Source organism: Procambarus clarkii, chromosome 50 (genome assembly GCF_040958095.1).
Source record: "Procambarus clarkii isolate CNS0578487 chromosome 50, FALCON_Pclarkii_2.0, whole genome shotgun sequence".
NCBI lineage: Eukaryota > Metazoa > Arthropoda > Malacostraca > Decapoda > Cambaridae > Procambarus > Procambarus clarkii.
In genome coordinates this window covers 8,302,753-8,446,931 of record NC_091199.1, presented here as the reverse complement: position 1 = coordinate 8,446,931, position 144,179 = coordinate 8,302,753, and the positions used below count along the sequence as shown (strand labels likewise).

Genomic DNA, 144,179 nt, shown 5'->3' with positions numbered 1-144,179 from the left:
GCTGTCTAATGTAATGACTCCTATTTGTGCCTGAAGGAACAAGGTTTCAGCTCTTGGATCCCGGCTATCCAGTGAGTGGCTGTCTAATGTAATGACTCCTGATTCACTTTGTCTATCATATCTATTAGGCCAAATACTGGCCTGACTCAGGATGCGGCCCACGACAGCTCTCAAGCTCACAGGTACATATTTTTTGATAGGTGAACAGAGATAGTAGGTGAAAGGAATCGTTGTCCAAACGCTTCTGTCCTGTGAAGGGGATCGAATCTGTGAATCTTGGTAGCGAGTCGACGATCTAGCCTACTGGGCTCTTTGTGTGTGTGTGTGTGTGTGTGTGTGTGTGTGTGTGTGTGTGTGTGTGTGTGGAGTCAGGTTAAGTTAGACTAAAGGTCGGGTCTAGACAAGGCCGAAGTTCGATCCCCGATAGTCCAAATACTTGGGCACCGTTCTTTACAAAAAACAGATACTGCCAGCTGGTGGCTTGTTGTATCTATTTCCAACGACTAACACTAACAATCAGGCAGTTCAGGGTGCCAATTATCAAACGAATTGCTGGGGCAAAGATCCCAAACTACCCCTCAACTCTCGCCTTAAATCACCTGATTACCTGGGATGGTTATGTTGGCTTCAAGCTACAGAGAACTTCTCTAATGCTGCATCTAATAAGTTTATTATACATGTCCCATGATGTATCCTCGCTCTTGGCGGATGGTAAACATCAAATCTGTTTTTATATTGCTTTTAAGAATGATTTTTTTGACGTAAATTGTCAGAGGGATGTTTATATAGAGAATTTTTAAAAAAGGTAGTGAGAACCTGTTTTTATTTCTCTAGTTTTCTTTAAATTCTGTGATTCAGGTTTGGGGAGAGAGAGAGAGAGAGAGAGAGAGAGAGAGAGAGAGAGAGAGAGAGAGAGAGAGAGAGAGAGAGAGAGAGAGAGAAGAGACAGAGAGAGAGAGAGAGAGAGAGAGAGAGAGAGAGAGAGAGAGAGAGGGAGAGAGAGAGAGAGAGAGAGAGAGAGAGAGAGAGAGAGAGAGAGAGAGAGAGAGAGAGACAGAGAGAGAGAGAGAGAGAGAGAGAGGGAGAGAGAGAGAGAGAGAGAGAGAGAGAGAGAGACAGAGAGAGAGAGAGAGAGAGAGAGAGAGAGAGAGAGGGAGAGAGAGAGAGAGAGAGAGAGAGAGAGAGAGAGAGAGAGAGAGAGAGAGAGAGAGAGAGAGAGAGAGAGAGAGAGAGAGAGAGAGAGAGAGAGGGAGTAATGGTAGAAACAAACCTTCTCTTTTAACCTCAAAAGACCTCTTAAAAAAGTAATTAGCTGAATAATTGCCCGCCACTACTTTTTTCCCCCCGGGGCAAAAACTTCCATTAAGGACGACTGGCGTATTGGGCAGAATGTTAGGGGCATTATGTGTGTGTGTGTGTGTGTGTGTGTGTGTGTGTGTGTGTGTGTGTGTGTGTGTGTGTGTGTGTGTGTGTGTGTGTGTGTCTGTGTCTGTGTCTGTGTCTGTGTGTGTCTGTGTCTGTGTGTGTATTATATCTACTACATATATTTCTCTCTAACACACACACACACACACACACACACACACACACACACACACACACACACACACACACACACACACACACACACACACACAGAAAGCAGCCCTAAACAGCTACCAAACTCCCAGATACCTATTTACTCCTAGGTGAACAGACGCATCAGTGATGCTGTTCAGACCTTAGCACTCCTATTACAATCCTCATAACACTGCATTTACCTGAGTTAAACTCTACAGCTCTCTCTGTAACTCTCTCCTTCCCTCCAAAGAGGTACTTCAGCTCCTGGGCCCCAGCTTAACGTCTTGGCCTCAGAGGCTCTTGTCTTTCAATGTGCTTGATTTAGGACTAGGAGAGGTGAGGGAAGAAGTGAGGGAGAATGTGAGGAACTGAGGTAAAAGGGAAAACTAGTGAGGAAATGAATAGATGCAAATGAGTAACCTGAGGAGAGAGGGAGGGATGGAGAGTGAGGGAGAGGAGAGGGTGAGGGAGAGAGTGAGGGAGAGAGAGTGAGAGAGAGAACAATTCTCTACTAAACACGGTCGAAGAAAATATTTTACAGGCATTAAACCCCACTGTTAATCGTCCCCCCCCTCTCCCCCCTTCTCTCTCCCCCCTCCCCCCTCTCCCTCACACTCTCCTCATTGTGAGGGGGGGGGGGAGGGGGCGGGCGCCCCCCGGTGAGGCGCACTATTGTCCTATGTTGTACACAATCCTTTTAGCGGTGTGTGTGCAGTCTGTGTAGTCGCCTTCGTGGCTATCGTGTACATTGATATCCACACACACATGGCTATCGTGCACGCGTCAATGAATGCCTGTATGTGTGTATGTGTGTGTATGTGTGTGTGTATGTGTGTATGTGTGTGTGTGTGTATGTGTGTGTGTGTGTGTGTGTGTGTGTGTGTGTGTGTGTGTGTGTGTGTGTGTGTGTGTGTGTGTGTGTGTGTATGTATGTATGTATGTATGTATGTCTCTCTTTGTCTCTCTTTGTCTCTCTCTCTCTCTCTCTCTCTCTGTCTCTCTCTCTCTCTGTGTGTCTCTCTCTCTCTCTCTCTCTCTCTCTCTCTCTCTCTCTCTCTCTCTCTCTCTCTCTCTCTCTCTCTCTGTGTCTCTCTCTCTCCATTAAGTCATCAACAAAACTACCTTTCCTAATTTGTTTTCCCTGAGCCTGCTTAATATTTTCTTCCATTGCAGGAAATTTTTAGCGTCTCTTCTTCCTTTCTCCTCTACGATTTTTATGGCTTTTCTCTGTTTTAATTAACGTTTGTCTCAATATTCCTTTGTTTAGTTGTTTTTTCCACGCTTGCTGGAGACGGAGGGACTTTTGACTGTGTCTGTCTGTCTGTCTCTCTCTCTCTCTCTCTCTCTCTCTCTCTCTCTCTCTCTCTCTCTCTCTCTCTCTCTCTCTCTCTCTCTCTCTCTCTCTCTCTCTCTCTCTCTCTCTCTCTCTCTCTCTCTCTCATCCATACATTTGTTCCTCATTTTATGTTTGTTTATACTCTGTTTTTAACCTTAATTATTTATCTTTCACGTCACGGTCATGTCCCCTCAGGCTTTCTCGTCAGCTGTTAAATAGATTTCAACAAAGCCAAAGATTAAATTTTCATTTAGGAAAGATGAACAGGTTTCGTAAATATTTGAGGATTCCTGGCCGTGTTTATCATATTCCGGCACATTGATGGGGTATATGTGCTACCTACATATCTCCATCAATATGTGCACTCTTGTTATTTGCTCACAGGTGTGTACAGTACGCAGGTGTGTAGAATACAGATAATTAGGAAACAGGTGTGTAATATACACGCAAAATACCGCTATGAGAAGGTGCACATGTGGTGGGAAGAAAGTATATATGTGGCGGGGAGAAAGCATATATGTGGCGGGGAAAAAAGCATATATGTGGTGGGGAAAAAAGCATATATGTGGTGGGGAAAAAAGCATATATGTGGTGGGGAAAAAAGCATATATGTGGTGGGGAAAAAAGCATATATGTGGTAGGGAGAAAGCATATATGTGGTGGGGAAAAAAGCATATATGTGGCGGGGAAAAAAGCATATATGTGGTGGGGAAAAAAGTATATATGTGGTGGGGAAAAAAGCATATATGTGGTGGGGAGAAAAGCATATATGTGGTGGGGAAAAAAGCATATATGTGGTGGGGAGAAAAGCATATATGTAACGGGGAAAAAAGCATATATGTGGTGGGAAGAAAGCATATATGTGGTGGGGAAAAAAGCATATATGTGGTGGGGAGAAAGCATATATGTGGTAGGGATAAAACCCGGTCCCAGGGAAAAGTTGTTTATTGTTGTGTAAATGTGTAGCCCTGAGGGGAATATTCCCCACCACTCGACCGGGAAAATCTCATTATAGTTCTCGAATGTTCCAAGGCCTCAAAATGCTTCCCACTCCAAAATGGTTGTCAGTTGGTATATGTCTTTTGTTCGTGAATGGTGACGAAATTTCCCCACAAAATCCTATGACGGCTTAAAATGTTTTTCATTTTTCTGGACAAAATTCCTTTCGGATCAAAGGACTTAAAAAAAAAGTCTGAATTCTATGCATCATATCGTTCAAAAGACTTAATAGGCCAGTAGGAGGCCTGGTCGACGACCGGGCCGCGGGGACACTAAGCCCCGGAAGTACCTCAAGGTAAGATGAATGATGTTTAGTCAGCTGTACACGGGCTGCTTCCTGGGGGTGGAGGCCTGGTCGAGGACCGGGCCGCGGGGACACTAAAGCCCCGAAATCATCTTAAGATAACCTCAAGATAAGATGTTAAATGCAAATTATTAAGTTGTTTTATAAATTAAAATTATGATAGAAATTGGCCATCTAAAAATTATTCGTAACTTCCCGGGTATTTTGTTTCTAATGTGGTGGTTGTTTCTGGGTTGTTAGTGTAAGGTTGTTAGTGTAAGGTTGTTAGTGTAAGGTTGTTAGTATAAGGGTTGTTAGTTTGTAGACTAATTACAGACGAATAACCTCTAAGGGTTGTTTGTGTGAATTGCTTGCTAGATAAATGTTCACACAGTTCAATGCCAGGATGTTGAAGAAGTCTATCTTGAGATGATTTCGGGGCTTTAGTGTCCCCGCGGCCAGGTCCTCGACCTGGCCTCCACCCCGAGGAAGCAGCCCGTGACAGCCGACTAACACCCAGGTACCAATTTTACTGCTAGGTAACAGGGGGCATAGGGTGAAAGAAACTCTGCCCATTGTTTCTCGCCGGCGCCCGGGATCGAACCCGGGACCACAGGATCACAAGTCCAGCGTGCTGTCCGCTCGACCGACCAGCTCCTCAAGTCGATGAAATAGCTGTAACCATTTGCAAACACTAGAGAGAGAGAGAGAGAGAGAGAGAGAGAGAGAGAGAGAGAGAGAGAGAGAGAGAGAGAGAGAGAGAGAGAGAGAGAGAGACAGAGAGAGAGAGAGAGAGAGAGAGAGAGAGACAGAGAGAGAGAGAGAGAGAGAGAGAGAGAGAGAGAGAGAGAGAGAGAGAGAGAGAGAGAGAGAGAGAGAGAGAGAGAGAGAGAGAGAGAGAGAGAGAGAGAGAGAGAGAGAGAGAGAGAGAGAGAGAGACAGAGAGAGAGAGAGAGAGAGAGAGAGAGAGAGAGAGAGAGAGAGAGAGAGAGAGAGAGAGAGAGAGAGAGAGACAGACAGACAGACAGACAGACAGAGAGAGAGAGAGAGAGAGAGAGAGAGAGAGAGAGAGAGAGAGAGAGAGAGAGAGAGAGAGAGACACAGAGACAAGCCTTGTGCAGTTGTATATTCTCTACCCCCCTCCCCCCCCCCAACTTTTTGAGGGGAAACTTGGTTATCTAAAAAGGATAACGGAACACAGTAAGAAACTTTCAAGACCGTAGATTGCTTTGAGAGCATCGGACGTCAGACAGGAACCATGTGATCCAGCGGATACTTCCTCTCTGGCTACCTTTCTTGACTATATACACTATAGACCCTCACTTAGCTTCTATATTCTGGCTTTCTCGGGGGTGGAGAGAGAGAGAGAGAGAGAGAGAGAGAGAGAGAGAGAGAGAGAGAGAGAGAGAGAGAGAGAGAGAGAGAGAGAGAGAGAGAGAGAGAGAGAGAGAATCTCTCTTCTCTCTCTCTCTCTCTTCGTTTCTCAACATCTCATCTCTATGCTGGTACTTCCTGTTCCGTCTTTCTTAAGCCTCCCTCATCCCGTCTTTCTCATTTTCTTTCTCTAACTTCCCTATTTCCTATTCCTTCAGGTCCCTCGCTGCCTATTCTTTCCTCATCCACACCATATTCCCCATTCCTGGCCTGCCCATCTATTCCCTCAGGCCTATACCTACCTATCCCCCCCCCACCCTAGCCTCCCCATCTGATCTTTCTCATTTAGCATTATCTCGCATATTTTATTCTCATTATTTTCGTATTTGCTTATTTTATTTATGTTTTGTTAGATAAGTATTCTTGTTCCTCTTCAAGCTCCCCCCCCATCTTATCTCTCACCTCTCCTCACTTATCTCTCACCTCTCCTCCCCTATCTCACCCCCCTCACCTATCTCTCACCCACCCCCTCACCTATCTCTCACCCTCCTCACCTATCTCTCACCCCCTCCCCTCACCTATCTCTCACCCCCTCCCCTCACCTATCTCTCATCTCCCCCTCACCTATCTCTCATCCCTTCCCCTCACCTATCTCTCATCCCCCCTCTCACCCTTCCCTCCTACTGTTCCACAAACTTTTCAACCCTCTTGTCTCGTTCTCACGCCATTTTCCCCTCTCTCTCCCTCCCTCTCCCCCTGCACCCCCCCCCCCCTCCAAGGAAGCCTTCAATACCCAGGTCGGTGTTGAAAGACTCAGCTCTCAGCTTCATTTGCTTAAAAGCCCGTGGTGTGGTGTGTTTTATGTGATGTAGTGTGTTGGGGGTGTGGGGTGGGGGTGAGGGGGTGTGGGGGGGGTGAGGGGGTGTGGGGGGGGGTGAGGGGGTGTGGGGTGGGGGTGCGGGGTGTGGTGGGGTGGGGGCGCGGGGTGTGGGGTGGGGGGGTGTGTGTGGGGGGATGTGAGGGTGTGGATGGGGTGTAGGGGTGAGGGGATGGGGGGTGTGGGGTGGGGGTTTTGGGGGGTGGGGTGTGGGGTGTGGTGGGGGGGTGTAGACTTCAATATTGGGGTGTAGACTGTCCTTGGAGTGAATTTAACTCACAATATTTCCCTCACTCCCGAGTACCTATTTACTGCTAGGTGAACAGACGCATCAGGTGAAAAGAAACATACCCAACTGTTTCCATCCTGCCCTGGGATTAAATCTGGAACCAGTTGCAAGCCCATGACTTAGCCCACTGCGCTACATAGCCCCCTGACTAGATCAGTACCATTAACTTCCTCAATTTGGAATTAAAATCCAAAATGTTGAGCTTTAGCTCACGGTCTGACTAGCTCCCATTACCCCCCATATCTCTAGTGACCTTTGACCCTATTCTGACCCCTAATCTTCAGCCAATCACAGGGCTGCATTCAAGCAAATTACCCTTATTGTGTCCCCAATCGCTTCTGCTAGCTAATATTTCTAGTTTTAGGACAAAAATTGCTGTGATGTGAAGATTGATGGGTGTATATTTTCGTAATATTATTATTTTGATGATTATATATTTTTAAATCATCAATGTGCATCATTCACGAGTGCGGTAGTTAATCATCGTTAGTATGTAAGTATTTTACATATGCAAATGAGGATTCAATAAATGGGTACGGGAATAATTAAAGCCAATCCATTTAAAGCAGGGTAACTGGGACAAAAATAATCATATTCTTTTTGGTGTGTGTGTGTGTGTGTGTGTGTGTGTGTGTGTGTGTGTGTGTGTGTGTGTGTGTGTGTGTGTGTGTGTGTGTACGTGTGATTTAAATATATACATTTCAAAATACAGAAAGCATACATCTCCATTAGCACACAGAACCGCATACATAAATTCCCCATATGCTTTAGGACGGTTGAGAGGCGGGACCAAAGAGCCAGAGCTCAACCCCGGCAAGCACAATTAGGTGAGTACATATATGCACCCACTACCCTTAAAACGCACTCAAAAAAACACAAACACACTCTCCCACAGCATGCAAAACACACACACACACACACACACACACACACACACACACACACACACACACACACACACACACACACACACACACACTCCCCCCAGCACACACACCCACACACACACACACACACACACACACACACACACACTCCCCCCAGCACACACACCCACACACACACACACACACACTCCCCCCAGCACACACACACACACACACACACACACACACACACACACACACACACACACACACACACACACACACACACACACACACACACACACACCAGCTTACAGCCATCTGGCCTAATATATTCAAGTTAAGGCGATTTATTGCACAAGAATATAACTCAACTTAAGAATAGTGGCTTGAGACGCGGCCACCAAGAACACCAACTGTGTTTTCTAACTTAATCAAGAATCGCTATTCCTAAGAACCTCATTATTCTTGTTTTATTCTTAAGTTGCCTTTATGTAATGCCTGTTTTTGCTGCTTTTGCTCGTGTGAATTGCTTGCTTTGTTGCTTTTGTTTGGTGTGTGTGTGTGTGTGTGTGTGTGTGTGTGTGTGTGTGTGTGTGTGTGTGTGTGTGTGTGTGTGTGTGTGTGTATGTGTGTGTGTGTGTGTGTGTGTGTGTTAAAAAATGTTAATTGTCTAATGCAGGTTGTAGGAGGACAGGTTGTAGGGGGACAGATTGTAGGAGGACAGGTTGTAGGGGGACAGGTTGTAGGGGGACAGGTTGTAGGATGACAGATTGTAGGAGGACAGGTTGTAGGAGGACAGGTTGTAGGAGGACAGGTTGTAGGAGGACAGGTTGTAGGAGGACAGGTTGTAGGAGGACAGGTTGTAGGAGGACAGGTTGTAGGAGGACAGGTTGTAGGAGGACAGGTTGTAGGAGGACAGGTTGTAGGAGGACAGGTTGTAGGAGGACAGGTTGTAGGAGGACAGGTTGTAGGAGGACAGGTTGTAGGAGGACAGGTTGTAGGAGGACAGGTTGTAGGAGGACAGGTTGTAGGAGGACAGGTTTTAGGAGGACAGGTTGCAGGAGGGCATGTTGTAGGAGGACAGGTTGTAGGAGGACAGGTTATAGGAGGACAGGTTGTAGGAGGACAGGTTGTGGGAGGACAGGTTGTAGGAGGACAGGTTGTAGGAGGACAGGTTGTAGGAGGACAGGTTGTAGGAGGACAGGTTTTAGGAGGACAGGTTGTGGGAGGACAGGTTGTAGGAGGACAGGTTGTAGGAGGACAGGTTGTAGGAGGACAGGTTGTAGGAGGACAGGTTGTGGGAGGACAGGTTGTAGGAGGACAGGTTGTAGGAGGACAGGTTTTAGGAGGACAGGTTGCAGGAGGGCATGTTGTAGGAGGACAGGTTGTGGGAGGACAGGTTGTAGGAGGACAGGTTGTAGGAGGACAGGTTGTAGGAGGACAGGTTGTAGGGGGACAGGTTGTAGGAGGACAGGTTGTAGGAGGACAGGTTGTAGGAGGACAGGTTATAGGAGGACAGGTTGTAGGAGGACAGGTTGTAGGACAGGTTATAGGAGGACAGGTTATAGGAGGACAGGTTGTAGGAGGACAGGTTGTAGGAGGACAGGTTGTAGGAGGACAGGTTGTAGGAGGACAGGTTGTAGGAGGACAGGTTGTAGGAGGACAGGTTGTAGGAGGACAGGTTGTACGAGGCAGCAGTAATCACCTCTGACCCCACACATTAATCCCCTGCCTATACGAGGCAGCAGTAATCACCGCTGACCCCACACATTAATCCCCTGCCTATACGAGGCAGCAGTAATCACCGCTGACCCCACACATTAATCTCCTGCCTATACGAGGCACCAGTAATCACCGCTGACCCCACACATTAATCCCCTGCCTATTCGAGGCACCAGTAATCACCGGTCACCCCTCGTGTAGCGGACATCTTAACCCGCCGAAGGCGCAAAACGTGTTAACACGCCGTCAACTTACCAATATCCTGACGTCGGGGGAAGAAAATGACATCCCAATAGTGTCACAAGGTCGGCCCTCTAACCACCAACCCTCGGGATTCTCAACCATCTCTTACGCTGTGTATTGAGACCACGTGGCCCTCAGGAGAAGGTAGTAGGGGTCCCTCCTCGACGCCTGTATGTGATTGACAAGGGAAGAAATAGGGAAGGTGGAGAGGGGAAGAAATGGGGGCAGAAATGAGGCAAGGGGGAAGGGGTGGAAGGGAGGGTTGAGGGGAGAGGTTGAAGGGAAGGAGAAGGTAAGGTAGAGAGGTTCAGGACTGGTTATTGCCTGTCAGGCTTGATTATTTGGCCGTCAACAAGGTCATTCAGGTGAGATGAGGTCCCCAGGAAGCTGACCTCAGGCTCAGAGAGACGGACCTACTCTCACTGTATTGATTCCAGCGCTCAGTAATAGTGATTCTATGATTGTTGATATAGTGATTACTGCTCACTGTATTGATCCCTGCGTTCCCAATGTCGGGCAGTAATTCTGCTCTGGATGTCTCAGTGTTACAGCGTTTATCCCTGTGTGGATTACTCAGCATTAACTTATTAATCTCTAGCAGGATTACTCAGCATTAACTCATTAATCTCTAGCAGGATTACTCAGCATTAACTCATTAATCTCTAGCAGGATTACTCAGCATCATATCATTTTAATCTCTAGCAGGATTACTCAGCATTAACTCATTAATCTCTAGTAGGATTACTCATCATCAGCTCATTAATCTCTAGCAGCATTACTCAGCATTAACTAACTAATCCCTACATGGATTTCGTAGCATGAGTTCCCTAATCCCTCTCTGGATATCAGAGACGTGAGTGAACATTGGAAATATGAACAAAATTCGCCCTTCGGAAATTGGCAATGTTGTTGCTTTAGACTTACCTACTCAGCACGAAATATCCATGTAGCACGGTCTATGGTGAGCCCGTAATTGAGTTCGGGTATTGGCGATAACCTTGTTACTGTGATATTTGGGTCAAAGTTTTAAATGGAGGTGGGGTTTCCTCCTTTTTCCCGGTTTCTTTTTCGCTTCTGTTTTAGTGCACTGGTGGCCGAAATTGGCGAAGTAAGGAGTGCATTTATATGCTGGCCGCTATGCGCAATTTCTCCCACTGAGGCAACTCTAAAGAGTCAAGGGATATCTTAATCCTGAGTGCTGGATGGCAGGATATCCGATGTGTTGCACATCCGGTTGAGCCCTGAGAAGCCCTTGATAAGCCTTGATAATTCTTCATAGTTTTAAGTGCAATGGCTGACAAGTTTGATAGCAATTCCTCCGTAACAAGTACATACAACACCATGCTATCTCTCTCTCTCTCTGGCACGCACGCAAGTGCACACACACACACACACACACACACACACACACACACACACACACACACACACACACACACACACACACACACACACACACACACACACACACAGAGGCGGGACCAAAGAGCCAGAGCTCAACCCCCGCAAACACAACTAGGTGAGTACACACACACACACACACACACACACAGAGGCGGGACCAAAGAGCCAGAGCTCAACCCCCGCAAACACAACTAGGTGAGTACACACACACACACACACACACACACACACACACACACACACACACACACACACACACACACACAGTAAAGAGGTCACAGGCCAGCAGCCTACGTCGTGTTTAAATCACAATTCTAACCTGACCTCGACAATATTGTCCCAGAGATAGTGAACATGTGAGCGTCCCCCAATGTGTTTGTTTGTGTGTGTGTGTGTGTGTGTGTGTGTGTGTGTGTGTGTGTGTGTGTGTGTGTGTGTGTGTGTGTGTGTGTGTGTGTGTGTAGCATCTTGTACGTTGCCATCATGTCTCCACTGTCTCTCTCCTACCACCCAGAGTGGTGAGAGCCATCTGGTGGTGGTTGCTGTAGTTGAGTCCTCCCTCACAAAATCCTTATCGCTCTAACATGATTTTATCTGGTTTCAGTTCAAGGTTTGTTTATTTTTAGGTCTGGCATTTTTGACCGCACCTGCATGGTATGCATTCTTAAGGTCCAGTATTGTGTTGTGGCTTGTATTGTGCTCTCAAAGTCCCACTTTTTTGCTCAGCTTGTAAATTCTATCTGAAAATTTGTAAGACTTGTCTCTGGTCTGGGGTTATATATAGGACTTTTGATGATAAGGTTATATATATATATATATATATATATATATATATATATATATATATATATATATATATATATATATATATATATATATATATATATATATATATATATATATATATATATATGACTTTTTGATCTAAGGTTATATATATAGGACTTTTTGATCTAAAGTTATGTATAGGACTTGATCTAAGGTTATATATAAGACTTTTGATATAAGGTTATATTTATATATATATATATATATATATATATATATATATATATATATATATATATATATATATATATATATATATGTCGTACCTAGTAGCCAGAACTCACTTTTTGGCCTACTATTCAAGGCCCGATTTGCCTAATAAGCCAAGTTTTCATGAATTAATTGTTTTTCGACTACCTAACCTACCTAACCTAACCTAACCTAACTTTTTCGGCTACCTAACCAAACCTAACCTATAAAAATAGGTTAGGTTAGGTTAGGTAGGGTTGGTTAGGTTCGGTCATATATCTACGTTAATTTAAACTCCAATAAAAAAAAATTTACCTCATACATAATGAAATGGGTAGCTTTATCATTTCATAAGAAAAAAATTAGAAAAAATATATTAATTCAGGAAAACTTGGCTTATTAGGCAAATCGGGCCTTGAATAGTAGGCCAAAAAGTGAGTTCTGGCTACTAGGTACGACATATATATATATATATATATATATATATATATAATATATATATATATATATATATATATATATATATATATATATATATGACTTTTTGATCTAAGGTTATGTATACAATTTGATCTAAGGTTATATATAAGACTTTTTGTGTAAGGTCTAATATAGGCCTTTTCATCTAAGGTTACATATAGGACTTTTGATGTCAGGTTATATATATAGGACTTGATCTAAGGTTATGTATAGGACTTGATCTAAGGTTATGTATAGGACTTGATCTAATAGGCCTTTTGGTGTAAGATTTAATATAGGCCTTTTCATCTAAGGTTACATATAGGACTTTTGATGTCAGGTTATATATATAGGACTTGATCTAAGGTTATGTATAGGACTTGATCTAATAGGCCTTTTGGTGTAAGATTTAATATAGGCCTTTTCATCTAAGGTTATATATATAGGACGTTTGATCTATTATTATATATAAACCTTCTAGTCTGGAGGTTCTAGATAGATATTTTCCAAGATCTTTTTTTTTTTGTATCTGATCCTGAAAGCTGTCTCCTTTTCCGCCAGTAATACCCACGAGGTTTTCTTTCTCCATATCCTGTCCTCATTATTCTGCCTTTGTCAGGGTTAATTAAAGTGTGGCACCCATATTAACCAGCAGCTCTGAAGGATGTCTCTCCCTGTGACATCCTCCTGGTATCTGTAGCTCCAATACTTCTCATCATTTGGCAACAATAATGTGATTAATCCTATTTCCTTTGGCAAGTTGTTTACATACAACAACAAATCCTAGTATAGGATTCCCTGCGGCAGCACAGTATTGATATTTTATAAACCAGAATAAGCCTTATGTATATATATATAAATATATACTCAAAATATATACTTTGAAGGTATATATACTGCATTATCTAAATGTAAAAAAAATTATATTAAAAATTGCCACCTTTTTTCCATATATATACTCAAAATATTAACTTTTGAAGGTATATTATTTGAAGGTATATTTTGAAGGTAATAAGGTATATTTTGAAGGTAAAAAAAATTATACTAAAAATTGACACCTTTTTTGCATATATATACTCAAAATATTTACTTTGAAAATATATATACTGCATTATCTAAACGCAAAAAAAAAATCACTAAAAATTGCCACCTTTTTTCCAACTCTGATGTTTATCATGAAAATTATTTCTGTAGTTCCCTGTAATCATGGGGCTGAAAATGCTAGGTTTCATATTCTCTTCTCATCTGTTTAACCTATTATATTGCTTCTTAGGCCTACACCAGTATGTAGATCATTTACATATATACTACAGAGAGGACAGGAACCTATATGGGGTGTTTGCCTTGTGATTGTTCCCCTTTAAAACACGTATGTTACTAAATACATCATGGATGATAAATTCAAAGTCATGTGAAACTTTAAAATTTTGTATTTACCCAAAACATATCGATTAGCAGCGGCTTTGTAAAAAGTAAAATTACCTATGGTGTAAAATATGTTATCAGATCTCTGTATTATTTTAAATTAATAAAATATACTTAATTATTATTAGTATTAATGTGATTAATTTATACATTATTATTATTATTATTCACAATAATACATATACATTTTGTATTTTATTATTAAAACGAAATATATTAATTAATTAACAAATAAAACTAGAAACCCTAAATACAAACATACAAATATCAACACAGAACAGAAACCTGAAAACTCAGTCCAATTCTTTTACAACAGAAAAGCACAGGAAAGGACCAATAGAATAGCAGGTGTGGGTGGAGGTGTGGGGGCAGGTCTGGGGGCAGGTGTGGGGAGGGGGGTTAGAGACGGATATAGGCTTCAGTGAATGGTTCCTACTGGCAGGCCAATACCAGCCTCACCCATCCAGAAAATAACTAAGAGTTCGAGCTAAACATCTATAAATTGTGAGAGTCGAGTGCTTGGAAGACCTTGAGTGCTTGTGAGACCTTGAGTGCTTGGGACACCTTGAGTGCTTGCAAGACCTTGAGTGATTATGAGACCTTGAGTGCTTGCAAGACCTTGAGTGCTTGCATGGGGGGGGGGGAAAGAGGTGGACCTACGGGATCTAAACATACATTTATTAAAACCTTTTGATAAATGGTTTTAATCTTTTAACTTAAACTTAAATGGTTTTTTAAACTTTTAAACTTAAAACTTTTTTGATAAAATATATAAAACCTACCTGCATCAATAATTCAATAGGATACCATATGATATAACTATTTTACTGAGTCATTACCAAAGCCTACACACAACAAGAGTTATATACAATGGAAGTTATGGAAATAATTGTATAGAATAGTGAGAAATTTTGTACTAATTATTTTAAAGTTATGTACTAATGATAGAGATAAATGGCTGAGATAGAGATAGAGAAATTTTGTACTAATTATTTTAAAGTTATGTACTAATGATAGAGATAAATGGCTGAGATAGAGATAGAGAAATTTTGTACTAATTATTTTAAAGTTATGTACTAATGATAGAGATAAATGGCTGAGATAGAGATAGAGAAATTTTGTACTAATTATTTTAAAGTTATGTACTAATGATAGAGATAAATGGCTGAGATAGAGATAGAGAAATTTTGTACTAATTATTTTAAAGTTATGTACTAATGATAGAGATAAATGGCTGAGATAGAGATAGAGAAATTTTGTACTAATTATTTTAAAGTTATGTACTAATGATAGAGATAAATGGCTGAGATAGAGATTGAGTATCAACCCTGGCAGTGTATGGAATAAATGTCCTTGACTTAGTAAATTTTGCTGTTATTAATATAAAAAAAACTCTATGGGAGACTCATTGAGATTCACTCTTATAGATAATAATTAAATTATTATATAAATAGTAGTTTACTAACTAAAAATTAATTAATTGATTGATAATTAATAATCGATTGATTATTTAATTTCTTATATAATAATTTAGATGATATATAATTATATAATATAACAATAATAGATAATAATTAATTAATAATTTAATTAGTTAAATACAAACTCAAGGGGGGATCACAGACATTCTTTCTTATATAGATATTTTAACCAAAATTCGAAAATCAAATAGCATCAATATAATGTCCCCTAACAATTCTGCAATCATTAATGTGGACCTTAACAAACATATACACTAATTTGGAGAAGAAACTCAAATAGATCTCGTACATAACTATGTCACTATAATTATTATAGGCTAACTATATTGGGCTCAGAAACACCAGCCACTTACACATATAATAGTTTTATTATGATAAAATAATAATAATTATATTATTATAATATAATAAAATAAATGTATTATTATAATAATAATAAAAACTATATGGTTTTACTTAGATTATATTTGTATTAATTATTTACACGAAATGCATTATTATTGCTTAATTGATACAAAAAAGGTTAATTAACTACGCTAGTTGTCTGTTAACAAGTTTACATATAAGGCACCAGGGGTCAGATTCACGAAAGCAGTTACGCAAGCACTTACGAACGTGTACATCTTTCCTCAATCTTTGATGGCTTTGGTTACATTTATTAAACAGTTTACAAGCATGAAAACTTGCCAATCAACTGTTGTTATTGTTATAAACAGCCTCCTGGTGCTTCGGAGCTCATTAACTGTTTAATAATTGTAAACAAAGCCGCCAAAGATTGAGAAAAGATGTACAGGTTCGTAAGTGTTTTCGTGAATCTGGCCCCTGCTCTTTAATACACAAGTTTACATATAATGCACCAGCTGTCGGAAATATAAGTTTACAATTCACTTCTCATTCATAGGCCTTTTGTTCTAAACTTTCAGAAGACTAAATTCGGTCCTGTTTTAACGAGAGCCGCACGGCCGAAAATGCGTTAAGTATTCCTTCGTTTTTCAATGAGGTTTTCCCGCATACTTGGATAGGTGTTTTCACGATCGTTGTTGCATAGATAGATAGATATGCAAGAATGATTACAAAAACACGTGATTTGGTTATGCGTAAATGTTCATAAAGGAAAAATGAAACCAAAATTCTGAACGTTTTCGTGTTGAAATGACAGAAACGTTTGGAATTTCCGTTCCCGTCTTCCTTTGTGGATGCTGACGCATATACTGTATGGGGCAGCCAACGGTGTTCAGGTCTGTCTGTCTGTCTCTCTCTGTCTCTCTCTGTCTGTCTCTCTCTCTCTCTCTCTCTCTCTCTCTCTCTCTCTCTCTCTCTCTCTCTCTCTCTCTCTCTCTCTCTCTCTCTCTCTCTCTCTCTCTCTCTCTCTCTCTCTCTCAAAGAACATGTAATATTATAAAAAGCTAAAAAAAAAAATCTGGAAAAATAATTAACAATTTCAGACTTCATGAAAATGGTGGGGGGTCGCTATAGGAGCCGATATTTCTTGGTTGGGGGCACTGAGGCTGACTTTGTCTAGCTCATGTTAGGTATCTCGCCCTCAACGCACACCCTGATCAATTAGACTGGCCAGGCCAACCCGTCTACCCTCCAAGGACAAACAGACAGACAGACATTTCCGTTTAAAAACATAAGATATATTGAGGGACATCCGTCCGGCTGAAGCAATCTACGAGTTCACCTTCAAGATAATTAGTAAGACTCTGGTAAGTTATTGATATGCTTCTTGAGAACCACTTGGAAGAAAATTGTCATTTTAGTGGTGGCGGTTCGAGGCTACTTGTCATGTATGTTTCACATAGATGAAATCAATCATAAAAATTATACATCAAGGAATATATTAAAATATTTTTGGAAGTTTTAACTCTATGACTATTGCTGAAGACATTTATAGTATTTTGTGGGGAATAAAGTTTGGTACAAGTTCATTTTAACAATTATTTAACTTGGTTAGTAACGTAAAATGGATCTTATGTTATCATAAATGTTATCATCAATGGATCTTATGTTATCATAAATGTTATCATCAATAGTGAGATCTTTTTATGTTGTAAATGGCAGTTTGACTGTTGAAACAGATTCTTATGACACTAACCAATTAAGAAAAATTGGGTATTTAAACAATTACGAAAATAAGACAAAGGTACTGGAAGCCTCCAACTGTGTCTAGCTGTGTCCAGCTGTGTCTAGCTGTGTCCAGCTGTGTCTAGCTGTGTCCAGCTGTGTCCAACTGTGTCCAGCTGTGTCCAACTGTGTCCAGCTGTGTCCAGCTGTGTCACCTTCCATGTGTGACACGATTCTCAACACCTGATCTATTTTTAATAAATTTATTAGAAAAAAACAAATTTAATTTTTGCGATTTAGAGATTATACATTCACTACATCCAAGGAAGTCATGTTGCAAAGAAAATACTGATTTAGTTTATCATCGCTTCATGTATCAAAGTAACCTTATGACTTAGAGGATCCTTAGGTGAGTGTGTTAAGCTTTAGTCTGTGATGGAGGCATCACCACCACCACACACCAGAACGAGGCCCCTGGCGGCTCTGACAGACTAATGTGAGTCTGGACCAAAGTTCAATTAATTGAGCAAAGACCATATAACACTTGTCTGAGACGTATAGTGGTTTCCTTGGTGATGTCATATTGACCCAGTGTCTTGTCATCAGTCATTACCTGACCGTCTTTAGACAGCTCCTGTAGAAATGACGGTATGCCTGTGTTACTCTGGATCACCTCTTTGACTTCCCCAACTGTGACACCCACCCCAAACTCGTGTGTAAAACAACCTCCAGAAGGAAGTATCACGTGCAGGAAAAACATAGGCTGTGCCCCTCCTCTCAATCTGAGTGCAAAATACAGAGTAACTTCATCGTGGATCCCATAATGATCCAGACTGTTTTCAAGAGTCAGCTGACGGCCCTCGAATATTAATCTCGCATGATCGACTGAATTGACCCACTTTTTCAAATAAACTCGCCACACTGTCGGAGGGTTCTGCGTCCACCCCTACGTGTCCTGTCCTGTTAATGTCTTCAAGAAGATCTTCATGGTGTAGCTTGATAGCGTTCAAGGCACCTGTAAAACGTAAAGGGGATAACATAAGCCATATCATAGATAGCAGGCAAGGAAGGTAGGGCTACAGGCAAGAAGGGCAGGAAGGAAGGAAGGGTAGGATAGCAGGAAAATGGGTTAAGACGGAAATAAATAAGCATAGCACGACAGGCATGGAACACTAAACACCCAGAATAGTGCAGAACACTAAAAAGTGTAATATAAAAACAAAATTAAATACAATAGTATGTCACAAAACATTACAATGTATATTTATGGAGGACTAATAGACCATCAGATGTGAAGATCAAACTATTGTCTAGTTTTTCATATAATCCAACTTGCACCGGATGTGCCGTCAGTCGTGGTGAGCCGCTGGCATCTGCTCTGACGGAGTAGATGACTTTTGTGTTTAAGCTGGGAGCCGAGTATTTAGTTTAGCTACCCTGGTGTTCTCTGTGTGGAGCGGGGCCGGTGCTTGTCACCCAGAGGGACTCCTGGGTCTCCCCAATCATCTGCCTGTCTTCGGTTTTGCGATTAGTCCTATACGGGTACGGCGGGGCGCGTCCGATCCCACAGTCGTCGTCGGGGGGGGGGGGGGGAGGGGTAGAAATAGCCTAAGCTACTCTATCCATTTGAGATGTATTTTTTCTTGTTTCAATAAACATACTTGAACTTGAACGTCGTCGTCGTCGCCCCTACATCAACAACAACAACAATAACTCGTACCCAAAAAGAAAGGAAATCACTATTTACTTTTCACATATATTGTCCCCTTCTCTGCTCACGTTGCTTTGTGTTCGTCGCTTATCATAACTTACTTGTCCCACTTCACCTACAGGTTGCCTGCTGGTGCTTCGGTTGCTCGTACTTGCCTGTAAACAGTGCCACTTTGTCTCTGAGCAGTGCCGGGGATGCTCACTCTCTCATGACCTTGGCACAGACACCCGTGTTTACCTATTCAATTATTACATGTAATACTAGTGGTTTTGATGCGGTCAGGAAGCCGGCAGCTTGTCAAATGTCCCCCCTATTTATCCTGATGATATTTTCCAGTTGTATTATAAAACCCAGCCGAGTTTTGGCGTTTATGGCCCTGGCGGGTAGGCGGTTCCACGGGTTTACAACCCTATGGGTGAAAAAGCATCTCTTGTTTTCTGTTAAATATTATAAGCTGGTTTGTCGCTGTTAGGCCTTATATAATACAGTTTAGTTTTGGGCACCGCACTTTAAAACTGACATAAATTTCAAGTATCTGTTCAATTATTATATCACTTTTTTAGGTCCTATTGCACCAGTCTGACGCCCGTACAAGGCCTAGGGAAGCATATATGAATGTGTTGGATCACCACTACACCACATTATTCACGTATATTATGACACTTATAATACAAGTTATCACCACTACACCACATTATTCACGTATATTATGACACTTATAATACAAGTTATCACCACTACACCACATTATTCACGTATATTATGACACTTACAATACAAGTTAGACTTGCCTGTCGTAGCTGAGAACCTTCCCCACCGAGAGCTGCTACAGCTATGATAGGCAGCACAGTTTTCCGCCTCTGGTGTCTCCCAGATTGCACCATGTAATGGTGCAATCTGGCGGAAGCCTACTACGAAAACGTTTAGTTTTTGTCCTTTCCAAATAGTTAGTATATTTCACAGAGCATTTATGATCTTACCAGCAAGTTGACTGTTCATTATGTGGCAACGGACAAAGGTCTTAGAATATCCAACATAATTGTATAAAATGATGTATTATAATTTCCACACTTGGCACTCTGAGGCGCCTCAGCGTGACTATGTATCGTATTTCCAACTATAATTAATATCATAATATTTATCAAAATTTTATCTGGGTTAATATGAACGGCAACATTTACTTACAATATGGAATAATATCATAGACACACCTAACAATGTAGTTCACTTTACAGTTTAAACAATTACAAATGTAAAAATGACTTGAAAGTGTTTGTACATACTCTCCAACACTATTTGTGACTGCCATCTTATCAGTGACTTCCGTCCTAATGATATGGGGTACGTTGAGCTCTGGAATTACTTCATATACTCAGAAATATTGAGACTTATGCTGTACCCAAATTTTGCTAGTGGAGGCTAATAGATCAGCCTTACATTTCATGTTTTCTCCTGAGTCTATGTATGACTGGCCGTTCTGTGAGGTGGGAATGTTGGATGAGCTTGTAGCTGGTGTTTAATTTACACTGTTTGGACCTTCATACATAATAAATAAAATAAATAAATAAATAAATGTTTATTCGGGTAAAGTACATACATACAAGAGGTTTTACAAAAATTGATAGATTTATAGATAGAGGTAGTACATACAATGCCTAAAGCCACTATTACGCAAAGCGTTTTCGGGCAGGAAAATGAAGGATGTATGGATGCGCCACCACCTGGATTATTGCATCCAGGCATGGAGACCTTATCTTCAGAAAGACATAGCTGCTCTAGATCACGTAGTCATCTCACGTATCAGGAACGGTGTAGGGCCACAGGGCAAACAACACTGCAAACCAGACATGACAAGGCGGATCTCATCGAAACCTTTAAAATACTGAACCATTTGGAGGATGTTGATCCGGTCATTTTCTTCAAAAGGTCAGATGTAACACGAACGAGGACCAACGGGTTCAAGCTTGTAACGGTTCTATTGTTACGTAAAGTATGGTGACAATAAACACAGACACTAAGATACTATATATATATTTGGTCGAATATACAGAAGTACACAGGTGATACTTTGGTGTGAGTTGAGCGCACTGAGCGTCGGTACAGTATCTCGCAAGTGTCTGCTCTAGACCACACTTGAAAGTAGACTCTGGTTAATGTTTGCTATTCTGCTGCTTATATGCTCGGGCAACACCTCACCGTGTTGCCCGGGCAACGCCTCACCTCATTCATCTCCAAAGGTTGACAGGAATATTAACAATGCATTTGGAGCGAGTATATTATTGGGATAATCTACTCGCTACAAGCTCAATAAGCCACAATGTAGGACTGATAACAGATTCTTTTTCAGCAACAGGGTTATAAACCCATGGAACAGCCTACCTGCCGAAGCCGTAAATCCCAAAAACTCTGGTAACCCTTAAAGTACAGCTGGAAAAGATCATGAAGGCAACTGGGGGACCTTCGACAAGCCGCCGGCTTCCTGTCCTTGTCGAAGCCACTACTGTTAGTGGCTCTCAAGTAAACAGGTAAATACTGCCGTTTCTATCATAAAAAAAAATATATATATATATATATATATATATATATATATATATATATATATATATATATATATATATATATATATATATATATATATATATATATATATATATATATATATATATATATATATATATATATATATATATATATATATATATATATATATGTCGTACCTAGTAGCCAGAACTCACTTCTCAGCCTACTATTCAAGGCCCGATTTGCCTAATAAGCCAAGTTTTCCTGAATTAATATATTTACTATAATTTTTTTCTTATGAAATGATAAAGCAACCCTTTTCTCTATGTATGAGGTCAATTTTTTTTTATTGGAGTTAAAATTAACGCAGATATATGACCGAACCTAACCAACCCTACCTAACCTAACCTAACCTATATTTAAAGGTAAGGTTAGGTTAGGTAGCCAAAAAAGCTAGGTTAGGTTAGGTTAGGTAGGTTAGGTAGACGAAAAAACATTAATTCATGAAAACTTGGCTTATTAGGCAAATCGGGCCTTGAATAGTAGGCTGAGAAGTGCATTCTGGCTATTAGGTACGACATATATATATATATATATATATATATATATATATATATATATATATATATATATATATATATATATATATATATATATATGTATGTATGTATGTCAACATCTCATATACAATTTAAAATTAGTAATAAATGAGGTGGCAAGTGTGTAGGGATATGTTCACGCAGTAGTCACATGAAAAGCTCTTTAATAACTCCTTCTATGGTTGCTAGGAAGGGAATTGTAACCCCGCAGAAAATGTATTAGAAATCGACTGTTTGTAAACATTCTTCTTCTTATATGGGCTTAAAATAGTCGTCAGACTATTATTTAATAGTGTATTTAGTTTAATTAAGTATTTGGATAAATATGTCGAAGAAACTTGAAGAGAAACTAAAGTAATATATTAATAAAAAAATATTATTGCTTTATGTTGTAATAGGTTTGATTTTATGTAAAGAAAGATAAATTAAATTATCTAAAAGCACGACAATAAGCGGGATAGCGAGACACGAACGGCATCCTGGGAGTCGCTGGCCCTGACAGCTCTCTGGGAGTCAGCTGCGTTATAACTATCATCATTCCTTCTCTCTCTTTCTCTCTCTCCCTCTTCCTAGTCGCCTCCCGTCCCTCTGGGGCACCTTCCTCGCTCGCTGTGTCGTGGCTGTGGCTTCCTCGGGGCCACTACTGCACGAGAGGTCAGTCCTTGCACTTAGCAGCAGTCTGAGGTCTTGCCCGAAATGTTATGCGTAATAGTGGCTTTAGGTATTGTATGTATTAGCTCTATCTATAAATTCAACAGTATGTTTGTAACTCTGCGTCTATGTATGTACTTTTCCTGAATAAAATATTATTATTATTATTATTATTATTATTATTATTATTATTATTATTATTATTATTATAGGTCGTTCCTAGAGCTTGGGACAAAGGGAGAGATTAGTCGTGCACTTTTTAATAATGATCGGCGTGCTTATTATATTATTATAGGTACAGTACCAGTGTTTATTATATTGTGAATGGCATTATAACAACTTGCTGTGTCCATTATGACTTGATACTATAACAGCTTGATTTGCCCATTATATTATGATTAGCACCATGACAGCTTGATTTGCCCATTATTACTGGTATCATGACAACTTACTGTATCCATTATATATACTGTATATGGATGCCTAAAGGCTCAAACTGATCCCACAAAACCTACGAGGAACTAGCTGGTGTTGTTGTCGAACACAGTAACAATTGTGCTGGATGTCTAGTTCAGTGTGTGTGTGTGTGTGTGTGTGAGCTGTATGAATGAGTCGCTTGTTCGTGATTTTTTCGGAGTGGAATTTCCCTCCTGTAATTACCAAGTGTAGTTACAGGATGAGAGCTACGCTCGTGGTGTCCCGTCTTCCATGCACTCTTTGTCTTATAACGCTTTGAAACTACTGATGGTCTTGGCCTCCACCACCTTCTCACCTAACTTGTTCCAACTGTCTACCACTCTGTTTGCGAAAGTGAATTTTCTTTCGCAAACAGAGTGGTAGACGGTTGGAACAAGTAAGCATTGTATTGTACTTGTAAATTTTTAAATCGGTAATTTTGTTAAGTGCATTGTGATACATCTTTCAAATCCTGTATTAATTATATTGGCATAGAACTTTATTCTGATAATTACCTTACCTTCTGTGCAAGTGTACCCCAATAAGCAGCTTTTAGTATTCTCAGTATTTCATTCATCCTCAGTATTCAGAGGAAATACTGTATGACAAATGTTACATTTCTGGGAACTCTACACAACACCATTACTAAAGTTACAGTTCATCAAATTGTTTTTGAGTGCCCATATTAAATAGCAAATATTTATGTACAAATGCGTATGAACTATGGCATATAAAAATAAGCATGTTAGAATGAAAAAATAAACAAAATAAACAAACTAATTTAAATCATCCAGCTAATTATCCAGATACATTAACAAGAGCCATTCAATTGTATCATTCCATCCAACTAGCCTAATCTAGTAACAAGAAGCAAGAAATTACTGTACGTCTACTGTATGTCATATAATAACTAGTACAGTACACTGTACATGTATAATTTATTGAGTCGGACACACAAAGAAATCACATTAACGTGATGTATCAATTAGAAAATCAGTTTGAATCAATTGAATTTCTCAATGATACATCACGTTAATGTGATTTCTTTGTACATTTGAAGGGAGCATTCGTGGAAGAAATCCTGTACCACACCAGAGTTTATGCAGCTTATGTGTAAAATAATTTATTTGGTATTGGGTCAATACCTCAAGACCCCTAGTGGATTCAGTTGAATACCAGGTTGCATTACTTACAGCCGTATCATGGTTCAATGGTTTAATGCATGCACTTGGAAGTACAGTACCCACATTGCTGGTTCAAATTCCCTGCATGACTCCAATTTATTTTTATTTTAAGTTGGCTTTTCTATACAGTACAGCATTTTATTTAACTTGAACTCAGAAATTCCCGTTTTAAAATCATGCCCATGTTTGCCAGGTGGTATCTGACAGTGGTGAAGGTAACTTCTCCACAAATAAATTTTCAATCTAGATGTATACAAACATATGAGAAAATGTTGAAAGTTCATAAATAATTTATACATATAGGCTAAGTTTTTCCAAACTACTGTATTGATAATACAGTATTGTACTGTACTTATATTAATGCTTTTGCCGTAAGGCTCGACTATATTCTCCAGATACAACTACAGTACTGTATTGGTACAGTATCCTGTTTTGATTGCTTGAGATAATATCCGGGACGGTCTTAACCATTGCAAGTTAATCGAGTGTGGGCATTTTATGATTGGTTAAAAAAATTAGTTTCATTATAATGTTCAAATATCAGCTGTATCATGGTGATTTTAGTATGTACTAACCATATTGTGCCTTAAATGAATGTACGAGATACCAAAATGTAACTGCCAACCTATTGACTATTTTTTAGTCATACAGTTGTATAAAAGCACAACTTGTTGGCCTAATATTCTTATTAAACAAAATATAATTCTAATAGTATTTTGTTTAACTTAACAGGATATATATTACTGTACTATAATATTTATTAAATATGCAAGTAATAAACCCCCTTTGAATTTTCAGTGAGAGAAAATGGCGACAAACAGAAAGCCAGTTGGGATCAATTTTGAGAAGATCTTGCAGAGTTTACAGGGTAAGTATCTAAGATATTATGAATTAGACTCATGTCTTGATGTACAGTACCTAGATAAGATACTTTAATTATGGTTTATGTTAATTATAGTTTAAGATCTTTTGTGCAGTTTCAATTGTCCTGAAGTGTTGAATAATATACAGTGCTGATGTTATTAACAACGATTAGAAGTTAGCTGTATAATATATACAAAACAACTGTGTATTTCTGCTTGCTGTGCTGTGATTTTAACACTTTTGTTACAAGCGAGAGTGCCAGGGGTTTAAATCTTGGGTAGAATATTTGTAACGGTTGGGCACTGTTTCTTTGCTACGTTAACTCCTGTACACCTAACAGTAACTAGGGACCTGTATGTAAAATTATTTTCAAAAAGTTTATTTTTTAGGAAAACATGGTGTTGAATGACTAATATAAACAGGGTCCTAAAATTGTTGTAGACAACGCACAGAAATTGATACAAGCTGGAAAAATTTTGCTTGAAGAGGAATATAAGGAAAAACTATTTGGGAATAGGGCTGTGGATAAGTGTGATAAGCTACCAGATAGCATTATTGGACAAACTATTTAATAGGTTTCAAGAATAGATTGAATACTTATGTAGGGTGATAGGGTGTTGGTTTAGACAGAACCCACCTGGTAAGGACCAATAGACTTGCTGCAGTGTTTCCTAATTTTTATGTTCTCAAGCTGTAACAGGTTTGAGGTACCTGGTCCAAGGTTGAAACTGCATCATTAAAAAAAGTTGTAAGTTTCAAGGGTAAAATACAGTACAATACTATACCAAGTACAGGTATACTGTTATCATATTTTAAACTTTCTTTTCTGATGAAGGATTCAAATTTGACTTCACCAGTATAACATTATGCTGTTCTTTTGGTGCTGATTTTCTTCATTTATGAACAAAGGTTCAAGTTAATTAGCAACTTTTATGTGTTTATTACTAGTGACTTTGTGTTTGCATGGACATGCTGATATGCAGTCTCCGTGGTGTAGTGGTAAGACACTCGCCTGGCGTTCCGCGAGCGCTATGTCATGGGTTCGTATCCTGGCCGGGGAGGATTTACTGGGCGCAATTCCTTAACTGTAGCCTCTGTTTAACGCAACAGTAAAATGTGTACTTGGATGAAAAAACGATTCTTCGCGGCAGGGGATCGTATTCCAGGGACCTGCCCGAAACGCTACGCGTACTAGTGGCTGTACAAGAATGTAACAACTCTTGTATATATCTCAAAAAAAAAAAAAATATGCATTGGAGTGGAATTAAACTGTATTCCATCCTTCCAGGGAATGTGCAACAGATGAGAATAGAGTTTGAGGAGAGCAACCTGCCCATCACTGATGACAATGAACTTCTGTATCAATTCTGTGACCGACTAGAATTCGTCCTTATGTTTGGTCTTCGAGGTAAGACTACATGCTTGTATTTTGACATCACATAAATATTTGTCCTAGCACACAGAAATCACAATAGCATGATGCATCAAATGAACAAACTTAACCATTTCGTGGCACAGTCAATTAAGGCGCATCTGGGGGTCCTCTCGGACGTAGGTTCGAACCCTCATCACTGGCCCTTGTGGATTTGTTCAATATATGTCCTAATTCAATTATTTTGCATGGAGACAGGTACAGTAGATAGTATCAATGAATACACTGCAGTGGAAAGGTTATATGAGCTGAGATTAACACTCATTTCTAAACCTCCTGTTGAACAACACTTGGGGAAATATTTCCACCAAACTACACATAGGTAAACTGCCAAATTGTGACTATCATAAGTAAAACTTAACATTCCATTTCACTCCCATGATTCAGCATGTGTGGCAATCTAGAATAATAATAATGTTTATTTATGTAACATGCATACAGTGGAGTCTTCGTAGGTACACAACACGTGTTATATGAAGCCACTGATTAGAAGAACATATAAGTTATCTCTTGGCATCTGAGAACACATCAGTAAATTGGAAGTGTGCGTGATGAAATGTCACTGGCACGATGCTCGTAGGATGCCAGTACATTAAGAATTGCTCAACTTTACTTCTAGTACTTTCTAAAACCTTGAACAAGTCCCAAAGTCTTATTCTTGTATCCTTTCCAGATGCTGTATAGTTGTAGTAACTTAGCACTCTCTCCTGATAATTCCCTTACATTGCCCTCCAAAAAGGTATATAGCCTTTTGATAGTTATTACTTGCATGGTACTAGTATAATGTTTAAAAATGCTAGGAACACAATGTCAGTGAATTGTAACAAAACTTATTTATACATCATACAGTATACAATACTGTACAAGATTGATACGTTCATTGGCTTGTCACCCCCTTTACCTTGTGATAAGTACTGTATATGTATATGTAAGAATATTGAGAGCTTTTGGATGGCCCCTATAACATCCAGGTTAAATTTGTGTGTAACTTTGATGATGTAAAAGTCTGCTATTTGTTGGATCTGGCTCCCACCATATTTACTAGTGATAATTTTTTTCTTTCCTATATGAATCAAGGTACAGTATATAAATTATAATTCATTTCATAATAATACTAGTTTTCTTTGGGCCAGGCAGCCAGTGAATATATATATGGTAGGCTGATACTGAGCCCCCCCCCCTCCCTCCCTGCTCCAAGATCGGAATACTGACCCTCCCAGGATGCAACTTGTTGACTATCTCTCGGGTACCTATTTACTGCTAGGGGAACAGAGGCATTAGGTGAAAAGAAGCATGCCCAACCATTTTTGTCCTGCCCGGAATTCCCAATTGTGAGTCGAAGGTAAATATTAATTAGGAAATATAGTACAGGTTGGTTCATTTATGGAACAAATTACCCGGTATTATAGTAGACATGAGATCACTGGATTATTTCTAGCTCGTCCATGATTTGACAGACTAGAATACTACAAGCAGCTCTACAAGATGTGGCATCAGTAACAGAACTGAGGTGGAGTGCTGGCTGGGGCCGGGCCACCTGGTGGTGGTAATTGGTACTACGTAAAGAGTTTCGAGCTAGTTGGAGTGAATTCTGTGTTCTGTGCAATTCATTTGTAGAGTTGTTTGACAGTTTCAAGGGCTCTTTTCTGGGAATCCTCTTGTTATGTGTAAAGCTGCACTGACTGTCTGGAGGCTTTTTCCATTGGAATGGCAGATAACCTTTTAGTTTGGAGCAATCTCACCAAGATAGCTTCAGGGAACCACGGGGTTTCTCCAGAAAGAGGCATTTCGTTACATTTAATGTTAGGTTTTATTGTAATCTATTTGAAAATTATGATTATTATAAATATGCAAGAGAATGTGAATGTATCTTGTTATATTGGAAGAATTGTTAATGTAATTTTTATATTACCGTAATTACAGAACGAGGTACTGTTTTAGTTGGCCGAAAGGACCTTTGGAAGTATTTTTGCAAGTGCCTTGCTGAACGACGCAACATTCGTGATGGGCTGAAAATTGTAAAGGCAAACACTGAGGCAAGTCAGCTTTGAAAATAGCTTCCTTAATTAATTTTTTTTTAATATAGTTAACCTGTTTAACTTTTCATCATCACAAACTTTAAGTGTGTATTGTGGGCACAAGTGGAGCCAAGGAGCTGTATGAAAAAGTGCTAGTACCTATCACTATGTATGATGTCCTATAAAAAGTGTAAAACCTGAAATTAGCAGTAATGACAGACCATATGAGAAGCCTTTGTGGTGTTTGAAGAATATGTAAAGGCATGAAAATGTTACTGGAAAAATGCAAGTGTAAAATTTGCTAAATCACAGTCAAAGGGAGTGGACTGAGGAGGCTTGGTCATGTAGGACAGAAGGATCTTGATAGACTGTTGAATGTATTCAAATGAATTTGAGAAATGGAGACGATTAAGTGCATGGAGATTGACAGGTGAGTGATGTGAGGCAGCAAGGATCAAGTGTGAACGTAACACAAGGTATGATCGGTAACAAGGCTAGGTGTTGCCACTCTGTAAAGAGAGGTAGAATGTATTATTTGTGCTGTACTGTATATAGCAATTCTTAAGGAGCACAGCAGGTCTTGCCAAGCAGTTTGGAATGCTCCAATGGATGATTTAGTGGAGTGCAGTGATGTGGGTTATGTGTGTAATAGTGTGTTCTGCAGGCAGGATAGAGGCCCCAAACCCAATAGAAGCAGAAGGAAGCAGGATAGAGGCTTCCACCTAAACATGACATGCTGTAACATACATTCAAGGGTGACAGCAAACTTGAACCCAAAATTACAGCCTCAACTCTTCCAAAGAATGACTAGGGATAAGCACCACCTTACACAGATGAAGAAGTGATTAGATGTATTAATGTACACTTGGAGACAAAACAGTGAAGTACAGTAGTAATAACGGTGGAAAACTTGACAGGCAAAAACTACTATGCAGTACTGTATCTCACTACTGATCAAGTACAGGGATCTGGATGGTCAAATAATGTGGTAAGGTACAATGCCTATATCCAGATACATGTACCTAGGAACCAGGAATGTAGTGGGGAACTAAAAAAAGAATCATCTCCACTGTTGACAAACAGTGGAGATTCTCCAGGCACAGAGAAGATAACTCATGAGAAATGCTCACTAATGTAACATTTGCCCACTCCACAAATGAAGCAAAGATCCTAGCAATAATAGAAGGCACCTAACTGAAAGTACTAGTCTCTGCCTGTCTCAACACCTTGCAGCTGAGATCAGTCAAGATAAAATGTGAGAAGGTTGAGCTGGAGTGCTTTGTTTTGATATTGATGGTGCAACTTTGGGACAATTGCAGATTGTGTCATAGTGGGCTGTTCACTAGGTACCTAGAGTACAGCTTGATCATTTCTCTGATGCCAAGTTGCACTTAAATATGCTTTTGAGTTTTTGTAAGGCACGTTTGTCAAAATCCTGAGCTGTATACAGCAATGGCCTCTCTTATTGTGCAAGAGATATTATTTCTCAGTAAATCAGTCTGGTCTGGCTTAGGTACTCACCAGTCTCTCCCTCGCATCACTATAACCTGGTGAGGACAGTTTGAAAAGTTCCTTGTCGTGTCATGCAGAATGTCAACCTACTTGGACTTCACCAGACCCTGCCTTTGGATCTTACAATAGAGAACAATCGAGTGTGATTGGTCAGAATTTAACTATGCTACTTGTTGAAGTATGGGTCAGAAATCACCATTTTAATTCTTAAAGGGAATGGTGGAGTTGGTGCATTTAGATACTGAAGCAATAATTGAAGACAAAGATATTACAGTAATTACATTTAGGACTAAAATTTATATCATAATAAATCTGTCTTTCTTTTTTTCCAGCTGAAAACTGCTGTAGGACGTGGTCGATGTTTCCTACGTTATTGTTTGGTCCACAAGTGCATTGGCGATGTCATCCAGCAGTGTATTGACAATCAGAGTGTCACTCGACAGTTCTATGAAGATGGCGCACTATTGCTCAATGTTAAGCTATCCCCGATACTGCTGAATTGTTTATATAATCTTTGTGATGTGCCCTTCGATTTGCCTCCTTCGGGGAACGATCTAGATGTTTCTTGGCCAACATTTGCACGGTAAGTCTTACTTCTGACCATTGCTTTTTCACTACACTCTTGATTATTAGAAAGAATATTTGCTACCAGACTTTTCCAGCCACCTCTCCAGGTAGTGACCATACAGCTCCAGCTGGGTAGAAGATATGCTGTGTGTAATATGGACAGCCTTTAAGTGCTTGAATTTTACTAAGTGGCCCTTAAAGGAATTGTTTACCAACTCCTGAATCTCTTTATTTTAATTAGTGACCTTAATGGATGCAACTCCTTGGTAGGGATACCTAATCCAGCCTAAGTGAAAACTTGTAATTACCTAAGTGTAGTTAGGTAAAGGATGAGAGCTACACTCGTGGTGTCCCGTCTTCCCAGTACTCTCTGTCGTATAACTACTGAAACTACTGACGGTTTTGGCCTCCACCACCTTCTCTCTTAGCTTGTTCCAACCGTCTACCACTCTGTTTGCAAAAGAAAACGTTCTAATATTTCTTTGTAACCTTTGTTTCCTCAACTTCAATCTGTGTCCTCTTGTTTGTGAAGTTGCTGGTTTCAGGAATTCCTTTGTCAATTTGGTCAGTTAATATTAGTATTTTGTAAGTGGTGATCATATCTCCTCTTGTGCTTCTATTTTCTAGTTTTGGCATGTTTAATGCCAAAGTCTCTAGTCTCTCCTCGTAACTGTTGTTTTTCAGTTCCGGAAACCATTTTGTAGCATGCCGTTACATCTTTTCCAGTCTATTTATGTGCTTCTTGAGATTTGGGCACCATACAATTTCTGCATACAGTATTCCAATTTTGGTCTCACAAAAGTCATGAACAGTTTCTTTAGTATTTCACTATCCATATAATTAAAAGCAAGTCTAAAGTTTAAAGTTGGAAAACGATGCATACGCTCCTCTCACAATGTTCTTTATTGTTCTTTATGTGTTCCTTTAGCAACAGCTTACTATCCAAAACCACCAAAAGGTCTCGTTCTTTATTTAGAGTTCTGTAATTCCTTTCAACATTATTTGCAAATTGTGTGTGGTCTATTTTCTCCAATTCCACATTCCATAACATGGCATTTATTCACATTGAATTCCATTGATCACTTGATGCTCCAAGCACTTATTTGATCTAAATCAATTTGAAGGGCATTACAATCGTCTGCTTCGCATTTTGTGAATGATATCTTGTGCGTATGAGATGCAATAATTTAGGCTGAGCTTTGCCAGCCAGATGATGAGTTCATCATCTCCAGCCACTCAAGGCTTCATACATGTTTTCATTGGGGCTGGGAACTAGCATAATTTACTCTTCTTTAGTTGTGCAAGGATTTGGTGGTGTTCTCTAGTTTCTATATGTCAAAACTAGATTATAGGTTTTAGGAATTTTCCTCAACAACTTCAACTAGGTTGAGATCCATAAAGTGTGTCCATCATAATGTTATTTGTCTGGTCACTGGTGCTTTCAGACTTTATCAATACCTAGTGTATTGGTGGATGCAACCGAGCTGCTTCTGGTGTATGTGGAGCAGTCGTTGGTGGCACTGAATACTTGCGATTGTTCTTTGAGTGATACCTTACAATCTTTTAGAAGCTTCACTTAGGTTTGTCACATCCCTTTAGTTGTAGGCTTCATATAAATATGAAGGACCTATTCCTCCCATGCATCCCAGTTACTCCAGTAAATTATCTGAAGGTTGCTCTTTAGTTGTGTATATCGCTGGTACCAGGGCAACACCCCCAACATTTAATGTCTTATTCTTAATCATCTTCTTTCCTTAAATCTAATACCTGTACCAGCATTGAATTGGGTGCCACATTTCCTGGTTTTAGCAGCAGTGAGACTTGAAGGCCAAGCTCTCTGCTATAATATTGACTTTTAAAGAGATTATTATGCCTGATGATTTTTTTCTGCCAATCTTTCATGTCATGAAAGATGTTAATTTGATACATACCTTTATTTTATGAATTTTACATAGGTTGGCTAATAGGTGTGACCAAATAGATTTCTGATGTTGCCAAGACATGTCAGTGTGTCTGACAATGAACAAGCTCATGTAGTCACACATGCTTGAGCTAACTTGGTCCCCTCAAGGCATTCCTTCCCATTTGGTTAATTTACATCTGGAGGATCTGGGGAATAGTACAGCTACTTTTGTACCAACAGCGTTGTGAGGAGGCCGCTGTCAACCCTAGAAATGTAAGAGAGATGAAAGTGTTTGTCAGTGGTCTTGTTCCAGTGTGCCATGCTGGCGGAAGTCTGTGCTTGCTTGTTTGTGTATTGATCATGCATCCAAAAGGTTAGGTTCCTTTTTTATTTATTCTGTATATTTGTTTTTATTATGGTGAATGTTTACTTTTTAAAATATCTTTTTATTAATTTCATCTGTATTACTCTAACATTAAATTGTCACTCAATCCACCTATGCACTCATTCACTCACTCCCTTACTTTGCACATTTCTTAAACCCTTTTTCTTAGTGTTGTATTGGCAACATGTATTGGGTAATTTATCTGTACTGTGCTGTCAGGGTAGACAAGAATAGCATCAGCAATGTGGCTTCGTCCAGTGGCAGGCAATAAATTAACGTGGAGCTACGCAGTTGGATGATGCTTCGTGGCAGTTATGCGCTGCTGAATGTGAAACAAGTTGTTGTGTAGTGCTAATGCGACATATTTCAGGGTGATTTAAAGACAACATAAATCCTTGGTGTGTTCTCAGCTACCGCCTAACCCTAGCTACCAAGTCTTGTCTTAACCATTTATTGGCTCTCCAGATGTGCTCACAACAAACACATGCACACTATGAGCATAGTTCGACTTCTGTGACTACAAATATGTTATAACAAATGGGCATTTACACAATTTTGTTTATAGTACATAAAGCATAGACTCTGTGAATCCTTCCCTTCATCGTTTTTAGTTGATACAAAACTAATAAAAAACAAGTAAAGGCTACACAGAATTGACCTGCTGGCCACTACAATTAGACGACAATGCCCTAAAGCTTCTCCAGCACCTTGCAACTCTGCCCTGCACATTCCGAGAACCGAGCACTGCCTGCTTGTACATAACTAACATGCTCATAGCTTGTAAATAACTAATATGCCTGAAGTACTTATAACTAGGCTGTACTCTCAAAATTCACTCGCCCTCACAGTAACATTGGAAGACCATCTCGTCTCTCTTGGGAGGTCTGCTTCCCATGCAGCCATCTCTACTTTGGCCACACACGCAACACTGCAACTTGTGCCACTACATTCCCTGACCTCAGCCACAGCATTCCACATCTGGCTATTGTCACATTTTCACCTCAACCATCTCTGAAACCTGTTTGGAGAATATATTTATTTTTATGTTACAGTGTACTTTATACGTTATCTTGTAAATTACTACACGGAGAACAGCAAAAGCTTCCAGTAGGACAGAGACACCCTATAGGGTGTTGACAGCTTGCAGAAAGACATAAAAAACATGAAGAATAACCCCTGTACAAGGTACAGGCCAGGCCTTGGCTTGTACCTAAATTCCACAATCTAATTGACCTCTTATAGAATGACATGGACCTCTTATAGGAATGATCTGTTAAGTGGCTACTAGAGCTCAATCTTAACTACATTTATTTGTCCCATATATATTTGCCTTCAAGTTTCAAATAGGAAAGGGGAACATGAACATATTCATTTTAATATTTTCTGACTGTCTAGAGTATAAGGCAACTCTTCTCCACTTATGCTCGCTACTTTCTCTTAAATACAATACTGTATTTTATAAACGTTTTCAGAGTGGCTACAAACGTTTTGTAAAGCCTTTACAATGACTTCGAGGGGGCCCGAAAACACACACACACATGCAAGTTGCGTGATGGCTGGCACACAGTCATGTGCGCAGCAGCCCTCGGTAATGCAGTGCCACTGCCAGTATACAGGGCCTGGTCAGATAATGACATATTTTATTGAAAGTTTTGCAGCTCGATATTTTTTCTCAATGACGAGAGCAAGTGGGGACGTAAGTGATAAAACGCTCCTTCAAAGGGGAACTGAATAAAAGGAAGGGCTCTCCACTTAATAATTAATCAAAATAGTTTAAATTTACAAGCCAGACGTACTTATGTGTTATGGAGGTGAGTGTTTATTACGCTAGAGGTGCCTTATATTTTCTTGCACTCCATGTGTGCTTTGCATTTTTATCATTACAAATCTTATTTTGCGCTTTATTTGTCATCTATCTTCTTCCTCTTTTTACGCCCTCTTTTCCTCTCAATTTTTCCCCCTCTTTTCCTTCTTTCCATTCTTCCCCATTCCTTTTTTCCCTCTTCCTCTTTAGTTCCCCTCTCCACACCCCCACTTTGCATATTGTTGTAAGTGGTGCTATAGGACCCCCCTCCACAGTGTGCAGGATAAGAGTGTGTGTTGCCCGATGCCTCCACACACACACGCGCACGCACACACACACACACACACACACACACACACGTGACAGTGACAGTAACGGCCTCCTGGGCTGCCAGACACCTGGTCAGTACATACTGGCTCTCCCCCAAGTTGGCTTTTTCTCCCCAACTTTCCCGTGTCGGGGTTTTTCCCCCATTACGCCGGACACTAGTTTTATTTATACACTACGCGCTTTCCGGTATGTTTTAGCGTTTGTTGCCTTCGATGTGTAGTTGTTTGTTTATTCGTGTTTGTTTAAATATTTTTGTTATCGGTGGTCTGGACCCCTCCCTCCCTCCCTCCCCCTCACTTCCCCTTATTGTTTTTTTTGCGCTTTTTGTTTATTTGTTTGTTATTTATTTTCCGTATTTTGGTAATTGGTGTGTCGATCCCATCCCTTACTTCTGGCATTTTTTATTCTTGTCTTTCTTTCTTCCTCCTGCATTCATCTGTCTTCTTGAATTCCTTCTCCTGCTTTCCTTTTCCTGTCTTTATGCATCCAGCCTTCTTAATTCCTGCATCCTTTGCGGTTTATTCCTTTTTCCTCCTCCTCCTTCCTTCCTGACTTCTTCCTGTTTGACTTCCTTCCTTCCTTCCCTCCCTTCCTTCCTTCCTTCCTTCCTTCCTTCCTTCCTTCCTTCCTTCCTTCCTTCCTTCCTTCCTTCCTTCCTTCCTTCCTTCCTTCCTTCCTTCCTTCCTTCCTTCCTTCCTTCCTTCCTTCCTTCCTTCCTTCCTTCCTTCCTTCCTTCCTTCCTTCCTTCCTTCCTTCCTTCCTTCCTTCCTTCCTTCCTTCCTTCCCTCCCTCCCTCCCTCTTCCTGCTTGCATTCCTCCCCTCCTCCCCTAGCCTTCCTCCTCCCCCCCCCTGCCTTCCTTCTCCACCCCCCTTTCACCCCCCCCCCCACTTGCCTTCCTCCTCCACAATATTTACCCACAAGTTGCTAGACACTGTTGGTGCAGGTTGCCATTGGTATTTTCCATGAAATGTCATAATTCTTTCACAAATGTTGCCATAGCAATGTGTGAAAAAAGGAGAATAGAAAGTGTATACAATGAAGGCGTAGGAGATGAGGAGGGAATGAAGGAAGAGGAGGAATGGAGAACTTTTCCTCCCTTCCCTCCTAGGTGAGCCAGATATACCTCCCACCCCTCCCGGCCCTTCCCACATGCCTGGTATTTCCTGGCACCGCTTGTGTTGTCCACACTCGGCTGGTGTTTTGGTTTATGTGAGGGACGGTGAGTAGGAAGGAAGCACCTTGAAGATGGAAGTGGGGGTTTTTCCAGGGATTAAAATGAGTACAGTTCTACGACAAACAGGGTTGGAACGATGACTACTGCCTAACCACTTGGACTGGACGGTAGAGTGACGGTCTCGCTTCATGCTGAGCGACGTTCAATCCCTGACCGTCCAAGTGGTTGGGACACCATTCCTTTCCCCCCAACCCATCCCAAATCCTTATCCTGACCCCTTCCAAGTGCTATATAGTCATAATAACTTGCCACTTTCTCCTGATAGTTCCCTCTTTCCCTAAACCATCCGGGACAGATTTTTAGTTTAAAAAATCTGGGCAAATTTAAAGAAAAAATTAATATGAGCTGATTTGTTCTATTTAAATTGAAGTTTGCATTTTTTTTATTTCTTTATTTCTTGATTATATAGTTAAAACCCCAACCTGACCCAAGCCAGCTTTTTTTTTGCCAACCCTGACTACAAGCTTTGTCCCTATGGACGTGATGAGGATGAGAGAGCGTAAGTCTTCCTCTACTCTCCACTTTCTCTGGCTAAGACTGCCTATAAGAAAACTAGTTGCTTTGTACTTTCCTATCAGTGATGACAGGGAAGCGGGATCTAGCTCTTTGTCATGCCTACGAGCCTTGTCGTACTGCATGGAAGACAAGGTAGGAGGAGAGATGCTTGGAAGAATGAGTAGAGTGAGGGACTGCAAATAATGGAGGAAGGAGGGGGATGGCGAAAAGAGAGAGAGAGAGAGAGAGACTAGGAAGAAAGTATAAGAGTGAGTGAATGAGTGAGCAAACATGAGCTAAACATAGAATATATTGTCAGGTGATCCACCCACATTCAGCACTTTGGGCTTATGAGTTCCTCAGAGCTCATCCACCTCTCACTCATCTCTCACCCACTTCTTACTTGTCTCTCACATCTTGTGCACATTACCCACCTATCACTTGACTCACCACACCTCTCATTTAGCTATTTCTCTCTCTGTCTCATATTCTCTTTCTCTCTCTCATATTTTCTCTCTCTCTCATATTCTCTTTCTCTCTCATATTCTCTTTCTCTCTCATATTATCTCTCTCTCTCTCTCTCTCATATTCTCTCTCATATTATCTCTCTCTCTCTCTCTCACTCTCTCTCACTCACTCACTCTCTCTCTCTCTCTCTCTCTCTCTCTCTCTCTCTCTCTCTCTCTCTCTCTCTCTCTCTCTCTCTCATATTCTCTCTCATATTATCTCTCTCTCTCTCTCTCACTCTCACTCACTCACTCTCTCTCTCTCTCTCTCTCTCTCTCTCTCTCTCTCTCTCTCTCTCTCTCTCTCTCTCTCTCTCTCTCTCTCTCTCTCACTCTCTCTCTCTCTCTCTCTCTTAACTTTGTTGTCATGAAATGACAACACACTCTAAATACTTATTATGTGCTAAGGTTATAACACAGTTGTGTCCTCTGGTCATAGCACGCCAAGACTGGTGTGCACTAATAACTGTTTGTCCGCTCAGTGACTGGCCGGCGAGAGTGGTCATTCCGGTGTATAAACGAGTGTCTGACGTGTTTTGTTTTATGGACAGACATGGAGCGGGTGTTGGTGCTTGGCGGCCCCCCAGCAGGACTCTCTCTCTCGTCTCCATCTCCTCTTGCAACTCCCAGGTGAGCCCTGTAGCTCCTTGGGTGAGTCCTACAATCCCTCAGGTGAGTCCTGCAACCTCTCAGGTGAGTTCTGTAACCTCTCAGGTGAGTTCTGTAACCTCTCAGGGGAGTCCTGCAATGCCTCGGGTCGTGTAACTCATCATGTGAATCGTGTGCCCCGTAACTGAGTTCTGTTCTTCCCAGGCAAGTCTCCTACCGCACATTCCTCTCTCTCATTCTCTCTCTCTCTCCCTCCCCCCCCCCTTCCCCCACATAGAATTTCCGAGACACGTGTTCTTGTAGACACGTGTAAAGATATATCTGCCACCGCCTCACAACCCCCCCCCCCTCTCCCTGTTGCTTGGGGAAAACACTGATATCATTTCTACCGACAAAACCACCACCTCTCATGATTAATCAAATTCCAAGTAATGTTGCACAGGTCTTGCTTTAGCGTTTGAATAATTCAATTTATCGGGAACATGCCCGCACATATATATATATATATATATATATATATATATATATATATATATATATATATATATATATATATATATATATATATATATATATATGTGTGTGTGTGTGTGTGTGTGTGTGTATATATCACGAAAATAAACACGTGATTAAGAATGTGACAATGTCAGACCACGGAGGAAAAATGAAACAGGAATTTCCTTAAGTACTTTCGTATATTAAATACATCTTCAGAAGGAAGGATTCCTTCTGAAGATGTATTTAATATACGAAAGTACTTAAGGAAATTCCTGTTTCATTTTTCCTCCGTGGTCTGACATTGTCTTATATATATATATATATATATATATATATATATATATATATATATATATATATATATATATATATATATATATATATATATATATATATATACACACACACACACGTCACGCTTATATCGAAGTTCCCTCCTTTCTCCCGTCTTTCCAAGGTCGAACAAGTGACCCTGAATGTAACTCCACACTGTAGCTGACTAACTCCCGGGAACCTATTTACTGCTTGGTGAACAGAGGCATGAGGTGATTGAAAAAAAAACGTACCCAGTCATTTCTGTCGTTCCTGGGACGCGAAGTCGGAATTTGAGAATGTGAGTTGAGAGTGAAATCAAACAGGAATGACGAAAGATGTGGTGCGTAAGGATGCGCCCTCCATTGTTGTGCATATTACGCACATACCAGTTAAAGTAAGATACAAACAAATGCACCTCGTGATGCGTTTCCCTACTATAAGGCAGTTTATTTAGCTCATTTTTGACCTCTGGTTTCCACTGAGGAACCCAGGGTCGTAACAGGGGCTGCTGGATTAGACAGGCACTGAAGTATTGAGTGTGTGTAATGCAGAAGACAGGACACTAAAGAGAGAGAGAGAGAGAGAGAGAGAGAGAGAGAGAGAGAGAGAGAGAGAGACTGAGAGACTGAGACGTTAATGTGACACTCATGAGTTACATGTCACTGTTCATACATAGGATGACACGCCTCGCAGCAAACCTTATGATCTATACACACTATAACCTTATGATCTATACACACAGGTTATCTCCCCCGGGTTTTGGCACGCGTCTTCCTCTGGTTTAAATTAAGAGGTTGATCACCCCTGGTTCTCAGATCTTCGTGGGGGGGGGGGGGAGGAAGGGAAAGGGAACTATCAGGGGGGAAAGCGCCAAGTCATTACGACTATATAGCACTTGGAAGGGGTCAGAATAAGGATTTGGGATGGGAAGGGGGGAAGGAATGGTGCCCAACCACTTGAACAGTCGGGGATTGAACGCCGACCTGCATGAAGCGAGACCGTTGCTCTACCGTCCAGCCCAAGTGTCGTGGGGGGGGGGAGGAAGAATGAATGAGTGTGTGTATTTACTATTTGTGTCTGCAGAATCGAGCTATTAGCTCTTGGACCCCGCCTTTCTAACCAATCTATTTTCTCTATTATATCTACTACACGTATTTCTAACACACACCCGTTAGAACAGCAGCCCGTAGCAGCTGTCTAACTCCCAGGTACCTATTTGCTGCTAGGTGAACAGGGGGCATCAGGGTGAAAGAAACTCTACCCATTTGTTTCTGCCTCCACCGGGGATCTAACCCGGACCCTTAGAACTACGACCCCAGAGCGCTGTCCACTCAGCCGTGAGGCGAGATATATATGTGTGTGTGTGTGTGTGTGTGTGTGTGTGTGTGTGCGTGCGCGCGCGTGAGTGGCGTTGATTGATTGCGTGAGTGAGTGAGCCAACATTGACAGCTCCGGGGACACGACGGGCGTCAGGTTGTGGCGGTGTTAAACACATCCGCACGCCACTTGACCAACACCATTGGCACCACTGGCACCACTGGTTACCACTGGCACCACTGGTTACCACTGGCACCATTGGCACCACTGGCACCATTGGCACCACTGGCACCACTGGTTACCACTTATACCACCTACTGCCAGGTCACGACACAACATTCACCGCCACTTGGACAAAGTGAAGGTACAAAGGAACCTTTTCACCGTTGTGGAGGTACAAAAGAACCTTTTCACCGTTGTGGAGGTACAAAGGAACCTTTTCACCGTTGTGGAGGTACAAAGGAACCTTTTCACCGTTGTGGAGGTACAAAGGAACCTTTTCACCGTTTTGAAAAGACATGACACCGCTTAGTTCATTTGTTATTGGCCCTATACCCATCCTGTGAGCGGTAGAGGAAAAGGTTCATTTATTTCCACTTATACAGCACTGGATGACACTTAACCTCATGAGTCATTGAGCACACCACGTACATGAGACCTGTCCTAGAGTATGCAACTCCGGCATGAAGTTCCCGCCTCCAAAAGCAACGTGAAAAGATGCAAGAACTAGTGAGACGAGAGATAACAAGAGACATGATAGAGACATATAAAATACAAATACTTAGAATTGACAGTGTGGAAAATGAGTAAATGTTTACAATGAATAACAATAGAAGTTGATAGCGAGGATGGAAGGTAGACACAGATGGACCATAGGAATATTAAATACTTGTTAGTGCGAGTTATGTAATGTGAAAATAGTATGAACTAGAAAATGGGGAAGTAGAAGCCAACTCTGTATGTAGTTTAGGGAAGGAGGGTTCCAAGAGCTGTAGCCCGACCCCAGTCAGCACCAGTAGGGAGGGGATGAGGCCATCTCTTAGGCACCGTCAGCCTACACGCATCCCTATGGTGTGGTCAGTCGTTGTTTAATGTTGTTTATGTTTCAGCTACTGGGAACAACAAGTTCCAAGTAGCACGGGCTATGGTGAGCCCGTAACTTACCTGGCACAGGAGCGGTGCAAGTAGCACGGGCTATGGTGAGCCCGTAACTTACCTGGCACAGGAGCGGTGCAAGTAGCACGGGCTATGGTGAGCCCGTAACTTACCTGGCACAGGAGCGGTGCAAGTAGCACTGGCTATGGTGAGCCCGTAACTTACCTGGCACAGGAGCGGGGCAAGTAGCACGGGCTATGGTGAGCCCGTAACGTACCTGGCACAGGAGCGGGGCAAGTAGCACGGGCTATGGTGAGCCCGTAACTTACCTGGCACAGGAGCGGGGCAAGTAGCACGGGCTATGGTGAGCCCGTAACTTACCTGGCACAGGAGCGGTGCAAGTAGCACGGGCTATGGTGAGCCCGTAACTTACCTGGCACAGGAGCGGCGCAAGTAGCACGGGCTATGGTGAGCCCGTAACTTACCTGGCACAGGAGTGGTGCCTCGAGTGTGTCTTCATAGTGTCAGGCCTTTATATAAGATGTGGACTTGACAGCTAGGAATCTTAGGCAAACCTTTGTGTGGTATGTCATGGACATGAGAGAGTCAGTATGCACCGCGACTCTGTAAGTCAAGTTGAAATTGAAATAAGTTTATTGAGGTAAAATACATACAAAGGGATGAGGTAGCTCAAGCTATTCTCACCCCGTTCAGTACATCGTGTTAATACATACATGGACACACACTCTGTAAGTGTATTGTGTGCTGCGATCCTCTCAAATATAATCCAGAACGACGTAGTCATTGATCTCGAGTCCGTACCACAAGTAACAAGGCAACGAGTCGAGCAATAATAATAGCCCCCCACATGGTCAACACAGCCGAGCTGATCCAATAAAGCTGCAGTCTCCGTGGTGTAGTGGTAAGACACTCGCCTGGCGTTCCGCAAGCGCTATGTCATGGGTTCGTATCCTGGCCGGGGAGGATTTACTGGGCGCAATTCCTTAACTGTTTCTGTTTAACGCAACAGTAAAATGTGTACTTGGATGAAAAAACGATTCTTCGCGGCGGGGGATCGTATTCCAGGGACCATAGGATTAAGGACTTGCCCGAAACGCTACGCGTACTAGTGGTTGTACAAGAATGTAACAACTCTTGTATATATCTCAAAAAAAAAAAATAACACCATTTTAGTGTCACCTGTCGTAGCCACACTGCCGCCAGGTCATAGAATTCCTTAAATACAGTTTAAAATATTCTGTTTGCCTCATGTCAGCATGTAAAGTTGACATTGTCTTCCAAGTGTGTGTGTGTCTTGCCCAGTGGGCACGGGCTGGGTACACCATCTTGTGCCCGACGCTAATCTTAGTCTAGCATATTTTTGGCCCACTGGAGTAACTTATAAAATACTTGAAAGTTACCTAAATAAAAAGTCTTTAATTCTTCATATCTTAAGTAACGTTGTTGTGACTCATCGTCTGCTCACCTAAATAAAAATATTTCGTCGTGGGCTTACGATGAGTCTGGATGAGGACTGTGGGCTTACGATGAGTCTGGATGAGGACTGTGGGCTTACGATGAGTCTGGATGAGGACTGTGGGCTTACGATGAGTCTGGATGAGGACTCTCATCCACCAGCTCCCAGTTGTATTCATCTAGTTGTGTTTGTGGGGGTTGAGCTTTGCTCTTTCCGCCCGCCTCTCAACTGTCAATCACCTGTTTATTAACTACTTTTTTTCTCTCCACACACACACCAGAAAGCAGCCCGTGACAGCTGACTAACTCCCATGTACCTACCTATTTACTGCTAGGTAACAGGGGCATTTAGGGTGAAAGAAACTTTGCCCATTTGTTTGGGCCATAGAATTACGAGTCCTGCGCGCTATCCACCAGGCTACCAGGCCCCCTTAGCCTTTGTGTGTGTGTGTGTGTGTGTGTGTGTGTGTGTGTGTGTGTGTGTGTGTGTGTGTGTGTGTGTGTGTGTGTGTACTGACCTAGTTGTGCTTGCGGGGGTTGAGCTCTGGCTCTTTGGACATAGGTACAGTACAGTACAGTATATCTAACACTTGTCCATGTACCCATGCATATAGTGTATACTAGCTTACACGTGGTGTTATAAGTTGGGCGGCCACGGAGCCCCGACCAGCCAGCACCTGCTGCTCCGTCTCCCACGGTGGGTACACCTGCAGGTGACTCCTGGCGGGAATGTTCCTTCCGCAGTCTTGCTCCTGTCAGCCCTCGTGTGAGAGCTCACCTCGTTGCGGGTTCCGCCTGGCGATTCTCAGTACTTTAATGCTTTGAGTCTTTTTCGCTCTGAGCATTGTTTACATCCGTGTGTGTGTGTGTGTGTGTGTGTAAGTGTGTAATTATTACCTAAGTGTAATTACCTAAGTGTAGTTACAGGATGAGAGCTACGCTCGTGGTGTCCCGTCTTCCCAGTACTCTTTGTCGTATAACGCTTTGAAACTACTGACGGTCTTGGCCTCCACCACCTTCTCACCTAACGTGCGCGTGTGTGCGTACGTGCGTATGAGCGTGCGTGCGTATGCGCCTATCTAGATGTACCTACGGCAATTCAACTTGGATCCCCAAGGAATGCAAGGCTTAGAAAGAAGGAAAGGTGAACAACAGATACAAGTTGAGAATGATAGAACAAAAGAGAGAGGCGATGTAGCCGCTTGCAGGGATGGTTCTACTCTCTACAGGTTTACACACTATCAGTATTATTACCACTGCTTGCAGAGTTGTCTTGGTGTGGCGTAGTTATGGTGGTGTGGCGTACAACAGATGATTTGTGTGTTTGTACACAGATCTTGAGGTTATCTTGAGATGATTTCGGGGCTTTAGTGTCCCCGCGGCCCGGTCCTCGACCAGGCCTCCACCCCCCAGGAAGCAGCCCGTGACAGCTGACTAACACCCAGGTACCTATTTTACTGCTAGGTAACAGGGGCATAGGGTGAAAGTAACTCTGCCCATTGTTTCTCGCCGGCGCCTGGGATCGAACCCAGGACCACAGGATCACAAGTCCAGCGTGCTGTCTGCTCGGCCGACCGGCAGATGGGTGCAGAGGCAGACGATGTCTGATCCTATTAACAGGTTAGGAGTCTTCCCTTGTCACAGTTCATGGTAAGCTTTGACTTACTCCCCTATACGACCCGTCAACCGGATTGCAACCAGGTGCCATATTACTGCTGGGTGAACAGGGGCGAACAGTTGTGTGGCTCCGTACCCAAACGGCCGTCTCTGGCCAGGGCTCGAACCCAGGTGGAAATAGCTGACGTGGTGGTCGTCGAGTGCGCAACTACTGCGCCACAGAGACTGGTGGTGGTGGTGGTGGGAGTTTTGCGTAGTTGTGGTGGTGTGGCAGTAGCCAGCCTGGGGCCAGATTCACGAAAGCGCTTACGCAAGTACTTACGAACGTGTACATCTTTCCCCAATCTGTGACGGCTTTAGTTACATTTATTAAACAGTTTACAAGAATGAAAACGTCCCAATCAACTGTTGTTATTGTTATAAACAGCCTCCTGGTGCTTCGGAGCTCATTAACTGTTTAATAATTGTAAACAAAGCCGCCAAAGATTGAGAAAAGATGTACAGGTTCGTAACTGCTTTCGTGAATCTAGCCTCCAGGGTCCTAAACGATGGCCAGATGCTCGTTAATCATGCCGCTAAACTCCCTCTTTATGAATAAGAAACAAAATACACGCGGTTTTCTGCGTGGCGTCTGTTCGAATCCCGCCTCTAAATGCTTCACCCACGTACCGCAAATATCAATAATTACCAAGAGAATCTAAACACCTAGCCTAACTATATATAGAATTATGATATATAATGATGATACACATTTGAGAATTTTTTTTAATACAAATCATAAAAATTTATGAAGGGATGGTTGGGGGTCGGCCGCCGCTTGGACAAGCCTAGCCTGAAGACAGGTTGCGATTTGCAGGGTGTTTGTATGTACTTGCCTATACGTGCTTACACGGCGAGCACTAGCTCCTGGGCCCTGCTTTAAAGCCATCAATCACGTAATACAATGACCTCTGATCCTAATTGGTTCTTGATCAAGCAGGCTCTTGGAACTGTGTTTGGAGTTCAACTCAATTGCCTTCCCTTATGGCCAATTCCACTTGGTCACCACTTAAAGTGAAGAAGTGCCTTCTTGAAGACCTATGAGTCATCTTCATCTTCTTGCCCTTCGCTTCAGAGATGGTTAAGCTCCCGCCAAACACACACCGAAACTACGACGTTGGTACAACGTTCTGACAAGTTTTAACACCACCTAACCAGTTATAACAACCAATATAGCAAGTTGTAACAACGTTCTAATACGTCATAAACACGTTAAGCCGAGATGTAACAACTTTATTACAAGTTGTAACAAGCGGAAAATAGAGACAGTTTCAGTTAGTGTTTCCAGGGAGGTCTTATTTCCTCAGACTTGCCCCCGTGGCTCAGTCCTCCAAGTTCAAAGACCAGTCTTGTTGTTAACCATTTATGTGAGGATTGCACTCTTGAACTTCGTATTCTAGAACTGGTCTCGTACACGTATTGTACAACGGCTCTAAGATCGTGGTCTGACTTAGGCTGTGTATAGCATTCTGAAGGCTCCTTAGTTTGGTAACGGATCATTAGTTGGTCTGGCTAGCGTATGTAGCTCCTGATGGTGTGTGGGTGTGTGTGTGTGGGTGTGTGTGTGGGGGGGGAGGGAGTGTGCGTATTATTTACATATCATGTGTGTCCTTTCACTCGTTGTTGTTTAAGATTCAGCTACTGGAAACTAAAAGTAAGTAGCACGGGCTATGGTGAGCCCGTGGTGGACTTACCTGGCACAGGAGCGGGGCTGAAATTTCTCCTTTCACTCGTATGCGCATCTCTATATACAAACACCTGGTGATTTATTGATTGATTGATGGATGAAGATTAAGCCACCCCAAGAGGTGGCACGGGCATGAATAACCCGTAAGTGGTAGATTTTTTCGGGGTGAAAGGATTCACTGTGTGCTGAGCTCACGTTTAAACTCGTCAGTCCTTACTATGGGGCTGCTATCGCGGGGGAGGACACTGGTGGACAGTATTTTTGAGGATCTCCAGCTGCTGGACACCTTTTTTGACCAGGAGAGTGACAGTGTTACACACACCTGTCTCTTCTCCCCTATTGCGTACACCTGACCTGACCTTCCCTGGTGCGTACACCCGACTTGACCTTCCTGTGTGTGTGCGTCAAATGGTAGTGTCAAATACCTGCACATGACACGTCCTATCAGTGTGTGAGAATGTGTCGTGGTGAGCCAAGTGCGTCACCCCCCCGCCGGGGCTCGTTCCTCAACACGTCTGACGGCTTGGTGCCTGCTCCTGTGTCCGGCCCCGTCTCCTCTCAGCCCCCGTGTCCTCTCAGCCCCCGTGTCCTCTCAGCCCCCGTGTCCTCTCAGCCCCCGTGTCCTCTCAGCCCCCGTGTCCTCTCAGCCCCCGTGTCCTCTCAGCCCCCGTGTCCTCTCCACCTCCGTGCCCCTCAACGGTCCAGTGTCCACCCGTGTACATGGGTGTATCAACAAGCTATAAGACCTATCACTGAGGACCGGCCATCGTCCTGGAGAAGGACCGGCCATCGTCCTGGAGAAGGACCAGCCATCGTCCTGGAGAAGGACCAGCCATCGTCCTGGAGAAGGACCAGCCATCGTCCTGGAGAAGGACCAGCCATCGTCCTGGAGAAGGACCAGCCATCGTCCTGGAGAAGGACCGGCCATCGTCCTGGAGAAGGACCGGCCATCGTCGGTGAGTGACTGGAGGATAAAATAGCTTACCCTCTGTCGCCATCTCAGTGGTCATACCTCGGAGACCGGCAAGTGGTTCTTGAGGAATGAGGTTATACTTAAGTGTCTCAGATGTGGAGAAACGCTCGCTCTAAGATGAGAGGAAGGGAGAGAGAGAGAGAGAGAGAGAGGCACGCAGATTAAAACTGTATGATTGCTGGTATTGTCACAAGGATCGCCTCAGGTTCATTTTCGACTATTAGATATTTTTCAAGGGAACATTGGACAGTTAGTAGGTGAGCCTCCGTTTTCTACAGTAGTGAGGGCTTTGGAATATCTTAAATATATTGTGTGTGTGTGTGTGGTGGTGGTAGTGGTGTTGGTGGAGCTACCGATTGTGGTGATAATTGTGGTATAGTGGTAGGGGTGGTGGTGGTGATGGGTGGTGCTGCTGATAGTGACAAATGGTGGTGAAGATGGTGATAGAGCGGTAGTTGTGGGGCGGTGATACCAGCAGGAAAGGCACCACGATGTGTTGGAGCATCCTAGAGGCAAGGCGGGTAGTGCCAAGGTGGATCGGCACAGTGCCAAGTTGGGCCAGGGAAGTGGAGGGTGGACGAAAGAGAGGAGGGAGAGAGAGGGAGGGCGAGATATTTAGTTTGCGGGCCCTGAAGCTAGCAGTCAGTCGCCTCGAGGTCTCATCCACACACACATGTACTGACTTTTCTCGTAAAGTCTCTCCTTACATCTAAGCTTGTCTCCGTTTTCTGTGGGAGATACACCGTGAAGCACAATTAACCATTGGATATTTTGTGTGCTAATTGAACCCAAGATCGTACGGTAATGTTCTAGTGGTGGTTTTCAATGTCACCACAACCAACCAGAGGTGAGAAATTCCGCTCTTCAGTCGTGCTTAACCAATCACAGAAGAGAACTATAGTGTTGAGTTTCGTTCATTGCCAATTACGTAAGAGAAGTGATTATTGAGCTCAGTAATCCAATCAGAGACGAGTATTGCTGGTAGCCATTCAGAGAAGAGAAATATAGTGTACCTCCTTAGTGGTGTCTTCAAGATTAGTGCCGGGTGTTCACTTATAACTTGGGTTTACAAATTACTGTAGTTGTCATTCAGTACAGCCTAATCTGACCAATCACATCACTGGACATCTGTATCTCGCCGTCTGCCAGCCAATCAACGGTAAGATTAAGTCAAATCTTTATTAATAATTTCAGTATATATATTTAAGTGTTTTATAAACTTACAATTATTTTGATGCTGTATTGGTTTCAAAGTTTAATTCCCGAAATGTTGAGTGATATAATAATTCACAAAGTCTGGGACAGGAAGCCTGTATTTTGTGTTAGTGAGGTCCCTCCTAGGCCAGCTACTGACTTCTTTCAGGATGCAAACCACAACAGCTGCCTAACTCCCAGGTGCCTCTTTTACTGCTAGGTGAATAGAGGCATCAGGAGGTGACAGGAAATATTCCCAGTCGCTCTGGTCCTGCCCGGGGATTGAACCCGGGCAGGACTTATTTGTGAGCCGAGGACGTAGACCACTATCCTACAGAACCCATACTTATACCAATCCCTTAAAGTGGTTCCAAAAAGTAGGCTCAGCTGTAATAAAAACAAATCTCCGAATTGATTTGCAGAGACTGCAAATCTTGCAGTCTCCGTGGTGTAGTGGTAAGACACTCGCCTGGCGTTCCGCGAGCGCTATGTCATGGGTTCGTATCCTGGCCGGGGAGGATTTACTGGGTGCAATTCCTTAACTGTAGCCTCTGTTTAACGCAACAGTAAAATGTGTACTTGGATGAAAAAACGATTCTTCGCGGCAGGGGATCGTATTCCAGGGACCATAGGATTAAGGACCTGCCCGAAACGCTACGCGTACTAGTGGCTGTACAAGAATGTAACAACTCTTGTATATAAAAAAAAAAAAAAAAAAAAAAAAGCTTACAGCTCCCTTGTAATCGCAGACGTCGACTACTGTACCCTGTACTCGGCCAGAATTCAACAGTTACGCAGCTACTTAAGCCTGTATATCTTTTCTCAGTCTTCGGCGGCTTTGTTTACATTTATTAAACAGTTTATGAGCTGCGAAGCACCAGGAGGCTGTTTATAACAGGAATAACTTTTTATTAGTTAGATTCAGTACTCGTAGACTGGTTAATAAATGTAAACAAAGCCACCAGAGATTGAGAAAAGATGTACAGGCTCGTTGGTAGATGCGTAAATGCTGGTCGTATCCCGGCACTCATCTTCACAACGCAACCTGCCCTCAGACCACAGCCCGTCCTCCAAACAAAGACCTAAAGACCATTCCAGGCACCCGCCAAACTCCCTACTTATGAATGAAAAAAGGTTTACACACCACTCACAACTGATGATGTCCGAACACTTCCGGAACAAGTGCTTCACTGACGACTTTTGTTCGAACTACAACGCTGTAAATGCTTCACCCACGTACTACAAATACAAATAATCGCCAACAGAACCTAAAAACTTAACCTAACCCAACCAATGCCTAAATATGCACAATATGCTAATTAATAATAATATTAATTTATATTTGAGAAAGTTCTTGTTTCGAATGAACAGCATGGTAACATTTATGAATGCGTCTTTGGGGTCGACCGTTGGATGGAATGGACTTGGTCTGAGGACGGGTTGTGTGTGTAAACCGTTTATCATTCATAAACAGAGGGTTTGGCGGGTGCAAGGAATGAACTTTGGTCTTTGTTTATGAGGACGGGCTGCCTCTGGAGGCTTCACAACGTCTCTAAACTAGTGCACTAAATTGCTCGAACCGAACCGAGGACCCACGAATAGAAAACTGGACATCACGTCCATTTTGCGAGCTGTCATTATTTTCAGTGCACCAGGGGCCAGATTCACGAAGCAGTTACGCAAGCACTTACGAACGTGCACATCTTTCCTCAATCTTTGACGGCTTTGGTTACATTTATTAAACAGTTTACAAGCATGAAAACTTTCCAATCAACTGTTGTTATTGTTATAAACAGCCTCCTGGTGCTTCGGAGCTCATTAACTGTTTAATAATTGGAAACAAACCCGCCAAAGATTGAGAAAAGATGTACAGGTTCGTAAGTGTTTGCGTAAGTGCTTTCGTGAATCTGGCCCCGGGTTTTGGTCTTTGGGTCTTTCCACTATTTTGTCTCAATAGGGGTTTCCTGTGCTATAACCATTTCCTCGATGGCAGTCGCCAAGCCTAACCCTTCTTCGTGTGAAATCTAAATTCAAATTTTTGTTAATTCGGACATTCCTACCGTCGTCTTCAAGTTAATATGTTGTAGTAAAATTAGAGATATGGGGGTGAATAAACTACCGTTGAAGCTCCCAGTGACCGATAAAAATAGTTTGGAATGATCAATTAGTCGGCAGCGCGTCAAAAATGTTAGGAGACAACCTCATGTTCCAGGACATGGAGGTGCTAGTTTTAGAACTATTGTGTCTACTTTTAGTTATAATATTTTGTCCCGGCATTATATGTATATTAGGTTTTAAATCAGAAAATGTAAGAGGTTTATATTCGTGTGTGTGTAATATGAGTATAGAGCCACCCTAGGTGTTGTACATGCTGCTATGGTGGTATGTCCACTCACAACTCACAAGATGAGTGGCGCTGCCCAATAAACTCGCCCCTCGGGGCAAAATTTTAAAAATATTAAGCGATGATGGTACGTGTGTTTACATTGTGTCAGCTGATTTTTACGCGGGAATTCAGGGCGAGAAATGCAGTGCTTTTTTGTGTTTAGATATACGTATCAGCCGATAACAGATCACGTGTAGATAAAAGCGTTGCAGTGGGGATAGTGTACAGTGTACACTCACTGTACAGTGAGTGTACAGCCTAAGTAAGACAGAAACTAGAAATGAGTAATACTTGATAAGCCAAAGGCACAGGAATATTATTGTTACAAAGTAAAAAAATGCTTTCTTCGTTCACAAAACAAATATTACGAAAATTCGTGGCAATATCTTTGAACTATAATTTCTTGTCTCACGAAGCTCATTCGTAGAGCTTCAAAAAAAAAGGTAAGCTTAAAACGGTTTGGTATCTGGTGAGACCGTTGTCAGTGGCACGAGGGCTGGCTTATGGCAATACAACGCCCCGTGTTGCTACAGTCAGTGACGCAGCCCAGTTTTATAAATGTTTGTGCCTTGTGTCTCAGGCACGCCGCCAGATATATTGGCTCTTGCACGCCCCTGGTCGGGCGCTCCTAGCGTTTTCTCATAGAATCTAGCATGTTAATTTTCTATAATTATCGTCTTGATTTTCGCTTTGCCGCGTGTGCACTTACAAAGGCTGTGAAAACACTTTGAAATGGTAGTCAAATTAGGGTGTACTTAAGGTGTTAAATATAAGGTGTATTTGTTTAAGGTGTTAGCCGAGAGGGATGTACACTCGGAGATGTTGGTCCACCTGTAGCGGGTGTGGTGTTTCTTCCCTACCTTTTGAATACGGACAAAATATATGTAATAAGATAATAAGCAAATTACGGTCCACAGATCCTGAGGAGGGGAGGAATGAGCCAGTAATGTGAACTTAATTTTTAAAAGCTTTATATAGTTTAAAATTCATAAGAGAGCTCGGCGATCAAATGAGAAATATTTTAATCACTCTCATAACTTCTTGCTGTAATGTTTTCATGTATTTTCATTGTTCCATTTGCCGGATATTGAATCCAATACAATAAAATGTTCAAACTTGAACATTTACCTATTTTAGTTCTACAGAGTATACAAACATCACTGGACTAGAGGCACAGCGTCGAAATGTTGTTAAAGATTCGCTACCTGGACCAAATGGTCCAAGTAGCACGGGCTATGGTGAGCCCGTAGTGGAGTTGCGTCGAAAGCAACATGCTTAAGGGCATCACTGAATGGCGAGGCCCAGGAGCTGAAGAACACACGATCTTACTGGTTGACCTTGGCTTTACTGTCCCAACGGTGCTATGTGATTGTTATGGTGTCTCGTGTGTGTTTGAGTGCTTGTCTGTGTGTGGGGTGGTTCCGGGAGTATAGCTATGATGGCTTTGTTTTAGCACGTGTGTGTGCGCGCGCGCCCTCCTCCTGGCAAGGCCACCTCCAACATACCGCAAGTGGACATTGTCACCTGTGTCGTGGGGGGGAAGGAGGGAGGGGGGTTAGAAGGTGTTCTAATTAAATCATGAACGTTGGTTTGTTCTGGGAGATCAAAGGTGTGGTGTGGGGTGCCTCCTGCATCTCTTCTCTCTCTTTCTCCTTTTCCCCCTTCTATTCTCTGTTGTTGTTGTTTTAGATTTAGCTACTCAGAACGAAATGTCAATGTAGCACGGGCTATGGTGAGATCGTAATATCTATTCTTTTCTCCCCTCTCCTCTCCTCCTCTTCTCCTCTTCTCTCCTCCTCTTCTCCTGTTCTCTCCTCCTCTTCTCCTCTCTCCTCTCCTCTCTCTCCTTTCCTCCTCTCTCTCCTTTCCTCCTCTCTCTCCTTTCCTCCTCTCTCTCCTTTCCTCCTCTCTCTCCTCTCTCACCTCCCCCCCACCCCCACATAATAAATATACGATCTCACATCCCGTGGTAAAATCAAGGGAAAAAAATTTTGCTTTATCTTCTCCCACTCCCCTCAACACCTCGGGGTGTATCTTGAAAAACATTATTAAACACACTGGATGATGAACATGAAACATGGACGTGAGAGAGAATAAGGAGTGGGGGGGGGGGGGGAGATGGTATTATGGGGGGTGTCACGATGCGAAAATATCGTTCGCCTAGTGACGTCACAATCTGTTGTGTTGTTCGGGGTGGGGGGGGGGGGGGTGAGCCCGCCAAAACTCAGTGCGCGCCAAAATTCCCAGGGCTGCCAATTCCGCCACGCGTCAGCTGTGCCGTCGGCTGCACCCTGTTTGCTGTTTCACCATCTTTCTCGGCTTTTGCGACTGTTCGGGTATTCTTCGGGAGTGATTTGGCATTGTTTTTCATGCATAGATTTTATACAGTATTTTTGTCTGTATTTAAAATTTTGTTAGCGTCCAGCAGCCTAATCATGAAACATACATTTTTTGACTGCGTTTCGAAGACCCGCTCGGTAATTTTCCGTGGCTTGTAAATCATTTCTTCTCCTTGAACGATAAACAATATCGTATATTCTTTCCATTGGGATGAGCCATGTAGTCCTATTAGAATACAGAGCTCTAGCCCCTCCTGTATAATTCTCGAGGAGCCGAGGAAATATGGCTAACTTTACCAACTAGAAAAATAAAGTGTTTATTTGGTGCTAATGTCATCATTATTACGGTGTCAGATAATCTTATTATATTTAAAGGTAATAACAGTTTGTTAGCACTAGTTACATATGGTCAATTGTTTATTTTTTCATTCTGTGAGGTATATTTTAAAGTTTATACACAATTATATATAGATAAAAAAGATAAAAAATTATATATAGAAAAGATAGATGTGTGTTTTGTTCCTTATTCCACATCTTTTTAAGTGACACACACACACACACACACACACACACACACACACACACACACACACACACACACACACACACACACACACACACACACACACACAGGGGGCCTCGTAGCCTGGTGGATACATATACGCACACACACACACACACACACACACACACACACACACACACACACATATACGCACACACACACACACACACACATATACGCACACACACACACACACACACACACACACACACACACACACACACACACACACACACACACACACACACACACAGAGGGGGGCTCAGATCGTGAAGCATGGTAAATATAGCAGTAAGGGTCAGGCATGAGATGGCGAAGTGAGAGCCTAGCAACCATGTTTTCTCTCCTCGTCTCGCCCTTCTTAAAACTTCCCAACAATAAAAACGATGCAATTAAAGTGTAATGAAGTCATGACGCTTCAGTTTGAAACGTCCTCGGTTAATTCGACTCCCGAACGAACTTATTTCCTGCCAAAATCATTCTTGATCATTATATGATTAAAATATTTTCCCAAAACTTTCTCATAAACATTATTCACTAAAAAACGTCCTTAGAACATTCCGTACCATTAAACGTTCGAGACCAGAGCCTACCATGTACAAAACGTTGTTATTCAGAAGCTAATTGACTAAAATGGCTGTCTGGACATCCCCCCCCCCCTTAACTAAAAATAAAGAAAACATTGCTTAAAACAAAGAGTTGTTTGTGTACAGTTGTAGACGCAAATATAGTCCGCTCTCATGTTTATATACTCTGTAGTGTCACTAAGGTTATTGGTAATGAAGTATGAAAGGACTACTAGGAGGATTGGCTGGCGGTTTTAGTGTGAATGGGGAGGGAGTAAAGCTTGCTTGTCTGGCTGTGTTTACGTGGTTGTATCTATAGGGAATGAGATCCAGCTCTAGAACCTCGCCTCATAGGTATTGCGCCTCCCCAGACCTGTCCTCACACTAGGCTGGTTAAAGCAGCGGCCGTCCTCTCCAGACCTGTCCTCACACTAGGCTGTTTAAAGCAGCTGCCGCTCTCCGCAGACGCATTCATCAATTTTAACATACTGTGTATTAAACATAGATTTGTCCACATAAATAAATATTATCTTACATACGAGTCATGTGTAAACCGTTTTTCACTCATAAACAGTGGGTTTGGCGGCTGGATTAACGATCTTTGCGAGGATGGGCTGAAATGAGAGAATTAATTTGGGGAATGAACTGACTTGAACCAGTGATCAGGGTGCTCCCAGCCTCGCACTTTACCCCTGTACCACATCATGATGTCAGTTGTACAATCTGGGATTGCACTGAATCCACAGGAAGTCTGGGGCTTCTACTGAAGACAGTCCTTTACATATAACTTCCCCCAAGCATACCTAGTTGTGCTTGTGGCGGTTGAGCTTCAGCTCTTTGCTCTCGCCTCTCAACTGGTGTACAGGTTCCTGAGCCTATTGGGCTCTGTCATATGTACATTTGAAACGTGTGGTGTGGTGGAGGCTGTATGGAGTCAGCCTCCACCACAGTGGCTGCCTTGTACTCACCTAATTGTGCTTGCGGGGGTTGAGCTCTGGCTCTTTGGGCCCGCCTCTCAACTGTCAATCAACTGGTGTACAGATTCCTGAGCCTACTGGGCTGTTTGTGTGTATGTGTGTGTGTGTGTGTGTGTGTGTGTGTGTGTGTGTGTGTGTGTGTGTGTGTGTGTGTGTGTGTGTGTGTGTGTGTGTACCCTTGGAGCTTGTGTCTGAGTTATGGCATATTTGCTTTTCCTATCTTTAATCGTGTATGAAACATATCTTTAATCGTGTATGAAACATATGTGGGTGGGACGTAAGTGTGGCACAGATGTGGGTGCAGGTATGTAACAGATGAATGTGCATATGTTCAAGGGTGGTGTTAATGTGTTTTGATGTGGTTGTCAGTGGTGGGGAGGGGTTTCTCCACCCCCCCTCTCCCTCCTCCACACACGTGAGAGCAGGGCCTGCAGGGTGAGTGTAAAAATAGCCTGAGAGATCACTGAAGGTTAATCATGCCCCTCACCCTCCCCTCCTCTCTGCTGCCCAGAACTCCTCCTAGTCATAGCTCTTGTTATTGATGCAATCACTCGGTGAAATATATCTTGTCATTAGTGCATTCGTCTAGAGGTAGAGTGAACACCTTTTTGGTTGCTTTCAAGCCTTTTCATATCGCTTTAGGAGTAAGTGCACAGAACTGGTGCGGCATAGTCTATGGCGGAGCGCACATAGGCTGTATTTAATTTAAAATTTACCTTTTTGGTGCGTCTGTTCTTGGTGTACCCGTTGGGTTGGAGAATTTATGCTCTCAGCATATTTGTAGAGGTAGGTCTACCTCACTACCTGTGGCAAGTGTGGCTTCCCTGTGTGTGAATGACCTGCGGGTCCCAGCCTGTGTTGGAGGGTGCTGGGAGGGCGTTGTTAGCCTCGTAAAAGTATGCTATAAGCTTTGACCTAGTTAGATTTTGGCGTTGTCTTGGCTCTGAGGTTCGTTTGTTTATGCCTATGTTAAATTGGCCAGTTTCACGGCAGTGTTTGTAAGTAATAATACATAAATAAATAATGTTTATTCAGGTAAGGTACATACATACAAGAGATTTTACAAAAAACTTCTACCTACTACCTTCATTGTACCTCTCACGTTAATTATCTTAACGCTCGATATGTCGTACTAAGTTGTGGCTGTATCTATACAATGCAATATAACCATTCATATTTGGCTTTATAAATTATTATTATTACTACGGTATTATAAAGCGAGCAGACGTGTTCTTGTCTAGACGTACCCAAAACATGTGACTGTGTTTATCCCTGTTGTGTTAGTGAGGGACATATTGCAGTCATCGGGAGGACAAACCCTTCATGCAAACTGTACCTACTATCAACAAGAAGAAGAGAGGGACATCTGTGACCAGGGGCTGGCAGTGATGGGTGGTGCTTGGGGTGAAGGAAGGTCACTCACTGCTGCTGTTTTAGATTCAGCTACTTGGTACAAAAAAGTTCCAGGTAGCACGGGCTATGGTGAGCCCGTAAGTGGAGGCTCTTTGGAGCCATTATTTGTATCAATAGCTGATACTGGAGATCTGGGGATGGATGGAGAGTCTTTATGGTGAATTTCAGCCTGGGAGGGCTGGCTGTACCAGTTATGGAGCTGGTGGGTTAGTGTAGACCTCTATCTTGAGGTTATCTTGAGATGATTTCGGGGCTTTAGTGTCCCCGCGGCCCGGTCCTCAACCAGGCCTCCACCCCCAGGAAGCAGCCCGTGACAGCTGACTAACACCCAGGTACCTATTTTACTGCTAGGTAACAGGAGCATAGGGTGAAAGAAACTCTGCTCATTGTTTCTCGCCGGCAGCCTGGGATCGAACCCAGGACCACAGGATCACAAGTCCAACGTGCTGTCCGCTCGGCCGACCGGCTCCCTCTCTAGGTCTAACTTATTTTGAAGAGACTCACTGATTTAACTTGATTGATTAAGATTGAGCCAACTAGGAGGTGGCACAGGCATGAATAGCTCGTAAAGACTCGCTGCTCCCACGGCCGCTTATGTAGCCCTTAGTCTGTGTGTATTTACTATTTGTATTTAAAAATTAAATTATATGATGCTCTTGAAGTAGAGAACAGGATATACAAGTGGGCCATGCAAGGTGCTTCAGCAAGAAATTTTGCCTAACCAAGGATTGCAAGCAAGTCAGTCTTGTATACAGAGAGCAAGTCACAGTAGAGTGGTTGAACACAATTAATCCAACCACGTAATAATATTTAGTCACGTTATATTTTAATTAATCATATCTTTTTAATATTTTTCAATTTGCATACGCCTTTTAGGTAAAACAAATTTCAACAATCTTTATTATAGTGCTGCCTACAATTTGAATTCCCTTTGTTGGTGACAGGAAGCCTGTGTACTTAAGCTTATCAAGGTTCTTTAGGCCAGTTATTGACCTCCCCAGGATGCAACCTACAACAGTTGCCTAGCTCCCGGTTACCTATTTCCTATTTGATGAACAGATGTATTAGGTGAAAGAAAGCATGCCCAACTGTTTCTGCCCTTCCTCAGGGACACAACCAGTGTTTCTGGGTTGTGAGCCGAGCATGTACTCATCACTGAGCAAAATGTGTTCTATGTGTAGGTTTGTCCTTGGCTGGCGTTTTCTTCAACACTGTAAATTCTTGGAAGAGAATTTATGAATTGTTGTTCAGATGGCGTGGTGGAGGTGGGAGCCATTAGCATGTGTTGGTGTGTTTATACCGGGTGAATGATACCAGTCACGGTACAGTTTTAGAACCATGGTGAACTGCCTTGTCACTGCACCTGCCTCCCTCTCTGTCCTCTCATGCTCACGCGTTGCTTCCTTTCCTTTCTCTCATCTCTCGTTCTCTTCTATCTTCTCCAGTCCCAATTCTTCTCCAACTTTTTCCTTGCCTGTCTTTCTCTTTCGTGTATTTTTGTCCTAGTCATACAGGTATTTCTGTCAAGTCCTCTTCCTTCGTGTATTCCTCGCCCCTTCCTGTCCCTCGTTTATTCCTTTCTTCGTCACCCCGTATATCCTCTCTCGTGTATTCCTCTCCTCCCCCCAACCCCATTTTTTGTTTTTACTTTGCAGGTGCTGTTGCTGTTTTCAAGAGTTAGTTCGGTGGATCCGAATGTGTACGCTGGATTCTTGGAAATCTCACTGAAAACGTTCATCGTTATTCTGTTGACAAATCTGGATTTCCTGGTTATAGAGCCAATTTTGCCACCCGTTGGGTAGCAAAGCTTTCATTGAGCTTTTCTTCCAAGCTTTGAGCTTTTATCCAAGTTTTGAGCTTTTATCCAAGCTATGAACATCGAGCTTTTTCAAGATTTGTTACATGTGTCCAAAGAGAGATGGTGGTGTCCAGTGGCATAATGGGCTATAAGTCATCAGCTCACACCCGAGGTTGATGGGTTCAATCCACACAGTAGGGCAGAAGCATTTGGGCAGTGTTTCCTTTCACCTGATGCCTTTATTCCCCTAACAACAATCAGATATCTGGGAGTTAGACAGCTGTTATGGGCTGCATTCTGGGGATGTGTGAAAGAGGTATATATAAGGTACAATTAGATAAAATATAAATTAGGTCGAGTCATTAAATTAGACAATGGCAGTTGAAAAGGTGGAGGTTCAACAGCTAACACTCGATTCTGCAGACACAAATAGTTAAAAAATATACACATGTGCACCCCCCCTCCCTTTCCCTAAGCCACCAGAGACCACTCGCCCCAACTTTTTCACCACTAAAAAATATACACATGTGCACCCCCCCTCCCTTTCCCTAAGCCACCAGAGACCACTCGCCCCAACTTTTTCACCACTTGCCCCCCCCCCCCCACAGCAACCTTCACTACCCCCTCCCTCACCCCCTCCTCAACCACCACTTGTCTAGCTATTCTCAGTACAGTATCTGAACCGTTAACATATTTCAACCATTTGCATTTGAGATGAGGTCTATATAATTTATAGACCCATTTAATTTATTTATATTTTTATAAAGATGTACATATATTTATTTTCTGTTTCAGTTGAGTGAGACGGCACCACCACCACAACTGGCCAGTACACCCAGTATGGCTCCGGTGGGGGAAGACGAGTCGTCTCGTGATTGCCCTGAAAGCCCAGGACACGACACTCAACACGTCAATATGGAGACCTGTCTAGAGGTGACCTCCTTACATGAGCGTCTGGCTCTTCTGGAGGGCGATAACGCCACGCTTCGAGCATCGTGTGCTTCCTTACAGCACAAACTCTGTGAGGCAAGGAAAACATTTTGACATAATTAAACTTAATGGACACTAGAATATTTAATTAAATTTTTTTAGAAATATCAAAAGTAGGTGTTTCTTTTGTTGTGTCACTTGTTCAGTCTGTACAAACAATGAGTCACAGTGAGGATATGATAAGCAAACCACATATCAGAATATGGAGAAATGGCAACTGTTTTGGTCCATCCTGGACAATTATCGAGTTGTGACTTGATAATGATCCAGGACGGAGCAAAATTTCGGAGTTTCTCCATTTTCTGATGTGTGATTTGGTCATCATTGTTTATCTGTTATGTTCTTGTAAATTTTGAAACCAGTACTGTACCTGTATTTACCATGCCGTGCACATTACAAATTCTTCAGCCTTGGATGAAAATATTTGTTTGGTTGCTGTGTGACTAATCACAGTCTCATTATAAGCAAATACAGTATACAGTATTCTATCTTCTCAAAGCTCTTTACAGGGATACAGGGTATATATATTTCTGGAGCTTTAGTTTATTGTTTGCTATGAAAGAATTTGTTGTTTAGCCAAGCTTTGACACTAATTTGAAAGTGTAGTGATGTATACAGCAGTGTGTAGTGTATAGAGCAGTGTGTAGTGTATAGAGCAGTGTGTAGTGTATACAGCAGTGTGTAGTGTATACAGCAGTGTGTAGTGTATAGAGCAGTGTGTAGTGTATAGAGCAGTGTGTAGTGTATACAGCAGTGTGTAGTGTATACAGCAGTGTGTAGTGTATAGAGCAGTGTGTAGTGTATAGAGCAGTGTGTAGTGTATACAGCAGTGTGTAGTGTATACAGCAGTGTGTAGTGTATAGAGCAGTGATAGTATATCTATGACTACAGTAAGGGCAGCACAGTAATAATAGCACAGTAATGGGTTTTATTCCTGTAGTAAAAGTCCATCATGTTCCAGATCATATGCGTCTTAAGTGAACTCTTAAATCACTTGAGGTTCCTCGGTGAAGGTTGTTGATTAGACAAGTTGTCATTTTGACCGTCAGTGTGCAGTGCCAAGCTACTTGGCCACACTGCACTTTATCAGGGATATTAGAAGAATGATTTGTGTGAGCTATTTATGGTGAATGGGCGGGTGTCGTTTTTAAGTTACTGTAGCTTTATTTGGGTTGCTGCCACCCCATGTAGTGAAAGTGGGGAATAGTGCATAATGATAATGATTGATGCTCAGATTTACACATGTTTATTTCTTGGTGAAGGAAGTATAGTAATGGAAAGAATTTACCAGGTTGTAAGCAACACAGTTTTCCAAATTAAGATACATTCTTGATGTGGGCTTTACTGTTAATAATAATTACTTGCTAATAGCTGGTAATGGTTCAGCTTTCATTCACAATGTTGACACATTTTGATCCTACTATGAAAAATCATACCATGTCAGGAGATCAATAATGCTCAATAGATAATTTAAATAAACTCTAATTATACTGATAAATTTAAATAGGTTTTTTAATGCAAAAACCTTATTTATTTTATAGTTGCAGGCAGATTAATGCAAACCAATTATAGTGTTTCTATCCTTAAACATCTAATACTCTTTTATAATGCATCATAATTTTTTCTTAGGCCGAGCAGGATTCCACTGTTTCTAGTTCGTGTAAAGAAACAGATGCAACCAGATGCCAGACTCCTTACAGGTGTGTTAGGTGTGATCAGTTGTCTGAGGAACTGAGGCTCGGTACATCCAAGTGCACCGACTTGCAGCGCCTGAATCAAGAATTGGAAAACCAAATTACTGAACTGCAGACAAAAGTAGATTCATTAGAAACAAAAGAAATATATTTAAAAAATCAAAATGCACATCTGGATAAAAAGTTGCAAGAGATGCTGAGTGCAGGTGAGAAACTCAGTACTGGCATGCACGAGTTGCTCAAAGAAACGTGCTCTTCTGCCGTGCCCACTGTTCAGCTGGTCACTGTGATGCATGAGCAGTGTGCCGCCTCAGAGCAGCCCAATGTGCTCTCCCAGCTAGACACAAATTCCTCATTGTCCCCCCAGGAAATCTTCGACCAATGCCACCACAAGTTGGAAAATTTGGAGAAGGAAAATGAAATGTTACGGGTGAGTGTTATGGGTTTTTGACCAAGAACTATTTATCTGTTTTGTTTTAGGATAGTGAGCTAGCTTTGAGTGATTGTTTTTAACACATTATCACATAGGATGTGTATAGTACCCATGAAGAAAATAGTTTTCTACAATATTATCTCCATTCTAACCTATGATAGATGGCTCAGCATCTAGCTCCCTCAATTCATAGTGAAAGGTTTCAACATCTGTATTACATCCATATTTTCTTGCAGCGTATATACATACACACACAGGCTGCCTGTCCCTGGCAAAATGTGTTATTAAATTATAATTATAAGTAATGAATTATTATATTACCAAAGGAAATTCTCAATATTGCACTTTATAAATAAACTGGTCTATTTAATAACAAAAATTACCTTTGGTTATTTACTCTAGTACAATTAGTATTGGTAATTTGCTTATTTCTCTTAAGTTCTCTAAGTTCAGTAAATGATAATCAGGGTTTTCATTCTCATTCTAATGTTATATCTACAGGAACAATGTCGTGCAGCAGAAATGGAGAAGACTGCTCTAAGGACGAATATACGTAAGGTTAGTGCCAATTGGTTTGAGCGTAAGACCCGTGTGAGTGATAGTGACACAGAATCTCACCCCAGTGGGGAAGGTGTTGATGGCCAGGATTCCTCCAGTAGTTACGAAGAGGTGGGAATCCAGGTGCCAGAGTCGGTGCCAGAGCCCCGTCTCATGATTAAGAAATTGGAGGACATTCCCAAACTTTTAGCAGAAATCACTTTTGCAACAGGAAAACTTGACCTGACAGAAAGAATGTGTTGTGAACTTAGAAGACGTGTTAAAGATTATGAAACTGTCATTGATGACCAGGAAATTATAATTCATGGTTTGAAAGATCAGCTAGATACGTACTTTAATGATAATCAGAAAATGTCCCACCAATTAAGTGCATTAACAAAATTGTTCGAAGACCTGGAACTTACTGAAAAGACACGCGTTAATGCAGTCAATCCTCCAGATAACAGTACCACATCTTTCACTAACTTACCATCAGAAGAAGATTTTAAGGCAATGTCTAACAGTGTTAGTAAGACTTATATTAAATTACGAGAGCTTATATTTGAGAAAAAATCTCTTGTTACAGAAATAGAGCGTTTGAAAGTGCTCAATGTGGAACTCCAGCGACGCGTAACTCAGCAAGAAACAAGGCTCGTTAGTGTTTCCGATGCCCTTCACACCACTTGGCTGTTAGTTTCAGACATGAAAGCACAACATGCCAAACTCCACTCTGAAGAGTCTGTACTGCGGTACGAGCTGAAGGAAAAGAGAGAGCTCCTTCATCGCTTGAGGGATGAGTTAGAGTGCTCACGTGAACAGTGGCATAAAATTCGGCAAATGAATTCAGAGAGTGAGGAGGCATGGAATACTCTTAGAGAGGAACTTAATGAGCGAAGACGCATTGCAGAAAGAGCAGCAGAGACAGACGGTGGAGAGTACGCTGCAACAGAAGACAAAGGGGCAGTGGTTGCTCCTCATTCTTATTCTGAATTTGAACCACCTGTAGATTTATTGCTTGATATGGCCATTGAATATGGAGTTGTTGATGCTGATGATGACACCTCCACATCAATGGTTGCTGCTATGTCAGGAGAGGATATGCATGCCTCACGTTTACAAGACCTGGAGGAGCAGTGTAGTTATCTGTACCAAAAGCTGATGGCATCTACAGCACGTTCATTGACTCTGGCATCCAGGCTGTCTGCTCTTCATCAGCATTATGGTTCCAGTGATGAAGATGACGATGATGAAGAAGACGATAATGACGACAACGATGATGAAGACTACGAAAATGACGAGGAAAACTACGACATCAATCACATGGAATCAGAAATAGTGAGCCCTGAACCAGAGAGCTCAGACACAGCATATGTGAGCGAGGCAGACACAGGATCAGGTGCTTCAGGTCCTCCTGGGAATTTGTCTGAGGAAGAAGGAACCACTGCAGCAGGAAGTGCTGATGAGGCATTTTCCCCAACAGATGAACCTGCAGAGGCTGAAGGTGATCTCAGTAAACGACTCATCAATTTCCTTCCTAGGAAGATTGAAATTCTCCACAGGGATAACAAGAAGCTTGAAGAACGGTGCAATCTACTCCTTGATGAGAAGACTCGCTGCGAGGCGCAGCTGACGGAAGCCCTTGAAGCCGAGAGGAGACTTAGGCAGCAGATGGAAGAAAAGTTGGAACATTTGGGCAAGTGTGTCGATGAGCTCAAACTAGAACGCAATGGCAAGGTACTGTCACAGATAAATTATGGTTTATATAGATAATGTGAGCTCTTTGTGAACTGCAACTAACCATCTTTTAACTTTTGTGAATTTTTTTACAAAATGTGTTTGATACCAAACGTTTTGTGAACCCTATTTTTGCTGTGATGAACCTAAGCTTTCATAGGTCAACTCTAAATAACATTTCATTTGTATATAATGCTACAAACAAACTAGAAATAATTTGCCCCTTCTAATAAAACCTTGAATCCTTCAGCATATATATATAGTATATATATATATATATAAATATATATATATACAGTATATATACAGTATATACTGTATATTATTATATATATCTCCTGCAGCCTTTTTAATGTTCCTGCACTGCCTTATGTTCACATATTTTGGTGTTTGAAATATAACGAGTGTAACGTTGTCATGCAGTTTATTTCCTGTTTTCCGTCATAAGTTTAGAAAATCTTGACCTAAATATAATGTGTGTGCTGTACCCAGATAAATTTGTTTTTGTTTTTAGTGTATTTTATTGTATTTGTTATATAAGTATTGTAATTGTAGAAGGTTCCTGACATGCACTTAATTAACATATGGTAGATTCTATTGACAGCATGATTATTATGTAAGGTATCTCATATGTCTGGAACCTTGCCCCATACACTGAGACCCTTGTCCCATACATTGGGACCCATGGGACAATTGACAACATGGGCGTTTTACTTACGTTTCATTGTTCCATGTTATTCGTAGAATATGTTCAATGTGTCCAGCATTATGAATGACAGATGATACGAGGTAGCCAGATAGGCGTGGTGTTGGGTGGTGTGGTGTTCCAGTCTTATGAGAGACAGTCCAGTATTGTATTCCCCCCACCTCATTCCTTGAGGTTATCTTGAGATGATTTCGGGGCTTTAGTGTCCCCGCGGCCCGGTCCTCGACCAGGCCTCCACCCCCAGGAAGCAGCCTGTGACAGCTGACTAACACCCAGGTACCTATTTACTGCTAGGTAACAGGGGCATAGGGTGAAAGAAACTCTGCCCATTGTTTCTCGCCGGCGCCCGGGATCGAACCCGGGACCACAGGATCACAGTCCAGCGTGCTGTCCACTCGGCCGACCGGCTCCCTAACAGTAAACTCCCTCTTGAGTTTGGCAGAATTCCACATGACTGGCAGCTCCCACAGGACTCATTATGCCTGAGAATTTGTTCATGGGAAAATGTGAATACAAATAACAGTTCACTTTATGTCCTGGTGGAGTTTGATGTTGCTGTAGTCATGATAGGATCTGTTATTGTGAGGATGCTGTAGCACAGTCGCATATTTTAACAACTTTTGTCGTATTAATGTTATTAGTACAGATCAGAACTCGTTATACAGTACTGAAATGCGTAACAGAGGGATTTTATTCCAGTGTGTGATTGATGTTGTCAAATACACCACTTTTAGGGAAGAATATTTAAAAATAAAAGTTTTAATTCTATTTAGCTATCAAAAAAAGGCATTCTATCACTTGATTCAATAAAACCTAATTATGTATAAAATAGCACAAATATAAATTTTTTAATATTAATTTCAGTTTTTACAGAATGGCTCCAGTACAAATCTGTTAATTATACAGTACTGTATTATTATTGTTATGATTATAACAAATAAATATAACAGTAAATTAAGATACAGCCAGTGACAGCCTTATGTAATGCTGTACAGTAGTTGATATTGTTTTAAAGATTACATGCATCCATTGTGAAAATTTGGAGAACTAAAATTTAAAATGATTCATTATACTGTATAGTCCGAGACAAATGCCAAAACTTATGATAACAAAAATTTTTGCTGCCTTGATACAAAGGGTGACCTTTAAATGTTAAATGTTGGCTGAGTTCACCTAAATGTTCCCATCACCTGACTCCACCTAAATGTTCCCATCACCTGACTCACCTAAATGTTCCCATCACCTGACTCCACATAAATTAGATGCATATTAATTTAGTATGGGACTCGGGTTCATAATACAAACATCATTTCACAAGCTTTATTATCAAGCATTATGGCATAGAGGCAATTAATACCCTTATCAATAATTAACCTTTTCATATCACAATAGTGCTATAATTATTATTATAATAATAATTATCTCATAGGAAAGGCAAAATATGAGCTTAGATACCTTGCCCTTTAAACTATCTCAAGTGAAAATGCTGTGTGTGTGTGTGTTTTAAAATCATTGTCATTGGTTCATAGATATTGTCTGTCACTCATACAAATTGAAATAATACATTACAACAACAACAACAATCGTGAAGATGCTGGGAATAATAACTTGGATTACGCTAAGTAATGTGGAAAAGTCTCACTTCTCAAAAACTATACAGTAGTTGTATCAATATGATAAATATTGTAGGGAAAAGATGATTCCCTGTAAATCCCATGAAGTTATTTACTGCGTTTAATGTTTAAATTGTATGTAACGGGGTTTAGGATACACTGTACTGTACTGTATCAAGTTCTTTATATATGTTCTCATCAGTTTTGCCTTTTTTTTAGCTTAATTTTTGTATATTTTTAACACAAATCTTTGTAGTGTTGTAATTTTTGGGAAAATGCTAACTATGAAGATTTGTGCTTTAGTAATACTGTATAAGGAGTGGATTTATTATTTAGACTTTGAGAGAATGAGAAGCTCCTCGGATACTAATTATAGCTGTATTCATTCTGATCCCAAAGAACGGAATGAAGACTGGCACACAATATGGATTTATATACATTCATGTCAAGTCATATTGGTGTTAGGAAGCATTGGGGAAAAAGCTCAGTCGAGCCTAGAGTAGAAACATGGTTAAAAACACCGTCTTTCCAAGCAATTATTTGGCACCACAGGGACTGCCAAGGAGCACTTGCAAACCACTAAATAGCCACTTGACTGCTTCCTCTGACAATTATCAGATGGCAGCACCCACCCCAACCATTGATTTCCTTCCTAGTCTCTTATTACATACTGATAGACACATAGAAAGCTTGTGTCTATCAGCATGTAATGAAAATCAGAGAGAGCGTAGTCAGAAAACTAGAGCATCTGACTGAGGAATGTAGCCTTCATTGTCAATCAAAATTTATTTTCTGAGCAATTCCACCCAGATGCTGTCTCGGCAAAGGGTCGGTTCATAGACTCGGTGTGATGGAAAAAAATGTACTGATGCAAGTCAGAGTGAAGACAGGAAGCAGAGCCATTTGTTAAATGGATGCCATGAAACTTTATCCAAATTACTTCCATAAGCCAAACACTGAAGAAAGGCTGTACCAATATGGTGGGAGCAGAAGTCAGTGCTTTAATCTATGCAGGAGACAATGATGAACAGCTTGAGATGTGACGCTGGAGGCCTCTAAGGGATTGAATGGTCTTGGAGGCAACCAAGGAAGTTGTAGGAGTTGGAGAAAAAACCTCAAGGCAAAAGGAGACCGTACTCAGCAATAACAAAACATGCAATGAAACCCTCAATTGGAGAATATCTACTGCTGAACAAGAAACCTTACTGGAACAGAGAAGACAACTGCAGGTAGCTGATTGGTTAATTCAAGAAATGCACAAATGATTGGTTGCATGCACATCAGAAGCATTCCAGAGAATGTGTACTTTCAAAGCAAGAACTAGTAAATATAGGCCTGCTACAAAATAAAAACAAAGTTAAAAATTATAAAAACAAGTCACTTCACTAAAACCAGTACTGTATATCCTCTACCCAATCATCATGGGAACCAGTCATCAGAATGTGAAGATATCCAATGCAGGGAATCAGTTGTCGAAGTCAGCGTTGTTGTCTGGTGGTGGAAGGTAACAATGGTGGTTTGTGAGAGTGATACTTTGCAGTCCTTGTGCTAAGTGGAGCTTAGAAACACTGGGGGTATACCTTGAGTTACCTTGAAGTTGGTTTCAGGGCTTAGCGTCCCCGCGGCCCAGTCATCGCCCAGGCCTCAAGGGTTGACAAGACTCGACAAACATTTTTGACAAGATCCCTGTTGTGCTGGTGTGAAATGTGACCCTGTCAGACTGTCATGACCATGTCCATTGGGCTCAAGATTAATCTTTGCCTTATGGAACATCTGAGCATATTTCAGTTTGTTTTTGCTAATATTTATAAGTTATAAATAGTATTGCTATAATGTAAATTCTATGCTTAATACTTTATAATATCCATGACTTATAGTAAAGCAGTAAACTTGAGTGAAATAATAATAATATTCAGTAACGCCATCTTTAGGGAACAGGTCTATATTAAACCTTAAATTTGGTAGTTAATGTTTTCAGTGATCATTGATAACTATTCAAACATTTCTATCATATCAATAATTGTGTTAATGCTTCAGATAAGTGAGGCAGAAGAGAAGCTGAAGCAGAAGGTTGCATCACTAAGCCAACGAGAAGAGGAGTATGAAAACCTTCAAAAGGAGATAGACCTTCTCAAAGATAAATATGAAGAGAGAGGGAAATTACTTCATATAGCATCTGACAGAATTAAAGAGGTAAAAAAGAGTTGGGGAAAAATATAAAATTTAAAGGTGCTGGGTTGGGGGGAATTAAGACGAATGAGAATAATGAATGCAATAAATTAGCATGTAATTGATACAACTGTAGAGGAACAACTCGGTCGATTAAGGCAGCGTCTGGGATGCTCTCAGACGTAGGTTCGAATCCTCGTCATGGCCCTTGTGGATTTGTTCATTTAAAGAATGATAAAGGTGAGGGGCAAGTGCAGAAAAGTTCTCTTCATTTTCCACTTTCCTCCCTCTCCTGCTTCTATTCTTTCTTTCCTTTTCTTCTCCTGTTTTCTACTGTATCTCATCCTTTTTTCCAACCTTTTCTCTGCTGCTGATGTCATAGATAAAATCATTGCCAGGAAAGATGGCTAAAACAGTTTAGTAGAAATGACAATAATGTTATCAGAATTAGTGTTTTACCTAAATATAACTCTATATAAATATAACTCTATATAAATATAACTAAAATATTTACACGAGTTTTAGGTTTGCATTATTAGATTTAATATGTACTGTACTGAAATATTTTCTATCTAACCCATAGCTTGAGTCAGCACAACATGCAACTGAAGCCTCGACGAAGGTCACCCTCTCTGAGCTCAGCCAGGCCCATAAGCAAGTGAGTATTGCTTTGTAGTATTAACACCTGGCCAGTGTCACTCTTGACCTATAGTAGTTGGGCTCAAATGCCCCATGGTATAACCGGAGCTTAGTTGTAGGCCCAAACAAAAAGGGTTGCGTCACACAATGATATGTATCCAATTAAAGCTACCACATACCGCCTTTACAATGGAGTTGTTAATGATGTCCGGGGTGCTCGATTCTTGTGGCAAGAAGACTTATTCATCCGCTTTAGTTACGAAGAGCACAGGTATTATGATTGGTGCAGACTGTGGTGGTGATGGAGAGAGGCGTGTTGTTGATGTCGGTGGCCCCATGTGGTCACCACTTCTCCTTATTTTAGTAATATCATACTACTGCTGCTCTTGGCTCTTATTACAAAAGTCTTGTACCACTAATTTGACTATAACAAGGCACAAGTAGTTGTGTTAACACAGTTTTAGCCTCTACAAGTTCTGTGAAGCACAAGCTATGTCCTCACAAGGCAACGTTTATACCGTGCAGTACTCTCTTTGGCTAATGTCGTCTTCCCCAGTGTTCATGAGATGGAAGTTGTGTTAAGCTGGCCGGACAGATTTGGAAAATAATTCTCTTCTACTTGATATTCTCATTTTATTTTGAGAATTACTTGATTACTTGTGTGCCAATATTAGCACCCCAGTTAGGAATGATATTATTTTGGTTAAATAATTCTAGTATTATTAATGATGTCATGATTTCTGAATTTGCAAGCCCATGTTGGCAGAAGCTTCGTGGCTCTGATCCATATACATAGCCATAAACAAGGTGGGGGGGGGGTTCCTATTTTATGTAGCCATAAACCACATGGTTTATGGGATGGTGCCAGTGATCTATGATGCAAGTTTATAGTTTATATACATTATATTATAATACAGTACACTATATTACATAACATTAGATGATTTTCCACAACACTAGTTAATAGATTCTTTAATTATTTTCCAGAATTCCATTGAAAATTATTTTGACATTAGATTGTGTTCAGATACAAAATAATCACATACAGTATACTGTACTGTATAAAGTAGATGTTTTAGGAACATGATGTTCGTCCTTCGGAGTCGAAGATTGACCATGACTTCAATCTTATGTTGAATGTCGGTGACCGTGTGTCCGAAGATTGCTGACGAGACCAATCTGGGCCCGGAAACCTAGCTCAAAAATAAAACACGTGTTGGTGGGTGTTGCTGTAGAGGTGGAGGCTGCTCTAGCTTTGCATGTGGCTCATTTCCTTCGGGGCTCCACAGTCTGTCTATTTTCTGCCGCACCGGGCCCTTCTTATGGCTTTGCTTCACCAAGTTGGATGGTCCTAAGCAAGAAACTCCCAAAGCGCTGGAGTTGATGTCCAGGTCTTTGAGGGTAACTTTGATGCAGTCCTTGAATCGTTTTCTCTGCCCCTCCCCCCCCCCTCACCCCACACAGATATACTGTACTGTATATATACAGTATAATGTTATCATGGATCTTGTAGCACAGTAGTCAATGTCCTCAACTCACAACCAAGGGACTCGGGTTCAATCCCTGGGTAGAACAGAAATGCTTGGACACATTTTCTTTCCCCTGCTGCATCTGTTCACCTAGCAGCAAATAGGTACATGGGAGTGAGTCAGCTGCTTGTGGGTTGCTTCCTGGGGAGCGTCAAAAGTTGGCTTAGGAGGACGTTGACAAGTACAGGCTTCCTGTCCTAGACAAGAAGAATTAATATAATGTCATCACTTCTACATGATCAACAAGAGAGTTAGGTGATATGTAGATCACATGATCTTTCTTTCCTTTTCCAAGTAAAGTTATTACAGTCATTCTTTTTAATCATTGTGGTGACAGTATTTAGTATTTGTGAAAGTCATACAGACGTAGCAATATCTGCCTTTACAGATTAGTGAGCTGCAGGCACTTCAAAGCAGATTAAACAGTGAAGAAGAGCAACTCAAAGAAGAAATGCTGAACTTGCAGGAGCAGCTTGCAGACTTGAAATTCCAAGTTTCGTCAAAGGAAATGGAACGGGAAGCAGCAGTGAAGGTGGAGTGCTTGTGTTGCTGGCAGTTTTGTTTCCCTTTATGCACCTTTACTCACTCTGCTTCTTTCCTATTTACATTTTTTTGTTCTTTTTATCCATCAATATTTACTCGGTTACATTTTTACCCATATTTACCTGTTGGCCAACATATCTAGGAAAGGAGGAGGTCTGTGTCACAGATAGGAAGCCTGTGTCACTGATAAGAAGCCTGTGTCAGAGATAGGAAGCCTGTGTCAGAGATAGGAAGCCTGTGTCAGAGATAGGAAGCCTGTGTCAGAGATAGGCAGCCTGTGTCAGATATAGGAAGCCTGTGTCAGATATAGGAAGCATGTGTCAGGGATAAGAAGCCTGTGCTGGTATCACAAAATGCTAATGCAAAAACAAGGAGAGGCAGAATTGTATATCTAGAAAATTACTTAATTGTGATACGGGAGTACCTAACAGACAGGAAAGAAAGGGTCACAGTCAGAAAAGGTATATTAGGCAGGAAGGATATAGCACGCATAGTTCCTCAGGGCTCAGTCCTGGGCTTGATGCTATTTCTAATGTAGTACAGTAAGTGTGAATGACGTACCAGAAGGAATGAACTCGTTCATGTCAATGTTTGTAAACATTGCAAAGCTGATGATGAGGATACAGACTGAGGAAGACTGTAGAGTACTACTGGAAAACTTGGAGTATATTGGAGACAAATTGGAGTAGTTACTGAGACAAGTAGTTGCTAGATTTTAACTCTTAACAAATTTAAGATCACAAAAATCAGTTTGTTAAAAGAAAATTGGAAAGCCAGGTATGAGAAAGCATCCGGGGAGAGACATCATAGCAGCACTAACATCAGAGGCACTTGTAAACAGGATAACATAAACAGCATACAGTACTCGAACAGAGGGACACACAACAATGGCTCTCAGAACTTTAAATAGGTTTCTTTCAATTTATTGAAAGTGGCATTTATTTTAAATTTGAAGCATCTTGGATACTTAGAACATATTCTTATTAAAATATTTCAAGTATTCACATATAGGATGGAAATCAACAGACTGTTAAGGAAAACACAAAACATAAATTATATAGACAATATAAAGAAAATGCTATGGATACAATATTTCAGCAAAATCATGAGTTTATGTGAAAACCTAAATTTATCTGGTGGTGGCTTTTCTCTAATGGCCCTATCAAACCTGTGGCATGTGAAGACCTTTCTTGTTTTGTGTGATGAATTTGTCCAAGTATTATTTTAAGTTGAGCCTTTGGATGCTTTGAGAGCTTCAGAACTTCGACTGTTTTGTTCGATTATTACTCTCAATGAGAATACATCTTTCAATTCGATGGTTCTTCACTGTCACATGACTTACTGTGTTTATATTGCAGGAAAACGTAAAACATTCTGAAGCGCTTACTGCTGCAACATCTGAAATTAATGAACAGGAAGCAAGAATCACGAAGCTGGAGGAACAGACTGCATCACAGAAACAGCTCTTGCTCTCTCAGGAACATAAACACTCCTCTCGAGTTAATGAGCTCACAGACAGTTTAGCCGAGCGAGACGCCCATTGTTGTGATCTAGATGAACGGCTACAGCAGGTAGTTATAAAGACCTGTATGCAACTCACTGGTGATTATAACGGCAAGAAAATTGTTCGATCTTGTATCACATATTTAGCTACAGTGAATTGGTTGATGAGTGGAGATGTAGCTAGAGACACTTGTTGTGCATTAGTTTAGCTCTAGGTGTTGGATTCAATTTGTAGATGTGTAACCTAGTCCTTTTGCAGTAACATTTGAATTTGAATAGACCATATTGAACCACTTTTTCTGAAGGCAAATCATCTTATTTTTGGTGTTGTGCCATACACTTTATGTTGAACTTGAACCACATATATTTTCAGAAGTAAAAATAAAATTGTTGACTACTTAGTCTCCCCATAATGAGTGTGTTTACTGTACTTACATGTACTCATTTCCTAATTCTTGCTTTTTTTCTTCTTTACCCTTAAAGAAGACAAGAGTAATGTATGAACCATTACAAGAGGGTAGTTTCATGACTAAAAATTAAATAGTTTTGTTTGTGCGAGGATTAATATTAACCTTACCTCGCGCTGGCCTCCATCTGCCGTTTTTCCGTCGCAACCTCCGTGTTAGAAAGGTCCGATCTTTATGTAGATACAATTATCTATTACTTCTGTTATGACTTGATACTCTTCTCATCAATGGGACCTCAGTAGCTCTTAAGTTAAGATAGTAAGGAGAAGAGAAATTATTACATGTATACCATAGTTTTTGTTTGGTGGTACTCGCAGGCCGAGGCTTCATTGACGACGACACAGCAGAGCCTCTCTGAGACACAGAGTGAACTAAACACAGCCAAGGACTCGTCTCACCAGCTCTCTGATGACAACATGCAGCTCAGAGAAAAAATTATCCAGTTGCTTAGGTAGGGTGAACATTTCCAGCTTTAAATTCCTTACAGGTAATCTGTTTTGAGAGTTGCATGCTGTCTGTCTTCCATAGAAAAAAATCCAGCAACTAATAGTTGAAATTACAGTACACACTTTTTTTGATCCCCTAGTACAGTAATTGAGTGTGGCATAACTGCAACTTTTAATAAGAGATTATTATTTTATATCACACATCATCTGAAATTAAATTTTATATGAAACAAACCAGTCTTTCAACTAACAGCTATAATATATATGTACAGTATATGTGTATATATAATGTGGGTGTTAAAACAAATAATGTAGAACCAAATTTGAGACAGGTTGAGGTAGGAAAGATATTAGAGCACAGAGAGGCAGATGGTCAAGTCAGATCACACTTATAATCTATTTATTTTTATGGAAGGGTAGACGTAGTAGGCTTGTATGTGCCATTGGTGTAGGTGTTATGTAGTGGGCTTGTGCATGCATGTCTGCCTGGCGGGGGATGAGAGGAAGCTATGGTAATAGGGGGAGGCTTGGAGAACGTGTATGTACATATCCAACAGGGCTGGACATTGGTGGAGGGGGGAAGGGAAGTAAGAGAATGGGAAAATTTTCTTTATCGCGGTCCTTTTTCAGTTTATATAAGCAACTGTGTAGGCAAAATAAATTCCTATGGGAGACTAAGGACAGGTCAAGGCATCTGTGTGAATCTGCTGCTTGCCCACTTGTATACAATATGTTGCAATATGTTTCAAGTTTGACAGAAAAAACATCATTGCACAAGATCCAGTTGCTTGTGAGCATATTTATATGCATTTTATTTTGATTTAGGACAATAATCTTGTGAATAAATTATTTTGTTAATAATTTTAGCAACATATTGTATACTGAACACTAAACCTCGCCCACAGTTGCCTAATTTTTAATAGTTATGAGTAATTTAGTACTGTATGGACTCTCACTGAAGTCATTAGCATTACTTATTTATAGGTATGGTGCTTCTTTGTGCTGTTTTTATGGATAAAATTATATAATTATCCAATTCTAATGGCTTACTCCCGGTGCATCTCAATTGGCCAGTTTTTATTTACCATATATTCAATAATTTCAAAATAATTGTTCTCGTCGCTATTGTTATTTCCCCGAGCAGCAGTTGTTAATGAGTGGTGTTGACTGGCTGTCATTATAAATGTTTTCAAGTATTTTTTTTAATCTGTATTTAGAGTTGTGGTTTCACACAGTGGAGTCCCTGTATTTCCAGTGTTTTTCCTCAGTATCCTTAATGTACTGGCTTGTAATTTTTGTGTTATTACCATTAATTTGTTACTAATTGATGTGTGATTACTAATTTTCTAAAAAACAGAGTTTGAGTGTGAATTTGTGTTGTACATTGTTCAGAGAGAAGGATGCCCTCTGGCAAGCTAATATTCGTCTAGAAGGTGCTGCGGGATGCGGCCGATCTTGGATGGACAACAGCAGTGCCCAGAAGTGTCTAGGATGCAATGTGACATTCTCTCTAACACGTAGACGTCATCACTGCCGTACCTGTGGCCGCATCTTCTGTACCGGCTGCTCCGACAACTGGATCATGACCCCAGCGTCAAGGTGCCAGCCCACTTGAATGAAATTGATGGTAGTTTATGACTGGGTACTCACAATTTTTTCAACTTGAGTTCATTTATTACTGAATGCAAATGGATCATATTCCTTAAAATATAGTTTTATTATATTTTCTGCATGTCATCAGTGACTCAGTGACGGGAAGACAAGTGTGGTTGTCCTGTCATTGAAATAGGATGCCTTGAGATTTTGTATTGCAAGCATTTAAACTACATCTGTTTACTTTAGTTGGAGCTGAGGAGCTATTGGATATCTTGCTACAATCATTATTAGCTGACAGGCCTAAAATCTCTTAGACCTTGACTACTTTGAACGTGTACAACATGAGTTTTGCTCATTTACTCAAGAAAATTATGAGCTACAGCAACTATGTTACCCAGCATGAATGTTCTCTCGGGTAAATAAACACCCGTTTTGGCAGATAACTGACGTTCTTGGACATGTGATGTACAGATAACCAAGCGTGTGTTGTGGTAGCTAAACCATTGAAGGTACTGTAGTGCCTTGGAGTGAATCATAGTTGGTGACTAATCATTTATTCCTTGATAGTATAGTAGATCTTTTAAATAGTACAGTATAAAATGGGTATTTTAATTAAAACATTAATTTTAGTGAGTGGTGGAAATTTAGTAGAGCCACAACCACTTAACAATCTTGGATTTGTATAACCCAGTACAGTACTATATGTTAATACTTAAAAATTATTCTGTGTATTGAAGGATTGTAGATACACAGCCTTTGTTTCACAGGTTTGACTAAATCATAATGCAATAGAAATATTAAGATATTGAAAATGTAATTTAGAAAAAAATTCAACAGGACAGTAATTACTTTACATTCCATATACCAAGTATTACAGTATACAGCAGTTGACTTATTGACATTTTTCACAATATGTACTAATTTTGTGGCCGTTTTATTGACAGTCGAAGAGTGAGGGTCTGCGATGACTGCTTCTCCATACAAGCCGAACTGGCAACAATTATAGCATCTCCAGCCACGCAGCTCTTCACCAGCACACTTGAAGGATGTAAGGCATAAAATTAATACATTTTTGCATAGATATGTGGCAACTCTACTGCCCACCACTGTGACACACTCAACCTCCCAGTACCTGTATTTTTAGAAGTGGGAAAATTTTAAAGCGGAATACAAGTAAATAACCCAACTCTTGCATATGAAATGAGTGATGACGTTTCATTTCATGTCCCGGTTGGTTTATTGATTTCAGCCACGTTATTGTGACTTATTTATTCTCTGCATATACAGTAATATACGGTATTACTATTTTAATCCCTTTTATCTCTGGGCTAATGGCCCCCCCCCTCCATTTAAAGAAAGTAGGAAATGTAATAATAACAAATGAAGGCATATTACTGTATTACAGTAATGTCACTTAAGTACAATACAGTTCTATTATTTAGGCTAAGCTTGGAGTATTTCTTTAGGATATCACTTTGTAACTGATTTCCTAAGTCAGAACTGTTCGTAATCAGTGTTCTAGAACCAGTTTCACAGACACAACTATTATGTAATCTCTGCCCTATTTATTTGTGATACTCTGTATTATAGTACTCTACATTTATGCTGTCATTTGCAAATATTGGTTATTTGGCAGTGACTGGAAGTTCATTGGAGAGTGGAACATTGGCAACAGATACCTCAAGATCTTCTCATCCGCTACCCATTGGCTCCCAAGACCCTGACGACGATGAGTTTGCTATGATAGATGATGATGAAGTACAAAATTCGCGGCTATCATCAAGTCCAAGCAGTGGGTCTCCTGCAAGCAGTAGTGATGTGATAACAGAAACACGGGCTACTAAGGAAATCCTCACCCCAGATTCTTTAAGTTCTTCACCACCCACAAATGCTGAGGTAAGTTGACAACAGCCTCCAGAAAGTTTGGTGCCAAACATGTATTCTGCATCACGAGTAAGGATTGTAATTGTCTACAAGGCAAATTGAAAATACACCCAATTATGACCAATCCTAAGACTCATACCCTGCTTGTTTGATGAACAGGGAAGCAATAAGTTTTGAATGTGAACTGTTAATAATGAAACATTGTTTTAATTATTATTAGTTTTCATGTGATGTTACTTGTAGGCGTGGGTGGGAGCAGGGACACGAGTCCTGGTACCTGTAGACCTGCCACCTGGTGTCATCCTTCACTGGAACTTTGTGTCTGAACCTAAGGTAAGGTTTACTTCTCTAAGTACAGTACAGTATGTACATGATAATTTTTGACGCGTATATAATTACATTTCCTTAGCTTTGCATGCAAACCAGACCATGGATCACATTTCGTATATATAATGCATTCGTAGTACTTCACTACTTTTATCTTACAAAGTGCTCTTCACTATTTCCTAAATCAAAATTTGTATTGTGTGTTATATATGGTAAAAACAGTGCATCTCCACTCAAACTGATTAATTCATGATTGGTCCCATCTGATGCATAAAACTTTGACTTTTATGCAATAAATTTACGATGTTTAGCTGAAACAATGATTTAAAACTCTCTTGTATGTAATTTAATTAAAAAAATCACATGGAAAAATTATATTGTTAAATATTTCATTGAATCGCTTGCATTTTTATTGTGCACCGCCGCTCATTCATATGCAACTACACTGCTGGAACGTTTGATTTTATGCCGCTATACCAGAACAGCCTTTATTCACTACATGCGTTATTAATCTATAGTCATATAATTCCTCACTTGGAAGCTGAACTCTAGAATGTATATTTAATCATATAACATGCTTCATGACTGTACGTTTATTTGACTGTCTATGGGAGTAAGATGTAGTTATCCAGTCCATGATACTAGATACAATTATGCTTCCCAAATTTGTAATGCTCTATTATATCTGCTTTTAAAATTGTGAATAAAGGTGGCATTTACAATACAGTACAGTAATATGTACCTCTGCTCGTATGAAAATGCTATAGCTCCCAATTTGCTACCAAATCATTAAAGACTAGTTTGTTACACAGTATCTCTGTGGGCTCTTTCAGTGGCCATGGCAAAATCTGGAATGGTCTTATTGATTTTTTTTCATCTAATTCCACTTGATATTTTAATTTATTTTTTTTCCCCTCGGTTACTACCGTATCCCCCATAATGTGTACCAAGGAGTTGAACCCTCTAGAATGTATATATTAATTTGTCTTGACAGAGTGTGTCATTTGCTGTGCTGCACCAACCTGAGGCCAACAGCCATCAAGAGCCAGAAGCTGGAGCAGCTAGTCAACAACGGATACTGATTCCAACCACGAGAGTAGCTTCAACACAAGGAGCTGCTGTCAAGGGTCGTTTACTTACCAAGCAGCCAGGTGTATACACCCTTGTCTTTGATAATTCATTTTCCAGGTGAGTTTATTTTTGTAGCATATTGTAGACCATAATTATCAGGTGTAATAATTTAGTTCTTCAGAGGTAGGTGTTAAAATTTTCCAGGGAAAAGAGTAAAACAGGTTTAAAGCATTTAGGAAAATATGATTGTGTTAGCAATCCAGGAGGCCTGGATTGACGACCGGGCCTGGTCGACGACCGGGCCGCGGGGACACTAAGCCCCGGAAGCACCTCAAGGTAGCATGGCAAAAGTGCAGTACCGTCAATGAAGCACAATGAAGTACAGTATACCATTTATTCAGGAAGACGAGTGGTAGTGGAATGAATGTTCTACATAAAAATGGTATAAATATGAAAGAGAGAGAGGAGGAATGCCAAGCATCAGATTCTTGTTGACATAATATTAGAGAAAGCTTGGAGAATAAAAGCTGGAGCTCGTAAAAATTACCATAAATGTTGTATATATTCCATTGAATAAGACATTTGATAAGATATTACAAAAAGCAGAAAGTACAGAAACAAACAGGAAAACTAGTTTTGTCATTAATACTGTCTCTTTAATTAACTGATAATGTTGTTAGACGTTAGAATTATACCCATCAGTCAGTGATGGTAAAAAACTGTGCTCAAAATTTGTCAACAGTACTGAAACAATAGGCAAATACAGTACTACCAATACACCAGCTCTGCAAACATTTTCTACACAGAAGCAAATTAAAATACCATTCCATTTCTGTTACTTAGGTTTTTTTTTCTTACAGGTTTACTGCCAAAAAAGTTACTTACAGTTTGAGATTAGAAAACCAAGAAAGCTCGGAAGACACATCAGCAGCACATCCTGCGCCACGCACACCCTCACCAACACTTCCTACTCTACCTTCACCCTGAGTCTTATTACTGTGAGCCAATGTGATTGTCAAGTTATATATTTTAAGTGTGTATGTTATGCCAAGGTATTCAATGAATAATGTATGTTTACCAAGTGGAGAGGTAATAGAGAATGTTATGTATTACAAAATGTTTGATATTAATAGCAAGCTTGGTGGCCCAAATGTTGATATAGTCAGGTATGATGGGCCACATGTCCAATTATCTCACATTAATTTTTAATGCGAGTTTTTTAATTTTTGGTTTAAAGGATTTTTTCTTAGGAAAATGATTGTTATAAAGTTGATCTATTATTCAGCAACAAATTTATTTCTACACTACACTGGTAGCAATGCATTGAGGAAAATCTATTTGCAGTGTTTAGTGTATCACTGTGATACGTTTTGCATTATACAATAACTGCCAGGAGATGCCTATTTGGTACATATTAAAAGGATAATCCTCTCTAATGTGTGGTGTACAAGTATTTTTGTTTTTATTATTTCTGATTAACTTTAGTCAATACTGTGCCAATTTAAGGGACCTAGTATTATTGTTTGATCTGAAGTTTTATTTATTTAGATAAGATAGTGTATGTAGAAAGTTTTAAAGGAAAGTGAGTATTTTAAAGACTATTCATACAGTATTACTATACTGTACAGAGAGTGCAAGTTCCATAAATTGATACTGAAGAAGTCATGGGAATGTTCCCATAAGTAAAGAATATTGACTGTGTATAATTTACTGCATGCTCATTTAACTTTTGCTGAAAACTGTTTCCAGGCATTGGTTAGTTAGCATTTATCAGTAAAAATACTGGTTTTAATTATGATAGTAAAAGGAGCTTATGGAATATATCAGGGCATTTTTACTTTGCTTGTGTTAACACTGAAATGTTTCATTTTGATCTTCAGGTGATGTACAATTTAAAAGAAATATTTCCATGCCCACAGTTGAGCTAAAATTCAATGGATCTTAGGTTTTGACTGATGTGGTAACCAGGGCTTGCAGGTTACTTATCGAAGACAATTGTCTATTGTACAATGCAGTTGACTTGAGATTTTTCTGCAAGTCTACAGCATTTCCTACATATAAATTTTTTGTCTAAGCAATTTTGGACAGCACAAGTGTTTGGGTGCGTTAGGAAGTTTAAAATGTGAATGATGCAAGTTTCTTGCACAGGATTGGTGTGTGTGTGTGTGCCAATGATTCAGGCCACCACCTTTTTAATTTTTTTTTTTTTTTTTTTTTTTTTTTTTTTTTTTTTTTTTTTAATTTTCTGTTTCTCTTCCTTCCACATGTTTAATATATATCATGGTTTTAACTGACTATATATTTTGTTTACTATAACTTAGCCTTTCCATGAAATTAAATTTAGGAACTCGAACAATGATTCCACAGCTGTATCAAATACCATGTTATGTACAGTATGACTTGGCAACTAAGGCAATATATAATCTTAAGAGTTTTATAATGATATGGTATATTATGTAAATGTTCATGTATAAATATATTTTGCAATGTTAATATTTTGCTTAATAAATGATTATAGTCTGTCAGTTGTTTATACATGTGTATAATAAAGACACAGCCATTAAAGAAATCAGTTAAAAGGCACAAATAAAATACTGCTTAACACCTACAATATATATATTTCATTCAAACTCAAGTTCTGAAATGGAAAGTAATACCACACACTTTAAAAATACAAGGATGACTGCACTTTCATTTCATCCTAGAATGCACTATCTGCAGTCCAGGAGCCAGATTCACGAAGCAGTTATGCAAGCACCTACGAATCTGTGCATCTTTTCTCAATCTTTGGCGGCTTTGTTGACAATTATTTAATGAGCCAGGAGGCTGTTTATAACAATACAAACATGAACACTTCCCGATCAACTGTTGTTAAACAGTTTAATAAACGTAACCAAAGCCATCTAAAGATTGAGGAAAGATGTACACGTTCGTAAGTACTTGCTTAACTGCTTCGTGAATTTGGCCCCAGCAATACATGCCCTTCAGGCTCCTATACTAACATCATTCTTTACATGCTGTTTCAAATGCCTAATTATTATTATTACCTTTTTAACATACCACTAAATATCTCGAGTCTCGACTACAGTATTGCTCTTTATACTACAAGTAAACATTTGAGCAATATCATCTGCTTCGGGTAACAATACTCAAACTTTCAAGTGGTATTTGGCTGCCTTTAGACTGTATATGACTGGCCCTGAACTAAACCCTCACCGTTATCATAAGACTTCAGTTTAACAGTTATGGTATTCCACATGTTTTATACTGTCACTATCAATATTTCTTCATGAGCTACCACACTAATACCTGCTGTACTGCTTATAACACCCTATAAAATGTTGAATATAATCGTTACACACACACACACTGAGCAAACCTGTGAAACGAGCCAACAAAAACACTAGCTCTCCTAGCCTGCTTACATCTGATTTAGTAAGCCATACAATTTGTGAAGTATGCTGGTAAATTACTGTTAATATATATATATACATGTATGAGCATGTGCACACGTGTGTGAACACATGAATGATATTTGTGTATCTAAAGAAAACCAAAAATAACTCATTTCAATTATATTGTAGAATGTAATCACAAACAGTTGAATATTGTTCACCTAAACAATCAAGGATGCAAACCCATGAAATATATGATTCATATAAACAATTCCACTTTTTAAATTCAAGCAGCATGAGGAAACTAAACAAACAGCAAGTAATAAATAACAACATTTACCTTCACAGCTTCCCTCATAAAAAGGGTGCAACACTTCACGGCCCAGAAATGGTTACCAATTGAAGCAAATTAAAGCCTCATAAAATGCACTTCACTTTCCCCAGATGTGCATGGATGGCCTCTTCATTAACCAGACAATAAGCACTTCCAAACTGAGAAGTTTAAAAAAAAAAAAAAGCATGAACAAATAAAGCTAAACTATTACAAGATCTAGTAATTTTTCAGTGCTCTTTTTACAACTTAATGGTTTACTTTTAACCTTCAATTTCTTCTGAATTTATTATGATAATTAGATTAGTGTATAAAATGGCAGACAAATTTGTTTTTCATTTAGCAACCATGCCATCCAGCACTTCACACCAAATTCATGTTAAAAATCTCCGCTTAAACCCTGGAGAGAGCAAGGCATTCAAAATATATATATGTATGTATGTATGTACAGGCAGAGAGATTGATAAAAATACAAGATGTATATGCACAAATTCATAGTTAGGTAATGAAATTCTGCATTCCACTAATTCACCTGACATATGAATCTTAAGTTATGACAACAATTTTGGCTCATAATTATTCCTATTAAATTTAAAACGGAGGATGACAAGTGAGCATTACGTTGCTCAAGAACATTCCGTGGGAACAATGATGCTCCAAACCCACAAGATGAACCCAAAGCCTAACAATTATCCACCCAAATTACATGTGTGCAGAATAAACAGATGCTTCTATTGTACAAAATTAACATCTTTATAAAGGAGTTTACATGAAATTTATTATATCACATGGAAATAGGTTGAAGTAGGTTTACTGAAAGCTACTATATAACTAAGTAATTTCTTAAACAAAATTTACCTGACTCTAGGACAGTTGCACATTCAAATAAAAGAAAACTCTCCTTGCCTACTTTCATGAAAATCCACTGAATAGTTTGGAAACTTGCAATAGCTAGCTAGCATTATCTGCCTAAATCATACAGTATATTGTACCAAGTGAATAGCACACATCTACAATATCTTGTGTACATCTCAAAACAGGGGAAAAAAAAAAATTGTTTTTAAATGCACATTGTCAAGATGCTTCACCTGTATTCTTGGCAATTTACTAATTTAGCCAAGCACTTAAAAACCTTGGTATGCTGCACTTTGGATCCTGGGTCATAAAATGGCACACTTGTCAATGCAATTATTTCAGGCTAATTTCATTTACAAATCTACAAACTACCATACATCCACTCACAGCCATCACCAAGTTCACAAAGTCAGCGACTACTGTGCAATTTAGTACTTAAATTCCAGATTGCTCTTTTGCATTTCACTATAAAGTGATGCAGTTTACTGCTATGGTTGCAACTGACCTTTTGACTACTTGTATTATTAATTCAGCATGTCATCCACTATTTCTATACGTGAATTCAGGGCAAATACAAAATAATCCTAAATGCAAATTCATTCTTTACACCCAAATCAGAGTATAAAAATAAAGATTTGAAGCTTCTGAAAAGCATTTATCCATCACTAACTGAACATTCATAATTATCTGCACGAGAAATTGGTTAGAGGACCAGTTCCACTCCATATGGCAATGGCTGGCTATGCAATAAACGCAATCACACTTACGGGTCCAACAAAAAGTTAAAACAATGCTAACTAATGATACTACCATCAATATACAATTCTCATTTTATGTGATAATCTTCAGGTAAATTTTGCTTCCAACTAATCTTGCCTACTCTATTCACTTTCAAGTCTGGTACTTCCATCCTTTAGGAGCATTAACAATGACTCGGCCAACAAGATGTGCACACTTAAAATCTAAAGCTCTTGTAAAAATTATTACACAAGCAAAAAAAAAATTTTTGAATGTTAATTCATGCTTTTCTTTTGTACATTAATATTACATTACCTTGCAATACAATATTTATAGTTCTAAACATATCACATTCAAATGTTAGCCATGTTAATAGACAAAAATTAAGATAAATGACTGAATGTAGGAAGCTAAGTTCATAGTTATACATTAGAAACCTATATTTAAGACTACGTCTGTATCCAATATACATTTTACAATAGAGGCGTTCTAAATTTCAGCCCACACAATTAAGTCACTGTAAACCTTTATCCTAAAAGTTGAGGAAAAATCATTGTGAACCACATAGGATGGTTTAAGACGTTAAATTTCGTGACTGCCATCATAAATTGGAGGGCAGTTACAGGAGGATACAAGAAAATTCCTTTCAGGTCTGCCACAAGATGTCAACCAAGTATAACACACAAGGTTGACCTCACCGAGTAGCAATTCTCGTAAGAATTAATACTAACGTTACTCTATACAAGGCTATGCCAGGACTTCATAACCTAATGTACAAAGGCATGGGAAATGGGCAGAGAAAAAAAAGGGAAGCAAGGAACCATAAATTCTACTTCCCTGAGGGATGATCAGGGGAGACAGCCGATGCTCACTGAGGAGGGATGGATGAGAACACTTGGTGCGTGTGTCCAGTGCCCTATGTCCTGCTATACTTGTTTGAGAGGAAGACAAAATTAAATCATAGATATAAAAGTACTACTGTATACAAAATTTTTGTTGTACATTAAATTGCATTCAAATATATGTTTTTAGAGCCAAAAAGAATAAGAAGAAATAAAATTTGCTTCTCTGGTAAGGTCACCTTCACCACCTCCCTCACAACCTGCCCCCTATTGAAACCTAAACCCAGTAAGAGACATGGTGCAAAAGGGAATTTTACTGTACAGTTGAGGCCATTTCATTAAACTATTCATGCTAGCTTACTCACAATGGCACAGCATGGTTTTGCTGAAAAGGAACACAGCACAAAGAATTTTTTAGGGCACCCAGCCAAAACAAATTCGAGAATACCCACAGCCAGTGGACACCACCACCAAATTCAGTATCGGAAAACAGCACCTTGCCAGAGAAACAAGCCTGGAGGTACCAATCCTGAAAAGCAGAGACTGACAATCCTTACCGATACATCACCCCCTCCCTACCTACAAGAAAATAATCCCAAAGGAAAACTACAAAAGGAAACTAAGCCTAAACCAAGCCAGAAATATACAAGAGGGACACAAACCCACAGAAAGGAACCCGTGGACACGTCCCCTGAACCCTACCTGATAGAACAAAGCCAGAAGTCAGCCTGTAAGAATACAGAGTGTATTAGAAGAGTATACAAATCCAGCATGGAATCCACAATTAGTAAGGCAAAATAATATATTTTAAAAAAGAACTCAAACATGTCACAAGAAATGTCCCACAGATGTAGATACCCAAGTGAACACGAACAACATGCAAGATACAGAGAGAAATAGATAAATTGAAGTCATTTCCAGGGAAAGGACAACAGAACTATTGGGCACAGATGAAAGTTGAAAATATAATTGTGAAAAGGAATGTAAAACCTACGTAGCGAGATCAACAAGTTGAGTGAATCACAGTTGGTGGAAGCAATTGGCATAGAGCCTCAAGAGCAAGTATGACAGCAATAGAATGTTGGGAGGTGCAAATGCACCAGATGCATACTTGTTAGGTGCAACTCAGCAGCTGGATTTCATTCCCCATTGGCACGAACAGATAAGCACAATGTATCAGTAGCACCAACTCCCACACAGAAAGCCAGACTGGAAATTTCAAGCTCTATGTATTTCTTTATCAAAATTACGAGACCATCCTCAAATAATTTGAGTGAAACTCGAAACACTGACCAAAATACAACAAACAACAATTGCAAGCTTCATTACTGTCTCCATGTGGGTCTGCTTGTGCCATCAATCAACATTCTTTACACTTTTAAAATTGGACACATACATTTATCTATTTGTTATCAATCATTTGTGCACCGCACCTACTCTACCAACTAAACATTCCACACCAATCCTTTTAGACCACTTTAATAAACAGGATCATCCTCAACGTTCACAAGATTTCACTTTATTTACAATCAGTGGCTACTGACTTGATCAGACAAATTTATTTTCATCTAAGACACAACAGACTCGGTAATAAAGAAGTCACACAATGTGAGGATGGAAAGGAGGAAGAGGGAGTGAAACATGAATAGGAAATATAGAAAAGCAAATTATATTCCCTATAATATTAGATATCTAATGGTATCTTTGCAGATATATATATAAAAGGTAGCTAGTGAGGTAATGGAAGTCACGCAACAAAACTGGAAAAGAATGGACATTACTGGAAAGCAGGGATGTAGCTGAACAATAGCAATTTCAAATGCTTTAAAAAATAGATGCATAATTATAAATAAATTGGTAATGTTGAATTAGTACCACTGTAAATCAACCAATATTTAGTATATTTTCTTTTGTGAAAAGAACTGGCAAAATTCTTACCATTAGAAGCGTGGGCTAGAAGGATTAGGCCCCAGGCGTTGTTGGTGCGCCAAACTGGTTTCGAACTGCCGCCGACGCTGCATTCGCCGTGACATTTTGGACATGTTCATTTCGCATCACTCCCTGGGAGAACTCGGCTTGAGCCTTGGCAAAGCTGGCCCCTGTACTTCGGTAGATGCGATGTACCTGTCACAGCAGGTTTGGAGCATCAGAGGTAAGTGCACACACAGACATGACTAACTCACTCTTAGATATAATAAAATTTTCCTATATTAGGCTTTTACATAAAGTATTTTCATTTTACTACATGTGTTTTAAACAATATATATTTTTGGCCTATCTGACAGTATTTGGCCTAAACAGGACACTATTTTACTTTATGTATTTTAAATTTTATAAAAAAATGTTTAAACTTACACAAATTTTCAATGAAGAAAACATTAATATGCCTTGATGTCAAAGCAAGCATCTGTAAAGCAACTACCAAAGCTCCATAAACCATGTGCAGCTAAAGCAATATAACAAAGTACAACATTACAGGCAAAATGCATAATCCAGAACATTTATACACCCTCTCCACCCTCCCTAATATCACCATCCTCATTATTCTCGAGGCTTTAATTTTAATATTTCTGTGGTATTCTAATGCACTACTCAAACATCCACAGAAAACAAAAAATGCATTAAATAGACGAAGAGAAAACCCGTGTCCGAGCACAGTCGAGTAGTTTCCATACAAATCAATTTGCATACAACCCATTGAGAGTGGCTGTATGCAAACAACTTTCTATGTGGTTTGACAATGCACAGGGAGACAATTTTAATTTTAGAAAACTTTGAAACCTGTGCTGAGACTGCTTGATTGAGTTATTGGGCAACTCTATGTATAAATTCTTAGCTCCAAATGCCACCATAGCTTTAAAGAAATAGTGTACATTAAAATACAGTAGAGCTGGCATTTACCCCTTGTCAAATATTATGTTACCAATTTTGCATTTCAATGCCACTAAAATATGTCATCCACACTCCAGCAATAAATGTTCCGATGATGCTAACACACATCCGATTGCAAAATTTGTGGTTTTTGGTTCCCGAGGAATTCTATTTGCATCAACCAATCAAAAAACTTAAGACTTTTTACTGGTGTATAAACCAATCACATGCGCACATTTCTATATTTCTCATTTTTATTTAGGATGAATAATAAATGAGGAATGTTAAATCCTTCATAAACTTTCATATACAGTATTCATCAATGTTATGCATAATCTATCAAATACACTTCCTTTTTCATCTATTCTCTAGAGAATTCCTTTATGAATATTTTGGCACCAAATTTGTAATTATAACCCAACAAACAACACAGAAAACGCAAAGTAATTATAAATACTTTACACACCACTGAGCAAGGCCCTCGGGAACCCAGAAAGTTTACAGTCGAGAAAATGCAGAGTGGTCGCACTGCCAAAATATTAACGTGAATAAAACATTGAAATCAAGGATGGAGGCAGTTTATCTCATCAAATTTAAAATTTCAGATTGTCAACAACAATCCAAATTTTTCTCTCAACTGGACTGAATACATGGTTACATGCACCTTGCATACAAATTTCCATTTTTTGTGATATTATGCTAGAAAAAATATTAATTTATCAGTATTCCCTCCCCCCCTAAATTATCTTTAGGTAATGAGCACATAATGCCACACTGCAATGGAGGTTTAGGCAACAGCTTTGTCCCTTTGTACCCAACCACCTGGGCTGCATGGTAGAGCAACGGTCTCGCTTCATGCAGGTCGGCATTCTATCCCCAACTGTCCAAGTGGTTGGCACCATTCTTCCCCCTCCCCATCCCATCCCTTATCCTCACCCCCTTCCAAGTGATATGTAGTCATAATGGCTTGGCACTTTCCCCTGATAATTCCTTTCCTTTCCTTAGTTCCTTTGTTTCAATATGGTGAAAAGGTAAACAAGAGTGTCATCCATCAACAGATTATTACTGTACACAAGTACACATTTACTCACTGGCATACACCCACACCAACCTCATGCACTAACCGGCCATCTGCAACAATTTTAGAACCACAACTAACTAAATAATTTATCAGAAATTATCCTCTTGAAAATTTGCATTTCTTTTTAATAGTGCAACTGTTCCCACTCTATAATCCCATATTTGTTTTACCCACCTTGAAGCTTCCCTAACAATTGTCTGTGGGTAATACTAGCAAAGATGCAATACTGGCAGAGCATACACAACATTACCATTAAAACACTCGAGAATTGAAGTCTGCCACCACTAACTTGATCCACTGTTATATCTAACATATTATATCTCTAATATAAAAATATAAAATTTAATTCCTGCTCCATCACCTCAAAATAATGCTGGATCACATATTATTAACAAATTCAAACCTGTTTTTGAGGACCTGATCCACTGAACTGCAGACAGCCTCTGATCAACACCAGACAATCTCTCACTAACCTTTAAATTCTTCCATTTACTCTATCATTCCTTAAGCTAATGTTCAACTGATGAAGTGCTCAAAATGTACTTCTGGCTCATTATAAAACTGCATACTGTATGTTGTTAAACAAGCAATAATATAGAATACATTGGTCCTGTAAGGACTTTTTGTTTACAAATGAACCGTTGTGTCATGCTATTAAATTTGACCCATATAGATATAGTTCTCCATATTCTGAGAAAGTTAATGTGTTAAGTGTATTGTGACACCTCTAGACCAATTACTGACTTTTCCCAGGCTGTAACCTACAACAGTTGCTCAACTCCCTGCTACTATTTACTGCTAGGTGAAGTCTGCTGCAAGAATTGAGCCAGTGATCTTTCAGCTATGCCATGACAGTGCTTACTACTGCACCACAGGACCACATGTAATGTGTACCACTTCATATACTGTACCAAACAACAGTACATCCCCCATATTGACATAATGAGCCACTACAAAGCGCACACAAACCTATATTTAATAATGAGTTTTAGCACTTGACTGCCTGCTTCCCGAGCAACACCTTCACACTCTTACTAACTTGGAATCTAAACAGAATGGCACGTACACTCACCGATATGAACAGTATCTACTTACCTGTTGCAAGTTTCATACCATATGACCAAAATGTTGAAAAATCTGCTCTCAGATAAGTGCCTAAATAATTATGAGAGCCGATTATGCACAAAATTATTAAACGTGTATACTGTACTATATTCAGTACAGTATATATTTTGTTTGACATGACAGTATTAAGCATTTTACCCTTTGCCATTTTTAGGATTACTGTAACAGTACTTATTTTAATTAATTTTTTTTACCTAGTGCATCACAGCCATCATATGAAACACAGAATACTCACGATTCTCACATTGCTGCCAACTAAACTTTCTAATTGGCAACGTTTATTTACATTTAGGAATCTTAGAGAGAGATTTCTATATAACTTTTTAAGAGTACCAATTTTGAGATTGAAAAAACTGCAAAAGGCTTAATAAATTTCAAACTATATAACCTTCACAAATTTTATAACAAAAAAATAAAAAAACAGTACATGGCTAGCATGTTAAAACGGAGCAAAAATGATAAATTTAATGATGGTCATTATAAGCATAAGCCAAGGCCAAAAAGTTAATACCGAAAACAGAAATTAATGCACAAAAGAACATACAGTATATGAGCAACCTGCAATGTTATAACAGCATACAAAAGTATATATATACATAAAGCATAACATAAAAATTACCAAATAGTAATACAACAAAACAATTATAAATGCTACTTACCCAAAATATTACCCTTTGTTTTCAAGCTATCATCACAGTACTATAATGCGAAGAATTACCCCTTGCCAAAACCATAACTAGTAAACTAACATTAATATGTATAAACTTTCTCACCTACGCATGATTAGTACAGCACCAGCAAGCTCTACAGGATAATCTTTATATGAAATCATTCATATGTTCATAATCACTGGTATTATTGCTGATAATGAACCAGTCTGTGAACTTCAAACCGATACACTAAATTAAACAAAAAAATCCACTAGCAATACCAATTTAAAGTGTACTTTCATTATGCTAATGTGTCATTTAAGGCACTAATCACCTCAAAAAGCAGTAGAGCAAACTATAATGCTAGCATGTCTGGAACAATCCCAAAATAGTAAATATATTAACTACTGTAATACTACAATTTGTACTGTACTAACAAAAATAAATTCCCTCCTACAGGAGCCAGTACAGTATGTACAATATTAGTATACTAAAATATAAACCAAAAATCCCACCTACCCAAATCAGAGCGTAGGCCACTGCAGCAGCTAGTGCTGATGCGCCGAGAGCTATCAGCACCAAGAACACCCCCAAACCAATGTAGCCCGCTTTGAACGACCGACTGACTGCCACCCAGCCGCTGTCATCACAACAGTGTAGGAGGGTTAGCAAGGGTTGCAAGACCAACTTGTGTTACAGCGGCGGCACCATACCAGGACATTCCACTATTGCTCACTTGCACGCATGCACACACACACACACACACCTCTGATACGCTGTACTGGGACTGGCCTCCACACTAACATACTTACCCATTACCAATAAAACTTGACGCAAAGCAAAGCAAAATTTATAAGAAAAGATTACGTATTACATGTATAGTATATGCAGTACTGTATACACACATTATACAGGATGCAAATTTTATATATTAATATATATGTATTATTATATATATTATACTATATATATATGTATATATATATTAATATTAGTGCTGCAGTAATATCTATTAATACAATATTGCAAAACAAAATGTAAATACCAAAATGTTCACACGACCTATCAAAACCCAGTAGCCTACAACAGAAGTAATTTATCCTTAATTTATCCTTAAAGAATCCTCCACCAACAGTAAAGCACTAAAAAAAATTATCTTGATATCTCTTACAGTATTTATCAATTTGAAAAAAGTTAATTCAAAATCATGCTACAAAAAATATTACACTAAACTTTATTTTTTATTTAAGCCATTAATCATAAAAGCTTTAATCTGCAAATAGCAAATCTGCTGAAAATAGAAAATTCTATTTGCAAAGCTAATACTATAATACAATTTATACTGTAATACAATACCAAGATCATTCACAAATGTGTCTCAACAAAACCAAGTGCATGATCAACCTGCAGCATTTCCCAAGTCCTCTCAAAGTAATAAAACAATGGCAGGGAACAGCTACAGATGGGAAGGAACAGAGTTTAACCCCTTTTATTATACAGTACTCGAGCATTTTTGGTTACCAAATTCTCTCATTTTTCTGTTATGTTCCCAATCTTTATTTTCTATTATTAAAGAGTTCTATTTTTTTAATAAAAACAATTATATTCTGTGCACTGTTTATGTGCTAATGTGAAGTACTACATGTTTAATGTAGTACTAACTACTTGACTTTAACTGTAGTACTTTAATGTAGGCTAACTAAAATGAAGAATCATTTAGCAGATGCTAGTATTTAAACAAAATTCATTCAACTTTAAAACAATATTAATAACTTAAAATTTTGCAAATGCCACACAGTATCCACCTGTGACAAGTATACTAATGAAAACACCAGACTAAAAGTCTCATGAAAATATCATTTCTTGAACTAAAGGGCAAGATTGAACTTTTGAAGACTTTGATTGTTACAGGTTCACCAGAAGTAATTGTCAAGAGGTTCACCAGAAGATAAGCAACAGTTACAAGAAAAACCCACACAACACTGTCCCAGCCACTAACACAAAGTGCTATACTTTTCTGTATTAACCAAGTACCATCACCACTCGTGGCCAATGAAGACCCTCCTACAAATACCATCTTGGGCAATGCCAATAATGAACACAATAGCTACCATTTAGTTCATATACAACTTTTGGACAGCCTAAATCCGTACACCACTCAAAACTTGTTTTTACAAGTTACTCTCTGAATCGACAAGAATAGTTGTCCACAATCACTATTCAAATTGCTATGAATTCATCAATGTTTACACTGGTCAAGTCATAACATGAAAATCTGCATATCAGTGCAGCCTTAACAGCAATTTAATCCTACGGTATATTCTATTTACATATACATCATGAGAAAAAATTAAAAATACTGTAAATTACATAATCTTGGTTAATACAGAAAGTAAGACTCAATAGGCTGCAAGAACTGGTGAAGTTTGTACCTCAGTAAGGGCAATAAAGTCTGCCACTGTCAGGATCACCCACCCGGCAGCTACCAACAGTAGTGCAGCACCGACAATCTTCGTCTGCCATCCCGGCGAGTTCACGCATGATATCCCAATTAACACACCACTGTTGGAGACCCTTGTAGCTAAACTTTTCTCCCTCATATACATTTAAAAGTTAAGGCAAAAAAAAACATGGTTATATACTACACGGGTTTGAATCGAGGTTCTCTTGAATTTCCGAGAATCCCGAATGATACTTATCTTTCAAGAAACTCGCCAAGAACAACCTCATTCATTGACAAAGCTTCTCGAAGGCTCTCTGTAGAGAGTACATGCATCATAAAATGTGAATCAAATTAATTGTTCACTTAGTCTCCACTTAATACAGTCTCTAACTTCCTTGAAATATTTAGACATTGTACAGCCATTTGAACTACTATTCTAATGTCTTATTACACCAGAGCAATGAAAGCCACCCCCAAGGCCAGCATATTTCTAGGTACGAGCCGCACGGTGATAACTAGTGGGGGTGATGAGGCGAGAGAGGGGTTGTACAACGCTATGCTACCGAGGATTAGTACTACCATGCTTCACTGTGGGCATACTGTACTGTTCAGAGGCTGATATAAATGTTCTTATTGAAAATATGATGAACATTTGAATACTTTATTATATATGGTATGGTTCTAAGACATATTCCAAATACGTTAAATTTATCTGTTCTAGTCATACTTTATACAAAAGCATGCAGTGATAGCCTTTCTAGAGTACCGTCTGTAACCATGACTACTGGGAGGATCCCTTGGCATCACAGAACACGTGTAAAATGTTTGGTGCAGCAAGTTCGTTCACCATTTTCAAGACGACACAAAGCCAAGGGCTACATGGCCTTGCAGTTTTGACCCAATAACTGAAGGAATTCTCCGGGACACTTCTTACTACTTCACTAGTAAGTGCCTACCTAGCGAGGGTTCCAGGAATCACTGCCCCAATGGTCCGAACAGAGACTCAACAGCGTGGTCAATACAGTACCTTAAATCAATGACGGTCCTTCCTAATTTCCATTGAAGCTAATTTGCACTCAATATACTTCTTTTTTTTAAGAAATTGCTTCTACATTGTAATCTTAAATCACTCCCTTCCAGTATTTTCCATGTATAAATTATGACGCACATTTGTCTGGTCTCCAGGGTGTACAATTTGAGCTGCCATTACCACACAAGCAATTAACAAGAATCAAACACTCCAAACTTGAATTTCGAAGGATCAAAAATGGTAAAGATCCCCATCTAACCAACAGACTAACGACTTTAATTACGAATGCCAAGTGACAATTAAGTTATGTAACAATTCTGTACAAGTTTTGCTTTCTTTTGTTGTACTTTTATTTTAACACTCAAGCCATCACATTCAGTACATTAATTAAGCCTGTGGTGCATTTGACATCAGCATCTAGGTGGCTCGTCATTTGACAAAACTATCATTTTTAAATACTTTATCAATAAAGCCCTCTGGTAACCAAACATCAATCACAGATGCACAATTCAATACATGCTCTTTGGCACAACACAACAATGATAAACAAAAAACTACCAGTGCACTGAAAGTGTTCCACAAACTGATACAACTTGTGCATTTGTGACATTCTTGCTTCAACCCAACAAGCATGCGAGTCAACTCATGCAATGACCACACCAAAACCCTACCAAAAAAACAATAATAGAGTATTTTGTTTCCTGTTTACCAAAGCAGAAACTAATATGAAATGTACTACATTTGTCCCATGGTCTCTCCCCCAGTGATGCACATTGTATAAAAAAAAATAGTCTAACATTAAAAAGAGCCAAAATGCCATAAATTTCATTTTTATTACACTATTAAATGAAATTCCTAATGCAGAAAGTAGGTCACAATAACGTGGCTGAATATCAGACACCCAATCCACATATCCGAAAATAAAGGATGCGATGACATTTTGTTTCAGCCTGAACCATTATCAAGCTATCCAAAGAAAGAGTGCAAGACAAAGTCAATGTATCAGGGAAAGTAAGATAAAAAGACAAGAAGGTTACAGTATACCACAGATGCTAATAGAAATATGTAAACCTGCAAAAGGCCTCATAGAGAAGAGAGGTTAAAGTAACAAAAGAAAAAGCAACACCAAAGAACGAAAAGAAAGAACCTAAAGCAGCTAAAGCCAAGGCAGATTACATTTATTAAGAAGGTTAGAGCATTTAACCGAGACAGGCGAGAATCAACAGCAACAAAGTCGACCCTCGGCAAACACACAACTTAACGATCCCTATTGTTATTTGGTTACAACTTGTTACAAAGTTTTTACATCTTGTTAAAAAAAAAATGTGTCAAAGTTGTTACAACTTGTTAGATAGTTCTTACAAGTAGTTTGGTGTTCCAATTTGTTCGAACGTTGTAGCAGCGACATAGTTTCATCGTGCGTTTGGCAGGGAAGACAGTTTCATATTCATCACATTGAGTGCAAGAGCCAATTCAACACGGCAACATATGAAGAGTAAAGGCAGGAGGTATCTTAGAACATCAAATCTACAGGATGATTTAGAGTCTCTAACATGACAGAAGAGAGCACCGTTTGTGTCTACCAACATTTTCTAGTCTTGTATACTTTCTTTACACTCTTTCCTTACAAGACTCAATAATGGTTCAAAACAGACCGAATCATCATCCTTTTCCTTCATTTTCACGTGTGGGGGTTAGGCATCCAAATTCTTAATGCTCAGTTGTTGCTTTAGAAACAATCAGGCTCTTGTTAACTAAATACTGTACTACCAGGCACTAATTTTGTTTATATAGTCATGACCTGATATGTCCATCACCAGAGAAATGGGAAAGGGGAGGGCAAAGGGCGGCATTTTGTGTATAGTACATCGAATGTCAAATTCTAAATATCATTACAAGAATGAGAAGCCAGATGTTCTAGTTACAGGCAAGTAATTTAGCACATTAAACAATCATTAAATTTTCTGAATAATTGTACTAAAACTAATATAATTTTATGTTGAGGTACGTTCCGACTGTACAAATGGACAACGGAAATATGCACGTAACTCACAGGTAACAGCGATAGCCTAGGGAATTAAATGCATGCTACATAGTTATCCCAATTAACATTCCTGAGGCAGCCACCATGGCCTTTTGTACCAAAAGAGATTGCAAGTAAAAGCAGGTAAACAGTAATCAAGAGTTATTCACCGAGCCCAGCTTGACCTCTAGGCAAGGCACTCACGATGGACCTGCCTAAACTACCTTGATAAGGAGGATGGTATCAACAGCCGCTACTGCAGCAAAACCCAGAGCGATCATGAACACAATGATGCCAACAATGTAGTTAGCCGGGGTATTGTCCTGACCCAAAGTGGATAGTCCAAGGATGAAGCCGCTTGCAACACAATAATATTTAATTATAAATACAAGATACCATGGATTACCTAAATCCATCTCAAATTATATATTTATCTTAATTTCAGAGTAAAATATATACAATAAGAATACAGTACTTGATAAATTAATAACCAAAATTTTTTATATTGTACTAGAATGAATTATTGCTTATATACAGTATTTTCAATAAACAATGACCACTTTACTAGTTACTCAAGTATGACTACTATATCCACTGCTCTATTGGTCTGAGCAGCCAGTCATACTGAATACAATGACGTGGGAAGAGTTGCAAAGACAAAATAATATATCGTGTTAAAAACCAAGAATCTAAAATTTTCAAACTTGACATTAAAATCAAACATTAGTGTCATGAAAAGCAAATTTTCATGCACTGTGTGTGTGTGTGTTTTTGTGTGTGTGTTTTAGAGGAGGAAGGAAGAAAAGTTTTATCACTAATATTTCTATTGCTCGTAAAATTTTGAAATGATATACACAACTCGTCCTTTCTCTTGGTTTACCCATCAAGTTCCAAATTATAGTACAGTACTGTAGATCATCGAGCCAAAATTCTATGAATCACCTCTTAAATTGCAGTACTGATATATGATAGGTCTATCCTGTTATACACAGCTCCAGCATGGGATCCCAGCCATGAAAAGTCCAAATAGAAATTATTCAGAGAATTTTTACAAGATCTGGTGTCAGAGATACGAGTCGAGTAGTGAGGGCAGATTAAAAGATCTCAAACTGTGATGCTAGAAGGACCAGAAGTGATATGGTCACAATGTATACAATGAGAGGAAAAGCTGAAGCGGGTAGATACGATGATCTCTAGACGAGCGAAACCAGAAGGGATGCAGTTGGAAATTTGGAAGGAAAGTTGCAGAAACTGTACCTCTTAACTCATGAACGGCATACATGCTTAAGGAAATGACACGCCCAAGACACAAACCTGAAAATAAAGAAATTGACGACATTTTGGTCTGTCCTGGACCATTATCAGTACAAGACTTTATAATGGTTCAGGACAGAATGAAATGTCGTCAATTCCTATATTTTCAGATGCGTGGGTTGGGTGTCTAATTTTCAGCCACGTTATTGTGACTTGCTGTCTTCTGAAGGAAGCAAGTCAAATTTAGTGCAAATGGTAAGCAAATGGAACATGCTTATTAAATATCATGGAAGCTAATTTGATTCACAACCTCAAGAACAAGTATGATAAGAGCCATGAAATGTTGACAAGTGTAAAAGTTATTTGGATTACCTTGTTATCTTTTAGACAACAGCTAGGAATGGAACTGAGCCTCCCTCCATGAAGATATAAACAGGGACAAATTGAACTAATCTGAATATTCCTGAATTTTACAAGTGGCGTACTGGCGAGGCAGGGGCCAATATGGTGGTGTGAACTTAAGAGATTACCATCACCACCCTCCTTTCTAAAACTTCCCATCTTATTTAAAGTTCTCATTAAATCTTTCTATCTTGTTATACTTTATGATTAAATCTAACTTGGATAACATAAACACTTTGATATGAACTTAAATAATGCATCAGCAAGAAAATCTGGTGTGAGGGGGGGTCAGCAGGAAGTTTAAGGGTGCCCAATCTTGCCTCTACTGGACGTTTCCACACCTTGTGGTCATAATATTAGTTAGACAAGTCTTAATTTAGCTAGATCTATGCTACAGTAGGTTGGGTTCTGATGCATTATATTATAATGGCTAATGGCAAATTGTTTGTTTAAGTTGGAAATAGGGGGACCCTTGATTTGAAACCTCAATAATCACCAATCAATCTGCAAATCTCATGATGTAAATTAGGTAAAGATCCAAATAGTTAAAGTAGGTGGGATTCAACTGAATCAAATAATGTCAAGAAAGAAAATTATATTCAGCACTTGACAAGTCTTAATAAAGTTCTTCTCTGTCAATGCAAGGAATTACAAGGAGGGAATTAGTGGTACCTTTTCCATCAATAATCACTGTGGCTATATTAGGCTAGAACACAACTTGACAACAGTACCAATTAATCCAATTTCATTCAATATTGTTCTTTTATGCAATTTCCACTAGCATCATTCCACTAACAATAAGTATGGGGCATTGTAACAGATCAGTGTTACCATGTAAACAAATTCATGCAACCTTTGGGTTACTTATGAAAATCTTGGCTTAATTCAAATAGTAAGAACAAGATAAACGAGGACAGGGCCCCCTTGTAGCCCCAAAACATCAAAATAAGATAATGAAATACAGCTCTTATTTGGAAGTGGCCAAAAGTTTTAAAAATTCTATACATCAACCTATTACCTGAAGACCCACATGTTAATGAAAGACCACAAGTCTGCCACTAAAAAAGGAATGCATAGTCTGGCAAGTTTCTATATTAACATCTTTAGACACACATTAGAATGGTAACTGATCATTACGATATCCTACAATACAGCTAATAATCATCACAACATCCTTCACCGGCCCTATAATCCCTCATCATCATTGCAGTGTCCTAGGATACACACAATACATCATCATGGCATCCAATGATGTGATACTTTTCGCAGCCAAGAATATGCAACAAAATGGCAGCCTCAACAAAGTTTCCTGCCGAGTTATTTCTTCATTGAAACCACTCCAATTCTGAAGCAAGCTACCCGTCGTCATTGTACACTGTATTGTCCTGCTAAGCACAAACCACTTGACTTAAGATGGTGGCCAAATCATCTACAAGGTGTATATGGAACCAAGAGAACAACAGATACTAGTAAATACAATACTTGGGTGACTACATAATATTAACGCTGCAATACACACATTTCTTGTAAAGATCAACGTCTCTTGAATAGTCAGTACTGTATTTTTATTTGCCTATCCACAAACTATTACTAAATTTTTATGCAAGCGATTTATACTCAGATTTACACACACATACACTAGGTTGACTAGGTACATGTACAGTATTTGCATGTTCACAAAATAACCAAACACAAACGTGTATGCATACATTTATACCTCTGAGCAAGAACATACACCCTCATATATAAGTAATCAATTTAAAGAAACAATTACATTTAATAATTCATTTCCAATAAACTTTATACAACTTAACACCACCACAAAATGTATTATACAACAGGAAAAAAATATTAAACCAGATTTATTCACTTGCACACACTTGAATTATCTTTGGCAAAAACATTAACAGGTCAGGTTATCAAATGCTTTATGAAAAGTAAGAGATTTATAAAACTATACTGCATGTGCTTTAATCTAAATACAAAAATCCCAAGTTTGTACAGCAGAACTTTAGTGTTGCATTTCATTTATTGCATAATATGGGAGCAAACAAGTGACAAACAAGACTAACTGGGACGAGGAAAGTTAATCCAAGGAAAACAAAACGTAACTCACCAACTCCCCGTTCCAGGAATTCCAATGGCATTCACTATGCTCACGATCAGTTGAACGGAGAACACGAAGAAGAATACCATGAAGTTGAAAGAGCTGTCACTCCTGAAATTAACGATAATATTTATACATTCTGACCCAACAGCTTCCTCTCACAGGATATGTATACACAAGATTCAGCATGTATGAAAGAGGCGAGCACCATCACTTATGATGGTGAAAGTGATCCTACTGTTTGTTAACACACACTTTAGGAGGCTAGAGGTGAGTGGCTGGATATTGAAGTGCCTACAAAATCAGCCTTGATTTTGGCCTTGATTAGCCCTACAAAATCAACTGATTTAGTCTGGAATCGAGAAGAAGAGCAGGATCATCATCATCATGATGAATCGTGTGCTAGTATGGAGATGGTTAGGAAATAATCTCGAATATTATATCTTAATGGAGTACAGAAGTGATTATAGTATTGCCTCCCCATGTAAAACCTGCCAAACATGTCGAGTGTGATTGTCGGTTTGTCCAAGGTTGGATGCAAGATGCTTGGGGCTTGCTTCATTCACCTCTGAAGGATGGACTGGTGAGTGGTGGCCCCATTGCTCACGTTAAAAAGGGGTCAGCTCCCACAGTGATGCCCAGGAATTTGGTGGAGATAAAAAGTTGCTAGCCAAGACACAACAATTTCATCATTTATAAAGTAAAAACTGTTAAAGGCTGGATGAGATCGTCCCCCCATGGCAAAACCTTTTAGAGTAGGTCTGAGCACTGTCTCAGTATGTTTATAATACAGTATTTAAAGAGCCAAAAATAACAAATGAAAATGATTTTAAAGGTCTTCAAAGAAACTGCTGCCTCTGCTCTATGAAGCCTACTAAGTGAGCATGCCACTTAATAAAAAAAAAAATTTGAGGAGTATAATACCGAATGTATGACTGTCTGTGCATTTTAGTATACTGTACTCAAATTTCAAATTTGCAAACAAATTATTGGGTTCTCACCCTAAAAAAAAAGTCTCTCCATTAATGGTCATTTGCCTTTTCTAAATCCAAATACTGTATGCCATGTAAATACTTCCCTTGTCAAAGTAAATATAGTAAAAACAAGTCATTTCACCATACCTGAAAGCCTTGTAGACTGGCCTGAACCAGCATATGTAGGAGAAAGGTGTGAAGAGGATGAAGTAGAGGATAGCCAAGCCAAAGGTCGAGCCCTCATCAAGCTGAATGAATAATCCAAGACTTCCGAGGATGTTCAACAACAGCATCAGAGCATGAACTGTCGAGAAAACATGGCTCATAACTATCAAATATTATGTATATTGTATCAAGAAAATTCACTATGTTTAAATGAAACAGAGTTGCACATACAATGTCTGCTGGTAATCGTTGATCTTAACATTTTACACAGTATACGTGTATTAGAGCCACTAGAAATATAACATTCCAAAACTAATGCATTGTATAAAACACGTGAATATTACTATAATTATTAGCATTTTCAAACAACGACAAGTATTGTAGTATAAAGCAGAACGACGACCAACTGAAATACACTGTACAAATTATTGATTACAGAGCTACGTACACATCCACAAGTAGTACAGCATGCGGACAATCTTCTGAAATTCAAGTGGAATGTCAACGTTGATATCTTGATAAAAGCAGGGGCCAACTGGAAATGCTGCAGGAAGTGGAGGCCAGTTGTCCTGACGAGCTGCAATGGAAAAACTTGTCAAGAATGTGCCCTGAAAACTCCCCTTTGGAATTTCAATCCCCCAAAATGTGCATAAAGTATACGAAATCTTGAAATTACTACACCATTCACATTAAGCTCAAGAACACCTTTTGACGAGTACTGTAATAGTTACAGCATTGTAGAACACTAAACCCACTCGCGAGAAATCTAAAATTAAATTTTCAGCCGTCCCCGAACCGTTCTCCCGGCAAGACTAATATCTGGCCAGGACATACCAAATGGTTCATTTCTAAATTCCATTATGTGGATTTAGTTTATTAAGACACCCTATTCTGAGAACAAATCAAACCATTTAAGCACCAGTAAATTTATGATTTGTTTACATTTGATAGACTGCATTACTGTGCTGTAAAGGTAAACAGCATTACCCTATCTGCCAATAAAAATACCGAATACAAATTTTTCTTTCCTCGATCTGAGTTTAGCTCTTAAATAGCAAACTATGTACCTGAAAATATTATCCCCTATCTATAGTGCTGGCTAAAATTCGAGAGTTATGTAACCGAGAGCATTTTGCAATTCTTTTTAGGGCAATTGGCCAGATTAGAAAAAAAAGCAAATTCCATATATTACAGTCTTTTATGATAGCCACCATTTACAAAACCTACTTATGCTTTCCACTGTTACTGCCAGAGGTGCTGACAAGTCTTTTCTGTTAAATGATATTCTCAAGTCCTTCCTGGCCATGGGCTGGTGATTGTCTTGAACTTGAGTGGCTTTGAGTACCGTCTTCTCATTCTGGTAAACACAGTCCTCCTCATCTCTCTTTACAACTCTTGTTTCTTGAATTACATGAACTTGTTTGCGAATATTACCTTCATTATCCGTATAATAATGTTGATGAATATGCTTCACTATACTCCGAGATTCAAGACGAGCTTGGCTTTCATGCAACAGCTTATTTCCCATTTTCTTATTGTATCCAATTTACCATTTTCTAATGAAACACCTTACAGCATCAATATAAATGACAATCTTAAAATTTTCAATCTACCAATACATTCATGATAGCTTCTCAATCCTTTTCATTTATATTATTGAAATATTGGTCATTCCTTGCATGTTTGTACAAGCCAAAATTATCACACAAAACAAACGACATAACACACCAATTCAATTTTTGAAAATGGTAAACCTGCTCACAAATTTCGTCTCCAAGTGTTAGAAATCACACAACCACAAGTGAATGTGTTCTTTATGTAAACTCCACACCAACACTGCACAAAAACAATATGCACAACACAAATGGTTAAATGCCTTCAAGCATTCAAAACTTGGCAAATTCCCAAATTAAAGGAACACTTCCAATGATAAAATAATAAACATCAGCATAGCCACCGAGCAGCGCGAAGTACACACACTGCTACACAGACCAGGAAGGGCCGTGCAGGAGATAACGACATCACTGGCCACACTCGCCCAACTAAAAGGAGTGCTACACCTGATCCCACAAATGCTTACACAACAGTTGCCAGTTTGAAGTTTATTATACTCTATTGCACTTAACATTCAATTCCTTAAATAATTGGTAATATAAATTCAGCATGGTTATATGCATTTTGTAATATACACTGTATGCTGTGCTGTATATAAATTTAACAGGCGGGCAAATTACTGTACTTGAAAGTTTGAATACTGTAACGGATATTACAGCCCACAATACTACTGTAAAAAGACTGCATTACTCCGTAATATAACTGCAGGCATGGTAATGGGATATTATAAGTAAAAATCTGGTTAAGATTCGTGTTAGTTTGTGTGTGTCAACACCCAGAGGAGCAGCAGCTGTGCCTCACACCTGTGCCTCACGTTCCCCCATCATGCCACTAGTCCTCTCGTAACACCTCTAACACACACTTTCATTTTTCCTGCAGCATTTTGATTTTGATATAAACTACTGTACTGTATGTATTAAATTATATGCACAGTATAAGTACTGCACAGGGCATTGAATTTAACTGTACAGTCCTGTATACTGTATTTATATAATATGCAAACTAGCCAGTAAAAAATTATGTTCTGTTGATATTTTACAACTCGGGGAACCAGCACACACTAAGTGTCCAATTTGTATGTTACTACCATGTATAAACATATAAACCTTAACCAACCTAACTAATTGACAGGTTGCACTAATTGACAAATGCACAGTCCACAAATGTGTACTTTTTTTTAAAGTACTGTATGCTAATAACTTTTTTTGAAACCAAATGGTCTCCTTGTTAATGCTACATTCTATTGGAATATTCAAGATATTACCGTACATGTTAATGATTAAAAACAAATTAATAACAATGTATTATAATAAAATATTAAATGACAATTCTGGCAGCCTAATGGACCAAGGTCTAGAGAAACTCAAGTCCTTCACGCAATGAAGTCATTTCCTCAAGGTTCCTAAGTGTCAAGGCCCGGAGGTCACAGATTCAAGCTAAGGAAACGAACTAGCTGAAAAATCATCAGAAAACTTCACTGTTGCAGAATGATAGACAGTTGAAACAACGAGAAGGAGGCGGCGGCCAAAACCATCAATAGTTTCAAAACGTCACATGACAAAGCACTGAAGACGGGACACCATGAGCATTACTCTCATTCTGTGACCCCGCTTAGGTAACTACAGAACCTTTGCAAAATTGTATGCAGAAACTATCATAACAGGTGTTAAGAAAACTAGACATGACAAAATTGTAGGAGTTGGGCAAGTTTTGTATCCAATGTTTAAAGAAAGAAAAAGGTGTGAACTTGGCTGAGTAAGTAATTTATGAAAATCTAATAAGTTCCAAAACAAAAACTAATATGCAAGAGACTTTGGTTCTCTGGTATCTGAACTTCAACGGATCGAGCAAAGTTAGCCAAATTCCAGCAGAACAGCATCAAAACACACATTATGGCTGACTAGTACAATACTTTAAGTATGAGGCACTGAATTTATTGATTTGCACAATATCAACCTCTTTCAAGTCTTCATTAAATATGGGTTCATAGCCTAATGTTAATTTTCGTGGCCCTTCTTGGCAGAGGACCGAAGTTCCTAGCAAATGTTTTATGGTTTTTTTAAATCGTTCTACTGAACAGTCCATTACCTACCTTTTCTTTACTAGTTAAAAAAATAATAATTACAATTGCTGGATAAAATTGGAAACATAACATTTCAAATTCATTTCAGGAGTCACATACTTAATAATAATAATAAGATAAAAATATAGTAATCTTTTTTAGAATAATACTTATTCTAAACAAGCATGTTTTCAACACCTACCTCCCGCTGACCCAACATTACGCAGCTCCTCCTCTTTCCGGGCTAATTCTTCAGCCTTCTTCTCCAACTCCTCTTGTCGCCTCTATAAAATCAAATGGGGTACAACCAGTTAAATCTCAAACAAATGTAGTTTTCAAAGACAACTGGCATTTTTAAAACCCCTAATAAATCCTAATTTGAAGCACATGTCAATGTTGCTTCAAAATCACAAGAACCTTTCAAGTCATTGAGGTCTATGAAGTACAAATACCACAACTGAGTAAGAAGTAAGGGGTGATAGGAAAAGAAAATACTCGCAAAAGTGTTCACGGAGAATCTGCAAGGTTTCCTCTGAATACCTTGTATTCTTAGTCCCCCCACAATTGCACCAGAGGTAAGAGCCCTTACTAAAAATAAGCGTCTCATTATGTATCAACTTTTAACACTCACACTGTCAGACACTGCACCAAACAGGTATTCTTAATAGGCACCATATAAGTAGCAGCATCATATATTTTACATATACATTCACAAAGTAAAATATGAAGGTAATCATTTAGGAGGTGCATACTGGAGGTAGATTTTACCTCAAAGGTTAAGAGATGGGACTATGTTATTCAATGTAATTAATTTAAAATATGTAGACATATATATCCAGTAAAACATTTAATGAACTGAAGTATGGCCCATGCAATGCCCAAAACATTTATACAAGTACATAAAGGATTCTCAAATATGCATATGCTAATAACCCGATAGAACAGCAACAATACGTGAAGTTTTCCAAGCATAGATATTCTGCAAGCTGCTATAAAGTGATTTAAACCTACAATGAAATTGTCTGAGGGAATAAAGCTAAAATAAAGAATATCATCGGCAGAGATGCTGCAGCATCATGGTGGATAGTCTGTTTTCAAACCTTGAAGTATATGAAATATAGTATCAACATTTTCTATATTATTCTAACTTTTGTGTATATTGTATAACACAATGGAAAGAAGTGTGAGCTCGCAACGACAACCTCCAGTCACACTTGTGCATTACACCAACTTTTATGTTCATATAGTTCTGGAAAATATTCTCCCACACTGTAACTATGCTCAGGATTCACTACCTAGGCACAACAAAGAACAGCCACCACCATGGCACTGGCTAACCAATTAACACTGTTACGCTATGATGTACAGGCAGGATATAACAAATCCATGCTATTAAACAAAACAAAAAGGACAAATCTCAAGTGAGGCATGCAATACACACAATAAATAAATGGCAGACATAAATCGTGTAAATCTGAACGCGATACGTTGTTACAATTTTGCCTTATTTAGTGGCTATTCTGTTGGCATTGGCATTTACATTACAAAATATACATTGGCATTTACATATACAAAAACCCCATTTATTTATCATTAGAACATTTAATGCCACTTTATGAGAAGCAACAATATTACACAAACTGGTTTTAATTCATATTTTTGTTTAAATACTGAATAAACTGTACACACACTAGTCCAGTAAACTTATTAGAATAAAGAAGGCATCAAGGCTTTCAAAAACATTAATGTGCATAAAACTCATGACAGTGATCAAAACCACAAAATTATCCAATTTTGATGAATTTTATAGTCCAAGTAATCTATTAATGATGACAAATGACTGTCATTTGAACGAAATGACTTTGAAATGACTGTCATTCTTTGTCAATGTATGTAATTGGATGATATTTGTAATTACAAATAATGACTTTGTTCAAGTTTGAAGAAAAAATCATTTAACAGGATAAAGTGTTAGGCCAACAAGATTATAAAGCACTTTAAAGGAATATGAGCAGACTAGAAACTGGGATACAGGCACAGAGTGAAGGGCTCTAGCCACTTAAGACCATCGTGAACATAACATGCCAATCCTGCAATTCAATTCAAATGTATACTATCCTCATTTTAATAGATTACAAAGCTCTAGTTAGATAGTATTGGGCTGACAATTTAACATAATGGCAGTAGGAGAGATGAATAACTTGTTAGATAATGCAGGAATTAAAAGTTATCACAATTAACTATTATATTGCCAACAATTTGATACTAAAATGAACGACGTAGGTCGAACAATAAGGTCAGAAGACTGGAAAGAGTATAAACATTAAAGTGTGACAGAGTGATCACTGGCAACGCCCGACTGACTTTGACCTTTGCTGCGCGGTGCATCAGGCCAGAATTGGGGCAGACAAAGTGATAATTATTAAAATGACATGCCTGGAAATAGTGCGATTGATCAGAAGCCAAAATAAAATTGTACATTAAATACAATGTAAAGACCAGAGTCAATTATTGAAATGTTTAGACAAACCAGTTCTATATTGCTGCAGATAAATAGGTAAACCTAGTGGCTGAATCAGACAACAAATAAATTATTCCAATTTGTATTCGTAAGGAACACTGGACTGTCAAATGGTTAATGAAATTTAGCAACCAATGCAATTAACTATAGTGAAATGTGTACATAATATCCAGAACTGTACAGTACATGTTTGATAAGTTTATTAATGAAGCTCAGGATAACACAAGCAACTGTACTACAGGTAGCAACACACAAGGTACTGCCAACACACACACAAACATTTAAAAAACAAAATGAGCCTTTTTGAAACTTCCCCTTAAAGTTAGGAATGCCATTTTACCAATGCCACCAGTACAACCAGTATTTTTGTATAAGTAAATTTAGCATGCATGAAATAAGTAAATTTCATAGCAAAAATTTCAGCAAATACATAAATCAACAAAAATATGCAGTACAGGAAACATTAAAAGTTCGTGCATGTGTGCACACACATTTGTCCATGCAAGTGAGGCCAGAGAAGTTACAGGTAAAATAATCTATGGGACAATTAACTTCTTTCTGCTGTACTAATAATGCAACAGCTTTGTGAAGCTGGATTCTCTGGCAGTCTGCATGTTCTCACCTTTAATTCCTGGGCCATCAAATACAAAAAAGAAGGAAAACATTAGTTGCTTGCTTAATTTAAATAGAATCACTACTGTTAAGACCAAAATTTGCACAAGGGTACTTTAAATTCATTCCCCCCCCCTCCCCATAACACATGTTAGAATAAAGCATTTGACAACAGGATTGATTCACAATGTAATACTGTATTTAGTTATGAACTTAACCATTACCAGAAGCATGCCATCAAAGTTAAGGTAATATATTCTAAAAAAGATGACATGTAATGGAGCAGGTTCTTCCAGTTAGTATTCACCGCAGCTGATATAAAAGTTGCTGGTTAGCCCCTAAATTACTTAAATAATACTGCTTTTGCTATTATTACAATGCATATATATATACACACTATCTATATATCATCTACATTGTCATGCACCATTACAAATCGCTAAACATTTCTGGCAAGTGTAATAATCTTATAACGGGTTATCAGAGTTCAGCCTAGTCTAATTTTGCACTAAATTCTAACAGCACACATTAAATACAGGCTATATAATATTTTCTTCATATTTTGAATGTTTCCACCATGGATTTTTTAAGGGCAATATTCTATTGGGCTGTCAATAACAATATTTGTATCATAGAATTGATAAAATATTGGCACATATTTGTGTCACTAATATCACTTAAATATTATATTCTTTGTACAATAACACTTGTTTTGCTGTTATTACACTATACACACACTACACATATAACACACTACATTTTTGTGTACCATAACAAACCACTAATCTGGTCTGGGGAGACCAAACAGCATAACGCCATCACACGCCAGACAGCTGACGACACTACCTCACTCGGCAACAATCCTCCTCCCAACATACTATGCACATTACCAACTCTCGACACAATGCTGCTATTATTGGAATCCTGGTCTTAAGGAAAATTATTCATTTAGTTTATTTTGCAAAGGAACAGGAGCAGTCATTCACAAGCTCTTCTATAATACTATTGCAAAATAATAGCAGTTGCATATACATTTCATTTTTAAGCGACGCTGTGGTCACAAGCTGAACAGCAGTGCTGTTAGCTCATCCTGCATGCATCAGCTCTAGTTGTCCACTCAGCACCGAGGCCTTCACACCCAAGAATGGTACCCACGATTTTTTTTTTTTAAAATGGCCACTGTTTACTGGAGCCCTGAGAAAGCCAAATGTGAACCCCGTGTAGCCGCGGTCCTTCTTTTAAATCTTGTGCAATACTCTAAAACATATATACAGTCTACATGATGTGTGCCCTCCAGTCACATAGGCCAAAATCATATACATGTGATTTGCACCCTGGAAGGGATAGTCTATTCAAAAAAATTTATTCGATACCAAATAAAACAGTCTGCAAGATTACAGCCCAGATCTATTTTCCTTTGGTTCACCTAAACATTCAAATATAGTTTTGGAAAGTTGCACTAACATGGCACTATATATATATATATACAGTAGATACTTCCCATCACTACCTAATATCATTATTATTCAATGACAATGCCCACTCAAACAATTTAAAACTGTGAAGCAAATCTTTAGGCCCTGCTATTAATTAGAACACACTACAGATACTGTAACAAAGGCAAGCCAGCACCACAGGAAATTACAGTAATGATCAGCCTATCACTAATGGCCCACGACACAAATCCTCTTCATCAATTAACCCCAAACTGCACCAATGCTCACCTGAAATTCTGCAGTGGTGACTTGCTGTTGGGCCGAGGGTGTGTAAGTGGGAGGATTGTTTGGTGTAGGGGTGACAACTGCTGGCTGCCCACTCACCACACCACTACCCACAACTGGCTGTACATACGGGGCAGCATTTCCACCGGTGCCAACCTTGTAAGATAATAAATATACATTAATACCAATATCATAAGCAAGAAAAGATTTATTAAGAGACAGAAAATGAGCTGTAGCCATGTCCAGTCAATTCTACTGAAATCACCTTCTGTTAAAGAAGAGCAGTTATCACTGCTTTTCAGTTCAAACAATTAGCAAGCTGTAAAAATTAATAGAGCAGCACACATGCAAATGAGACAGAATATTGAAGATCTGAAATATTTATATTGCACAGATTATCATTCTGGTGCAATACCAGGCACACAAAAATGTGGGGTGATAGCAATGTGGTGCACAAATTACGGACCAATAGCCCTAACATCACACATCAAAATCTTTGTAAGAGTGCTAAATAGATAGATCACAAATCACATGGAATCACCATGTCTACACAACCTCGGACAACATGAGCTCAAAATGGGGTGCTCTTGCCTCTCACGACAGACTGATCACTATGACACTGCCTTAGATGCCATGGAAGGTTAAGCAAAACAATGTATTACATACAGAATTTGCAAAAGCTTTTGACAAATGTGACCATTGGTGTTATTACGCACAAAATGAATTCAAAAGGAATTACTGTACTGGCAAAGTAAAGAGATATACATCATAAATTACATCTGGAAAATATTAGAGGGACTGGTTACAAATCTGCATACAGAAATAACGTCACACAAGACCAGGAGGCATGGCAGGATGCGCAAAATAGTCCCCGTGAAAAGCAGAGATGTAATAGGTACACAGAACTGCAGTATTAACATAAAAGTGCCAAGACTCTTCAATACTCTCCCTATATACATAAGGGGCATGAAATGGTTAGCCTCTGTGTTCAAAAGAGAACTCGACAAACACCTCCACAGGATACCTGATTAACCAGGCTGTGATTCATACATCAGGCTATGAGCAGCTGCATCCAACAGCCTGGTTGATCAGACCACCAGCCAGGAGGCGTGGTCAGAGACCGGGCCACTGGGGATGTAGATCCTTGGAATCAACAAAAGGCAACCGCAAAGTAAGGAGTAAGCTACATCATACTTTTGTTAGCAGACTCAAGAGCTGTTCCTTTCCTAGTTCATGTTCAACCATATTATACTAATTTTCCCTGGAACACAACCCGCTACAGGTATCTGGTTTACAACCAGGTCTCCCATTAATGTTGGATGAACAGGGACACACACACAGTTTTGCCGTTTGTGAATTCTGGATTGCTGCTTAGGCAATTCCCACTGGCCAGGGCTTGAACCCACGTACAGGCTGGGTACCAATGTACAGTATTATAGTAACTATACACACAAATTTCCTCGAGCATTTAGCTGCAAAATCTTTTACATATCTAGCTAAGAATATAAATCTTTTACATATCTAGCTAAGAATATATTTCCATCAATCTCTACAGTATATTTCAAAAGAATAGTAAACTATTTCCGTGCCAGTTTTATAATAGGATACTAACTTGCCAATGTTAACAGCAGTTATTTGTTATTTCTATACTAATTTAACAGAAAACAGTCTTGTTATATGAGCGTGGATAGTAAACATGTGTCAGTGATAAGGTTATCAGTCTTATCATATTTCATGTAAATACCTTGAAATAATTTTTTTATGAAATTAGCAATTATGGAAATGGTTCAAAACTTCATCACTGTCAATATAAAGAAATCCCATAGCAGTACTTTATGTGCTTTTCTGAAGCTACTAAGATTTGTGACATTTCCACACTCCATATCTTTCAAAACTCTTGACATGGAGGCCCATCCAAGCACCCAATATTTACTCCCTAAAACACACACAAAGAAGACATTAATGACCTTACAGCCATCAAAAGAGAATAAGCTATAAGATTCGTAGACGTCACTAAAAAGGCATTCAAATTAAGCTTATCTATCAAGTGGGGTTCATGCCTACTAGCTAAGCTCATATTTCAAAGATATAATAAACTTTTTTTTGTCCACACTTTCCTATAATACACAGATTGAAGAATTTTCTTAAAATATGAGTCACTGCTTAGTTAAAATTGATAGTTTAAGTACTACTGTAAATATATTTATTTTTACTCCATGTACTCTTAACATCCTATCAAAATTTCATGTAACCGAGATAGTTGGGTTGGAAGCTATGACTATTTGGCATGGAATAACCATTGAATCTGCACACCATCAAATTAACTAAGACCTCACATTCCAGTCTCCCTTCATCAAAATAAATCAAGGCAATAATCAAGTTTAGTGTAAAGGATCACTGGAAATCAATGCCGGAATCTAGAAATCAATGCAGAATTTTTATATTTAGTGCACTATGTGCTACTTACTGTTGTAGTGGTGTTGTTACCAGTTCTCTGGCTGCTGAATGGGTCATATTCTTCCAAGCCATTTTGAGAAGAGCCTCTTGTAGCCTGCTGGATTGAAGGTTCCTGAAAAAATATATGGCTAAAAGATCTACACATTGTTTTTCCAATATATATCACCTTCTGAATGCCAAAATGCTAAAAATGTAAGTTTGATTTAGACAGTTGATCTGTTTAGTCCAGCCATTATTGTAATGACTTGTACAAGTTATGAACAGTTTCTGAATCAGAAATATATTCTTATTGGCATTTGGTAAAAAAAAAAAAAAAATTATTCACAGGTTGTCAAAATAATTCCAATGAATACTGCATGCATTTAACAGATGCATGCTATACAGTATATGATATGTAATGTTAAAACTACAATTTCATGTAAATTTCATTAAAAATCATATTACTGTAATTATGGAGCTGACTATTATGTAAACTTAAGGACTATAGTAGTGTGTTTGGATATTAATGCTTTAAACACTGCACTGTGCACCTGGTTTCGGTAAAAACCGACTAGTGCAATTGTCAAGGACACATTTTGATGTTTTTATAAATGTTCAGGTAAAGTTAGTGTCAAAATGTTTACAAACTCAACCATTTACATTTCAAAACAGTGATGAAAACCTTAAAAAACATTAAAATATAGCCTAATTATAACAAAATACAGTAGCACAACTCTCAGTGCGCCTTAGGGTGTTCTGTGCCGTACAGTGGTTGAGGAAGCACCACATGTCCACCCCAATACTCCTCCCCCACCCCATGCTGTTTAATGGGACATGCTGTATTATATATATAGATAATCTCAAAAATTATTATTACACCAAAACTAACATACAGTATATCACCTAACACTACGTGTTCTATTAATAATTTGATCAACCTATCTTGTACACCATCATTTTGACACTAACTTTACCTGAACATTTATAAAAACATCAAAATGTGTCCTTGACAATTGCACTAGTCGGTTTTTACCGAAACCAGGTGCGCAGTGCAGTGTTTGAAACTTGGTTACCTTACCTCAAGGTAAGGTAACCTCAAGGTAAGGTAACCAAGTTTCAATATTATCCCAGAATACCCAAATGCAATTATCTACAGGCAATGTCACCTCTCATAATAGCATATACTGTCCAGTATAAGAAGGAACACTGCAGTAGGCTTACTGGTCCATGAACATCATGTCTCATTTATATCACGTTATTTTCACTTGTTTACCTCTTCAACCTAATTGCAATTTATCAAAAAAATTATAGTACATGACATATTAGTCATCTGCAATTAGTGCATTGCTAAACTAATGTTTACCTATTTACTTTTATACTTAATCTAAATTTATCCAATTTAAATAATTGCAAATGGACTAATTTGACATTTTCAACAGACGTGTACCGTTGTACAGTATGTGTATCGGTACAGTATTATCAACTTAATTTTTGCAGTAATGGTAAATTACATTAGCTACTTTTCTTTTACTTAAGAGCAGGTTTAGAGCTCTTTCTTCCACAGTTAATCATAATCCTTACCAACAACTTGAATGAATGAAATTGCAATGGCAGCTTGAAATGTAGTTAAGACAGTCAAATAAGATCTGAAGCCTGAACACCAGTTAATTGAAGAAGTAGAAACAGAGATAGAAACAAAGTGTCAAAGTTGAACCTCAGCACGAACACAAGTAAGAGATTACTCCTAACCCCATATTACTCCTACCAAATCCTACACCTTTCTTACCCATCCCATCCCTGTTCCACTCACCCCATTTTCCACCAACGCCCTTTCCCACACGAGGGAAGAAATAGCCTAAGCTGCCACTATCCTTTCGAGATGTATATTGTCTTGATAAATGTACTTGAACTTTTCCACATGCCAATTACCATCCTGCTCAACGCTCGCTCAATACTGCTCGTGTCATTTAACTACCCACTCTTTGGTCTTGCCTCTCACCTCTCCGCTTATCCCCTAGTGTGACAAAACACTTAATATCTCACTGCAACACTTGTATACAGCTTCCACACTTGACAAATAATGCCCAGGCACATTGAGTTAAATTATGAAATATTCTTGTAAAGACCACAAAATAATTTACCACAATTTACACCACACACACACACACATTTATGCAAACTTGTGCAGAAATGTATAAACTTAAATGTTCTCAAATGTAAATATGAAAACAGAGCCACGATTGGGGGGGGCCCAGGCGAGTCATCTCAAGATACCATCAAGAATTATCACTGCTGACTTAACTCTTTTTCACAGCCTGGTTGAACCACCGGACACGAACCATGGCCTAAAATTGGCAGAGTGGGATAAATCCTGTAGTCAAACATGGGGTCAGGGGGAATAGGGTAGGAAATGGGGGGTATTATGGGGGGGGTGTCACCGTCATATGACAAACCCCCAGCTGCTACCGTCCAATGGTAACTCCGCTCAAACTCACTCTTTCCCCCGTTATCTCCGGGTTTAATGGGGCTTTAAGGTCGTGGATACTCACAGCGAAGGGGTCAGCGAAGGGGTTGTCGTCGAAGCCTGACATTATGCCGCTGTTTTGTCATAAACTAGTCATTCACTGGCGATTCTTTCGATCTGTTGTCGTCAAACACCTCGACGGTCAGTGTTGCCACCACCCAATGCCACCATTACCTTTTCCTTCGCTACTGTCTCCCTGCATTTCTTGCCTCATATATACAATTTACCGGTTATAAAATACACTAATGACTAATTTAATTCATTTAATGATTTAATCTAGTCTTCCTGTCGTTATATATAATGTAAAAACAATATTATAAATTGAGGACGGATATTTCCTAAGGTGGTCATAGGAAATGGGGAAAATCTGAATTCTATTGTCGGTGTGGAGGAACAAAAGAGGATCAGAGTGAACCTGGAGACAGTGTTCAGTCTTAAAATGTTCAGATTTCCGAGTTAAAATATTATGACAGGAACCTTTCACTCGTGCTTCATATTCCCTGTTGTATTGTACGTGTAGTCACGTTAAATTTTTGTCTGATATGCACTTCCTGATAACAGGGAAATACGCTGTAATTTTATAATTAAATTTTAGTTTAAAAGGGGTCCATCTATATACACAATTTAAGCATATGTAATGCGGTTATGGGAAACTTTAAAAAACATTATCCCAATTATTAATTATCTACTTTTCTCCCAAATTACAAAAGAAATTACTGTATATATAAAATTTACTCGTGAATTAGTCACTGAAAATGATAATGGAGAAAAGAGCGCCAATTTCGTAATGTGTCGTAAAGACGCACTTATAGAATTATGGTACAGTAGTTATACAATGGTCTTCGTGGTGCAGTGGTAAAACACTCACCCGGCACTTTGGCCTTGGTTCATATCCTGGCAGGGGAGGATTGACTGGGCGCCAATCCTTAATTGTAGCCTCTATTTACCCAGTAGTCAATGGTACTTGTTAAGCGATTTGGCGGCTCGTATTTCGGGGAAAATTAGGATTAGGGACCTGCCCGAAACGCTATGCTTGCTAGGCTTTACAAGACTATATAATTGCCAGAATTAGGCTGGGATATCGATATCTATGGCAGGTAGCTGCAGGTGATGAATCACCCAATGGTGGAACATTCTAATTGTAAACTATGTGAACAAGAGCTGGGACATACTCTCCAACTCTATATCTGTGATTGTCCTGTTATCAGTGACTTCATACCTAATGGTATGAGGTACTTTGAGCTCTGTAATTACTTCATACACCTCAGGAATATTGGAAGATATTCTTGTGCTGTACCCAGATTTTGCTCGTGGGGGCTAATAGATCAATCAGCCTTACATTTTATGTTCTCATCTGATTTTTAGTTATAGTTGCTTTGTTTTTGTATTGAGGCTGGTATTATATCCCCTAATATTCCATGTATGACTAACCATCTTTGAGATGGGAATAATAGTTGAACTTATAGATAGTTCTTGATCTACACTGTGTAATATCTCATATAGAATAGGGTAGCTGCACATTGCTGTGTATACCTAATTTTGCTAAATATAAAAAAGTCTGGTAAATTTTAAAATAGAGGTCGATCTCGAATCCATTGTTGATGTGACGACTTTTATTGAATTTTGTAACTAGCTCATCAAGATTGTAACTTGCTTAGCTAAATGACTTGTGGAGTTCAGTCCCTGAGCCCATCATGTGCCTCTGTAACCCTTTCCGCTACCGCCCACAAGATGGGTATGGGGTGCATAATAAATGAACTAAACTAAACAAAAAACTTTTGAATGTTTTTTTTAAAGGTGTGAAGGGGTAAACACGTAATACTAAAAAAAAAGTTATTTAATAAAAATTGAAAAAGCTCAAAAAAATAACAGATGAATATAATTAAAAGATTGTAACATTAGATTATATTAAACACTAATTGATTGTAAAACAAAAGTATTGTAAACTATACACTTAGCCACTGAACTCTGGTAACACTCTATTGAAATAACCCTTGGAATACTAGTTATTGAAACACTGGCATTTTAGATACAATGTACTATGAACTGAAATGTGGTGTACCACAGATGATTACACCCGGAACCAAATAAAATTGAAATTGACATTAACATAAGTTTATTGAGGTAAAATACACACAAAGGGATGAGGTAGCTCAAGCTATTCTCACCCCGTTCAGTACATCGTGTTAATACATACATAGACACACATCACAAACAATAAACATATTACCAAACATTCTGAGAGATAAACATATACATTTCCTCCCGGAACCAATGGGACCAAGGAAAATGCTACACAGAATTACTAAACTAGACGCCGCCCACCATCCTGCCTGATGTTTAGCTATATCAAGTAATGAGGCAAGAAGCATTGCTTGGCTTTGAGAGTCCTCTTCTAGCTGTCATTAATTACTGACCGGTTGTTAACAAAACTGAACTCAGAGGAAAGTGGACAGTTTTAACATGGATATATTTAGAACACATTATGATATTCACCAAACTATAAGTCCCTACCCTAAAACTGGCAATGGTTAAGACATCACACATGGAAAATATCAAAGACCACACACATTACCTTCTGGGTCCTGCTCTACAACCTGGGGTGAATTCACTCTGCTTTCGTCAGCACTTCAAGGAGTCAGCTGCCCATGGTGTGTGTAAAAACACTCAAGGTGTACCATTAAGTTTGCTAAGATTATCAGGATTAATCATAACATGAAGCAACCTGACGAGGGTGTAGCTAGGAAATATTTCAATTAACTCTAGATGAATCTGAGGTCACATGGGTGACCTTACCAAAGAGGTTCCCATAGTGAGTCATGAGTGTACTTTCTCTGGGGGTTACAAGATGATAATGATGATAGTCATAGAGTATTACATTATAGAGTCATTAGTTCTAGCAACAGTACAGTACTTTAATTATTTACATTAATAACAGGATGAAAATACTAAGAAGTAATTTAGAAAAGTAACTGGAACATAACATAACTTAGAGTAATATTGTATAATTTCTGTTTAATGGGGTCAACACTTAAAAATAAACAAGGATAAAGAAGGACATGAGTAAACACTTTATAAATTAAATACAAAAATTAGATGACACATTGAAGAAAAGACATTTATTAGTAAATAAAATCTTAGATAAGATCAACACAATAATAACAATACTTGGGATAATGTGAGAGTAATTAATCACATGATACTAAGTATATGATAATAATTACATGACAATAAGTAAATATTACTAAGAGTCCTTAAAACTGGTTGGGAGACATAATTTTTAACTATATTTGGGTTGTCATTCCACAATTTGGGACCCTTGATTTGCATAGCATTTTTGGCTTTGGTTGAGTCTCTAGAAATATCAATGAAATATTTGTTCCTCGTGTGGTGACCATGAGTGCTGTTAGTCTTCTAGGAAGTGCTTATATGGTCAGGATTAGCATTGCAATTCAGAGTTTTATAGACATAGAGAACGGTTGAGAGTATGGACAGAAACTTGATATTTAACATGTTCACAGATTTCAGTAAGGGTGGTGTCTGAGAGGGGAATTTGTTATTGTTCTAATTGCTGATTTTTTTGAGTAATTAGGAGTCGGAGATAATTAAGGGTGGTAGATCCCTAGGCAGAGATACTATAGATGAGATAGTGTGCTAGTTTCCGAGTTTGTTAATTTACTATACACGCCATACTCATCTTGAGGTTATCTTGAGATGATTTCGAGGCTTAGCGTCCCAGCGGCCCGGTCCTCGGCCAGGCCTCCTTTTTGTTACACATCCCCAGGAAGCAGCCAGTAGCAGCTGTCTAAATCCCAGGTACCTATTTACTGCTAGGCAAACAGGGGCATCAGGGTGAGAGAAACTTTGCCCATTCGTTCCCGCCTCCGCCGGGGATCGAACCCGGAACCTTGGGACTACGAATACTGAGCGCTGTCCACTCAGCCGTCAGGCCTGCCCATTTGTTTCCCATCCCGAGGGCGGTGGAAAAAATTAAAGGCACATATATTAATGTACTCGGGAACTGAACCCCCAACATTCATGTATCTAAGCAAGTGACAGTCTTTATAAACCAGTTACACAGTTTAATATAATTTATATCTATGGTGAGCCAGTTACATATTTACTAATTCTGTAACCCACACCATTCAATGGGCGTCAGTGAAAAATATATAATAATGTGCATGCACTACCTTTAGTTATCAACCGTTTGATATTTGGCTAAGATACAATCTGTATATGATATACATAATTAGTACTAACATGTTATTTATTTATTTATTTATATACAAGAAGGTACATTGGAGGTTAAGAAAGTTCATAGTAATGATGATGATTTTACATTCTTGTAAAGTCACTAGGCATGTATTTAATTATCTTAAAGTAAACTATAATAGGTATAATATCTGAGCATAAGAGACAATACTTTAAGTTAATGGACAATGAAATCACAATACAATGATGTATATATGAGAAAGTATTGATCGAGGCAATATTATGGGATTGATCTTGCTGGGACTATCTATATATATATATATATATATATATATATATATATATATATATATATATATATATATATATATATATATATATATATATATATATATTAATTTCAAGGAAAAATTCAAACAGGCATACGTACATGGCTAGGCTACACTATCTTTTATATATATCAGACATCTTAAGATGTAGCATGGACAAGTTGTGCGAGAGAAAACTTTGTAAGGGTGCCAAATGTCTGTAAAATAAATTATACGGCAATAAGACAATATACTATACCAAGATTACATGCTGGTGGGGGCGGAGTCCCAACGTGTTGATTGTAGAGACTGATGGAGATGATGTAGAGAGATGTAGTCTTTATCTTCGTGTTGTGTAATGTTACAATATGTTTCAACTATTTCATAAAGAAAAAGAATACCCGTTCGAACTGTGAAGTGTGGACAGGAGAAGAGCGGCTTATTGAGCGCCAGAGATATTGCCAGGGCTTAAGCCAGCTGCTTCCTATATTCCAATTATGGTGTCCGCTTGTATTATGGTCCTAAGCCATCCTTCAGTGATTCAACTGGGCACCGGCCGCCTCATAGGCAGCGGCCAGGATCACCGAGGGGTAATTAGCGTGGCGCCAGTACCGTGATTGGTGGCCCGAGGGCCTCTGTTGGATACGTACCAGCCAATCGTAGGGGTCCGTTCTCTCAGTCGATTTTCGGCACCGCGGTGTGCGGGCGAAGCCGGTTTTGACTCATGGGACGGAAGAGGATATATCCATCACAAGCTGGTCTTTTTCTCTTTCCGAATTCAGAATGGATTTCCGTTCCATTGGTACTTTGAATCTATAAGCACATATGAAGAGGAGAAACGTGAAAGACTTATATTAGCTCATGTGAGGCAGTTCCTATTTATATCCAATAATATTCAAACATTTATCTTCTTTTATGTATTTATTTGTGTACACGAAAGTACAGTGAGTTGTGAGAGTACATATATATAGTTGTTGACTAAGTGGTACATTATCTTCGGGATGCTCCCGGACGCAGGTTCGAATCCTTGTCACGGCCCTTGTGGATTTGTTCATTCTTATAAAATCACTAACATTCATAACGTGTCAGTAATCAGAAACAACCCTATTTCCAAACAAATGTTAACCTCACTATGTTCTGATAAACTATTTAGCATGTTATTGATTTCCCTTTAAAGAGGGCATTGATTACCAACGTGGGTAGTTATTAATGCCTGAAGGCATTAATACACCGAGAACGCCAATAAAATTTAATGGACCTGAGACAGTGAAATTTACACTTGCTATTCCAGCTATCATATCATATTTGCAATTATGTAGGAAGAGCCACATATCAATGGGTCATCCTGGCGTTCGGCGAGTGCTTTGTCATGGGTTCGTATCCTGGCCGAGGAGGATTTACTGGGCGCAAATCCTTAACTGTAGCCTCTGTTTAACTCAACAGTAAAATAAGTATTTGGTTGTAACAACAATTCTTCGCGGCGGGGATCGTATTCCAGGGACCTGCCCGAAATGCTACGCGTACTAGTGGCTGTACAAGAATGTAACAACTCTTGTATATATCTCAAAAAAAAAAAAATAATGTCTGCAGACTTCAATAGGCGTTACTACTGCTAGACGGCTACAAGTGCCTCGATCGATGATACAAGCCCTGTCTGCTGTAGTGGTGGTGCAAGAACCACCTGATCAATATAGTCAACTTTGCCGAACAGAATTATTTATGTACTTAACATTGCTAACATCAGTGAGTACATGAGTTTCAACGCTTCAGGTTTCATGCCATGTGTTCTAAAATTATTGATAACTGAACGTTTGACTTTTAGTGTGTCCTATAGTTCTTGTTCACACAGTTTACAGTTGCAGTGTTCACTGTTAAGAGATTCAGTATACACTAGGATATCACAATAGCGTGCTATATCTTTGTAGAAATCATTGGTGCACAATGGGTATCGAACCAGCGTTCTGAGTCACCCCAGACACGCGCGTTCAAGTCATGGGGTGACCCATGATGCTGACTCAATCCACATCCTGCTATAATGATGTTTTCAGTCATTATACCTGCAGGCACCTCCCGTATGTAATGATATCCTAGCCTAATTCTGGCAATTATACAGCATCACATTGGTGAATATTTTGTACTGTCTATACAGCTTCAAAACGGTTAACGTAACACAAACAAGGAGAAACGGTTTCAAGCTCTACAAATTACAGAAAATATGAGACGCTTTTTCACCCACTAGATTATAAACCAGTGGAACTACCTACCCGCCGAAACCGTATATGCCAAAAAACTGTTAAATTTTGAAATCCGCCTTGAAAAAAATTATCAGACCAAATTGAGGAACCTTTGACAAGCCGTCGACTTCCTGTCCTCGTCGAGGTCACTAGAGTATTAGTGTTCCTCAGGTAAATTCAGGATATAGTTCTCAGTTCTAAGGATACCGACTAAAAATAAACAGATGACCACTGACGTCACATAGTTCACTGTTTACATCGTTATTGTGAAAGTGAACACCCTTATAGTCGAATGTATACACCTTCAGTAGTTAATGAGTCTATTTCAGCAGCATAATCGTAATTGAAATCCATTTGATTTGATTTGGATTTGATTTTATATATATATTGATCCTTAGTTTACTGTGCAAGTTGTCTGCCTTTATGAAACGTGACTAAGCTTGGGTTGGAATTCCCAGAGGTGTTTTCATATCTCATAAAGCATCCTGTTTTCACTGGAGTAGGTATATAAGCTGCTAAATACGATCTTTGAAGCATATATATTATAGCAAAACAAAACACACATGGTATGTTTCTTTGAGAATTTTTTCAATATTTTCCCAAACAATAACATGTAAGTATTCACGAGAAGGGATCAGAACCTCATTTCTAAATCGCTATAATTACTAACCTTCAATAATAAGCAACACTTACCTAACCTAATCTAACCCCTCCTAGCAATCCTAGGCCTAATAAACGATATCTTAGGCCTGATATAGTACAATTATATGTGCTATACTAAGGCTAGGAATTTTAAGATTGGTCTTTGGTTTTATTATCCTCACTATAAAATAATAAATAAAAAATAGTTTAATATTGGTGGTTCATCACTACATATTGATACCATTTACTAGTTATTATATATAAGTACGCCTATTTATAGCAAATAATTAAATTCTCTCAATTTTCCGACAATCAATGACAGCTACAGTTGAGCCAATTAGTAATTAAGACTCGTATATTACACCAACAATTACAACAGATGCATGGAATCATTAGCCAGCTTAATAACGAGTTTATAATCCAATAATACTTAAGTTAACCCTCACAGGCAGTAACACTATATGTCGCATAACAATGTATTAAAGTGTTACATCCTGGCAATGCCACTAATTAATTAGGAGGCAGTAGTTGGTACTACAAGTACTATGACTAGAGAAGGCTGGGCTGGGATTACAGAGGTAACCATGAATGGAGCTCGGAGTATGCGCAGACGTCAACAACGCATGCGCATTCCCAAGTTCCAGTGTCGCAATACACCACATTAAAATCTTGTAAAAAAACAAAAAACAAATATCCTACTCAATATTTCTCATCTTGCAATTTGTTTGATTAGCTAAAATTTATTATTTATCTTAGAAGGTTTGATTTAAATAGCGATCTGTGGGAGGAAATGCAGGAGAAGTTTTGTTCCGAGACGAAGCCAACGTTATGAGGGAGGTCTGGAGCGTTGGGCGTGTCAGTCTCCTGTCACCTGTTGAGTCGTGTCTACCGCATCTCCTCCTGGTAAAATGACTGACACGGACACCAAGACCGCTGCCGAGGCTAAGACCGAGGTGGTCGAGGAGGCCCCCAAGGACGTTAAGAGCGAGGAGGCGGAGGCGCCCAAGGAAATGAGAGCCGTGATACTGAACGGGTTCGGCGGCCTCAAGTGTGTGAAGATCGTGCGGCGGCCTCATCCAGCCCTCGCAGATGGCGAGGTCCTCGTCAGGGTCCAGCTCTGGTCAGTAACCTTAGACACTAACATCTTAAATGTGACGTAATATGAACTGTATGAAAGATTTCCTATTTTATTTTATTAAGCATGGTTGCCGAATTGCTGATGGGTGAGTCAGCGTAGGTGGTTATGGATTTTATTACAATGGGGGAGGCGGAAGACGAGGGGGGGACTTTAACAGCTCTATTCTCTATGAAGTCTCGAACTTTACTAGAACTTTGTCTTGATCTGGCATATAATGATTATAATTTACGTACAGGTGCTTGTGGGAAAACTTTATTTCCCTTTTAGAGTATTAAAACTAGACTATGGCAATAAAACTGTAAAAGGCTGAAAACTAAGTGCGTGTATGAAAGTAATGTATTAAATACAATAAATATACAATTTGTATAGATTACTATGGTGTGTAGTTTAGCGGGTGACTGAAGGGCGTGGTTAGACGCACATACGGTGATTGAAAGATATATAACAAAGTATAATTGGGTACAGCGGGGTGAGCTTCCAGGACGTGATGGTGCGCCAAGGCTTCACGGAAGCCCCGCCCAAGATCCCCTTCATCCTGGGCTTCGAGTGTGCTGGCGTGGTAGAGGCTGTCGCCGATGATGTCAATAACTTTAAGGTGTGGCACCACTCTCATCATTACCCCCGGCAACCACTACATTCTCCACCCAAACACATTTTGCCCTCTAGTGTTTGGGGTTACACATGCATGCACAATGAATTACATTCACTAGACTCATTAATTTTCCTTGGATAATTGTCATATTTCTTGCATTCTTCAATCTTAATTGATTAGTTTTTAAGGTAATTTGGGGTCACTGATTTGGCAGGTTGGCGACAGAGTGGTTGCCTTGCCCGACCACCGAGCTTGGGCAGAACTGGTGCCTGTACCTGCCAAATACGTGTATGCCGTGCCAGAGGCGATGCCTCTACAGGTGAGGTCACGGTAACTTGTTCAAATTTGATGTAATTGGCTTTGTCCCAGTGTGTGATTATGAAAAGTTTTAGATAGTGTGGCAGTTCTATTACTGCAAAATTGGTAATCTGCATATACAGTACTAATGATAAACCCACTAATAGTACACGGGTCTAAAACTTGGTTAATTAGCCTAAAGTTAACGATTAAAAGTTAATGTTTATTAACTGGGGGGGGGGGATATTAAATGTTAATAACTGGGTTTATTATAATAAACCCTCTAGATATTTAATCTAGTTTTCGTACCCATACGTGCCCACTACATTCTTTAAGATTGTTTTTTCTTTCCAGGAAGCAATTGCTGTAACAGTGAGCTACACTGTGGCTTATATGCTAATCCACGACTTGGGCAATATATCTTCTGGCCACACGGTTCTCGTTCATTCAGCTGGTGGTTCTGTGGTTAGTATTTCTCTACTTGTGAACCTTGGCACCTTCTTTTAAATATCTGAGCATGTAAAGGATGAGGGAGGGAAAACTTCATTAATTTAGCATGCTTTTACTTTTGAAAATTAAAGGCAAACTACCTTTTGTCTTTTTAGGGGCAAGCTATATGTTCTCTCCTACGTAACATGGGTGGCATCACTATAATTGGTGTGGCTTCAAAAACAAAGCATGAAGATATTAAAGATTCTGTTACCCACCTCATTGATCGTGGCAGTGATACTCCAACTGAAGTACGCAAGTAAGTTGTGGAATTGCCAAGGAGGAGCATTGGCTCTGAAATTTGTTTGTAAAAGTTCACTAAAAATGAAATGGCTTAGTTTGTTACAGCTAATTAAAATACAGGCTGTATCATAAAATTGAGATTGTAAAATGTTTAAATTTTTGGTACTCCAATTTAATTAAATTTGTGTACTACTTGTAGGGTGTGTCCAGATGGTGTTGATATTGTATTGGACTGCCAAGGAGGAGAAGAGTGCAACAAGGGTTATAGTCTTCTGAAACCACTAGGCCGGTACATTCTTTTTGGTATGTACAACATACACTACCCATTAGTATGGCTTTTAAATCTTTAAGTTACCCTATTTCAGTAAGATTGAATAAATACTAGTCTTTAACAGCATTCGACGAAACTTTTGTGCTCCTAGAGGCTAACTAGGAATTTGACTGTCGGTTGTCCTTGTCAAAACTAAATGTCTAGATCCTAGTAGAGATTGAAAAAGAAAATAAATTAGCATATGATTGATTAGCCTAGTTATCACTTGTAGACCAGCATTCTCAATAGTTACATTAAGGCACTACATGTCTTGGAAAAAGTAGTCTGAAAAATCAAATTTTGATCCATGACTGTTCCCTTTTAAAATGCTAAATATCATAAAGCTTACTTTTGAAACTAGATATCATGGCAACATATTTGTTTTATTTAAAGAATCCTACAGTTTCAACTTTTGTTATATTTAGTGTAGATGGGCAAAGTGAATTCGTATGCTTTCAGGCCCTTCCAGTATCGTCACGGGGGAGACAAAGAGCATCCTTAGCGTCATAAAATCGGTAAGTGCAAGAACTCCCTTTCCCCCTAAGCTAAATTCTTGGAAAGTAAGAGTACCAAAAACCATTTAACATCTTGATAAATTCTCTTAAGTTCAAAATGCCTTTATGCTAATTCATCGGTTGTACATGTTGGTGTTGATTGGTGCATGCTATACTAAAATACGTGAAACAAAGATTGTTGGCTTAACCTTTTTAATGTTGCATAACTAGAATTTCTTTTCGTTTAGCCTTTTTAAGGATGTTTGTAAAGATTTTTCTTTACTTTTTGTGCATTCTGAAGTAGCTAGATTCCACCAAATTGAATCTAAATTGAAGATGGCAAAACCACAAAAGATAAGTTAGGTGTGAATATGTAACTTTAAGTACCTAATGATCTGCCATCTTCTTGGCTCAACCCTTTACATAAACAAAGCAAATTTTTTTAAAGTATGCAAATTTTAAATGTGCTGAACCTTTGCTCTAACAGTGGCGGCAGGTGGACAAGGTGTCGCCATTAAGGCTGTATGAAGACAACAGGGCTATCTTCGGCTTCAATCTCCGTCGTCTACTCTACCAGCAGGTAGGAGAGGGAACGATTACCTTTTACATTGTGTTCAAACAATACTAGCTGAATTTGGTATATAGAATGGTCAAATGGCACACTTTCAAAGTAATAAAGGCAACATTTGCATTTTAAGAAAAATTTGTGCCTTCATAAGTTTTATGAAAGCCTTTACCTTCCACATAGTCTTGTTTAAATTTGCTTGACTATAATTTTCATATAAACTCCTGGGCATCTTTCCAGGCTGGTGGCCATGAAAGGGTCAGGTGCGTTGTTGAGGAAGTGTACAAGCTGTGGCAGAGTGGGGTTGCAAAGGCGTGCATAGATTCTACCTTTGCGCTTGAAGATGTGAGTAAAATGTTTCAAATGCAGGCGATGAGTCACAATAACCTGGCTGAAGTATGTTGACCAGACAAAGTGTGTGGTAGATCATGAAATTGTGGACTCTTAACTTGACAAGTGGTAGCATTTTATGATTTGTAATGGACTTTATTTCATTACAGGTGACTGAAGCCATGATGAAGATGCATGAAAGACGTAATGTTGGTAAACTTCTGCTGGACTTGTCTATGGAACCAAAGGCTGTCCCTACCACTCCAGGCAAAGGAAAGAAGGAAGAAAAGAAAGATGAAGGGAAAAAGGAAGAGAAAAAAGAAGAAACGAAGAAGGAAAAGAAAGATGAAGGCAAGAAGGAAGACGATGAAACTAAAGGTGAAAAAGAAACGGACTTGGTAAAATCAGACGAGGTAAAGGCTGAAGGCAAATAAAGATAAGCAGCATAAATAAGGTTTTGGTAAATGAAAAGGTATGCCTATCTAGAAAAGCAGATTAGTGACATGAATTTTAAAAGGTGCAAAATGGTTTTTGAGCAGTAAACTAGTGTAATTTAGCATAAGCAAATGCATAAAGTTTATACTTGATAATTAGCCACAATTTTTAACTAGGGCTTCATCTAAGCAATGTAATTAAAATTTACAATGCTTGTCCTGTGTACTCATTGTATGAGAAATATTGAAACTAAAAGCTTCACTTTAGGCTTAGTACTGCTCAAAACTAATGAATTGGAGGTCCAGTAAGTCTTCCAACTTTATAAAATGCCCTGTAGACTTTGCAATTATTAAAAGATCATAAAATAGTCCATGTAGGCCAGGAATATATATATCTTGTCCAATAAAGAATTTGAAGATTTGCACTATAGATTTTAAAAACCAAAGTACAGGGGTAAAATTTGATAGTTCACCTTGGCTGTGAATACTATACAGTGTATAACTGAATAAATTAAATTCCCAAAGAATGGGCAGAACTTACCTTTTTAGCATGGGTATGGTAATTTTTTTTTTTTTCAGTGCCATAAGACCAGTGAAAGTTGAGTGGGCTAAAAATGCCCAGGTTAATATTATATCCTATTATTGGAGCCACTTGATATAACCATGGTCTTGTATTAAACTCTCTGAGCAGTACTGTTGGCAAATATTGACAAATTTGGTTCCTATATTAAAATAACCTTCATCTATTAAAATGGTATTACTGTAACGTGCATTTTTCAATGTCCTGATTAAAGTTTAATAAATTTAAACTATGGGCTATATGCTGCTGCTTAAATAGTATAATTGTATTCATATTAATGTTATCCTAGGGAACTTAATGGTGTCTGGTGATTAAAATGTATTGGATATTGATTCTGGCCTTAGTGCCACAAAAGTAATTTGAACTACAGTAGGGCTGCAGGAGCTAGTCCCCAAGTAGTAATCTACTGTATTAAGATTACCAATAGTTAAGCTACTGTAAGTAATTATCAAAAGGCATCAAACTAGGAAGACTATGTAGCACAATCAAATGAGCGGGATAACCGAAAGGCATTTAATATCGCTTGATGCCAGTAAGAGAAGCCCAAAGTGAACACCTATTAAAGGCCTAGGATTGTCCATACAGGGACAAGTGACTCGGTGGGTAAGCTGCAAAGATGTTCCCTACAGAAGAGCTCAGTGCAAAGGCCCACACACCAATGTAGATGTAATAGGTTATGTTGCCAGATGGTCTATAATTAAATTCTCAAACTAGTACCTAGGTACAGGGTTATTTTTTATTAACAAACGTCCTTCCCTATCTCTTTTTTAGTTCTGTAAATTTACTTTAATTATTGCTCCTCTTGAGTAATTATCACTGGCACAAAGCCACTGATTTAATTATTGGAAAAGGGTCCTTAAATTGTTAACAATATTCCTTCTCTGAATTAATATGGTGGATTGGTTTCCCACATTACTATTATAAAATTAAATAGGAAACCTAGAAGGGAAGTTATTACTAAAATTCCTAATTTAAATTAGGAAATTGCAAAACCTCTAGAAAGAAGGGGGGGGGGTATTGTCAATCTCTACAAGTCCAAACAGTGAGAAAAAAGTCCAATGTCCTGATTTTCAGGATGATGGTGTTTGCTTACTGACCATCCCTTGTCATTTGTCCCACGATACTCCTTGAATCCAATAGGTTTATTCCTCGCCCTGAGCTTTTCTCATATTGGTATCCCTAATGATATTTGGCACCTTTCCGACTTGTAACTGATAGTGCTACATACACTGGTGCTTTTTGATAATGCCTTAGTCTATCGATAGTTTGGTCATAACATACCTTTAAACACGGGCATTAAACTTCTTATACTTATCAATTGCTTAAACAATTAAATGTTTAGTGATTGATTCTGGTAAATGGCAAGTCTTTCTTCCATTAATGCTTTTTTTAATTATTGAAAGCAAATGGCCGATTCCCTGAACCCAGAGAGGCATTTATGACCATTTATGAGCACGTTAAAGCTCTCATGACAAACTGCGCTTTTGACTACACTACAGTATTGTCAGGAATGACCCTTGCTATTGGCACCCTTATAAAAATCCTGCTCTTTAAGTCTTGTTGCATGGTGCTTTTTTAGCTCTTGTAATGGCATCTACAATAACTTGAATCCTACAAGGGTCAATCTTTGGATTGGCCCTTTTTGCTAATTAATTTTTGGTGTTAGTCTAAGTCACTCCATAATGCATGCTCACAGATGTACTAGCTGGCCCCCCCCCCCAAAAAAAAAACCTAATGGATGACCCATGAATAGAAAATAGAACAGCCAGTAAATTTTATGAGCAGCTATGATTCATAGTAAATCTTTGACAAATCCTCTACATCAAATGTGATGTACTATTATAGAGGATAGGTTGAGAGTTCAGTTGATCTGATGTGGTGGCAGCTAGTGTACTGTAATTCAATGAAGACTCGCCGAGAAGTAAGTAATTATCAAAAGAAGGCACCAAACTGGGAAGGCTATGTAACACCATCAAATGTGCGGGATAATCAGAGGGCGCTAAATATCACCAAGGATGCCAATACGAGAACAAACACATAAGGCGAACGACATCAAAAGTATCAGTCATCAAGAATACCATCGAGGGACAAGCGACTGCGGGGGACGGTCAGAAAACAAGACATACGCTCATCCCGGAAGTCAGGACAGTCAACAAGGATATGCACGACCGTAAGAGAGACAATGCAATTTGGACAATAAGGAGCAGGGGACTTGCCGAGAAACTACAATGATGGGGAATGTCCTCTGCTAACCCTCTACCCCCTCTGTGTACAATGTGTTGTAAATTTGGCTACTCTACTTCAGTTTGCATAAACACAATTTGTTTTCCCTCTAGAGTCTGGCCAGTCATGCCCTACCAAATCACTGCAATGTGAGGGCAGTCAGCATTTGTCATGAACTGAAAGGGACTAGATGGACCTTTTTAAACATAAGGCATACATTGTAGATTACCTTTGGCAGTGATGCATAATGTCTAAGACTTAAGATTCTTTGAGAACTCTTGGCTGAAGCACCAGTCTCCTGCCACATCTAGCGACTCAGTATGTACTGTACTTCATAAAGACCAAACCCACTTGTCTTTCTATCTACACAACAACTTTTCTTTCCCCTCCCAACATAAATCTTGGTCAGAAAGATACCATTGCCAGATACCCTTTTGGAAGGAAGGAGGTAATAGACACCTGGTCACATCAAAGTTCCTGAGCAATCCCACTTAAAGTACAGTAAACATCTTACATGACACTAAGGTTAATTTGTTCAGTCTTTCAAGATCCCAAATCTTTTGTACTTCTCTGCCAGTTTTCTCATTTAGCTTCTCAACTTAATTTTACCTCTTGAAACTTTAAGTGACACACATGATTATACCTCAATCTCATCTCAATCTCAATCTACATCAACATGGTCAGACAATTTTTCAGATACTGTATACTCATGTGAGAGTAACATTTCCCAATATGTCTGCTAGTAGTCTATCTTCACTCAACTTTACTAAATGTAATGGGCAATAATCAAAGGGCCAAGCTGGAAAAATGCAATGGGTAAAATATTTTTTTTTTAAAGTCTTTCAAATCTTTTAATGCTTGTAATATGCTAATTCTGTTTAGCCTTCATCTTCTTAACGAGCACAATAGTTTATTAATTTTAATTAATAATTTTATTATTAATTTTTAAAAGGTTTTTGAATATTGCTGTGTACACACATTCTTATGTATGCTAACTTCAAATGTCACGAGTCACAAGTATAAGGGTTAAAAAAATTACAGTGGGTAGGAAACCATCATTGGTCTACAAAAATAAATTTAGAAACTTACTTGCCTTAGAATCTGAAGGAAAAATGTCTTGCATTATAATAAGCCACTGCATTACCAGAAACACCAGTTTTCAACAAGAGCAAACATGCCTAACCTTTAATGGTTGATCGACATATTAAACGTGACCATATAATGACCGATTATTTGCGGAATGCAGTTATGACACCGAACCAATTCTTGATTTAAATAAATTATAGAAGAGTTTACCATTTTCAGCTAAATAAAAAAATTCATCATTGTCACAGGCTCTGAAAAACATGCACACAAGTAAATCTACAATTTATTATCCATACACTTTATACATGACCACTGAAACTCAAATTTGAAGCATGGAATATTTTCACAGAGCCGAGGTGAAGCTTGAAATTTAGGCAAATTTAATGCCCATGCTGTGCTGCCTCCTTCGCTGCCTTATCCGCAAACTTTTGTACATTAGCTGGAGAGCATGCTGTGAAAAAATGATAAAATATGACTAGTACTGTACAGTATATGTATTAAATTATATCCTAATTTTTTAAAATTATTTTCAATATCACACATGCATGTACATTTAATTAATGTTGAAATATTTGCACAGATCTGATTTATATCAAAGTTTACCCTTAAATAGCTCTATAAATATCCATGAACACACAATTATAATAGCTTATAGAGTTTAAAAAATCAATTTAATTTCTTATCTGCTTTTTATATTATTTCAGCAACTGAATTTCTGTACTGCATTATCTCTATAACAATATGCATACAAATCCTTTTTTACATTGAAACTTTTGTGACAGTGAAAACTGAAGACAAAAACCATTAATACTACAGTATTGTACTGTACCTAGATACAATACCATCACAGTTTATCAATGGAGGTATCCCTAGTCCCTATGATAGGTAAGGTAGGTATGTTACACATGCACATAACAAAAATATATATATTTTATTTCAATTCATTAAATATCCATTATTCCTAATCAGCATATAAACCATTCCCAATGACGGTACATAATTCATAATTTATGAATTAAATTACAAAATAGGAAAACAATAAAAATTTCTTCCTAAAAATATACAAACCGAATCTTTAGTTTTGTGATTGTTATCCAAATACTGTACTAATTTCTTTAAGAATTTCACCAGATGTACTTCCTGCCTTTTGTATGCTAATTAAGGATAATAGGTAAAAAGCTGTATATTTTAATTATAATATATAGTAAACCATTACTGAGCATAAAATCAGTTCCTATTATAATAATAATACTGTATGTGGCTGTAACCAAAGTGACTATTTGGTCAGTTACAAGCTATCTATGCTGACCTCTGATTATATTCCAGTTAAGTACTTGCTATATATTACTCTTTACCACTAAGATCTTCCAGCACCTGCAATGTTCCTGTAATTTACCATAGTGTCAATGGTCTTTTGCATAGTCCAAGTTGTACACTTACTGGCTGGAAGGTGATGCAGGCATGGATTACATGTGGCTTGTAAGGGCCAGAAAGGAAACTGGCTCAAAATATTTCCCAATATGACAGACAATCACTAAAGCCATCTAGGACTGGGATAAATAACCAAATACCCACCATGACTTAAACTCTTAGTGTTATGGTTACACACAAAGCAGAGGACAGGCCCTGTCAGAGATACTGTACCCTCAAAGACTGAGACCAGGCAAGTAAGGGAAGCAGGCAGGCTGGCCGGGGCCACAGGTGACATGGGCAGCCACCTGCTGGCAGTTGGGTACATCTTACCTAACTGTAGTTACAGGATAAGAGTTATGCTCGTGGTGTCCTGTCTTCCCAGCAATGTCATACAACGCGTTGAAATTACTGACCTCCACCACCTCACCTAACTTTTTCCAACCATCTACCACTCCGTTTACAAAAGTGAATTTTCTTATATTTCTCCGGCAGCTTTGTTTCGTTAGTTTAAATCTATGACCTCTTGTTCTTGAAGTTCCAGGTCTCAGGAATTCTTTCCTATCAATTTTATCAATTCCTGTTACTATTTTGTACGTAGTGATCATATCGCCTCTTTTTCTTTGATCTTCTAGTTTTTGCATATTTAATGCTTCTAACCTCTTCTCATCTTGTCCTTCAGTTCTGGGAGCCACTTAGTGGTATGTCTTTGTACCTTTTTCAGTTTGTTGATGTATATACAACAGTGATCAATTACCTCCATGCACAATTACCTAATTTTCATATTGCTCGTTTTTTTGTTTTTTTTGCCAATACAGCATTTAATTGATCTCCATTTGCCAACATCTCCTTGCACTATAGAGGGCACTAATCTGGCACTGGCTTCCGGTAAGCAAGAGTTAGTCTCAAAGGTCTGGTGCATCTCCCTAAAGCTTTACTGGACCAGCACCTAGCTTGCAGAGCCAGTAAAGGGGGCACAAGGGGAAAGCCTCTCTCATAAAAGTATATAAACTTAGCTCTTAAAAATGTAGAGTACTGGTGCAACTGAAACTACTAGGAGTATTCCATGGCATCAATGTACAAGTTTATGTAACTGTATTCCACTTCTTCATTAACACACAGGACAGTACTGTACATTTGGGAACATTTCCTTACACCTAATAGCTCACCTTACATTTCCTTACACCTAATAACATGGATTGTGTATGCAAACTGGCTACCTGTCCCCCGACACAATTAATTATTATAAATTATATTGACAATGGAAAACCAGAATGAAAAGGAATGAATAGGCAGTATGTGAAGACACTGCCAATTTGTTTGTAATCTTACCAAGTTGCTGGATCTTGTAGAACAAAGGGAGGCTAAGTCCCACTCCAATAATGTAATACTTGAATAGCCATACATTCTTGATGTGGTAATTATAAGGGAAGGAAACAATCTTGGCAGAGAAGGTGTAGGGGTACTTCATTCTTCTGTCACTCATCGTGTTTGACTTGAAGCGGTCAAAAAACTGATCCAAAAAGCCTGATGCAGTGCTGAAAAAGAACAAGTATTTGTAAGAGTGAATCATATGCATGTGTGAGGTGACATCAAATACTGTATATAGCCACAGGCATGTTCAGATTTGGTGGATGAATGACCCATTATGACCCTAGTAGATTATAGCCAAACATTAAAAAAAAAAAAAAAAAAGACAAATTTAAACTTTGCCTAAATATAGCATACAAAATAACTCATGCCTTCAACGTGTCAGTATGAAGGTTACTTCATAATGTATACATGTGAACATAAGTGTAAATGATGGTCTAGTAGTAATTATCAAAAGGAAGATTCCAAGGGAAGAATATATAATATATATTATATATACAGTACTGTATAGTAAAATCTTTTAAATATATGTGGTGTCTGATTGGAAAAGAAAAAATGTGGCAACCTTATGTATAATGAATCTTTTACAGTACAGTATAGCCAAAGGAAACATATTATTCCCCCATCATTTCAAGAATTGTTGCACATAGCCTAGCCAAGAATGCAATGTTTACTAATTTCTTTTTTAAATAAAAATGCTGTACTATATGCATATTTGCTAGCTAAATGTATAATAAACAAGCCAATGCAAACAAGAAATGTAGCCATTAACATTTTTATTTCCATCATTCCTGAAAAATTTAAGGCTTACAAAAATTTATACTAGAACCCCGTGTATATATACACTCCTTTCAATTTCTGTCAGAATATTGCCCAAATGGCACTTCCTGTAACTGGTAACCAAATTCAGCCAGCATATTTTTACCTAAAGATTAACTATACATGAATAGCCATTCCAATTTGCAGTAAAAAATAGTTCGGTGTATGATTATTCTAGCATCAAACTAGCACCGTAATATGAAGAGAGGATGAGCTACACATTTGAGCAGTTATAATCAAAGTTGGTCCAATGGAATAATTGCAAGTGGAAGTAAGATTTATACACTTTAAACAGAAAAACAAATGAAAATGTACATTTAACAAATATGCACCGTCCAAAAGTTCATAATCTTCAATAGTAAGACTGAATACAGTCTTATGATTGAAAGATTATGAAAGGTGTATGGAAAGACTTCATACACAGTCTTCAATCATGAGATAGAAGATTGTGATTGTGTATGGAGAGGGTTGGTTTATAATTTGACAAGTGGTAAAAAGAGTATTCTAGTGAATTTAAGGATAAGGGAGAGGAAGACTAAGATGGATAGACATGAGAGAATATACAAACAGCGTGAACAGTGCACAACTCTTCTTAGCTAACAAGGCTAGGTAGAAACGGCTTTTAACGAGAGAAATTTTGTTTACACTATATTTGTATATACCAACTCCAAAGTTATAATTACACCAATGCATATGCTTCATCATATGAACCTGAGGAGTAATAATGTGCTTGATTTACTGGTGTGTGGTGACTTTGTGATGCTGCCGAGCATGAAATACGGCAAATAAATAGGTGTAATTTTGTACTGTATAGTGTTATCTTTTCCTATAGTGCACTATCTTCAGGCTGATACCTCCACACCACATGAAGCAAAATGGGTAAATAATGCTGAACACCTGTATGAAAGTACTGTAATAGGTAAACAATGTTAACAGTTTTACATATACTATACTTACTACACCCTAAATCTACCATAGATAATATAATATTAAAGTACAGTAGTGTGAGGAGTAAACTAAGTGTAGAGGTGGGATCTAAACTTGTTCAACATTTTATGGCTGCTGCAGAAAAATGGGTTTTGTACATAGTGTTCATGGCAATTTCTTCATAACTTGTTTATGGGTTACTTTGCTCAATGGTTACATTACAATAAGTGATCAAGGCCACGAGGCAAGGGAAGTGTAAAGTTCACAGGTGCAGGAAGACTTTACATGCATAGCAATGGCTGCCAAAAAAGCAACCGCTCAGAACAAAGATCAAATACTCTTACAACACATGTAAAAAGTTCCAAAAGCCAGACCATTTTGATCTATTCTTTCATACATCTACAAATTATCACTAGACTAACGTGTGTGCAATAGACAAGTGAAAGCAAAAGTAGAGGAACAAAAATAGTGAATACAATTGCAAGGACAAAAATATATGATAGGTCAGAAATAATTGTTTTCAGCTTAATATACAATAGTCTCTATACAATAAATACAATTTGAACATGCAGATTTTTTTTTTTTTTTTAAATAAAGTACATAACTGGTCAAGAATGTAAATACGTTTCGGCTAAATAAGTGAAAGATTACAAAAGAATATTCTGTAGTACAAAACACGTTTTATCCCACCTCTTAAATTCAGCTTTGCCAGCCATTGTCCTTGTTAAGTCTGTAAGTAGTTACAAAATAATTTTTATCTACTGTACCTAGTGATGGCATCAAAAGTCCTATGTACGACCTTTACACATTAATCAATTCAAGAAAACATTTAAACATTTTATGCATGATAAGAAATGTCTGACATTTCACAATTTTATACCAAAATGTTATCCAATGCTTCCTGTATTGCGTACTATCACGAAAATAAACTGTCTAATGAAACATAAGGCAAGATAATTACCAGAAGTGTCAAGCCATTACAACTACAGTATATGGCACTTGAAAGTGACGAGAATAAGGATTTAGGCTAAGACAGGGCAAAGGAAGGCAGGAAACTATCAGGAGAAAGTGCCAAGTCATTACAACTATACAGCACTTGGTCAGGGATAGGGATTTTGGGATGGATGGGAAGGAAGAAAGGAATTATCAAGAGAAAGCGCCAAGCCATTATGGCTATATAGCACTTGGAAGGGGTCAGGATAAGAATCTGGGATGGGAAGGGGGTAAGGAATGGTGCCCAACCACTTGGACGGTCTGGAATTGAACGCCGACCTGCATGAAACAAAACCATCGCTCAACCGTCCAGCCCAAGTGGTTGGGCGATGAGGGGGGGGGGGGGAGAATTGTTCCAAACCATTTGGCAGGAAGGATGACTGTCACTCTACAGTTCAGTTCAAGATAAAGTGAATAAATAATAATAATTTAGTCATGGCAAAGTACTTGCCCAAAATTACTGTGCATATTAATGGCTTTAGGCATTGTATGTACTAGCTCTATCTAAAATCCCAACATTATGTTTGTAACTCTAGTATGTATGTACTTTTACCTGCATAAACATTTAATTTGAGTTGATTACATCACAATTTTTTGCAGGAGGGGAGGGGGGGGGGCGTTGGCACAGTGTCAATGTGTTCTTGGACTACCACCTCCCAATCCACCCATGTTGTACACGTACCCAATAGCAATTACTGGGACAAATTGGGTGAAGCTTAACCCTAGCCACCACAGGAGGACATATTTCCACCAACGTACATATTTGAGGCCATTTCTTCACCACAGCCCAAGGCACCCTACAGCGCCTTTATAACCTCTCAGATTTATCTATAACCACTCTCAGATTTAAAGTCAGCAAGCCCTAACCTCCAGCTGGCATTACCACATTAACGTTAACACTTAAAACTTGAACATAAAAATAAAAACAGACTAATATATAAAATCTAGACCCAACCGTACCAGAATCAGCTGATCGTCTGCTACCACAACACACCTTATTATCACAAAACTAGAGCCATACCAACGCAGTTCCCTTAAAAATAACAATATACGTGTCCAATCTACTCACATTAGCTATTCAATTTCATAGCTAATAGCAGTTTAAACAACAAATTGAACAAAGTTAACATAGACCAAGTTTACCTCTCCGGCAGCCGGTTGCTTGGTTCAGGGAGCCGCGGCCAGGGTGCAGCACCCGAGCATGGCGCCGCTCTCGTACATCTCTCTTGTATTTTTGTATTCATATATTTATTTATTTATTATTGTTTATTTATTTATATACAAGAAGGTACATTGGGGGTTAACAGAGAACCTAGAAAACCTAGAACCCAGAGAACCTAGAAAGTTGAATTTACATTCTTGTAAAACCACTAGCATGCATAATCGGGCAAGAATTTCAATTTCATCCAATACAGTATAATTCATTGACTATGTGACTGTCATTCAATTCAGACTATACATAGAAACAATATATAAATAAAATAGATCATATTGTATAAAACAGTAGGGTGTTTGTAGGAAACAAAAGGCCAAGTTGTTCAGTGAGAATCTGCAAGATCTCGGAATTTCATCTCATACATAGATTTTGCATTAAATTAATTATTGAAAAAAACACAATGAATGGGTTTTGTAACTATATGTATGATTAAACTGTAGTCTCGCAAACCCCCTTACAAGGGCGTGGGCGACGGCTAGAGCGTCCACCACTACTCATTTGTACTTATCTTATGTACTACTTTTTTTTTTTTTTTTTTTTTTTTTTTTTTTTTTTGAGATATATACAAGAGTTGTTACATTCTTGTACAGCCACTAGTACGCGTAGCGTTTCGGGCAAGTCCTTAATCCTATGGTCCCTGGAATACGATCCCCTGCCGCGAAGAATCGTTTTTTCATCCAAGTACACATTTTACTGTTGCGTTAAACAGAGGCTACAGTTAAGGAATTGCGCCCAGTAAATCCTCCCCGGCCAGGATACGAACCCATGACATAGCGCTCGCGGAACGCCAGGCGAGTGTCTTACCACTACACCACGGTGACTGCTGACTGCTGAGACTTATGTACCTAAGTTTATCATGCCCGAAACGCTTTGCGTAATAGTGGCTTTAGGCATTGCATGTACTAGCTCTACCTATAAGTCAACCAATCTTTGTAAAAATTTATTGTATGTATGTATGTATGTATGCACCCCCACCGCAGGCCGCTGGCCTGCGGTGGGGGTGCAGCGCCGGTCCCCAAGTGTCCCGCTGTCCGCAGCTAATACTTTGCCCAGTCTAGGTGCTAGTAAGCCCTACTTGTAGTCACACCCCCTTCTCCTTATCCATTAGGTCTTTTACGGCCTCTTGGCCGGGTACATTACGTGTTATGTGGTCTCTCACTTATTAGTTATTCTTTGTGTCCTGCCTGTTATATCCTAGTGTTATATAATTACTACACATTTGCACTCGGCCTTAATTCTAGTACCAGTTAACCTTTAGGTTTCTGCAGAATTAGTTTCCATGTCACTATAGGCTAAGGTCTCATACTTACTACGGGTGTACCTTAAGTTAAATCTAGTCCTCGGACTTGGAATTGTTACTGTTAATTCTTACTTTATATATTTACTTTATATATTTTGATATAAACGTTATATATTTACTTTATATATTTACATGTTCAATATTAAGTTTAATATAATATCAACTTTGTTATAAGTCTATAATATAAACCGTGTTTAATATAGACTTTATATAATTACTTACTTTATATTTGAACTTTATATATTTACATGTTCTGCAGAATTTAATCCTCAATAAACTCTAACGCCCCATACTGCCAGTATCTTTCTCCCCCTGGTCAGAAAACCTCTATTCTTACCTTACTGACAGGCTCCAGTATGTTTCTGTGAATAATTCAATTTCTCCCACATTTTGTAACTAGCTCATCATGATTGTAACTTGCTTAGCTAAATGAATTGTGGGGTTCAGTCCCTGAGCCCATTATGTGCCTCTGTAACCCTTTCCATTACCACCCACAAGATGGGTATGGGGTGCATAATAAATGAACTAAACTAAACTTAACTAACTCCCACCCTACCCATCAACATTGGTGTTCCTCAGGGCAGCATACTTGGCCCTCTCCTCTTTCTCATCTACATTAATGAATGACCTTCCAAATGCCTCCCAACACCTCAAACCAATTCTATTTGCTGACGACACAACCTTCATTTACTCCAGTCCTGACCTCCTTGCTCTAAATGCCACAGTAAATGCTGAGCTAAATAAAGTCCATCTTTGGCTAACTGCCAACAAACTCACCCTTAACATTGACAAAGCTTTCTATATTCTGTTTGGCAATAAATCCTCTAATCAAATAAATCTCAAAATAAACAATACCCAAATTTGTAACAAATTAGATGGCAAATTCCTTGGCGTTCTCATTGACCACAAGCTGAATTTCCACGGACACATTCTAAATATATAAAAAAAAAGTTCAAAAACTGTTGGCATTCTTTCTAAGATCAGATATTATGTACCCCGCCCTGCCCTGGTGACACTATTATTCCCTCATCTATCCATATCTCATCTATGGTATTTGTGCTTGGGGTTCTACTACCCAAAATCATTTACGTCCTCTAATTACTCAACACAAAGCTGCTATTAGGACAATATCCCACTCTGGCCCCAGACATCACTCGGTACCCTTACTCAAATCTCTGAATATGTTAGATATTAAGTCACTGCACATTCTCTCATGTGTGTTATACATATATAAAACGCTTAACTATAATGCCAATCCTGACCTCAAAAGCTTCATTGAAGGTTGTAACAGAACCCATGAACAACACACCAGAAACAAATATAGTTTTGATATTCCTAGAGTACGACTTAATCAAACTAGAAATGCTCTACAAATCAAGGGACCCAGAATGTGGAATGACCTTCCCAACCATGTTAAAGACTGTACCTCTCTCAACCATTTTAAAATAAAAACGAAGTACTGCCTAATAAATTTCCTGTAACCTACCTGTATTGTCAACCTATGTCTATTTTTTTTTTAAACACCGCTGTTTGTCGACCTAATTATATTTGTGCTGCTTTTTCAGCCATGTTCCCCCCTTTCTTATTTTTATTTGTTCTCAACACATTTTATACTTTAAACCCAATTAGTATTAAGTTTTAGTCTAATGTTTTTCCTGCCCGAAACGCTTTGCATAATAGTGGCTTCAGGCATTGTATGTACCAGCTCTATCTATAAACCTAGCAATTTTTGTAAAAATCTCTTCTATGTATGTACCTTACCTGAATAAACATTTATTTATTTATTTATAACAACAATTAACACCGGATATACGACAAACATCCTAACCAGACGTTATATGATGATATCCTCAACAGTAGATAAATAAATAATTGCAGAACTTCAATTACCTAATACCAGCATTGTATAAAACCTTATCATAAGCTACGGGATTTGTTGATCAAAGTTTAAAGGGAATTCGGAAGTAATAATAATACAGCTGATGCCATCTGTCGGCAGAAAAGAACACTATCAAAAAGTCTGCTGGTAAATAGTAGCCAAAAGATACAGCTTATGCCATCTGTTGGAATTAAATTGCACTATTAACATTTACCCTTCAAAAACACCTGGCGCCATCTCTGATTTTTCCAACACACTAAAAATATCCAAACAGCAGCCCATAAGGCGGGTTGTTGTGCTGAAGTAAGAAGTCCCCCCCACCTCCCACCAGCCTCCATATCATTGGTAGACATTATTTGTTGACATTCACCACAGCCAATCACAGGAAAGGGATTAGCTAAAGGTGCCATCCCTTAATAAATCATCTTTGTTCTGTACACCAGCCTTGCTTATGATATGCTGTTTCAACTTTAATCTACCTAAAACGTGAAGTGTTAATTATTTAAAAGTATTAATAAAATGATAACTAAATATTACAGGATATAAAAGTGTTAAAGAAATCTGGCCTGACTACCTAACTTCTCCCGTCTGCAGTGGGTGTTGCCTGACAATAATAATAATAATAATAATAATCTATAACATCGATGATACGATGCTCCGCCCTCTTATTGAACTACATTATTAAGTTAGATGGAAATATCTGTCAGGGACAAAACATATTGTGCAAAAGGACGTATTTCTTTGCGTGCATTTCATTCCTAGAAAGAGTGTTGGCATTCCCTGCAACAGCCAATCACAGGAAGGTATTTGTTACAGCTCCGCCTATTGAAGTCCTCGGGAGTGTTCACTAGACCGATCTCCCTTATAGCAGTCTGTTTTATCCCTTGTATATCCAAAGTATGACTCTCTATTACTATGATAATTCAAAATACAAAGTTGTTACACAAAATTGCTAAATTTTGCCATTAAAAAGAGCTCATAGTTGATTTTGTAATAGTTTTATGGGAGGAATGTTATACCATTTTTCTAAATATCTTCTGATATGGGTGTTGACTTGTCTATTCGTGTACCCTTTATTTCTTAATACTTGAAGGTTTCTCTCCAGTTCCTTGTGGATGTTATATAAGTCGGAACAATTTGTCAGAGCTCTGCGTATAAATGCGTTTATTACACTAGTCTTATATCTGTCTGGACATTCGGAGTGACCATTCATACACATTCCAATGTTTGCGGGTTTAATATAAACTTGTGTGGTGAAAGTGTTGTCTTTGGTTCTCACGTAGACATGGAGGAAAGGGAGTCCACCATCGATGCCTAGTTCATGGGTAAAGTTAAGCACTGAGTTTAGGATAAGTTGATCCTTTAATCGTGACAGTTCCTGGAGGTCTTTCACAAATACGAATATCATCAATGTATCTGCAGTCGATGCAAGGTTTACCTGTGGGTTTGAAGGTTTTCTAGTGTTCCCGTGTTCAAAGAGGACTCCTAGTAGAAACATTATGGCAACTCCGGCTATCTGCGTATACATGTCTCCCCCAAGGGAAGACTACAAGAGTAACACCCTGGATAATAAACACAAAGAAGCAGCCCAGCAGCAACACAAGTCCATAGAGAACATCACAATCCGGAGAGCAGATAACACCTCAGCCTTCGTCCTCATCCCGACTGATGAATGTGTCACCAAATTAAAAGAAGTCTTCCAAGATGAGATCAAATTCAGAAGGATTACCAGAAACCCAACTGAAGATATCAAGAAGAAAGTCAACGGTATAATTGATGCAGTTAATGCTAAAACAAAAGGCAGCATCCACCTGCACAAGGTCCAGTGTGACTACAACATTTACTGTAATATAAACCCCACAAGCCGGCTTGTCAAAGGTCCCACTATTTGCCTTGATGATCGTTTCCAGTTGTAATTTAAAGGTTACTAGTGTTGGCATTTACGGCTTAAGCTTGTGTGTTGTAATAAACTATTCCTAAATTTACAGTTGTTCGTCCTTGTGAAGATTTAAAACAAAAATTGTGCTTATAAGTGTGCGGAAGTTGAGCTTGCCGGTACGCCAGCAAGCCTAGGGGCCGGCCCGGGCTGCTCTTGGGGCTAGAAATAGCCTAAGCTACTTTATCTCTTTGAGATGTATTTTCTTGTCTCAATAAACGTACTTGAACTTTGAACTCAGTCTCACTACATAGGTAGTTCCACCTTGGAGAGACCTCGGTATAAGTCTAACATGTATATATACATTGGCTGCCTGTCCCCATGCACAATGATTTATTATTATTATATACTGTATGCTAAAGCGAACACAGTACAGTTTCGTCATAGGAGGTTCCTAGATTGGAATTCACTACCAAATTTCAATATATCCAAGTATTTTTAGTGTGAAATGCTTTTATTATATGCATAATTTGTTGTTTTAATAATAATATGGACTGACGTTTAATTTATTTGGAAATACATTACATCTCAACAAAGACAGACCTTATATGATGATATTATCATAAGTAGATAACACCAATTAATTGCAGAACTTCAGTTACCTAATACCAGCATTGTATAAAACCTTATTATAAGCTACGAGATTTATAGATCAAAGTTTAAAGGGAATTCAAAAGTAATTTACAGCTGATGCCATCTGTCGGCAGAAAAGAACACTATCAAGAGGTCTGCTGGTAAGTAGTGGCCATAAGATACAGCTTATGCCATCTGTTGGCATCAAATTACACTATCAACAGCAACCCATCAAAATACACCTAACGCCATCTGTTGCCTCTCCCATGTACTATCAACAGCCAAACAGCAGCCCATGAGGTTGTTGTGTTGAAATAAGAAGTCCCCCCCACCCCCCACCAGCTTCCATGTCATTGGTAGAAACTCTTTGTTGACATTCAGCTCAGCCAATCACAGGAAGGGATCAGCTAAAGGTGCCATCAACTTAATAAATCATCTTTGTTCAGCATACTAGAACTGCTTATGACATTCTGCTTCAACTTTAATCTACCTATGAAGTAAAGTGTTAATTATTTAAAAGTATTAATAAAGTGATAACTAAATATTGCAGGATATAACAGGTGTTACAAACCAAAGGTTTGGCTACCTATCTCCTGACGTCTTCAGTGGGGGTTGCCTCACAATTAATAATAATAATAATTATAATTTATTTATTTTTATTTATTTATTTATACAAGAAAGTGCATATGGTTTATGAGAGTACATAGTATTGATGCTTTTTACACTATTGTAAAGCCACTAACACGCATAGCATTTCGGGCAGATCCTTAATTTAAGATCATTTTAAGTAGGTAATATCTGGCAAAATGAAAATTTTTTAACTATAAATAATAATTATAACATCGATGATACGATTCTCCGCCCTCCTATTGGACTACATTATTCAGTTAGATGAACATTTCTGTCAGGGACAAAACATGTTGTGCAAAAGGACGTATTTCTTAGTTTGCATTTCATTCATAGAAAGAGTGTTGGCATTCCCTGCAACAGCCAATCACAGGAAGGTATTTGCTACATCTCCGCCTCCTATTGAAGTCCTCGGGAGTGTTCACTACACCGATCTCCCCTATGGCAGTCTGTTTTATCTGTATATCCAAAGTATGACTCTCTATTACTATAATAATTCAAAATAAAAAGTTATTACACAAAATGGATAAATTCTGCCATTAAAAAGAGCTCATAGTTGATTTTGTAATAGAGTTTTATGGGAGGAATGTTATACCATTTTTCTAAATATCTTCTGATATGGGCGTTGACTTGTCTATTCGTGTACCCTTTATTTCTTAATACTTGACGGCTTCTCTCCAGTTCCTTGTGGATGTTATATAAGTCGGAACAATTTGTCAGGGCTCTCCGTATAAATGCGTTTATTACACTAGTCTTATATCTGCAGGTAACCGTCTACGACCCATCATCAACCAGATCCATACGCCCACGTATAATCTCGCTAAACGACTCAACACTATTCTGAATCCATAT

The 144,179-nt window shown here is 39.0% G+C and overlaps 4 protein-coding genes across 15 annotated transcripts; 2 read left to right on the top strand and 2 right to left on the bottom strand.

Annotated features, from left to right (window-relative positions):
* The first annotated feature begins 22,694 nt into the window (after positions 1-22,694).
* LOC123772724 (FYVE and coiled-coil domain-containing protein 1) lies at positions 22,695-80,845 on the top strand. 6 transcript variants are annotated; one of them, XM_045766084.2, is made up of 20 exons: positions 22,695-22,889; positions 25,325-25,394; positions 26,679-26,798; positions 28,746-28,858; positions 30,685-30,935; positions 38,130-38,250; positions 59,238-59,468; positions 61,062-61,556; positions 62,061-63,830; positions 68,187-68,342; positions 68,902-68,976; positions 70,875-71,018; positions 72,388-72,600; positions 73,317-73,450; positions 74,838-75,044; positions 75,986-76,089; positions 76,678-76,937; positions 77,169-77,258; positions 78,247-78,440; positions 79,184-80,845. In XM_045766084.2, the coding sequence occupies exons 2-20, from the start codon at positions 25,334-25,336 to the stop codon at positions 79,308-79,310; spliced, it is 4,866 nt and encodes a 1,621-aa protein (XP_045622040.2). In that variant the 5' UTR covers positions 22,695-22,889; positions 25,325-25,333; the 3' UTR covers positions 79,311-80,845. The 6 variants fall into 6 exon arrangements, with proteins under 6 accessions (XP_045622040.2, XP_045622042.2, XP_045622045.2 ...); XM_045766085.2 differs by having other exon boundaries at positions 22,710-22,889; positions 38,130-38,208; XM_045766086.2 differs by lacking the exon at positions 74,838-75,044.
* Positions 80,846-80,921: 76 nt separating this feature from the next.
* Positions 80,922-114,454, bottom strand: Scamp (secretory carrier membrane protein). Of its 6 annotated transcripts, none has more exons than XM_069303459.1 (10): positions 114,125-114,454; positions 111,607-111,708; positions 109,143-109,295; positions 104,488-104,569; positions 101,058-101,186; positions 100,592-100,748; positions 99,480-99,581; positions 90,731-90,851; positions 86,423-86,608; positions 80,922-84,568 (listed from the first exon to the last, which is right to left on the bottom strand). In XM_069303459.1, the coding sequence occupies exons 1-9, from the start codon at positions 114,164-114,166 to the stop codon at positions 86,447-86,449; spliced, it is 1,050 nt and encodes a 349-aa protein (XP_069159560.1). In that variant the 5' UTR covers positions 114,167-114,454; the 3' UTR covers positions 80,922-84,568; positions 86,423-86,446. The 6 variants fall into 6 exon arrangements, with proteins under 6 accessions (XP_069159560.1, XP_069159561.1, XP_069159557.1 ...); XM_069303460.1 differs by having other exon boundaries at positions 80,922-84,573; positions 114,125-114,443; XM_069303456.1 differs by lacking the exon at positions 90,731-90,851 and adding an exon at positions 95,932-96,064 and having other exon boundaries at positions 80,922-84,573; positions 114,125-114,282.
* Positions 114,455-122,322: 7,868 nt separating this feature from the next.
* LOC123772723 (synaptic vesicle membrane protein VAT-1 homolog-like) lies at positions 122,323-127,153 on the top strand. Its single transcript, XM_045766082.2, has 10 exons — positions 122,323-122,615; positions 123,099-123,228; positions 123,440-123,544; positions 123,877-123,987; positions 124,128-124,270; positions 124,454-124,557; positions 125,024-125,079; positions 125,546-125,638; positions 125,864-125,968; positions 126,124-127,153. Exons 1-10 carry the CDS (start codon positions 122,404-122,406, stop codon positions 126,385-126,387), a joined length of 1,323 nt encoding a protein of 440 aa, XP_045622038.1. The 5' UTR covers positions 122,323-122,403; the 3' UTR covers positions 126,388-127,153.
* A 3,392-nt stretch (positions 127,154-130,545) lies between these two features.
* roh (reduction of Rh1) lies at positions 130,546-137,076 on the bottom strand. 2 transcript variants are annotated; one of them, XM_045766081.2, is made up of 4 exons: positions 136,940-137,023; positions 135,494-135,533; positions 133,019-133,224; positions 130,546-130,727 (listed from the first exon to the last, which is right to left on the bottom strand). In XM_045766081.2, exons 2-4 carry the CDS (start codon positions 135,517-135,519, stop codon positions 130,657-130,659), a joined length of 303 nt encoding a protein of 100 aa, XP_045622037.1. In that variant the 5' UTR covers positions 135,520-135,533; positions 136,940-137,023; the 3' UTR covers positions 130,546-130,656. The 2 variants fall into 2 exon arrangements, with proteins under 2 accessions (XP_045622037.1, XP_069159555.1); XM_069303454.1 differs by lacking the exon at positions 135,494-135,533 and having other exon boundaries at positions 136,940-137,076.
* Positions 137,077-144,179: the final 7,103 nt, after the last annotated feature.

Coding starts and splice junctions, on each gene's coding strand:
- LOC123772724 (XM_045766084.2), top strand. CDS start 25,334: ATGGCGACAAACAGAAAGCCAGTTGGGATCAATTTTGAGAAGATCTTG. Junction 38,251..59,237: donor TGAGTCCTACAATCCCTCAG/GTGAGTCCTGCA, acceptor TTTCTGTTTCAG/TTGAGTGAGACGGCACCACC. Junction 59,469..61,061: donor TACAGCACAAACTCTGTGAG/GCAAGGAAAACA, acceptor ATTTTTTCTTAG/GCCGAGCAGGATTCCACTGT.
- Scamp (XM_069303456.1), bottom strand. CDS start 114,166: ATGTCAGGCTTCGACGACAACCCCTTCGCTGACCCCTTCGCT. Junction 109,296..111,606: donor GTAACAACACCACTACAACA/GTAAGTAGCACA, acceptor TTATCTTACAAG/GTTGGCACCGGTGGAAATGC. Junction 100,749..101,057: donor GCTGTACTACTTGTGGATGT/GTACGTAGCTCT, acceptor TTTTCTCGACAG/TTCATGCTCTGATGCTGTTG.
- LOC123772723 (XM_045766082.2), top strand. CDS start 122,404: ATGACTGACACGGACACCAAGACCGCTGCCGAGGCTAAGACCGAGGTG. Junction 123,229..123,439: donor ATGATGTCAATAACTTTAAG/GTGTGGCACCAC, acceptor CTGATTTGGCAG/GTTGGCGACAGAGTGGTTGC. Junction 124,271..124,453: donor ACTCCAACTGAAGTACGCAA/GTAAGTTGTGGA, acceptor TACTACTTGTAG/GGTGTGTCCAGATGGTGTTG.
- roh (XM_069303454.1), bottom strand. CDS start 137,040: ATGAATACAAAAATACAAGAGAGATGTACGAGAGCGGCGCCATGCTCG. Junction 133,225..136,939: donor AGCAACCGGCTGCCGGAGAG/GTAAACTTGGTC, acceptor GTTCTTTTTCAG/CACTGCATCAGGCTTTTTGG. Junction 130,728..133,018: donor CTACAAGATCCAGCAACTTG/GTAAGATTACAA, acceptor ATTTTTTCACAG/CATGCTCTCCAGCTAATGTA.